The sequence below is a fragment of the Scophthalmus maximus genome, chromosome 19 (assembly GCF_022379125.1).
Source record: "Scophthalmus maximus strain ysfricsl-2021 chromosome 19, ASM2237912v1, whole genome shotgun sequence".
NCBI classification, from domain to species: domain Eukaryota; kingdom Metazoa; phylum Chordata; class Actinopteri; order Pleuronectiformes; family Scophthalmidae; genus Scophthalmus; species Scophthalmus maximus.
The window spans coordinates 3,337,501-3,460,000 of record NC_061533.1 but is presented as its reverse complement, the minus strand read 5'-3'; the positions used below and the strand labels follow the sequence as shown (position 1 = coordinate 3,460,000).

Genomic DNA, 122,500 nt, shown 5'->3' with positions numbered 1-122,500 from the left:
TCTGAATTCATGTAAAGTACATTAATGGATTCTGTACATTCATCCAAAAAATGTGTTTGACATTTCATAAATCTGGAGTTTAAACAGGAGTTTTAAAAAATCCAATATGCTGGATTCAGAGAAAGTCTCATTGATCCATTTGAACTGTAGAGAGGGAAGCAAAACATGACGGAGCGGAACGTCTGGGCTGAAACATGGCGCTCCGCAAGCCACGGGGGGGAGAAATAAATTGCCGTTTAGCCACAGGTAAGCTAATTAGCCCCTCGCCGACCTTTAAAGTTCAGACTCACGATACATGTTCGCCAGTGAGCTCGTCTGACCTTCTGCGACCTTTGATGCCTCGGCCATCGATAAATGTGAAATGAAATCAGTGCCAGTTACATTTGTGGCTCTCAATGTCCAGCGCTCGCACACACACACACACACACACGCACACGCACACACACACACACACACACACACGTCTCACCTGTACTGGCAGTTGGCCTGGTAATAGCGAAGCTGCTCAGCACGATGTGTGTCGTTCGAGGAATGATGGAGACTTCTCTCCTGTGGAAGAAGAAGGAGAAGAAGAAACGTCCTTTAGACATTTGACTGGTTCTTTAAACGTTTTACATCCGTTCAGACCAGAGAGCGTTCGACTCTGCAGCGGATTTCACTGAACCGGAGACGAGGGGGAACCAGCCGGCGAAAGGAGAATTAGCCGCTCAGTTAGTGCATGAAATGTGAGAAGCAAATCAAAAGGCAGAAAGGTTTTGGCAATGTTCTTCCAAAGACCTTAGTGTTTCTCTGTTTTTCAAAAGCACCTAGAGAAAGTAAGTGTGTCCGTCAAAAGGGTCAGGACAGTGAAATGGCAGCTCACAAACCAACAGGTGACGTAGTGGTGGATTGCCAATGGATTAAAAAGGCAAAGTATTGAGACAAAATATAAATATAAATACATAAATATTAATTTGGGCCTTTTTCATAGTTCTATTATTTGCTTTTACCGCTACTGTACTTGCTCTGTGATCATTTACTGTCGATGAGGAGTCAGTGATTTGATTCAATGTACTAAATGGGAATTTGTTCGTATAAACATAGTAACATGTTAGATAAGTCAAGATTATGTCACATAGTGCTTCACAATAAAAGAATCAAAAAAACATGATAAAAATGGCAAAAGTTAGATGTAGGTGTGAAATAGCAGCTGCATCTGTGTCCGCAGCCGTCGCACGCTGTGAAAGACGGACGGAAATACGCCACACAACACAAACCGGCGAGTTACGATCATGAACCCAAGAGAAAACCAGAGGCACAAGTTAAGACGTTGAACTGCGAGAAGAGAAAAAAGCAAACAAATAAGCGAAAAGGAGGAAAAATGAAAGGGTTGATTTTGTGAAAAGACCCGTCGTGCACAGTAGGAAATAGAAACACGTTAGTTCGATGCAGTGGAGATGAACAGGAAGTCGTCAGAGAGGCTGGACGAGGAAGAGGAGCAGGGTGCGGAGGAGGAAGAAGCGCTTGTTTCCCCCTCCAGCTCCGCAGGCGGTCGGAGGTTACTCACTGTCAGAGGCCTTATCACCTAAGAAGGGCTCCTGCTCCATCATGTCCATGGGGATTTTAATGCTGGGAACATTGTCACTGTACGGATAGTCAGACTGCGGGAGAGAGGAAACACGTCAGCGTCCCGGGACCAGTGCGTGGGCGGAGACACCGGTCGCACGCGCGAGTTGCCCCGCCGCGGCGCCACACTTACGTCTTCGCCGTCGCTGTCGATGCTGCCGCGCTTCTTCTTCTTCTTCTTCTCGTCCTCCTTCTTCTTCTTGTCCTTCTCCGGGATGACGTCGTCCAGGAAGCCGAGCTCGTGCTGCGAGAACATGTAGTCCATCGCCTTGCGGACGGCGACCAGGGCGAGGATCTGCGGGCGGGAGGGACGAGAGTCAGAGCGGAGTTTCTCCTTCCTCGTGTCCATAATTTAATACTTTTACTATGCTTAGGATATTTTCAGGTATACCTTCTGTGTGACAGGTGTCTGGTATTGCATTTGTTGTTGTGCAGTTACAGTTACAGACACGGACATGCACCACATTGTGACCTACTGTAAAATCCATGAAAACACTTAATTTAGAAACATTTTTGTGGATTTGGGATTTCTTAAAGTAATTTATTCATGAAGCTTTGAAAAACAAATCTGTATTTTATATATATATATATATATATATATATAAATATATTTTATCCGCTAAAAATATATGTTGTTGGTGTGCGGTTCTTGTTTTGATAAAAACTGACTTTAAACGTAAATATATCACAAAATACCCTGTTTATTAATAATTGGAATATTCGCATTTTTTAAAATTTTGAATAGCGATGAATAAAAATTTCCACTTTCGCCCAGCACAGCATTAAATAAATATCAATTACTGACGATGAGTTATTCTTTAAATTCCTGCCCAGCCGACAATAACAGTAACTCAAAGTGTAATTTAAAACATAATAAAACATGTCCGTCGTCACTGGTTTATGACTCATACAGACGATCCTCTGAATATGAATGATGAGTGTCGTTTACTGACAGTCATAATTTAGTCATAATTCACGAGAGGCTGCTTTTATCTGTGGTTGCTCATAATCATGTTCAAAAAAATTGGATTTTAGGGAATAAAATCCTAAACCTTATATATCGAGAGTTGTTGAAAATACATTTTTACAAAACTCTGGCCTCTGGGAACGTGGCGAGCGTCGCTAATGATTGCTGCCACTGCTCAGTCCCAGAATCAAACGGACGGGATCCCGGCGACCCGTGGAAGACGATCCCACGCAGCGATCGGCCGCTCACCATGACGGGGAACACGATGGCGGCCACCGTGGACTTGAGGATCCAGAGCAGCGCCAGGCAGAGCACCTGGATGAAGGTGAAGAGGTGAACCTTCCTGAGGGGGACGTGGCGCAGGTACACCAGGTCCGGCTGGTGCTTCGCTGGCATCAGGAGCAGCTTGAGGCGATCCATGAACTGCAGACGGACAGAGGGGCGGACACTCGTTTCTATGGATACGCCGCTTTCCGGTCATGAAGGCGATTCAGATTACGGAGCTCAAGTTTAATCTGCAGATAACACTTTTTGGTTTTTGTTTATTAATTCTCACCTCCTGTGAAGCACATTTGTTCTTCTCTTGTACTGGCTTCGTTCTCTTTGCTCCACATAACTCAAATCAATTTATTAAAAATAATAATAATAATAATAGTGTTGTACCTGCACTCCATTTAGCGAGGCGACCCCCATGTACAGGAAGACTCCGTACAGCACGGGCATGGGGATGAACTGGGAAGAAATGGACATGTCACGTGAACTTTATAACTTTACAACACAAAACAAACACAAAACTGCGATTTACTTTCCATCTGAAATATGTCGCTTTCACTGAGCAGCACAAAACATAACGAGCATTTCATTTAGTACAACAAAGAAGATGTACATTGTACAATGTGACTCAGCCGGAACAAAGTGCTGGTCACTCCTTCACGAGGAAATCCTTTTGAAGACATTAATTGATGCAAACAAATGATTTTATAATGCGACAGGTTTTGTTTTTTTTAGTAGCTGTACAGTAAATATTAGGAATCCGGTAACTCGGTCCACATTGAGAACCTGGAGAGACTCAGTGTCATTACATAGTAGAAATGTCTGATGAATTACCTTTAGAATGGGAGACATGAACACCGACAGTCCTGTCAGGATGAACACGAACACACCGGTGACCCGCTGCTCTCTGCACCAGGAGACACAGACACTTGTATCGTTCCAGGACGTGACGACTCCGATCACAGAAACAATCGGGGGCCACAAACATTTGGTGCTGATCATTTTGAATCTACATCTCAGCTCATCCAAAGACGAACGCAACATTTCTCAGGAGTTCAAAGTGAGTTCAGGTGTTTTTTGTTTATTTCCACCGTCTGGTTTTGCGAGACAAGAGCTTGTTGGTTCAGCTCACAGCTGACGCCTCGGGAGGGAAATGGGCGAAAACAGAATAACATTTGAATGTGGTCAACGGTGCAATTTAAACTCAAGGGGACGAGAAAAAGGGAAACTTTTTCTTCCGTTCAATCTTTGGACTGACTTATTACGTCCTCTTCCTTAAAGGGGCAGCGCGTAGGCTTTAGGAGCATCTATCCGTAGAAATGAAATGTGCTGTACTGTTTCCACGGTGGCCCAGAGCGGACAAACCAAACGCCGGCTCCGGTGAGGAACTCTTGTCATTTTGACGTCACCGTCCGAAGTACCGCACGTTCTCCTCCACGCCTGGAAGGCGACGTGGAGGCGAGCGGGTGACCCGGCTGTTTGCTTCTCAATCCGACACACTGAACCATTATCTGTGTGTTATGCAATACTGGTGACAAAGTGTCTTGTTACCAGTATTTGTCACTGTGTGTGTATCGCGTGGATCCAGATGCGGCTGACAAATTGAAAACAATCCATAAATACAATAATTCTCGGCGTGTAAACACTGCGGCGGCGGCGTTACCTCACACCCAGGAACTTTGGCTGCTCCCCGGGGGCCGACGTCTCCGTCTCCATCTTCAGACTGTCGATGTGGGCGATGGAGATGACGGTGGCCGCCACGTACCACGGCAGACCCATGAAGGAGCAGACGATCAGCAGGACCGCCACCCAGAACAGATCCAGATGGTACCCCGCCCCTTTCTGGTACGGGGGGAAAACAGGTCAAAGGTCAAAGGTCGTGTTGGTTCAGGCGAGGAAGTGTAGTGGAGACACAGGAAGAGTTCAATCCCTGTACGCAGCTCAATGGGGTTGGATCATACACTGTAATACTGTATATGGTATTATATTTTGTACATACCTATTGCTTTTTTATATTCTGCTGCTGTAACACCAAAATTTCACGAATAAACTTATCTTATATTCTGAAACAATTGGCGAGATTTCGTGGAGACTTGTGTACATCTGGGGGGGACGCAGCGCGAGCCTCCCGCGGCTTTTTCCAAACAAACGCGATTCTTCTTCCGTGGATCATTTCAAACACTTTTGCGTCTGACGCCGCGTTTACACAGAGAGTTCTCCTGGCGTCTGACGGAACAGATGCGCCGCCTGTGACGTCGGCAAACGCAGAGAAAAGGGCCGACATCCAAAACAGAGGCGATTCATTCTAAAGTGTGAAATGTGTTGAAATAGCCACCGGGGGCAGCGGAGAGGTTAGAATAACACGGCCAATAAACAGATGGCGCGGATTTGATGGTGTGGTAAAACCCCCGTGGAGTTCTGTTTCTTCCCCTGGCTGTAATATCACGATGAACACTGTACAGCCGGAGAGCGATTCACGAGTTCCCTTCACGGGGTCGAGGAGTCACATCGCTGCAGTCAGGAAAAAAAAATGGGGAAATCATTTCAAGTCGCTGCTCTGCTGAGGCGAACTGTGCCCAGGCACCGACATGAAACATCTCTCACCCCCGTGAGAAGAATGACGGCCATTTTTAAACCACAGTGTGAAGGTACAGGCCGGCGTCCCGCAGCCTGCAGCCGGTTGCCAGGGAACGCAACGACAGTCCCGGGTTGTCCTGGGGCGAGAGGAAACAGGAAGACACGACCCTCCCGGCGCCTCACTCATGAGTACCTTGAGCATGTGCTCCTTCCTGTTGACGATCACGGCGGTGATCTGCTGGTCCATGAAGATCAGGATGGTGACGAGCAGCGCCGGAAGAGCCGCCGCCATGTAGACCCAGTAGGGGTTCCCTCCGAACGGGGGCACGAACCAGCCCCTCTTCGAACTCGTTGGCTGCGAGAGGGAAATAAACAGATCCTTCAACACATCAGGTCCACCGGGACAACAGTGGCATCTATGATAACGTAATCAGATTACAAAGAATAGGTAACTATAATCAGACCGGATAACAGTTGAAAAACATATGTACAATGTTAAGTTACATTTCCATAATGTCTTTAAAATATGTCAATGTTGATAATGTTAATAAACCAGCATGTGTTTGTAATTCTCATTTGATTTCTAAATGCTGAATGTTCCACTGGACAACAACAATATATTACTTGTGTACATTTCTACTCTCAGGTTGACAGTTTTGTTGTTTTATTTTATGTTTTTATGATTTATAGATAATGACAGTATTCATTCCTTTTTTTTTATTTGTCCTCTTACACGAGTCTTGTAACAAGAGTAATAGTTGTACTAATTTTTGTTGGTTTTGTAAATGTTGAATATGCAAAATGCATTTTATTTGCATTGAAAATGTTTTCGATGTTTAAAGGGATTCGAAAGAAAGTTTGTGGAACTCAAAATTTTGTGGTGGCGTCCATTTTTTTCAATGTTTAATTTGAAAGTAATCTAAAAGTATTCAGATTAGATTCGATATTTTTGTTATCCAATGGATTTACATTACTGATTACAAAAAATTTGCATGGATTTGTATTCAGAGTGATCTGACCCAACCCGGGCTCTTCACACAGACAGATATTATTCTCTGAAGGATCTCACCTTGAACTCAGTTGGCACAATAAGTTTGGGAGTATCGACTCCTACGAGCATGTCGACTCCGCAGAAGATGAGGATGGCCAGGATGATGGCAAAGTCACTGATGAGTTTCCTCACCTGGGGGGGGGGGGGGGGGGGGGGGGGGGGGAGTGAACGGCAGCTCTGAAGCAGCTGGAAAACATTTAGACAAAAGCTCATTGATTCAGAGGTGACTTGTTGCGACTCACGGTGGTGGGGAAGAACGGGCTGCTCTTGAACTTCTTCAGGCCCATGGAGCAGGTGTAGGTGCCGAAGAACAGGATGAAGGACATGAGGGCGATGTCGGGCACGAAGTCGCAGGCCTTCCCCACCAGCTCGCCGTTGTACTTCAGGCACTCCGTCTTGGTGAGGGACGACCACGTGGCGTTCATCGGCTGCGACGGAGGGAAACCAGAGGGGCGCGATGGTTGTAGAGCAACAGTTCATACGGATTCACACAGCGGAAGTTCTGTCATTCAACTACCCTCGTACCAAAGCATCTGCTTATCTCGTCAGACTGTTGCTCGTCGCACCGTTCAAACACAACACCACTGTCTCTCTGAGTCTTTGTCTCGCCACTGGCGGTCGCTGTGAGACTCGTGACCCATGAAACAGGACGTCTAGTTAAAGAATTCCAGGAGCGTCGAGACCAAAGTCCGTCCGTCTGAACCGAGGAAACATTGACAGTTGACGGCGGTTCACAGTCATTAAAGCTGCCGTCGAGGCTGCGTACGGCGTTTTACCGTGTTCTTATTCATTTTTTCAGGACAAATAACAATAGAAAAGTGAAAAATGTTCGAACTAGGTTGGAATGATAAAATCCATCCAAGTCCTGTGACCGAACGAGCGGGTGACAAAGCTACACCATTGGTCAGCCGGCCCCCTGCTGGGACTCCCCATTGGCTGTTGCTCTGTCAAATAGGATTTGGTTCGCACAGTTAACACGACACCGAGAACCGTTCGCCTGTCGCAGGAACACGCTCGGCCGAAGCAGAAACCATCGTTCTTCAGGTTCAGATGACGGCAGCAGGAGAGACACTCGACCGGCGGGATCTCAGAACCCGACTACGACCAGAACCACGACTTTATGTCTTGCAAACACGTACCAGATCAGTGTTGTTCCAGATCCAGACCGACGTCCCGTCTAGAGGATCCCCGGTGAGGTCTGTGCTGTTCTCTGCAACAACACCAAGTGTTAACACGTATTCATTTCATGATGCAGTACGCAATGAGGAAGGGGGAGCAGCTTGTTCATTTAAACTTTAGTCCAGGTTTCACGAATAGCAAAATACTCAGGGCTGCAAACAGTTCATGTTATTAGTGATGGACTACTAAGTTAGTCGCCGACTATTGATCGATTCAAATTTCAATCGGTTCAAGTAGTTTTTATGGGGGAAAAAAGTCAAACTTCTCTGATTTCAGCTTCTTCAATGTGAATATTTTCTGGTTTCTTTGCTCCTCTATGACTTTGACGGTTTATGAACCAAACAACTCATCGATTAATCGAGAAAAATAATCGTTAGTTGCAGCCCTACTCATACTAATATACTAATCTTTTGCCACGTTAGCACCACATCATCATAATTATCAGGGAGAAACTGTCTAATAAAGAGAGAACCACACGGACTTGGTGCAAAATGCCTCTTTTGTCGTGGAGGAGGAACTGGCTGGTAATATTTCTTATGATGACATTATTCTTGAAATATTACGACCATGTTCTAATTAAATCACAACTTAACTTTCAAAATATACAGTTTTTTTCTCATTACGAATTACTTAATCTCAAAATCCCAGATTTATTATCTTGTCCTCCATATTAAAAAGATCCTCTCATGAACGGTGATGGTCGTTGGCAAAATGGGGTAAATCAGATTCCGTGTCTGGGCCAGCGGGTTCCGACTCACCGAGGACGGCGGGCGCCATGCAGAGGCAGTCGTACTGCGTGACGTGCTCCGTCCTGAACTCGTCGTTGATGGGGTAGTGGTGCGCGAGCTTCAGCATCTTCTTGATGGCGTCGTAGATGAAGATGAAGCTGATGAGGCAGGAGAAGCCCTCCTCGGTGAAGCGCGTGAAGTACTGCACCAGGAAGCTGGCGTCGGTCGCCACCAGCACCAGGCAGAAGAACGCCGACCACAGGCCGATCCACAGACGGAACTCCAGGTAGTCGAAGGCGTTGTCCCTGCGTCGGGGAACTCAGATGAGTTACGACGTTTTGACCCCCAGAATAAACATGAGATACATTTTCTACTCTCGCATCAATGCTCACATGAGCAGCTGCGTTTAAGTCATTTTATCTTCTTCAAACATTACAATCAAATCTCACAATATTAGTGCATTTTTTTCTCTATTTATTGATAAAATACATCTCAAATTGTTTTTCTTTTAACACCTCAAAGTCGTCTGATCAAGGAAAACACACCTCTCAGTGATTTTAATCAGTTAATTTGGTCTAAATCTGAAAAAGAAATATTGATGACAAGAAGGTTCAGACATATTTGAATGTGCGCCAACCAAAGTTGTGTTCGATCCACGATCTGATCAATGTATCGCAGCGGAGAACGGACCTGCTGAAGTTGAAGAGCAGCCGTTCGAACACCAGAACCGGACCGGTGCTGCTGAGGATGGTGAGCGGCTGGCCGGCCAGCAGACAGAAGACGCCGCCAGTGATCGCCGTGCCCAGGAAACTCTCCAACACGCCCTGAACACACACACACACACACACACACACACACACACACACACACACACACACACACACACACACACACACACACACACACACACACACACACACACACACACACACACACACGAACACACAACACACACAACACAGAATTTTATTGACGGCATCAACGGTTTCGACAAAACACCGACGGAGGTCAGAACTCGTCAGTCCCCTCACCTGCATGTTTTCCGTGGCGTCGCCCAGCAGCCCGCCGAAGGTGATGGCGTTCGTCACGGTGCCCAGGTAGATGAACAAAATGGCCGACAGGGCCTGGATGTGAATGGCGTCGGTGAAGTCGCTGACGAAGAAAGGCGCCTTCCTCTTGATGTCGAGTATGAGGCCGCCACAAAACCTGAGGAGAGCAACGTGAAAGGTGTACGTACATAAGCACTTCTGCATTTTAGAAAGACGGCTCATCATTCGCCTGCATTTAACACGTAACAGCGGCTTTTAACTTTTCCACTTTTAGTGTTTAAAAGGTGATGCAACATTTTCATGACCACCTTTAGGTTGCTATGGAAACGAATATCCATCCCCCTAAAAAACACAACCCATAACACTTCTTTTGGGAGTGAATGACCACATGGACAGCAGGTTCCTGGTTGCTCTCCCCTCCTCCCTCCCCACGTTTCCTGTCTCTCTCTAAATATGAAGGCAAACTAATGTATATTCAAAAATGACACTTGTTGAATGATTCTCATACCTTCCAGTTTTCTTCAGCTCGTCCCCCACAGCGTGTCCCCCTCCTCCGTGGCCTCCGTCGTGGGGCATGTCTCCGTTCATCTGGGAGTCCCCGCCGGCGTACATGTTTTTCCTGAGACACACGACAACAACATCATCTTCATCATCATCATCAGACCGGAAGGTTAAAGATAAAAGACGAAGACAGAAGAAGATGTACTGTATTTACACTGCCAGGAAAATATGACATGGTCTCTACGTGTGCTGTCAGACGACTATAGTGATGATGATGATGATGATGATGATGATGATGATGTGTTTCAACACGTGTCGGAGGAAACAGTCTTTCATAATCGAACACACTTGCTGCGTTCACCTGGACTCCAGTGATGTTTCTGAAACATTATGTTTCTACTGAACAGTAATAAATGAATAAAACACTCTTTTATCGTCTCATCTCTCAGTTCTTAAACATCCACTTGTCGCAGATTATTTGCGTTTCTACCGCGGCGACGCTCCGGACAGTTTCACCGACGTTGCCTCTCGGACTCGGCTCCACTTCACCCGTCACCGGCAGTGACTCTGACTCTACAACATACAGTACACGCGCTGGTTAAATGTGCCGTGTCAGATGTAGTGTCAGCTCATGCATGTGTGTGTCTTTACGCAGGGTTGCTTTTGTGTGTGTGTGTGTGTGTGTGTGTGTGTGAGAACAGGTTTAATAAGTGACTGACTCCCTGTTAAATCATTGAACACTTGCGGTTTCAGATAAGTTCACAACCAGGAAATCTCCCGGTGGTTTTTCAAAATGCCTGCTGGTTCTGTTAACCATCTAGAGCTCGTCACATTCCTCAATTCCTATCTGCCATGTGGAGCATTTCAATAATCCATTATTTCATTTTCATATTGATGAACAACTTTTAGTATTTTCATAAAGCAATCGCACTTTTAGCTCAACGCAAGTGAACGTCTGAACTGAACCAAACTTCCTTCAGGGTTATTAAAGTTCGACACGGTCGACAATGTTCTTCACATATTTCCCCTGAAGGAAGAAACAAAGTAAGGAGGCGAATGAGTCGCCGCTGATACATTTCAACGACTTTCTGTTCTGAACTCGCCAAACGCTTTCATTCGGCCGTCACTCTCGGAGCTGTAGACATGCGGTGGAAATCTCCCTATCGCATGTCATGTGACGTGTGAAGACGGACCTTTTGTCGGAGGAGGGGAGGGACTTGGGCGGCTCTATCCTGATGGTCGGGTCCCACTCGCCGGGCGGAAGCACGATCACCTCGTCCAGGAACTCGTCGATGCCGGCCAGCAGGTCCTGCCGGTCCTTGGCCTTGTACGCAATGTCGTGGAAGATCTGAGCGGACGAGAGACGGGACGTCCCGAGTGTGAGAGGGTCACGCTCCACCTACACGCCACACGTCAACAACTACAAGCACCACGTCCGTGCGTTTAAAGGCGCCGACGTACTGCAAAGAACATTCGACCAAATAGAAAAGAAAGATAATCTGTTCGCACTGTGAAGCTCTGAGGTGTCAAACTCTGCAGTAGGAGTTTCTCTAATGAGCTACTGATCACCTACAACTTTTGTTATCATTTATTAACTATTTAACTGTTCAAAATATTTGAAATACTCAATCCTCTCATAATCTATAGGACCAAGTTGACCTATATAATTTTTTTAATCTGTCAGTGATTGCTAAGATGCCGTAATTAAACCTTTATGATAAAAAATGTAATTGAGGTTTATATTTAAGTTTAAACATGAAGTTGATCATAAATAACTATAAATGAATAAAAAGAAAACACAAACACAACCAAATATATATAGAACTTGAATTAAGGAAATCAAACTTATATATATTTTATATTCGGAGTCAAAACAGATGAATAAAAAAATAAAAAAATACTATCCATTTCTTTCCCATAGGCGAAAAAGAACTATGCCAGATTTTTTTACGACGTGAACTGAGATATTACGATATAAGTAAGTGTGTATTAATGCATGAGTCCCACCTCGTCGGACATCAGCGTGGCGATGGCTCTGCCGATCTCATGGTACGACTTGCCTTTGCCTTTGGGTCCCAGCAAGATGAATAAGAACCTGCAGATGAAAACAACAGTTATATGAAAATTCCATATTAGAAGCCATGGAGAGTGATAATGGATAATGAGCAGAGATCTTTATAGCAGGCACTAACATCCAGATTAAATATCTGCCTTTTTTTCCATATTCATATTCAGAAATCATCTGTAATTGATAATGAAATGAGAAAATCAGAGAAAATAAAAAAAAACCAGCAGATTTAATTGAGATGAATATTCAGTTTAGTTTTCTTAAACTTGTTTTTTTCCATCAAAATGTTGTTTAGTTTGTCCACCTTCATCTATTTAACATCTCAACAGAAAAAACAGTTGTGTAATTTTCATATTTCTAAGCTGGAGACGTTACTGCACCCGAGCACGCAGACGTCTTCTCTGCAGATGCAGTTAAATCACCGCCGATCCAAATACCTCAACAACTGTTCCTGCGAGCTTTATTATAACAATAAAAAACCCTTACAGGGCGTTATTTACAGTGAGCGTGGACATAACGGTGATGCATTTTAGACACGAGAAATTCCTTCGGGGGGCCTCTGTTTTTTATTTATATACAACGTTCACTAGTTCAGCTTGAAAAGAAAAGTTTCCTCCGAGAAAATCGCTCGACGGCTCCTTGGTTACGACGACGCGACACTGAACTCACTCACTCATCAGGAACCAGAGCTCAGACAATAATAATAAGTGTTACCAATAAACTGTGGTACTATGAAAATACACTTGAGTAGCTCATAACATTCATACTTTTCATAGCGTCAGTAATAATATGTTTAACTTACAATATCATGCAATTCACTTTGTTCTTTTTTTTGCCTATTAATAATAATAATAATATAATAATATAATAATATTACTTTTTTTTATTGTGTCCACTCCCTGTCTATTTTTATATGTTTTGAAGTGTGTGTTTTTCCAGATTTCTGTCAGTGTCATAAAACCGTAACCCAAACAAAGACATCTCCGACTGTCTCCGTGGAAACGCCGGGGCCGACGCCTCCTCCCCACATTAAACATTCCTCTCTCATACTGACGGACTGGGAGTCCGTGAATCTCGGCCACCTTGTGGGAACGGGAACCTCCGTCAGCGCTCCCAGCATCACGGCCTGCTGCAGGCGGACGAACGCCACGAAGGGCGCGTCCAGGAAGTCCACCTCCCCCACCAGCACGTTGGAGGCCTCGGCGTCTCTCGGCAACTTCTTCATGAACTTGTTCCTCAGCTGCACAAGGGGGCGAGAACGGAGGAGACGTTAAATGTTAGGTTCACACCAGCGAGGCGTTCCCCCTGCAGCGCGCGCCAGATTAAACGACCTATATCAAACAGGACAGTGCCCAGCTCGGCCTTAAATACCAAACCGGGAGGCTCCCGTCGTAAACAAGTCATGAACGAGTCGTGAGGCGACGTGCGTATTTCTTTCTGTCGCGACGATGCCGAGGCGTTTGGAGACGGAGGTCGGGAACCTGCTGAGATCCACAGGTGGAACGTTCGACCCTCAGAGGACGCTGAGGTCCGACGGTCGCGTCTCTGAGTAACTGTTGGTCGGAACTTTGTCTCGATTCTCATTAACGTGTCCGTCCCTGCGCTGCGGGTCGACGAGCTCACGGGGTTCGTCTAAAGAATTCCAGCGACTGCGTTTTCATCTGCTGCTCTCGGACGCCGCGGACTCATGTCGACGGTCCTGAGCCTCTGAGCTACGCGTTCACAGTCGCGCGGGTTCCGTTTCTGGATGTGGAAAAATGAACAGAAATAAATCTTGGGTGTGTAAATGTTTTCTTAGATTTCAGCGTCGCGCTGGAAGACGCGGTGGAACTGAAGGTTGTGACAATCGCTGGAGATCGTGTGTTTGCAGATGGAATCGAGGCCGAGAAGACGGAAGCGACTGAGCAACAAAGTGACACCGGAACTGATCTGAATGGACAAAAACACAACACTGTCCAGAGGGAATCGTCTACGACTTGGCTGCTCACGCGGTACGTGTGAATCGCCCGGCGTCGACCCCCTCGACCGCCGTCGACCCCCCCGACCGCCGTCACCCCCTCGACCGCCGTCGACCCCCCGACCGCCGTCGACCCCTCGACTGCCGTTGTTGCCAGTCGTGATCTACACTCCCTACGTTATTCCAACTTGGCTTTATTAATAGCCACATTTTGTAGCCAAGCCTCGCAGACACTAAATGTCCAATACACATTATCATTTATGATATTACCAACCAAAAATAAAAATAAAAATCATTTTTTCAATCAAAAAGGCCTAGAACCATCCCAGTTCATGTCCGTTCACACCTCGGGCTGAACGACTAAGTCCATTTCACTTTATCGGACGCTTTCACAATCACCCTGCCTTCGTCAGATCTTCCACTCGATTAAATGCGACGGCCGACGTCGGTTAGCAGCAGAATGAGATCATTAATAAATACACCTTCAAAGACCGTGAGTCGTAAAACACGTAGATAAGATTATGGCGTGGAACTGCTGCGTCAAAGATTAACTTCAAAACAGCTGAGAGCAGAAAACATTTACTCGCGCACGGAGACAAAGCTCTGGATGATTCAACTGAACCGGGGGGAAATGTCCAAAGAAAAACTGGGCCCCTGGAACGTCCTGGACCATGTAGAAGGAAATGAATCGCGTGGCCATAAAAGCCGCCATCGAAGTTCCGAGATACCGAACTGAGTACGAGGAGCGGAACGTGTCACCGGGGACTTTTTGAAGCCGCGCCAGGGTTTTAAATTGGATCAGATCACACGTTTCCCTCCGACCGGAGCGAAGGCTGTTGGTTAACAACACAGTCGACAGGATGAACAGGCTGAAGAAGAAAGAGGAGAAAGTCTCAGGGCAGCTTTGTCTCTTTGAGATTCATGTAGTTCACAAACAAGATGAAATCATAATCGAGTTGTTTTAAAAGCACAGAAGAGCAGAAGGGAAGCCGGGCGACCTGTATGCCGCCCGTCGTCGTCGTCATCATCATCATCATTCCCCTCCGTCCACGCCCACATCAGCCTCTGAGAAGACGTGACCACAGCTCACATCCAATCAGAGGCCAGTCAGCCGCCCTTGGCAGAGAGTTCGTCCGCGAGCGATTCGAGTCGCGAGGTTAAACCGAACACCGCGACCTGTGTCCGATCAGCGCTCATCCACATGCAGCACATGACCCGCTCCTCCACCTCCGCCTTCACGTCCATTCTCAACTGGCAAAATAACTAAACGTCCGATTGGTTCCACCGCGCCTCTTGGGGCCTCGCGCGCAATTTCTCATCTCTGTTATCGAGCGATAAGACACTGGCGGTGTTGCACTTTGCAAAATGCAATAAAAAAAAAAGAGGGGACTTGAGCCAAGGTATGGATGGATGGATATATATATATTTATATATATAGAAAGAGATAGATCGATAGATCGATAGGTAGATAGAAAGATATAGAGAGATAGATCGATAGATAGAAAGATTAGATAGATAAAGATATATATGTATATGAATATATATAGAGAGAGAAAGAGATAAATAGATAGATAGATAGATATAGATAGATAGATAGAGAAGTAGATAGATAGAAAGATAGATAGAGAAGTAAATAGATAGATAGAGAAGTAGATAGATAGATAGAGAAGTAGATAGATAGATATATAGATAGAGAAGTAAATAGATAGATAGAGAAGTAAATAGATAGATAGATAGATAGAGAAGTAAATAGATAGATAGAGAAGTAAATAGATAGATAGATAGATAGAGAAGTAAATAGATAGATAGAGAAGTAGATAGATAGATAGATAGATAGAGAAGTAAATAGATAGATAGAGAAGTAAATAGATAGATAGATAGATAGGTAGATAGAGAAGTAAATAGATAGATAGAGAAGTAAATAGATAGATAGATAGATAGATAGATAGGTAGATAGAGAAGTAAATAGATAGATAGAGAAGTAAATAGATAGATAGATAGATAGAGAAGTAAATAGATAGATAGAGAAGTAGATAGATAGATAGATAGATAGAGAAGTAAATAGATAGATAGAGAAGTAAATAGATAGATAGATAGATAGATAGGTAGATAGAAAGATAGATAGATAGAAAGATATAGATTGCTAAGTGGACCGATCATCTACTGGGACACGGTTCGACGGACTCGGCCGACCGGTTCCTCCAGATGACGCTCTGTGACTCAGCCACTGTAGCCGAGCTTAGAAAGGAGACTCGCTGGGGACAAAAGAGGCCGTTTCAGATAAATGATTGACACTTCGTTCTCTGCACCTGACCGGCGCGAAAAACAACCAAGAGACATTCCAGACGTAACGAGGATGTCGCTCACCGTCCAGGACGATACCTGCGACAGTTAAAACCCCTTGAATCCCATCAGGCCGCAGCACATAGACACAAGTCCCCTGAATATGACGGATTCTCTTTCGCCGAGACTTTTTAATTATTCATTCCAAATTTCAACCGCAAAAAAACCTTGGAAAGGAAAGTGGAAAAAGTGGATTCGCACAAACATTGAACGGGTTCTTTTCTTTTGTCCTTCGTGCGTAATCCTGACGAACCGACCGGGGGGGAAAAAAGTTTAGATTAACAGACAGTGACTGAATCAAATTTCATTTTACATCAATAAATAGTAAATACATAGTTGAAGCACAAACCAAACGTAGTTGGCAACAGTGAAAGCCACTGAATGAAGTCAAAGCTGGTCAAGTAATGTCATGACCTTGACAGTTCAGAACTTCATCAGATAAACGCATGATCAGACTGTAAAGACAATGACAATACGGTGATATCCTACTATCCAACGACGTCTGTCCCGACTCACCTGATCTTTTTCCGGCTTGTCCGAAATGTCGTTGAGGCTGCTGGACGTCAGGTTCCGGTGAGTTGTGGTGGGACTGTCTGTTTTTCAGGAGAAGAAAAAAAAAAACACAACGCTGAGCAATTTTTTCAGACGAGCCACCGCCCTCCACCTGGACGCGAGGAGCCGAGAGGAGCCGAGGGGACGGCAGAGACCCGGACAGAGACAAGCGGCCCGCACGGTTTCGCAGCGAGGGGAAGAGGAATAGACCGAGACAGCAGCGACACTCTTCATGCGAACCTCAGAAACAGAACAACGTGCGGGGATTTTAAAGTGGCCACGAACTGAGCTGATGAAAAACGCTCGGACTGGATCTTTAGCATCTGTTGAAATTATTAATAAAATATCTGTAGTTTTCTGTTGGCTGGGAGATTACGTACAACGTCAACTCCGCGTGAATTTGGCGCCGACGCGTCGCCCCGTGACGCGAGAGCCAATGAGCGTTGAGATCCTCCCTCCGTCACCGCCGCCCGACGGGCAAATATTCGCGCGCATCAACAAGCGTTTGCTTGCGGCCAAACTCGCAATTTAGCGAAATTTCCGCATCGCGTCCGGTGTGAACGCAGCGCCGACGGCACAACGCATTTGAAACGCACGTGTTCCAGTTCAGTTACCGTCTACATTCAGATGCAATATTTTGAGTCGTACGGTGCAAAAAAAAAAAAACGTGAATGTTACGAGAAATGCAGTCGTCTGTTTACGACACGTTGCCACTTACAGAAGATGATCGTTCTTCAAAACATCTTTCTCAGGCCTGACAGTGTCCAACACGAAGTTGAGACGGTAACTATGGTGCGTACTGTATTTCACAGTTTTTCCTCACGCGCCTCCATCCTTCATCTAAAAATAGAGATGTGATGGTCTTAGTGTCCGTCATCCTCCACTAAGTGCAGGTGAGCGGCCGACTGACAGCAGCTCTGCTGACTCTCCGTTTCCAGGTCGTCGAGGGGGTTTGACGGCACGACGTGCCCTCGGCTCCTCGGAGTCGCTAAGTGCGGCGGCCGTCAGACACCCGAGGCGGAGGGGAATCCAGAGGAGGGGGGGCAAACTACAACCGGTGCAAAATTCTGATGCCACTGCAGCCTTTTAACGTACGTCTGGCCCCCACCCCCCACCCGAGCATTGTGGGTAATAACATGCCTGTCAGTATGATGCAGCCAGAAAAAAATGATATATATAAAAAAAATTAATTTAGGGACAAAACACAAAGGGTCAAGAATCCCCAAAATTCCAATTCAATTTGAAAAAGTCTACATTGATAGAGAACTACGGGAAAATATATATATTCTATACTATATATTTTATTCTATACACGAGGGTTTAAATGATGAGAGGGGTGAAGTTTTATTCTACATTTTGGTCACGACTACGTTCAAACTGCAGCAGAAATCTGGAATCGATTCTGAATGCCCACTTTGTACCAGAGCCTGACCGATATGGATTTATGGGGGCCCGATGCCGATATTGATATTAGGCAGAACAAGATGCCCAATACCGATGCATCTGCCGATGAATATGTTGGTTTGTTTTTTTAAATCGGTCAATGATTCCTTGATATTTTAGTTTAACCATAATTAACTATAAAAACACAATACTACCAAATATATAGAACATGAATTAAGAAAATAAACATGAGTGCAGATTTTTTTTTTTCTGCATCGTTTATGCTGTACAGTAAAATATCTCATATCGGCAAACTTAAGTGTTAATATGTTTGTAAAAAACGAATATCGTCCGATATTATCGGCCAACCGATATCGCTCGGGCTCTACTTTGTACTTTCTACTTAGATATCGAGGCACTGGAGAGAAATTGCTCATTCAATTAACGCCAAACATGTTTTGCTTTTGTTTTTCAGTCTCGCAAGATCGGCGGAGTCTCAGTTCAGCCAAAATCCCCAAAAAAGAGGCACAAATAATTTGTCTTTGCAGCCTTTGTTTTCTCTCTTTTCTGTTTCTGTTCCTGAACCACCAGCAGCGACCCAGAGCTCATCATCTGCTCCGCAGTGTGAACGTGGACCGGGCCCCCTGGCGAACTCACTGAGCCAGTCCATGCTGGTGCTCCTTTGGCTCTGCAGGTCCTCCACCGAAATGTGCCCCGACAGGCAGGTCATAGAGTTCTCAAGAGGACTACGAGCTTTAATTGGCAGACGGCGGGTTATCAAACCCCAGATCCAGGGAAGCAGAGAGGGAGAAAAGACAAAAAGAAGGCAGAAAGAGAGAAAGCACGGAAGAAATGACTGGAGGGTTGAGCGTGAGACTTGTTAGATTTAAAAAAATCAAGTGGAGGTTAAAGATGTGAAAAACATGATTTGTCATTTGGCGAGCTGCGCAGAGAAACACCGTGGGTCTTTGGACAGGACAACTTGGGTCACAGAGCATTTTGATCCGGAGACGAACTTTATCCTCGTTAATCAATTGGAATCAATTAATGATTGTCGGCGAAAGCCCTTTATCTCGATACTGCGATCGCGATAAGAGGCTCTGGGCCTTTGTTTTCTTAAGTGGCGAGTTTCCATTAGGAAACATTGTGCACAAGAGCAGGACCATGAAAAAAATTGGGAGCTTTTTTATTTTTCCGCTTGATGAAGTCGTAAACCTGGATTCATAAATCCAGATAGCAAGGTGATAAATAAGTTCACTCTCCAAAGACCCAAGGCCGGCGACAGATTAATAACATCGTGGACACAACCAAATTACTCAATGTGATACAATCAAAGCACGGACACACACGTGTTGTTAAAGTCTAACGTACATCGGTGTGTGTGTCTGTGTGTGTGTGTGTGTGTGTGTGTGTGTGTGTGTGTGTGTGTGTTAGGACTGTCACTTGCTTCACGTCCAAAACAACGTTGAATCTCACTGCTTCGGAGGAGGATTGAATTTTTCTGTTTGCTGCTGTTTATTTAACAAAGAATTGCTAAAAAAATATTGGAGGAAAGAAATTATTCATTATTTCCTTCGGTTTCTTTAACAAGAGGATTCTGTGACAGGATGAGGTTCCGCGAGTCTTATTTGCGGAACTCACCGGAATAATTGTGTTTCATACAGCAACGAAAATCCAATTAAAAATGGCCGATTACGCCAAATTCCATCAACTTTGATTGTTTTAACTTTTGTGCAATTTTTCTTTTGTAACTTTCAGTGAAGCAAAGTGTCAGTCCTTCCTTATAATGACATATATTCTGTCTTTTTTTTTTTAAATTTCAACAAAATTAAAAGTTAATCAGATGTGAGAATCATGTGAACGTATTAAATATCATATTTGATATATGATGAATAATCCAAATTCATTTTTGAAAGCTGTGAATGATGATTGTCTCTTCATTTGTCATAATCCTCTCAGAAATATATACTGCGTCGTGTTTTCTTTTACGACTTCCCGTGGCCTTGGACTTTTCTCCTCACCCGCCGTCGTAAACTCAAATCTTCAGTGTGGAAATTTTTCTTGTAATCGGCTCCGCCTACGTCTTAGTTAGTACTTTAGTACAGTGAGTCCGTTAAAATGTCGTTAAGAGTGGTGAGAAACCAATGTTTTGTTTTGAATTAGAAAAAAACACACGCAGAAACTTGACTCTCTCAGGTTTAGTGAGCAGGAAGTAGAAGAACTGTAGTAGAGCAGCGCTTATACGAAGGATTCTAATGTTAAGACCTTGGAAACAGCGTAAAGGCCAAATTTCTGATAAGTAAATATTAATATTCTCTATCAACTCTTACAGAGAGGCGAGATGTATTTATGACTAGTTAGAGGTGAATTAAACCCAGTGATGTGTGAACCGCATCTAAATTTATAACTTGTGTGTTTTGTTTTTTCCCCCGTTGAAATCAATAGCAAAAAGTAAAAAGACTGCACCAAACTGGCATCAGTTTTACCGTTCTCCGGGTTGGAAAACAGCCTACTTGCACTGGACACCGTCTTGCCGATGTCGGCCAGCGAGCGCAGGTTGGACTTCTTGGTCTGGTGGCGATGTCTCCGCAGCAGCGTGTACATCACCTTGTCCTTCAGCTCGGCCTTCAGCTGCCCGATCTCGATCTGGTTGTCGGTGATCAGCTCTGAGGGGGAAGGGGGGACAGTGGATTCATACAGATCAAAAATACACACAATAAAACAATATTTGACCAACACAGAGGGGAGGACACCTGAATATATTCTTTTGCGAGTTGTTTTTTCTGTAATAATATGATATTTTTTATAGATATAGATAGTTTTTATCCGATTTTTTGTTTTTTTGTTGTTGCTGTTGATTATTCGCGATGAATAAAAAATTAAAACCAAATCAAACTAACTACAATCAGTAAAGTTGTTACTTTTACTTTGCAGGTTACATGGACTATTTACTCAGATCGTCAAGATTGTCATTTACATTTTCTTGATAAAATATGTCACTTCTCTTCACAACAGCTCATCAACCAAGTTGAGACCAAAAAGCAAAATGTTCTGAGGATCATCAACAGGGAATAATTTAGTAAAATATATTTTCTGAAAGTTTAAAAAAAAGAAAAGAATGAATCAACTAAAACAAAATACCAATTTTCAAATTGGTTTTATTTTGGAACGACTTTTTTCTTCCTATGGTACCTTTTATCCAACGGTCTGAATATCATCACAGCATCACAATGAACCACGTCCCTTCATACTCTATATATTTAATTAGCGCCTCGCGGACGGCTCTTCCGGTACGAGAGCCTCCGTGGCTTCGTGAAAAAGGGGCTCGATCAAAACGGCTCCTGCGTATTTTCCCCAAAAAAAGAAAGAAGGTCAGGAGCCCTGAATGCTGACGGACCGCGGCCCCGGGGGAGTTTCATCCTCTCGCGGAGGCGAAAGTGCACGTTAATGGCCCATCAGTCAACTGGGCCGGCCTCCGAGCGAGAGGCCCGGCTCCCGCGGCAGCACGGTCAATTACTTCACATGAATCACTCCCAAGTGGGGAACTCTTCCCCTGCTGCTCCCTCGGGCACACGGGAATGTCCGGGTGTCGGCCTGAGATGGGAGTGACGCGGTCGTCCAAAAGGCAACCGAAGAGGGCGAATTAGGGAGTTATTCGTGTCCAACAGTGTTTGAGTGTAAAGTACAGTGCGGGACCTCGGATCTGACCTTTGGCCTCCGAGGAAAATGAACGGAGGGGAAGTAAGACAACCTCTGAGGTCTTGTGTGTGAGAGCAGCTCTGCGTGATCTGCGCGTCACAGAGGAGATCGAAAAATCAAAGTGGCCCTACAAAATATTTCTCTCATGAGATGAGATGAATTCAGATCTTTGATTGCTTTTATGTCCAGCACCAACTCTTGTCTCCTATAAATTACATTCCTGTATAATTCACAATCGATTAATCGGTCTTAAATGGGTCAATATTCTCTGCTTTCATCTTCTTAGATATGAATATGTTCTGGTTTCTTTGCTCCTCTGTGTCAGTAAACATCAATATCTTTGGTGTGGACAAATTATACATCATCTCGCGGGGTTTTGGGAAACACGATCGATATTTTTCAGCATTTTTATGAACCGAACAACCAATCGATTGATCGAGATAATAATCGACGGATAAATCGATGATGAAAATAATCGTTAGAAGAAAAAAGAAATGCATCTGCCCGACGTTCAAGGTCAGTAGAGTTTGTTATGTTCAGTCACTTGAGATCATGACCATGATAAATAGAGGTCAGTTAAAGTAGTAATAGAGCACAGTTAAGGTTAAAGGGTTACTCCGCAGATTATACAAGTCGGTACGATTATAAACATTAAAATAAAGTTGGACGTTACGAACTGGAAGCAGGAAGGGGCTTAACGGAAAGACGCCATCAAGTAGCATCATTGGAAGAGCAGGATCCAGGGCATTTTGTGGGAGCTTTCTCTTTTCCAAGGGATCTCAAAGTTTGGAATCACAAAGCACAAATCACTCCAACGCTCCTGTAATGATTCTGGTTCGGTCAATCATTAGAAACAAGAGCAGATCGGGGATCAGAGAGCGCAGGAGGCGTCCGCCGAGGGGCTGAGCAATCTCCCACCTAGATGCCGTTTCACCTAAATCTTGCGTCGCCCATCTCCACCTGACCTACGGTACATACATCTTGAAGGTGGTACGTGTCTGTGAAGGTATGACTCCAAATGTCAAAAGTTCGCCGCGCAACGGTGAAGAATCCTTCAGATCTGGATCCCTTCCCACATTCAATCACGTGCTACGTGACGTCTGAGACCTTTGGTCGGGAGCTCTTTGAGGTCATCCTGCTAACAAGAAACAGGCCAACCGGAACAACTTGCCACATCGTACCAGAACATGAACTTTACCTTTCCTCCCAAAACCCATTATCCGGCGCCAACTTACCCACAACCTGAGGCAGGGTGGAAGCCTCCATGTCCAGCATGATGGTGCCCTTCTCTATGCACGTCCGCAGCTCGAACAGACTGTGCAAGGACAGCGTGGCCACGTGGGGTTTGCTCCAGCGCTCGCCGCCTTTCTCCACCTTCTCCTCGAACTTGATCCACCTGGTGGGTGGAAACAAAAGGGTGAGATACTCCGGAGACGGGGGAGAAGAGCGATTCAGCACACGACCTTGGGAGGACGTGAAGCCGCATCATCAGCAGGACACGACGACGACGACGACGTAGCAACGTGTCACTCAATCAGCGCGGACGGAGCTGATGCCTGGCAACGCAACGCCTTTCAAATTGAATAGAACTGCACGATGTATGTGTCATGTGTCGTGTGTGTGTCAGGACAGGTCTCATACCATCTGTTGTGGACGTCCTGTATGAAGTCGCTGAATACAGAATGTTCGACAACCTCAGGAGAAATGAAGACACTGCCGTCGTGGGGGAGGATTCAGAGAATTTTGTCCCTCAAACAGAAGTTCAATTAAATTGTAAGGGGTGTCACTGGGAAATAAATGAAACATTCTATGCTTTTTGTGTTTTTGTTTATTGTTACGGTCGATCGATACCAGGTCCAGGAAATTAAGCCAATGCGGGAAGTTCCTGAAGCTTGTATTCTCTGGAATCACCAGCAGGGGGCGACACCATTGGTTGATTCTATAGAGGTCTATGAGGAAATGACTCCTATTCTCGCTTTATAGTTCAATCTCTTGTTTAAAGTCTTCTTCAACACAGCATGATGTTCATTTTGTACTTTGTGGTTTCTTTTAGAGTCAAATAGACAATGAAGCACCTTAGCATGGATACAGCGTGATCGACAGCTGCTCTGTCCAATCGGTGCATGGTTGCAGGTGTAGGTGGGCGCGCAGTGGACGAGCTCTCAATCAGGCCACGCCCCCAATTCACGTCACGGTGAGTCGACACTTGAGGTCAAGTCAAGATTTCTGACTGGGAATTCAATACGTCCTTTTGTTTTATCGTTAATGTACAATAGCGAGTTCCTAAATTCACATGTAGTTTAATAATTTGTTGTTGTTGTTTGTTTAAATGCCCTCCCCTCCCCCGTCTCCCTCAGAGCGAGATGAATGAGAGACTGAACTGGTACTGAGCAGTTGTTTCTGTCCCAGGGTTTTTGTTTTTTTGTTGTTTTTTTTTCTTACTTGGCCAGTTTGGCCGTCAGAGTGGCACATGGCGTTCAGCCAGCACGACCCAGCACTTGTGAGATCTTTTATTCATTCTCAGACCCCCCACCCGCTGAGTGCACTCGGAGAAACATTGCACCGCGTCTTAATCTCCGCAGTTATTGGCAGAATGATAATAAGTTTGACATTAGGGATTCGAGTTTGATTTATTTCCCCCTTTGTGAGCATTCAGCAAGTAATGAAAACTTGAAAAATAAGGATATTTAAAAGCATCACTAACTGTTTTTCCTTTATGATTGTCAACCCTGATGATCATGATGACTGTATGGTTTTGAATTCTCACTAGACCTTTTTTCTTTATGTTCGACTGTAGAGAAATCATGAGGAAAAATATTTTCTTTATCTCCCCAAAATGCAGTTACTTATTAAATACACAATTTTGTTCCACTTTACACTGAATTCATACTGGGTGATCTCACCAGGGTGAACCCCGCCCCTCGCCTTACATCAGCTGGGATTGGCTACAGCCGGCCCGGGTGACCCCTCGATGGATGGATGGATATGAAGTCTACCCTGAAGTTTATATATATATATATATATATATATATAAAAAAACAATCCTATGATGATAAAAATATAAAGACATGGCAGAAACATAAGTATTAAATGCCATAATTCACTCTCACTTTATGTGCACTTTGACAGACTGTCATGCATTTGGACCAATCCAGGTTAAAATAAGGTTTTTATTTTTAATTCATTCCTCCTGATGAGGAAGTGTTTCTGCAGGACTGACCGGCTGCAGAGTCGCCATTTGAACTTTGACATAATGATTAAGATAAAGAACATCTCGTCTAATACTGTACCAATCTAATATTAAATATCAACGTACTTTACATGAACTTTGCTGACGCTTTCGTCCAAAACGACTTATCGGGCAATAATCGGTCACATATCAGACGGAGGCAGCATTAAGGGCCTTGACTAAGGGCCCACACAGGATTCATAGCCAACTCCTGACCGGGAATCGAACCTCTTGTTGGGTCAATACATGATCAATACATGACCTGTCAATATGAGTATTTGTGCTGGAGATGGTCTGAAACAAACAAAAACTAGACTTAGAAGAGCAGAAGTAAACTTGTACTGCATGTTGTACGGAGAGACTCTGACAGCAGCGTGCTTTAGAGGAGTTCCTCTGCAAATGGACCAAAAATACCGCCTCTACCCGCGGTACAATTGGTCAGAGGGTAGGATAACAAATCAGCTCATCTGAAGTCTCGAGCGGCGGCCCCAGGATCCAGTTTCCCCCTGAGAGGGCTCCACTCATCCAACGCTAATGATGTACAAACAATCATCCCATCTCCGTCCCGTCCCACTAGCGGAGGCCCACACACAGGAGCAACCTGCGAACCCCCCCCCGGTGGGCTCGCTTTGTATGCCGCTCCGCATCGCAACGCACACCCACCACGTCCCCGTCACGTCGGACGAAGGGGCTGGAGACTGACAACCGGCCGGAGTTGACAAATGTTTGTTCAGCAATTTCCCAGGCTCCCGGGCCGTTTTAAAAATATCTAAAGTGAGCGCTCGGAATTCTGCTGCCTACGTGACTTTTCACATTCAAGCATATCGTGTCGTGCGAGCGGAGACGGTCTTTTTTCCAGACGCCATGTGAGGCGCGAAGCTCCTTACCTGGCCGTCTCCTTCCACTCCATCTCCTGCCCGTCCACCGACAGCAGCTCGTCCAGCTCGGTGAAGAGTTGCGGCGGCGCCGGCCCATCGTCCTCCTCCCCGAGGATGAAGCGGATCCTCTCGGCCGCCGGCGAGACTGCGGAGAGAGGGAAAATACTGCGGTTCACAGGCTGGCAATGTCGCCCGTTGGGCAAAGGTTGGGGCGGCGGCCGCTTCCCCTCCTCGGCCGGAGCCGTCCCGTTGACCTCGGGAGGGGGTGGAGGCGGTGGGATTTTCACCACGACCTCCTCGCCCCTCTCCTCCGCGTCCTCTTCCTTCTCCTCCTTCTCCTCCTCTTGGTTATTGTTGTTGTTGGACATCTTTTTTCAAAGTCTCCGAATCGGACCGACCCCGGGCTGCGCTCCTCGGATGGCAGTCGGAACAGTGACCAGAGTCCAAGAAGCAGCAGCTAGAGCCTCATTAACGTCTTGTGTGGAAGTGACAGCCACTCTCAGCCGCCCGCCCCAGCACTCTGCAAGGCAGGTAGGAGGGGGCCGACGGGGGTTTAGGGGGTCCCCTCGGTGACAGGGTCCCCCACAGCTAGCCCCCTTCTCGCTCTCTGCACCCCCCCCCCCCTCTCTTCGCTGTTCAAGCAGGCCTTCGCCATTGGCCCTGCAACCTTGGCAAGCTGCCCTGGAGCCCCCTCATTAACAATTAGGAAATAGTTCAAACTGGCCCATTCTCCGGCGGAGGCTTGGCTTTCCTTCCCCTTGTCTTCTCATTTGAATATTTAGAGAGCGACACAAAAGAGACAAACACAATTTCAACACGACTTATATACGAATAATACTCTCGAGACCATCCGTACCTTGTTACACACAAGTGGAAACAATGTGTGAACTTGGAACGAGGAAACTCACACACACAAACACACACACACACACACACACACACACACACACACACACACACACACACACACACACACACACACACACACACACACACACACACACACACACACACACACACACACACACACACACACACACACACACACAGAGCAATGTCATTAGCAAACAACTACACAAGGCCAGTTCACGGTGCATCACCAGATGCTTGCTCACGGAAAAGATCACGTACATGAAAAGGGCGGCATCTCCGACCGAGGACTCACACTTCTACTGTGCAGAACTTGCCAATTGCTCCTCTCGTGTGCATGACGGGAGATCAGTATGAAATCAGTGTCGTTGGACACATTAAGGGTTAGTCTGGGCAACTGTCCGCTGTGTCACGTCAGTCAGAACGATGCTGCAAAATGTTGTGGCCGATTGGTGTATTACACCGGTGACTCAACTCGGGGGTCCCGACTCTCACGGGGGTCGCAAGGTAATTTCTGGTGGTTGTGGAGAAAAAAGCTAAAAATTAATTATATTCAAAATCAAAAACGACATATTTGGGACTTGGATTTGTGTTTAACATTAAGTCTCTACTAGCAGATCTGCTTCAGAAGGGATGTTAGTGCGAGTCTTTGTGACAGTCGAAGTCTGTGTGCACATGATGAGTTAGTTCCTGGAAAAAAACTAAAAAAGAAACCGAATTAGATATAAGCTGCGATGGGCCACGTCCAAGTGGATTGTCAGTTAATTGAAATCAATAGATTTTCATCAACAAACACCGTCATATACAGATGACTGTCTGTCGGTCGCAGCAACGACTCGGGCGGCTTTAAACCAGTCTGGATTAAATCTGCCAGATGAATTGGAGGTACGGTGAGGATCTTTGCTATTGATTTTTTTAAAAAACATTTTTCAAAAGCATTAAAGGAAAAGGTCACGCATGGGATCAAAGTTTTAGCCAAATGCGAAAAGAAAGGTGAACACGGCCGCCATCCACCAAAATATCTTTTGCCAAGCGTGAAACTTGGCTTCACCTCTGAGAGAACTTGTCCGATCGTCATAAACGCTGGCAGATATCTCGGGGCCTCGGTTGGGAACAGGCCAAGCGAAGCATTTTTCAGCCCGACCCACATGGGGCGCCTGTGTGTCTTCGTACACCCGTCTTTGCGAGGACCGTTGGAGTGGAGGCCTTTTTTTGCAAAGTGAGCATGTTTTGTCTGGTCAAAAAAAAACCCAATCCCAAGGTTGAAGTTTGGGACTAATGTGAGACCAAGGTGAAGGAGTAGATAAGAGTATGTTCATGTACCTGTGATGGTTACAGTCAAGGTCAAGGAATACATTGTGTCAGCGAGGGTCCTTACGTGTGTAGGAGTACCACAGATGTGTGTGTGTGTGTGTGTGTGTGTGTGTGTGTGTCTGTGAGTAATAATAGCACAGCTGCCTTATCTGATTACATCACTACTTGCTAATACTGTGGCACCAGAGTGTTGACTGAACATGTTGAATATTCAAATATGACATTTTTTTCAAATTCCTCAAAATGCCGTTATTCAGTTCGAGTCCTAATCTTGTCAGCCTATAAACCATGGACACGAAAACTGCTCTGGTGGAGTGATGCTACGAGGGGGAAATGATATCCTGTTCCAAAAAATATCATTATTACTGTCAATAAGATTTCCAAACAGACTTTATGTAAGGACAATAATCTGAGCTCACCCTCGTGTTGCGTCTTTTACTGGACTTTCCTTCACAGCTGAGGTTTACACACACACACACACCAAGTCATTCATTCATACAGTCAGTCAGCAGTAAGTGGCAAAACTGTAAATTAGACAAAGGCTCGAATTTTCAAATTTTTTTCTGCTGAACAATAACAACAACAACCGCGGCAGCAGGTACGATGCCTGACAAGCAGCTCTAAGATTACTGGGTGGGGGGATAAACTGTCTACTGACACACGCACACACACACACACACACACACACACACACACACACACACACACACACACACACACACACACACACACACACACACACACACACACACACACACACACACACACACACACACACACACACACACACACACACACACACACACACACACACACACACACACACACACACACACACACACACACACACACACACACACACACACACACACACACACACACACACTTCTACAAGCTGCAACTACCCTAAGTCACCGCGACCGGTTTAATAACACCTTGGGGCGGAATAATTTACATGTGTGTTTCACACACTCAGCTGACACTCACACACACGGTGATTTACACCGATTACAGTAAACAGTTAAAACAAGATTTAAATACCGACCATGTGGCGAAAGAAGTGAACGGAAAAACAATGCAGCCAGCGGCGCGAGGTGAGGGTCAGAGCCTCACACACAGTTCATACTGCATTATGTTCGTTTTTTTAAAGTGGTAAATGTGCTTTATTTCTAGGGAGCAGCATTTAATATGTCATCATAATAATAACGGAATTACTCCAGAATTAATCAAATCCTCAAATTCAAAAGATATTATTTTCCTCCAGTGAAATACAGAAGCAGAATTAAATGTTGGTACTAGATCAGAAAGAGCGACCTGACAACCAGAGTTTACAGCTGTAACGTTCCACATGTTCAAATTAACCTTAATTTCCCCATAATAAAGACCTATTACAAATCAATATCTACTATTCACAATGTTTTATATTAGAGGAACAAGAAGTAAGGGAAGGATGAAACAAACAAGTTTTTTATTGAAAAACTATAATGTGTGTAATTAAGTCAAATTCTAAAAATCTGAAATTCAATTGCTCGCTGAATCTTCCTCTTAAAACACAGCAGGTGTGAAAAAAATGTGCTTACTCAAAATGTGCCGGTGATAGATTTTCTAATTCCTCATTTAAAAATTCAATAAGCCGATGCCGATATGTCCAATGCTATCCAGGAAAAAACCCTGGAAACAGCGCTGGTGTCAATGCAAAACTGTCCCAACGCGAGCAGTTGCTAAGAGGATGGTGGGAGGTTGGGCGAGGAGGGATGGAGGAGGAGGAGGGGGGGTGCGTGAAAAGGGTGAGAGCAAGCGAGCACGAAGAGGAGGGATAGAAATGAAAATCCCATCGTTCAAACGCAATTTCAAAGCTGTGTGCGCTCCAGCCAAGAGCCACGGGCGCACAAAGAGGACTTTGTCCCGGCAGCAGAGGCTCATGGGATAGGGGACGGAGGAAGAATGCCCGCTGCCCCGGCAGAGAGCCTAGTGTGACTGCCACTAAAGGGCCCTGTTTAGTCCCACTCTTGAAATGCATCCTACACAAATACCATCCACCGTCGCCCCTGACCTCTTTGGGAAGGGAAAAGAAAACTCGGTACAGTAGAAAAAGGCTACGTAGGCGCTAATGGCAACGATCATTGTCTGTGACTGTACACGCAGCCGCAATGCAACGACACCTCGTCCGGAAGGCGAGAGAGAGGATCACCGAGGGGTCAGGAAATGTTTGCCAGGCCACAGAGTCTGACAGCTCAGTATGCAGGGCAGCGAGCGACACGGCGCGGCGATTCCAACCGGAGCCGCCGGTTGAATGCAGAGTGAACCATTGAGAGCTCAGTATTAATACCCAGGCCGGTCCAGCTCTGGTATTTTGTTGTGATAGCCGAGGTGGGAATGTTCCGATGAGAATATAACAGACACCAGCTGAGGGGGAGGAGGAACCAGATGTTAAACGGCTTTCTGCGGTAAGGCTAAATGAAAAAGATAAGCATACCCGCCGCTTGAGCTATGATTGCTGTCCTGTTCTAGGGCCACGCCGCGATGAGAGATCGCAACGGGATCGCTTGTACAGTAGATGCGCATCTCCGTTGCCTCTGACCGTGGAAGATGTTCAAATATGTCCGAAAGGCGAAAGAAGAGAGGTACCTACGTTAACGCCCCAGTGTGTAATATTTGGAATTTTCTGGCGGAATCGGTTGGTAAAAGTTGCAAAACGCTACCAACTGAGCAGCCGACAGGGGACAATTTAGGGCGGCGCACCGCTGATTCCATCTCCGTCTGAAAATTCAACGCGAATGCGACGTATCCTGTAGCGCTTTGTGCAGCAACCGTATTCAACACAACATAGCAAACATGGAGACTCACACGGACGTAGGGGTCCACCTCATGTTACTATATTTAACTTATTCACAGTTGACAAGAAAACATCGTGATTATACATATATGAACACGCAGTTATGGACAATATGTTCAATTTCTGTGAATGAGTTCTTCTAAATATTACACCCTGTAGCTTTAAGGTTATAAACATTTTGTGATGATTTGTTTTTGAAACCGATATATTCTTCATTCTTGATAGCGCCTGGGAATGTCTCTCCTCTCCGAGAGACTGGAAAGATGAGTGTTAGCGAGGTCATCCTATCTTAGCCGAAGATGTTTCGGGGAGCGGCATATGGTCGCAGTAATTTAGCTCACGTCTTGCAAGACGCACTGCGGTAAATATCGAGGATATACTCAAGACAGCTTTGACGACAAAAGGGTTTTAATGCCTTTGTCCCGAAAGCTCAGCTACTTCGCCAGCATGTGTTCCCCATTCATTTGATCAGGAACAACACATACGGTGCATCTTGCCTGCAGCAGTCAGCGTCAAGCCGTCTAGTACAGTACATGTCCTGTAAGCTACTGTGTGTTAATAATGCAGAGCTTTAAATCTTCGTGCTGGCAGAGCTTAAAGCGAACACACAGCATGGCCTCATGTGCACCCTGGGCGCGCGCGCGCGCGCGCACACACACACACACACACACACACACACACACACACACACACACACACACACACACACACACACACACACACACACACACACACACACACACACACACACACACACACACACACACACACACACACACACACACACACACACACACACACACACACACACACACACACACCCTGTAAAGAGACAGTTAAAACTGAATGGGTTTTTTTACAGTCCACCAGCCGACCTGTGTCTCTCCCAGTCGTCCCTATGGCAAGTCCGACTATGTTTACAAAGGACCTAATGTACGTGACGTGTTTATTACCACAACAGACACGAATAAAAAAAACAAGAAAAAGCCTCTAGGGAGCTGTAGGCCTCAGGTCGGACGGACGGGGCCGTGGTTCACATTGAGACAGAAACATCAATTCTAATTGATTCAAAACGTGAATCCTCGTCTAAACTTGAAAGGTTTAAATAGTGAAAGATTTAAAAAAAATGGGGTTTGTTTATTTTATCGCAGGTCAAGCTGGACTTTCAGAGCCACAGAGAATATCCAGTACGCCTGTATCTTTCATGGGATGGTCAATCGATGAAGATGAACTCATCAGGATGCCCAGAAAGACGATAAATCAACAAAAGAAAAGATTGGATTTCCAGCGTTTAACCAATTCATCCAATCAAATTTCCAGAGACCCTTTCTACTCTTCTACTCGTCTCACAATGCTCATCTTATTTCAACACAACTGTCAGCAAAAGGTTTTTGCAAAACCCTGTGAGGAAAAAACATGGTGGGTTGTTGAAATTTCTTGAACTAACCACATTCATCAGGGGCGGGAGGAAAATGCATTTCTTTTATAACATCGTCGGTCTTGTTGTGTCCTGAAGAAATGAAAAGTCAAGAGTCACTTCAGGATTGCAGACGAGAGCCTGGACAAATAACGGCGTCGTTGTCAGGTCATCGTTTCTCACGGCAAAACCGTCTCTTTTTGTTTGGACCCGTCTACATTAGTCTCAGGGAAAGAATGTCCAACACCGAATCAATACTTGAAGAAATAATGTTCAAAAGTCTGCCAGGTGTCCAACTCGACCTTTACACTCATCAACCACGAAAGTCCTCGCACTTTCTAGGGATCGTCCTTTGAATCATAACGGGGGGCAAGTCCCCTTAAAGTCGGAGATGCTAAAGGAGACCGTGCAGTCGCGGTCTGTTCTCCCTGACTTTACTAAGTTAAACCCATTTGTATAAGAACCTAAATAATCTTTATAATCCACTCTTTCATCCCATAGTATAAGACCATGCTCATCAAAATGAAACCACTCTGCTGGTTGCACTCACGCATGCAACCAGGAGAAGTCCCCGCAGCGTCCATCTGACCAAACAAGAGGATTTCTTTCAGTCCACATGACGGACAAGGGTCCTTCCCCCTGGGGGGGGGGGGGTGTCCCAGAGAGAGCGACACAGTGGAGGTCAGAGAATAACTGCAGGACGTTCGGTTCTGCGAGCCTCAGATGGCTGCGGATTTTTTTTATTTTTGAGCTGTAAAAACACTGCAGCTGCTCCGATGTGGCAAAAAGGGAACAAATGAATATTTTAGCTACTCGGAAAAAGCTCAATTGAGATATTTTTTAAAAGGACATATTTCATTTTGTTGCCTACGACATTAGTGACATTGGGAAGTCCTAGCTCACAAGCTTTTTTTCCGAGTATTCAGCCGTCAGCTCGGGCTGCAACTGCGGATATTGTTTGTTATCGATTAATCTGTTTTTTTGGTCCATTAAAACTGTCACAGAGGAGCAAAGACACAAGAAATTATTCAGATTCAAGAAGCTGAAATCAGGGAATTTTGACTTTAAAAAAACAAAAAACTACTTGAACAGATTGATCAATCATAAAAATAGTAAATATTTGGTTTATAAGTTGATTACTAATCCATTCATCGATTAACTGCTGCAGCTCTACCATCAGCTAATATTTGAGTCTGGAGCCTAACACATCTGTTCCAAATATGAGATTCCAAGTTGTACAGCGTTGATGTCTCGTATGTCGTGTATCTCACTTCTCAAAGTGTCCCAACTCTGCCCATCATCAACTTTCCACCAGCATGTAAACTACACACACTCCACTGGCATTTAGCAGTCGAGTGGCGCAAAAAACATTTTGATCTTTCTGCCATCGTACACGAAGCGCATCGCTGCGGGAGCGTCTCCGGATTAAGGAAGTGGGACGTTGTGCAGAGCATGAGGCCTTTTGTGAGTTGGGCTATTTGGATAAAAGGTGCCGTGCATAACTATCAACTTCACATGAACAACGGACGGGCGGTTATGGTTCACATCAAACCCAATATAAAAATGTACAAAAGTCTGTTTACACACGATAAAAACAGGTGAACCCTCCAGTGTACGACGCTACGCCATTTCGTCGATTCCATCGGAGCATCGGCGACTGCATTCGCCTGCATTGTGCCGGCAGACTCGAGCGCCGTGTTGACTGTCAACCCGACGTCAGCGCTCACATTCTCCTGCCAACATAGTCGCACTTTTTCCGTGAATGGAGAATTACCGCTGTTGCTGTAAACAGGGTGACGTGTGCAGGTGTCGCAGGTGTTGCCTCGGCACGCCCCCCACGCCCCCCCCCCCTCGCGGGGGTTTCTTCAGGAATCAGCAGATGACGGTGTCGGGCCCTTTCGCACACATACATGTTTTGGTATTATACACACAGAGTAGAAGGAAAAGGAAGAAAACATACGAGGTTAAAAGACTTGACGCTGCCATGATAGAATGGATGCGAGGACGTGAATTATTCTTTCGCACACCGAGTGCTCGTCTACCAGCGCAGTGCTTCATTTGAGTCTCTGGTTTCCAGCCGGACAGAAAAGTCCAACTTTGAAATTCGCGTAACTACAGGTGGCTAAGTAAATAAATAAATAAATAAAAGAAAGACCCACGTGTGAGTGAAAGGTGTGATGAGTCTGAGGGACCCGACCAACCGCGCCGCTGTTTACGCACAACAGATTGGAACCACCCCGTCCACAGCAGCGTCCCTGTCAGACGGGGGCCAGAGGCTCAAAACACAGACAGTCGGGTTTTAGGGGTTATGGGCAGTGTCGGGCTCTGGAAAGCAAATACAGGAAAACCCTGCAAAGACCCATCAGACGGATCAGCGTCTTCATATTCACACGAACAGAGGGAGTCGATTTCATCCGTCGTCTGTATTCTTGGAACGTATTTCTCTGTAGATAAACCTGAGGGGTTCTGAGGCGAATGTCTACACATGACTTCTTCTCCAATATTTAAAATCTGAGAAGCTCATATCACTCTGATGCAGTGTGCAGCCCAATGTGAGAAACACCAAGAAAAAAAAAAGAAAGAAAGAAGAAGATATTAATATCTCCTTGAAGGGACTCGACCTTGACCCCATGTTTAATTAACGCCTACGGCCTCACACCACCAAAACCGGAGCGAAGAAAAAAACTGCCGACATCAGCAGGAGTTTACACTTTAACTCGCAATCACCGAACGTGACCCCTCTCCTTTCTCAGCGTTCACTCAAACTGCGCCGGAGCTCTTTGTACCCGAGCATCCGCAGGTCACAGCCTGAGGGCCGCATCGCACTCTGCACTCCGCGGGACAGAAGAACACCAGCACCGACACAAATGGACGCCAGCGCGCCCACGCACACACACACAAACACGCACACACACACACACACACACACAAACACGCACACACACACACACACACACACACAAACACACACACAAACACACACACAAACACACACACAAACACACACACACACACAAAAGAAAAAGAACCCAGACACACTTAAGTCGACAACCAAGGACAAAAGCGACAGAGAGACACGCATTCATACGCGGTACCCAGGAGACTCTTATCAACGCGAGCACGACAGTATCTGAAGAGCCATTACTCCCTGTAAAAAAATAAATAATAACAGACTCGTCACTCAGCGGCTATTTCTGGCCCCGCAAAGTGGACTCAGCGACTTCCTCCTCGGGGGGGGGGGGGGGGGGGGGGGGGGGGGGTCGCGGAGAAGTTGCCGAGAAACGAGCGGCCTTATGAACGGAGACGGACGTCAACCTTAATCGGCCTCGACGTGGAGTCCGTCGGAACTCACTGAGGGGTTTGAGGATGCTGTTGCTGGCCTCGTCGTTGTTCTCCGCGTCCGACTTGTCCGAGGTGCCCTCCGTCAGCCGCTCCTTCCTGTCCTTGTGGCCGGGCCTCCGGCGGTGACGCCGCCGCCGCCGGAAGCTCTTGGGCACGTGCACGCCGATGTAGATGGTGTGGTGACCTGCAGGAGAAGAAACAACATGAAGAACAGATGAACAATCCTGACAGGCGCCCCCGACCTAATCAAGGGGGGCCACATTCTCACGCGGCCCCCCGCGAGACGGCGTAACGGAGCAGGGCGAGGGGGTCGCGGTACACTGTCAGAACAAATATTTGGACATGGAAAGAAGTGGCACGTAGCAGCGAAGACGGCGCGACCGCGTGCATGACTACGTCCTTGTTTTTGTTTTTTCACACGCTGGCCTGGCACCACATCAAAGACGGGGGACGGAGTGGATTTACACGTCGTCGTCGGGGGTTTCGGTGTCAATAATGAAAAAAAAAGCAGACTTCACGGGGACGTGGATTTCACGCCAACGCGCTGGACATATGGCAGATATTTATATATGTATGTCTATATTCAGGGCATTTATTTTTAACTGACGCAGATTTAAGTGTAATGCACACACACCTGGGTGATACAATACGCGAAGATCTGAGTCTGATTTAATGACATGGTAGGAACATACAGAATATTACGATGGTTCGCGATATGATTTATGCAATGTGAGGTTTAAAAATCACCAGGGGGGAAAATGCTATAGATAAAAACAGGGTGAGACAAAATGATTGACAGCTGAGATTGGTTTTTTTTTATTTTGTACAGTAGGAGGACGTGGAGACGTGTCGTCCATCTTAATGTGCAGTCATTGTATCGCATCGTATTTTAAGAAGGTGGATGATAATAATAAGAATCAATATCCACCTTCTCTGTAATACCTGCATACTTTCAGTTGTAAGTTTGACTGTCCAGGCCTCAGGACGCTACGTTTTCAAAGTCAAAGGTTAACTCTTTCTAAGCGGAGGAAAAATTTGAAACAAAAAGGCTCCTGAAGCAAAAGCCTCAGTGCGATCAGTGTCAAACGTCGCCTTTCTTAAGGCCGGTCGGGGGAACGCTGAGCCAAGCACTGCACATGACCCGACCCAGGAAGTGACTGACCCCCCCCGGACACGACGAACAATGACGCCTCTTGAAGCACAACAGCGTTTCATTATTCCGCCGCACCACAATGCCTCGCTTTACAGGGGGGGTTCATCTAAATTCACCGACACCGACGGACGAGGGAAGATCGGAGCGGCTTGAAAGTGAACGCGTTACTTTTCTGTGGAGACACTGGATTATCAGCCTCAGCCTCCCACAACAACAGAGAGAGGATCAAACTAAATAAATATATATATATATATATATATATATATATATATATATGTATATATATGTATATGTATATATAAATGGTTTGGTTTTTAACCGTGAAGATGTAATAATAACACAGATCCAACAGCAACCTTTGTTTTTTTATTTAATCTTATTTGTTACAAGTATTATATTTTGTACATACTAACCCTTTTTTGTACATTTTTTTAATATATTCTTGTCCACTTTACTGCTGTAATACCCAAATTTCCCCATTGTGGAATGAATAAAGGTTTATGTTATCTTATCTTAGCTACATGCGAGGAAATATTTGGCAAACGCTGTTTTACGATTTCCTTCAGTGCGTCGGCACTTTCCCCTCTCGCATGGCACCAAAGTGAACGGCAAACAAACACGGGGGGCGGAGAGAGAGAAAATGAAGAAGTTGGGAGAGAGACTAGAAAGGCAAGAGACAAAGACAAGCGGGGACCCGGCTCCCGGGACAGGACCAGCATCGGTTCACCAGAGTTTTTGGTTCAACAAGGATGACGGCTGGTTGATGTGACAACATGAAAAACGCAGGGGGGGGGGAGGGGGGAGAAAGATCAATCGAACGAGGCTGCGGCGGGCCCGCCGGCATCGTATCGTCATCATCGCAGGCCAAAAAGAAGAAGAGAAAAAAGAAAAGAAAAGAAAAATAAAACACAAAGTTTATCTCCTCTGGGAAACAGAGGAGAGTCTGGTCGGACGACCTCAGCAGATTACACCCGGTGACCTGTGACCGTTTGAGAGTTAAAGCTCTGGATGAATCAGGCCTTTTCGATCAAAGTCCATGCAGACGGACAATTTTCTAGTATCAGATTCATATTTGGCATCAAAAAATTGTCTTTTTTAAGGGGGCACGTCAGTCCCCAGTTTCAACGTGGGCCCATGAGCCGTGCGGTTCCTTGAGATTCCCAAATTTCCCAGCAGGTATTCCCACTTTTTTCCAGGTATACTTTATTTCAGCACACATACCTACTTTTTATATTTGTTCAATAAACAACTTTATAACCCCCCGTCCCGGGACATATTTGCACTACTATTCATCCCAGTGACGGCCTCTTACTGTACTCAACTTATTACGACTGTCTATAGTGTACACGTCTGTCCATAGGGTATTTATTATACTCTTCATATCATGCATTATTTCACTTACTTCGCGTATTGATACTGCGGATTCTTGTCAATACTGTTCATACTGCACATATCCTACTTATATTCCATATGAATAGGATATGTACGGCTTTTTTTTTTGCACTTCTACTTAGATATGATGATAAAGTTGATTTTAATCTCATCTAAAAATCACGATTTTCCCCCCTTTCCTTCCGCTGGAGCGACTCCAACACAATACTTCTTCTGCCCCGATGTACAGACATAGCTTCACGCTTAGACGGCCAGTAGAACCTTATTCATTCAGAAACGCGATGCAACGAGAGGCGGATGGCCCGGACGGCGACAAAAGGAAGAGCGGAGACACGCACGGAGCGCAGGGAAAACTAAAGAGGATAAAGACCGTCGGAGCTGATGGATGAGCAATAAAGCAGAGCGCCGAGACGTTTGCACGGGCGGAACGGCGACAGGACAGGAGGCGAGAGAATGAGAGGAGAGGGGCGTGAAGAACCGCCGAGTCAAGGGGGAAAGGGAAAGGAAGATTTGCACACTGCCAGGGAAGCTTTGTAAAAAGAAACGACTTCCTCTTCTCTTTTTTTTTAAGGGGGGGGGGAGAACACGCTGAATCAAAATGAGATCCTTGTGTCCGCTGGGAGGTTTGTTTTCGCCATCCAGATTTCTGAGGAGATGCAACGCCGAGCGCCAGTTTCCGCAGTAACCGCGCTTTTGCTGCTGCCGGCCCGACAGGGGAGGATGGCGACGGGGCCGCACGGCGCTGACAGCATGCTAATACTGACCCCGCTTTGAAACGGCACTGTCGGGACCCCGGAGCGGAGAGATGGTGACAGCCGGTCTTTTTGTGTTTTTTTGTTTTTTTCAGAAGAAAACTATTCCTCCTCCTGTTGTTTCGGTTTGTGACTCAGCAGTATCCGCAACTGTGATTTATGTTCTACAGCAAATACAAACAGCGACGTCACACGACACATTGTGCGTTCAGGGGCACGAGATCCTGCGTCACGCGTTGTCATTCACATACGCACAGAGGGTTCGACCTCATCGCGCACACGCGCAGCCGAGAGGTCACGGAGGCAGGAGGCCAGCGGCAACAAGTGAATCGTCTATTTTCACCATTGACGTCGTCCGTGACGCAGCAGGGGTGAGATACCACGCCACTGGAATTAATAACACCGGCCGAGACGGTGTCTGGATTAAGATAATTTGGCCATTGGACCAAAGCGCCGCCGCTCGCCAAAAGGTTTTTTTTTTTATCTGGTACAATGTGAGAAATGTCAGGCCACCTCATCTGTTTTTGTTCTTTTGTTTTTATCAGTGCTCCGGGCGGACGGCGCGGGGGGGGGGGGGTGGGGGGGTGGGGGGGATTCCGTCAGAAGACGAGGACACACGCAGACACAGCTGAGACGCTCTGGTCTTACGCACGGGGAAGCTGGGCGGACCTGCAGCAGCGTTCAGGCCGAGGTGACACCTGACAAAATGTTGATCTGCAGCGTTGAGGGACACGTGTTGCCGACTCTGCGAGTAGGTTACTAAGCGGCTCATTCCAGTGGTTCTACGAGTCACATACAGCCTTGTCACACAGTCGAAAAGTGCAACTACTCTACGCGTCGCTTCGTTCACATCCATGTCTGTGCAGTGCGATAATCTATTCGAGGCTGTGGACGCCTTACGTCAAATCTGCATTAATGTTCGTCTTAAAGGGGCGGCAAGCGATTTCTTTGGAGAAAGATTGTTTGTTGTTGATGGTTTTTTTTTCTTTTAACCGCACCGCTCGAACCTGCAGCCTCGGGTACGGGAGGCGGACGCGCTAACCACGAGGCCAAAACCCCCGAGCAGTAGCGTCTGTCAACAGGCAGTGTGGTGTGGTGCGGCCCGCACCATTTTTTGGGGGGTTTTCAATTTACAGAGTCAGGGCTGAGCCTTTTTTTTTAAATCATAAAGCAACATTAAAGAATTTCTGGAAAACAATTCAAATGTAGTTTTTGTCATGTAGAGAGAATAAATCTTAATCGATTTTTTTCTGAAATCAACAACAGCGACAAAAGAGCTGGAGCTGGAACTGGCTCTACTCCAGGACCGGGCCCTTTAATCTGCTGGACCGGGACCAACAACCCGCTTTGTCAAGGCGCAGCGTAAACGTCATCGCCGCGTCAACCCGACCTTGGCTCCGAGGCAACGACGAAGCGTTGGGAGTTTTCGATTTTTGCAGTTGGTCGGGCTGAAAAATCCAGACGAGTCTACTTCACACGTGCCATTTGATTGTGTAATTGAAAGGAGGGGAGTCTTTATATTACTGTCTGCTACATGGTCCACTTCATCCGATTTGACAGAGTTCAACAAGATGTGATATTAAAATGAAGCTCAACTACATTCCTTAGGTGCCAATTCTACTATTGCTACATTATTTTACTCTGCACAGATTATTAGGGGTTACTCACGAGAGACAGAAAGGCCGACATTAGTGATGAGATTAGTGAGGTAAACACAGGATCACATGCTCCCTCGCTCCTCGTCGTTCTGGTGCCAGCTCGGTACACAGGCGAGCGTCGCGGTGTACGTACGCGCAGGAAGCGCCTGGAATTTGGCACCCGCTAAAAGGTTAAGTGAGTTCACTTCCTGTTTCTTTTTGCTTTTTCAATTCCCTCGCTTGGAAAAAATAGAACCAAAACGAACGGAGCTGAGAAGGAAGACGGACAACCAAAAACAACACGACACAAACTTTTGACGTTCGAGATGAAATGGCATTGCAGCGACATGACGGTGTGCCGGTGAACTCACCCTCCACCTCCTCCTCGTCGCAGATGTGCTTGACCAGGGACGCCCCGCGGTCCAGCACCGCCTCGTCCTCCATCCTGTAGTAGTAGAAGAGAAAGAAGGACTGATCACACTTTTCCTCCAGCGACAGCGTGGAGCCATAGCTCCTGGGCTCGTTCACCTGCAGCAGGTTGGGGCTGGGAGTCAGTCGGGTGCTGCTGGTGGCGCTCATCTCTCATCCCCCATTAAAGGAAGAAAGACTCATTGACGGACAAGCCCCCTCCTGCGACTACATCCACATCTAGAGACCTATAGCCACCTTAACCATACGGGGGGGGGGGGGGGGGGGGGGGGGGGTTCTTTTCCTTCCAGCGAGTGCTCGTAATGGTCAAGCGTGAGCGGCGTGTGTCGTCCTTGAGGAGGGCAGGTACGGAGTAATGGATTTAATCTCGGCGTAGGAGGAGGGTGAGGGAGAGGACAGGAAGTCTGCGCTGATTGAGCGTGACGACCACAGTGACCGGTCGTTCCGTCAAAGAAAAAGAAAAACTAAACTTGGATCTGGTCAAAAACGGCGTCTGAACTCTGTCGCGACTTGATCGATTGGACACAGAGTCGTGGTTTTATTACTGAAAAGAGGCAAAAACATTTAAAAGTGTTGTGTCTAATCAGTCACACGCCCACACACACAACAAAGCCTCTCCATCTGCTGGTTAATGCCCCCCCCCCCCCCTCCTCTCCACCTAAGAAACAAGTGGGGCATCACATGTCTGTCTACTCATCCGCCCTTACAGGATTACGTCGGCTTTACTTAAGTGACCACACACACACACACACACACACACACACACACAAACACACACACACACACACACACACACACACACACACACACACACACACACACACACACACACACACACACACACACACACACACACACACACACACACACACACACACACACACACACACACACACACACACACACACACACACACACACACACACACACACACACACACACACACACACACACACACAAAAACGGCCGGAGTGTTTCCCAACAAACATTCGACGTGTAAAGGATAAAAAGATGTTTCATTCGAGGGCCGAGTGTGAAGCCGGAAAGGAGTGTTGTTTGTTTGATTTCGGAGGTGTGGGCAAATACTGGACGTATCCTCAGTCCGCTGAGCGAGCGGCTGCCACAAACATAAGCGGACTGAGGATATAATATTTCATTAGCCGATATAAACCAGTGCACACATAAATACATAGAATATAATTGTTCTAACAGGACAAAATATGCTTTTAATGTTTTTGTTGTCTGATTGTTTAAAGGTTTCCTAAATGTAAGATTAGTTTCTAAGGACATTTATAGTTAAGTCACTAAATATTTCATCTTCTGCAGAGACTTAATCCGTTGCAAGTCAAAGTGGACAGTCGGAGAGAGACACTGGACGCAAGGCGCTCAGGGGTCAAAGGTCGGCTCGGGCAGAGTATTGTTCCAGCTGGCTGCGATTCAAAGTCTCACCGAGAGATTGTTATAGTGTAACTGGAGTGTGAGTGTGTGAGTGTGTGTGTGAGTGTGTGTGTGTGTGTGTGTGTGTGTGTGTGTGTGTGTGTCCTTCCACAGCCAAATGACGAGTGTTATTTTAATTTTGAGAATCTGTAAATATCCAAACTAATCAGTGTTTCTACGGAATCAGAGTTGTTTTACCACTTAGAAATGAATTAGAGATGTTTTTAGACAGTGTTGTTTTGCTTTGGGCAGCTGCGGCTCAGGAGTTGGAGCGGGTCGTCCACTGACCAGAAGGCGGAGGGTTTGATACCCGGCTCCTCCGGTCCGTGTGCCGGGGAAGACAACTAACCCTGAATTGGGTGAGCGTGACTTGTACTGTAAAGAGCTTAGGGTGATCGATTAGACCAGAAAAGCACTTCTAGTGTTTAAAGTTGCTTAAACTAACTGGTAACAACTAAGAAGTAATATCATCTACACATTTGATATAGCAAATGACTTTTGTGAAGGAAAAAAAAGCTATTGAGTGCAGGATTTCTTGCAGGAGGCCTCTCACCTCTGTTCATCCTCCTAACACTTCCACTTCCATCCTCCTCCATTGCCACCTATAGAACGACCCAGGACATAACAGGCCTGAGCCTCCGTCCGTTTCAATCCCTGAGCTTTACACATCGTCAGAGAGAGAAAAGAAAACCACTCGCTTTATTAAACTTTTCCAGCAAAATTGCATTGTAGCTCTGAAGTGGGAATTAAAGTATGAAATCCACCGTCATCATTGCACATCAACAATTTTGTGATTTTGTTGTGTGCATTTAGTTATTTTGGTGATTTCTGAAAAAAATTATATTAATTTCTTAATCTACATTTCACCTCTTGTTCTGCTTATTCTGTTCCTACATTCCCCACAAGGCTCTTTCACATGTCTGAGAGGAGAGAATGACATAACATAGTTTAGTCATAGCTTTGCCTTTTTAAATTGCATAATGGACAATACGCTACCCAATAAGAGATTGATTCATTAAATAATTTATTGATAATAATCGACCACGTGTTTTAATAATCTCTGTGTGAAATGGCTCTAACATAAAAGCAGCAGGTTTAAAGCAACAGGAGAAACAAAAACTCGTCTTTGCATGGTGACGTTCTCGGACCGATCAGCTTGTATGAATATGAGTTGGTAACAATTACAGCTGTTGCACCGCTGGAAAAATTCACTCCCAGCAGCACGAAGTCGCCACAAAAGCACAGTTCACGTCTGAGATATGAGATGGCTGCTGCTCGTCACACAACAAGCGTCTGCTCAAGAACAGTTTATCACAAAAATGCAGATTAAATGAGATGCTACTTCAAAAACAAAAAGCCCTTTTTGTGTTTAACTGCATTTCGTTTAGAATTACCTAACCACAACATCAATTCAATGTCACTTCTTTCATACCCGATCTGATCCATTCACTTGGGATTTTGCTAATAACTTCACAAGCTATCCCTCGGCCTCTGAACTACGTTCTAGACGCACAAAAAAATATAAGTGACGTTGTGGCATTTGGAGTCAGAAGAATGTGAAGTGTGAAGTTAAAGGAACAAGACGAACGGCAGAACGGAAATTTCGTAGATCAATGTGTGTTCATTCAGGAATGTTTTAAGGATGGATTATTCCTTCAATCAGTATTTGTTAGATGTGCGTATTGACGTCCTGAAGCTAAACCTTCAAACGACCTCCTTTACGAGCCCTATAAGCCAATCAAAACTTGATACAACGCTGTTACTTTGCACTCCTGATTGTAAATTAGCAGCTATCTGCCCCGTCGCTGCACAGATAACGTATCAGTCTCCCCGTCCTTCTGCGGACCAACAGTCAATCTGCGTGTTGTGGCCTACATTCACTATCTGCTCACAGAGGCGTGTGTCCTCGGCACTCGACGGGCTGATCCCACTGCCGACAGTGTGTGTGTGTGTGTGTGTGTGTGTGTTTGTGATGGTATACACTATTCCGCTGTAGTCGTCACATGAGACATGAATAAATGTGTCCAGGTCGTAGATCTGTAGTATCCTGGACTCCAAACAAGTCAATGCAAAGCAAGTTAAACGTCCAGCGACTAACGATTATTTTCCTTGATTAAATCGATTAGTTTGGTCCATAAAATGTCAAAAACTAGTGAAATATGTCGATTGTGTTTCCCGTAACTCCCAAGACGATGTTTGAGTTTGTCGACGCACCAAAGATATTCAGTTTACTGTCGCGGAGGAGCAAAGAAACCAGATAATATTCACATTTAAGAAGCTGAAACCAGAGAATTTTGACTACTTGAAGCGATAAACGATTTTCAAAATAGTTGGCGATTAATTTAGCAGTCGATTAATCGATCAACTGTTGCAGATATCCGATTCCCCCCGCTGGAGGGGTTCCCTTCTCCGCACAATGTGGATCAAAAGGAATGTGTCGCAGTTTGAAGTTGTCACTATACGCAGGAGTAACGGGCACAAAAAACGATGCCGCAACTTTCCACTGCTTACTCAAAATAAACAGGGGGGGTCACATGGGACGCAAAAGTCAGGATTCATGAGGGATTCAAGGACCTTAGAACAGTGGTTTGACGACGATGTAAGACAAACGTCAAATAGTTTCCTATAATCACTCAGTTGAAACTGTTTTGACTTGATTCTCTGCAGCAACACACTACTAGGAATATTGGAGTGTAAATGAACTTTAAACAAGAGTGTGTTTTGTGTATCTCAATGATAATGATGCAAAAATCAGGTTAACAATTTGGTGGCAGTCACGGATTTAAAGACGTATACACGAATCTGATGCGGCCAATCCGCCTGTGAGATCCAATCTATACTGATTACATGCTTCTGTGATCGTTCAGCGCTAAAGCAACAAAGGTTAATGAGTGAACGGATGAAACCTTTATTGCCCCTCAGGGAATTTTGTTCGAGGTTGACTTGACTCTGCGCACGATTGTATCTGAGGTATGTTTTTTCTCGTTCTTTCTCCGAACGGCTGTTCCCGTGTCTTGGACACTTAAACTTTAACGCGTTTCAAAATGTTAAATGACCTTCTAAGTAAGTGTGTTAACGCCGAGCCCAGGAGAGGAGATTCGTTCGCAGCCCGCTCGGCTGAGTATAGGTCACATTGAGATCAGATGTAATGATACTTGTTGTTTTTTTTACATGAAATTGAAATGAAAGCAAAGTCCAACCGCCTCCAGCACCGGCTGAAAGTGAACGTCAGTCAGGAACAAATGCAACTTGTCAGATCTTGTTGTCAAATCACACTTGTCCCTGTAAAAGCCACTAACAAAATAAGCATTCACTCCTCCATTTATGTTCATAGGCTCGCTCGTAGGCTCCAAGGCTTGTGTATTCAATTTGTTTAACAGTAAAAAGAAAATGTCTGCGCAGAGTGAGAATCACTTACTTCTTGTTGCTCATCTCTCCGGGTTGATAAATCTCCTCACTGGATGTGCTGTGCAGAGCGGATCACCACCCCGAGCGGCCGCTGATGCTTGACCTGACGAGTAAAAACACATGACACGGTGGTCATTTTATCTGCTTGCTCTCCGTGGATTCAATGCACAGTACACAACCAGCATCTCTTCGTTTACAGTAACAACCATGAGGAACAAATCATCCAGAGATATTACATACTGCACAGGAATCAAAGGGAGACTTCTTCTAATGCGCCCGGGGGTTGATCCAGAAAATGAATTATGGTCGATGAGACTTGGAAACAATGCAACATTGTATCACAGAAAAAGGGAAAAGGCGCAAAAATATCATGCTGGCACTGTAATAACCCTGTCATACATTTACAGAACATTATCAGACTCGACAATGTGATGCAGCAGATATGGCAACAACAACAACAAAAAATCTAGTAGTAGACAAGCACAAGGAGTTTGACAACAGAATCATAAATCCTGCTAAGTGCATTCCTTCCAAGTCGTGTTTCTGTTCCAGGGAACACCGTGGCCAAAAACAAAAGACGCGCGCCAGATGCGCCTTTTTACGCACAAGCCGCCACGCTCCAATCCGCATGGACAAAACTTTCCACCACGCAGACAGTGACATTTATTACAGTAGAAGCTGCACGGGGCATGATTAGGAAAAACATAGCAGGAACAGTTTTCATTTATGGGTCGAGACGCCTCTTCACACGAGGCCCGGAGAGGAGAGTCTCCCCGCATGAGGACTTACCGCTGCAGTTGTTTTGGAATCTTTGGCTCCGTGCGCTCGGCTCCCGGTGTCGTCACCCCCGCGGTGGCATGAAGGTGAAGAAGTCTCCTCTCACTTGCTCGGGGGAGTTTGTATGTGCGTGGTGTCATTGCGCGGCGGCCGTTGCGCTCGGCACGCCGCCCCGTGCCGCCTCCTCCATCCCGCCGCTGGACCGTCCTTCTGTCAACGCCACTCCTCCGGTGGGAGGTCAGATTGCTCCACTGCTGCTGCACACCATCGTCTCGCCAACTTTTGGTTTCTTTTCCTCTCTTTCCCCCACTTGAACAGAGTCATTGAGGGATACAGCTGTGAGTGCGTGACGCATGGTTCAGAATTAACAGGCAGCAATATGTTTCACATTATTGAAAACATGAACAGAAGGGAAAATCAATCATATGCATATTAGGTTGTGATTCTACAGTAAATAAAAAAGCTCGATGAATTTAGACATGATATTTGTGTCTTTAAATATTCCTTGTGTGGAACAACAAATGAATCAGTGATTAAATCAGCATTCCTGTTCACATTTGCACCATTAAAATCTGACAGTTGTGCATCATTTGGGCCATAAATCCATCCATCGCTTCCTAAAAAATAAGAATAACAAAAAAGTATAACAGGATTATTGCAGTGTTCATATGAGAAAGATTGCTTGGGTTATTTATTTATTTCAGATGGTGAACTAAGTACTTTCGATCTACAGCGCCATCTGCTGGACGTGTGACGGAGACCAGCCAGCAGAGTGCTGTGCAGTGTGTGTGTGTGTGTGTGTGTGTGCGCGCTACTGTACCACACATATTCAAATGCTTACTAAGCAAACCTGGGTCACTCGGCCATTTTGTGTTATCTGAGATGACTCTTGTGTCTCTCCAACTATTTCCCTTTATTTATTTATTTATTTTTTACAGGTTTACATTCATACTTTGAGGATTTCTTCAGCCAAAGACTCAAATTACCCCCGAGCCGTCTGACTGTGTGTTTGCAGGATTTTCAGTTTTTTTTTTACAATAAGTTAAAGAAAATCAGATATGCATAAAGAAAACATAAAGAAATGTAGATATGCGTTTGTCCGTTATTTTCTTAATTTGACTTGGTACAGAGCCTCTTAGGATCATACTGGTTCGCTCACCATATAAGCACACTAAGGGCCCTGGAGTTCAACTTCCTCCTTCGGAGGTCTTGGGCCAAGCACCGTGCGCAGGCTGAGGCTCGGAGGCCACCCTGGCAGTCCGAGGCCTCGGGGGCACTGAGCCCCACTGGCCCGGTCCATAATCCAGCCTTGACGATGGCTTTAGCATCAGAGAACATCTGGAGGCGTCAGCTGTCCGTTGTTGTGTGTGATATCCAATGTGTCCAGGCCAGGGTGAAGAGGAAGGGGGGAGAGCACGGTACCCTGCGGAACATTAATAATCATTTTCGCTTCAACTATAATGGTGTTTTTGGCATTTTGAATAGTTTTGAAAACGAGGCCGTCCACATTAGGAACTAGTCCCATACTAAAAAAACTGAAGATCATAGACAGTGGAATGCGATGATGTCATCAGCATAAAACATCGGTTGAGGGAAACATTAAAAGAAAGAGATGATGTCACCCTGCCGCGATCAAAGTCGTGGTTTCTTTTGATTTTAAATCTATAAGAGTAACTGTCACAGCAAACGTGTATCGCTTTCAGCCGTCGATCACAGCTACGCAGAAGATACAAGAAGACTCAACATCTACAAAACATTTTCAAGCAGAAAGCCATGGCCAATAAAAATTCCCAGCGGAGTAATCAAGAGAGTGATCTGGTCATGTGTCCCCAGGAATATGAGGCGCCGGACTTGTGGAAGAAAATGGAAGAGATGCAGGACACCAGACGACTCAACGGCCTGTTCGAGGTCCACAGGTGCCACGCGGAGATCGAGGCCCAGATCAAGGTGAAGAAGCCCATGAAGGTGCAGATGCAAGAGGAGAAACTAGAGGAGAACACCCAGTTGATAGAGTACGAGAAGCAGAGGTACAGGCGCTTAAACGACTACAAGCAAAAGGGGCTGAAGGATCTCAAGGCTGAAGGGCTCTCCGATTCACACGTCTGCCATGCGGAAAAGAGGGCAAAGTACCTCGTGCAGAAAACATACCTTTGCCCGTCGCGGTTTACGGAAAGCGAAAGAGGGCAGTAGGAGCATCCTGAACGCCCAACCTACTTACCATCCATTTCCAAAGCAGCTAAAAGCAACATGACTGTACTGAAATCAACTGGAGGAGGGTCTGGTCCCACTTTTAGCAAATCCAATAGCTGCTCTGCCAATACCAGACACAAGGAGTCACGATTATCGGTCCGCGACAGACCTGCCCCTCCTGTGCATCTGCCACCCATAAGCTCCAACTGGGCCTCAAATTCAAACATCATCTTCCAAGGATGAAATGCGTTCACGTTTGGAAAAAAAGCTCCCCAAGTTCCGCTCTGCCCTGACGACTCCTTTTCCTTCCTTATGCCCCATACATTTCTCTTTTCTTTCCATATAATTACCAATTCCTATGATTGTGTCCAGGAGGCAGACACCCTCGTCATTCAAGGTTGGACTTGAAACTTTCCTCTTGGACAAAACTTATAAGTTACAGCTACTCAGTTGAGGAACTCCCATCATGCACGAGCATCTTTTTCTCTCTCCTCCCACAACTGAGTCCGGTTCTGCTAGACATGTCTTTTTCTCTACATTGCTTATCTTCCAACATTTCCTCTTTTCCTTTGCTTTTATGACTTATTCCCATCATGCCTTATATTCCTTTCTCTGGTTTATCCCAGACACAATTAGAGATTATGTTTCAGTAAATTTCTGTAATAATAATGAAAAATGGATAAATAAATGAAGTCTGTACTTATGTGGCTACAGTTGATGGTTCGATCTCCAGCTCCTCCGTTCCTCGGGCAAGTCACAACCCCTTAATTGCATATAGCCAGCTGTGCTGGCAGTGTGGGAATGATGTGTGATAGAAAAATCTCAATAACCATCGACAATAAATATCACTCCAAAACAGGGGTATATGAACTGTCTGTTATGTCCAGACTATCCACACGGCTGTCAGGTGATGTCTGTAATATCTATATGTGGGTGTGGGTGGAGGGGTGATGTGATGTAGATTATAGAATTACTGTATTTTCACTGGACAGTTCAATATGTCCTTTGTAGACTGGGAAAATGATTAATAGTAGAAACAAAGTGATGGTATGTAGGTATGTCTTTTTACACATGTTCCATTCACATTCAACATGAACGTTACAGGACGCGAAAATCATCTGTAATCACACCGTTCAACCACTTCTCTCCTCCCCTGTAGTTTGTTACCAGCACTGCCTGACCCACAGAAAAAAAGGCCCGAGTTTCCTCTTCTCATCTGACCGGTAAGGGAAACTCCCTGGTTGGTGAAACTGAGAGACCTCTAGTTTTACTGGAGACTATCTGTAGTGCGGACCTGTCTTTTCAAAAGCAGCTCAGCTGGTGTTTTCTTCATAGTAGTGTGTGGCATGTTTCTGTAGCCAAACCAGAAGTTAATAACGCTGAATAGTGACAGGCCACCGACCGCTCTATTCTTTGCTAGAGACCTTTGGAAGGTTTGGACTACCCTCTCAGCAAACCCATGTGAGGCTGGGTGATGGCGCTCTCGAGTTTCAGCTCCCTTGGTAGCGTGTCTGCCTCCCATGCCGAAGGTCAGGGGGTCGCTAGCCACCCCGTGACACCTGGTCGAGTCATCCCCCCCTTCTGATTTTTTCACAAATCGCACCCTGAGCGTAACGGTAGCCAGCCGGATGAGTGCTGTGCAATGTGTAGGCCGCACTCCCGACACCTTAAGAGACGTACCAGCGACATGTGCTAGTACTCATGGGTTTTGGCCTCCTCGCTAGCACGTTGGTCTCCCATGCCCGAGGTTGCGAGTTGGAGCCCCAACCAGTGCTGTTAGGAAAACCCAACGCAGAGGAGGAGAGTCCACTCCCATTGGCATTTTTTGGGGGTCGTTCACTCAAGTCCGCCGCACATCCCTAGTCAAAATATATTTCCCGCAGCTATGAGTGAAAATAGAACAGACTCACTTGCATCTTATCTCTTGTCTTCTCTGTCTGAGCAGCCCTCAGATGCAAGTGCAATGATGAGCTGTTGAGCCCCCCCCCAAAAAAGGAACGAACTCACGGTATGAAAATATGTAAGAGAAATGTGTGTTTATAGAGGATGGGGGCTGTGTGTATATGTTTAGTTTTTTAAGTCACCAATTAGAATAATAACAAACATTAATTAAAATTTTTTTTTCCAACTGTGATGGTGTTTATGTAATTTTTAACAGCTTTGAGAACAATGCAGTCTACAATAGGAAATAGTCCCATGTGTAATCCAGCCACTGGCAATATATTGTCATCAGGAAAGAGAAAAAAAAGATCAAAACAATGTGTGCAATTTGATGATGTCATCAGCATTACACAGTTTTTGAGGGAAACATTAAAGGAATGTGATGTCACACTGCCGGGATCAAAGTCTTGGTTTCTTTTGATTTAAAATCTATTAAAGCTCATTATCTGTATCAACAAACACTACAACAACTACAGCTACGAAGTAGATACAGAAGCTCAACGTCAAGAAAACATTTTCAAGCACAAAGCCATGGCCAATAATAACCCCCAGGGCAGTAATCAAGAGAGTGATCTGATCATGTGTCCCCAGGAATGTGCGGACCCGGACTTGTGGAAGAAAATGGAAGAGATGCAGGACACCAGACGACTCAACGGCCTGTTCCAGGTCCACAGGTGCCACGCGGAGATCGAGGCCCAGATCAAGGTGAAGAAGCCCATGAAGGTGCAGATGCAAGAGGAGAAACTAGAGGAGAACACCCACTTGATAGAATATGAGAAGCAGAGGTACAGGCGCTTACATGACTTCAAGGAGAGGGGGCTGAAGGATCTCAAGGCTGATGGGCTCTCCGATTCACACGTCTGCCATGCGGAAAAGAGGGCAAAGTACCTTGTAAAGACAACATACCTTTGCCCATCACGGTTTACAGAAAGTGATAGAGGCCAGTAGGAGCATCCTGAACATCCAACCTATTTACTTTATTATTATTATTATTATTATTATTATTATTACCACCCGTTTCCAAAGCAGCGGAAAGCAATGTAACTGTACTGAAATCAACTGGAGGAGGGTTTGGTCCCACTTTAGCAAATCCAATAGCAGATACCAGCCACAAAGAGTCACGATTATCGGCCTGCGACAGACCTGCCCCTCCTGTGCATCTGCCACCCATAAGCTCCAACTGGGCCTCAAATTCAAACATCATCTTCCAGCTTGTCCAAAAAAAAATATATACCTGACACCTCCTTTCCCTTCCTTATACCCCCAACATTTCTCTTTTCTTACCACTTCATCACTAATTCCTAACATTGTGTCTTAGAACTTTCATCTTGGACAAGGCTAAAAAGTTAGAGCTGCTCAGGTGAAGAACTCCCATCATGCACTGAGCATCTTTCTCTCTCTTGCCCACAACTGAGTCCGGTTTTGCTAGAAATGTCTTTCTCTGCACCTTTTTTTTCCTTTTGCTTTCATTACTAATTCCTATCATTCCTTATATTCCTTTCTCTGATTTGTCCCAGAGTCAAAAAAAAATGTAAATAAAGGACATTGTGTTCCTGTACATTTCTGATTGAATAGACCTGCAATAAAAAGGTCTGAACTTACAGAATGTTCAGAACTATGTGGCTACAGTTGGCAATACAACAGCGGCTGTGGCTCAGGACATAGAGAGGGTTGTCCACTTACCAGAAGGTTGATGGTTCGATCTCCAGCTCCTCCAGTCTACGTGCCCAAGCCACATAAAAAAGCACTTTGCAGCGTGAAATATTCCATTTCTGCTAACAAAACTGTAGAAGCATGGATGTACAAAGTATAGCAAAGTAATACAAAACTTGTATTGCTAAATAACTGCAAAAGGTACTTTTTATCAACTGGTATAAGCTTAAAGAATAACTGAGCGATAATATTACTACAATAAGAATATATCATTGGTATATGGCTTGTATGTTGTAAGACAATAGCAATAATGTACTTATATTTTCATTATTCACACATGTATATTAATAGATAGTCACTAAGAGTACTAAGTATACTTGAAGTTGTACATAAATGTACATTAAATACACACTCACCCCACATCACCGTATTGCCACCTTCAGGCGGTAACACGTAATAATCCAGTATCGCAACAGAACAATCTTACGTTTTTAGATGTTGTTGATCAGCTTTACTTCTCCTTCCTGTAATTTACTGACCGTTCGATGACAAATAGCTTTGCAGCAGTTATGCTAGTTCAGCTCAAATAATTTGTATTAATAATACAAATTTAAAATACAAATTTAAAATAATAACCACTGTGTGGTTATACTGAAACAAAAGTGTGAGCCATTTTAACAGGAAAAAGTGACTTGGTTGGTCAGAAATGATATTTATTATCACGATTTGTTCACCAACCAACCACAACAAGTGTCCAACGGTACCACGATTCAAACGGTTCGCGCATGCGCTCTGTCCCTTTTCATACCCAGCGTTGCCAGGTTGTGTTGTTTTTCCACACGATTTGGCTTCTTTTCTTTAAAAAAAAAAAAGTTGCGTAACTTCGGGCCGTTCTCAAGAGCTTTGAACTGTACGGGAGACGCACGAAGCAATGGTGGCGAGCGACGTGCGAGGGACAGGTGAGTACAGGTGCGATGGAAACAACAGGAAGTCCGTTTACCTGCTTCTCAACGCGAACAATCACTGCGCAGCGGCAGTGACTTAGCTTCGCGCCCAATCTAATATGAAGTCTTATTTGAACAAACACACAATGATACATGCATTTTTAATATGCAGAGTGACTTACACCTTCTGGTGATGTAGTTAACTCAACAAGTAAACGCACACAAACCCCCTTAAAAGCATATAAATAAAGGCGCTCCTTGTAACACCAGAGTCTGCCTGAGATTCGTCATTTTTTACGTTTTCTTCTGTGTTAAGGTAATTTATTCAAAGTTGTCAGCGCATTTAAATGCTTCTTAGCACACAGGAAGTGCAAATGGAAAATTCGGCATTCTTAATTGCCCCCCCCTTAAAAAATTCACTTTAATAAAGCCTGCAGCTTTTACTACGATTCCAGCCTGTAGATAGTTGGTATACAATTTTTTTTTTTGTCAAACCTGGCAACGCTGTCCTCCGGCATCACCTGTATGGCAGATGATGAGGCTCAGTGACCAAATGAACCAGAAATAACACTGTGAGCACATGCAGCTATTATTTGCATATAAGAACACGGTAGTAAGAAATAAAATAAGAATAGAAACAGAAATCCAATTAAAATAATGGGAATATTACAATCAATAACAATACACAAATACAAGACCCATTCTATTCTTAACATGTGCGAATGTGTCAATGGAATACAGACCGTTTATGTTTGTGTGCACAATATGTCCTTTGAATCTTTTGTACATGTGCAATTAAATCCATTGAAATACAGGTTGTTAATATGCAGGTGCCTTATGTGCATAGCAGTCATTTTATAGTAATAGGTAGCAATAACTCGATTCAACTGATTAGTGCTTTGTGAATTTTGTATTTGATGATTAACTTAATGGCATTCACCAGGTAACTATGAACTATATATAAGTACATATCTCTAGGATGCCTATTAAATTAGTCATAAAATACAAAAAAAACCTCCCAAATAATTGTAATTTAAAACCAACTAAAACAATCATTAAATATTTGTTCTCAAAACAGGAGTTTAGATTATTCAACGTTGTTCGTCGTGCAATCTCGCGTCTCCCGACAATGAACCTCTCTGCATTATGCACAGTAACGGGAGAGTAACATTGAATTTTCCGACGACCATGGAGGTTTAATAGTTATTTGCCGGTCATGTTAAATGTTTCAGGTCGAAGACGCGCTCCGATACCTGACACGTTTTTGGAAAAGCTCGGGGCTATTGCCAAAACAGAGCCAGGAGAGCGACTTCGTGATATCAGGGGGGAAAAAATGTTTACTGCCCGAGACATCGTTTGGCTGAAGTGTCGAGGCCGGAGACTGGTGTGGGAAAAAAACAACAGATGCGTGTGTCTCTGAACTGAGATGAAGTTTTTGATTTTCTTTGTTATAATTTGTGGCTTGTTGAAGTCACGGAGTGATGTTTGAGACGTCATCATCATCTGCAAAGATGGTCTGGTTGTCTGTGATGAAAGCAAAAAAGCAAACATTGGTATTTGCCTCTGAGAAATAATCACGTGAAACCCAATGTGAAGAGGAATTTCAGCAAATGTTCCTGTGTTTTCTTCTGTCTGGATGATCATAAGAGAGTGTATTATGTTTATGATGTAAAGAAAGCGTGCGGCTTTCTATTATTTTTTGTGACAGTGCACCTTTATATGCTTCTCTTGTCATGTCATCTTGTTTTTAATACTTCGCTTGAACCAAATAATACATTTCATATGAAAAAACATCAGGAATAATTGTGCAGTTAAAATTATCTGCGTCTTTATGTCATATCTAAGGGCCAAGCACGACGTCCTGTATATAGGTTCATTACCATGGTTTCATGATGACGACCGACACCAGTGAACACACCAAAAGTAATGGATTACTGTCTTGGGCCCTAAAACCTTACTACTCAAATTTTCCACAGGTTGAAATTTGTTCTCAAAACAATGTTTTATGTTTTTATTCATAACACAAAATATTGTTAAGGCTAACATCAGTATGACATATCTGAGACAAGTTAATGTGGGAGTGGGTTTTCCCTCATACATGGGTGTATAATGCAAAACAGGCGCTGTTTTACGCATTTTCCACCTCAAGCATGTCAGCAGTTCCGAGTTTTCCCTCGCCTCAACTTTTATTTGTGGGAAAGAGAGAGAGAGAGAGAGAGAGAGAGAGAGGAAAAAAGAAAGAGAGGCAGCAATGTTGAGAGAGAGCTTTACTTCAAATTCACTTTCAAAAACACAAAGCCCATTAAGTATTTGACTTTTACGGGAGGCTTTGGGAGGATCTCTGCAGCGGCTTGTCGGTGCTTTGTAGTTTGAAATTGGTCCGACACTCCTGATGCTGCTGGTCGGATTCCTGGTGTCTTTCCACAGGGTTTTTATTTCGTGCCAGCTCAGGCCTTTCATGTGAAATTGTTCCAGGAACTCACCCATCCACTCCCCCCCTCCCCTCCCCCGCCCTTCTCTGAAATTCCTCGAACCACTTTATTGACCACTTGTTTATCATCAAGATATTTAGTAGATGGATTCATTTTCACGATTTAATCAACTGGTGGACTATTGGCATTGTGTTCAGTCCGTTCGGGGGTTTGAGTTAAACATGGTACATTTACACAATGTTTTTTTCAAAGGTCAGCATTGATGCATGTGCTCTGCCCCTCGAACTCTAAAAACGTTAGTGCAATTTTTCCACATTTTTGTTATGAACGTGTCAAAATTCTCCAAAGGACAACATTCAAAGGCAATCCATGTAATATCTGTCAAGGAATTTCACTCAGAACCACAAATGTCCAGCTCATGGTGGTGCTACAGTGAAAAGTCTGGGGGATTACCAACATCTTTGGGATTCGGCACATGAGCACCATGTTGATCCGTTTCCCGAAAATGTGAAGGATGAATCCTACTGACTTTGGTGATCCAACGATTCTTTTGTTTTCGGTTGAGCGCCTTCATGTGTAAAAATGTCGAAACGGTGAGGGGCTCTACATGAAGAGTCCCCAAAGTCTGGAGGGTTCATCCGTTGGTTCATGGCTCAAAAACAACATGTATTTATTACATGAGATACTTCAGTTGGTATGAAAGAGGTGAACTGACCAAGAACCCCCCTTCATTCCCGGAGATAAATAATGAAAAAATATACATTTGGAAGGTTAATTTCAAACTTGCTTTGTTGTGTTAGACGTTATGCCTCCATGTTGGTTTCAGGTTGCCATGAATGTGTCTTTTTTTTATGTTTGAGCTGTCGGCATTCCTCTTGATCTGTGGACCGACTAACTCGGTCGCTGTTGTAGTTTTCACGTTTCTGTTAATCTGTGACAGAGATCAAGCCTCACAAAGACGTGAACAGTCGGGCTCAAAAGAGTACTTGCGTGTTATTGCTCTGAAGACATATTATGTAGTGTAGAGTTTTGTAAAGTGGCTAATGGTGCAGTGGTTTCTAGGAGTGACACTGATTTACACGGGCTTTAATGAAAAGCCTGTCTGGTATTTACACTGGAGACGATGGAATCAGACAAGTAGCAAGACCTTCAGCAACAAGGGTTAGTGTGAGAACAAATTAAAAGTTACAACAAACATTTGTATGGGAAACTAACATTTCTATCTTTGTACATAATTTCAGATTGTTCTTAAATATTACTCTGCCAGACTTATGTCTGTGTGTGGAGGGAAATAAACTACTTCAATCAGTCCATGTCTATAGTCCTGCAGAGCCCCCTGTAAATCCTTATGGGTATTACACGTGTGGAATTTTTTTTCTCTCTGCCTGTATGGATATAAGGGAAGAAAACGTTACATTGTAACGAGATTGATCAATAAATTATTTTTATTCAACTTTTTAAAAAAATATTTATGTTAGTTTGAACCTTTTCAACTTTTCAATTAGTCAATAAAACTTAATTTTCAATCCTATATGACAGAACAATAGCAGAGACTGTAGAAGAGTGATTCATCTGGCTAATTATAAACAGTTAGATGGATAGATAGAAAGATAGTTACTTTATCATCCCATGCTGGGAAATTTCGGTGTTACAGCAGCACGTTTCACACAGCACACTTTCAAAATATAAACAATATCTACACAAATAAATGTATAATATATGATTTGCAAAAAAATATAGAGAATAAGAATAATACATTTAAGGAATTGACATGAAATTGACATGAAATATTAACAGTGGTTACACATTTAGTCCGGGTTACCATTATTAATATTATACAACAACATGTGACATGACATAACGTCTGAAACCAAAACGTCAAAATGTAATTTAATTGTTTTCCAGCAGGCCGCGCTGTTGAAACTGTCCCGTGAAACAGTTCACCAGAGAGTCTGAAGGAACGGAAGAGGCACAAGGGCGACGAGTCCGCCGAACGTGATCGCAATGAATCATGGGAGCGGATGTTAGCCTCGTTCGGGGATCTATCTCTTCTATCTGCTGCTGGTGTCTCATCTCCGCTCACACGCAACTGTCTCTGGTCACGTGCTGCGACGCCGCCGCGCGAAGTCTCGCGAAGTTAGCAACTGAGATTTTGACCAAAAAATTTGGCCATTTCCGGGTCAGGAGGAGGAGGAGGAGGAGGAGGAGGAGGCGGCGGAGGAGGCGGCAGTGGAGGACAGGACGACAGGCGGAGCGATCACCGGCGGAGAGAGGTGTCTGGAGTCAGAGAAGTGCTCCGTGTTGTTGTCGCTGCTAACCCGCAGCGGTGCGTGGCCGCGGAGGCTAACTTGCACCTAGCTTAGCGTAGCTTAGCTTAGCTGACCTCTGACCCGACAACCGCCCGCCGGTCACATGAAGTGAATCAGCCCGGGCTGGTGGGGCAGGAGCTGGAGGAGGATGGCCGAGCGGGATACTCCGCCGCCGGGAGATTCTCCCCGTCCGTCGTCCTCGGAGGTCCCGGGGAGTGCGAGCGGACGGAACTCCTCGGACGAGAACGGACACGCCGACAGCCCCGACGAGACTCTGTCGCCGACCTCGGTGATCTACTTCAAGGAGGCGCTGAGCTCCTCGAACGTGCGGTTCGGGGGGACGGTCGCCGCCGCCGGCGGCTCGCTGTCGCCGACTCCGCTCCGACGGTTCGACTTCCACATCGAGAGAATCGGCTCGAAGCGCAGAAGTAAGTGTCGGCGAACTCTTGAAACACGAACGTGAACTTCGTTAACAACGCAAACGGAGCAACTTGTCAGCGTCGCTAGCTTGTCACAGTAGTTTCGCTAACTTTTGCGACTGTCGCCAAACAACTTACTTCCACTTTGTGACTCGAGAAAACTGCTGATAACCAACGTGGCCCCGGTCAGGACGGTAGTTACCGCCGTCACGTCTCCTGTCAGTTGATTCTCATCCTCTCAGGTGATCGTCCGTCAGCTGACGCAGCTAATGTAAACAAGGCGTGTGCCTCCCTCCTCTCGTCTGCTGGATCGATGTCATCGGTCGGCCGATGATATCGGCCGATATTATCCTTTGAAGACAATAAACGTTATCAGCGCATGTGTTTACCGATATGAAATCTTTCATTGTACAGAAGAAAAAGTGCATTAATGTTAACATTTTACGTAAGATAAGTTATGTTTATTTTCTTAATTCAATTTATATATAATTTTTTTTTTCTGTAAAAAAAATCTTTTTTTAGCATTTTTTTAATTGTACAGAATAAACAACGCCAAAAAACAAATCTGGATTCATATGTTTGCATTTTACGTAATATAAAGTATGTTTATTTTTCTTAATTCAAGTTCACTATTCATGGTTGTATTTGTGTTTTATTTTTCTTTATAGTAATTTAACGTTGGTTAAGCTGAAATATTAAACCTCAAGTACATTTATTTGTCATAAAGTTTTCGATAACGGCATTTAAGGAATCATTGACAGATTAAAAAATATATATATACATATAGTTGGCCGATGTATAGGATATCTTGTACTCTTTAATATCCATATCATTACCGGCCCCCCCAAAATCCACATCAGTTGGTCTCTAATGACTGACAGTTATGAACCATGTTTGCATTGCTCTCATATTGCTGCATCATCATTATGTATTGACATGTTCCACCTCTGCCATATACATGAAAAATAAAAGCAAACCATCCTCACATTCATTTGTAAGCAGGTCGGAAGTGAGTGTCCCCTGTCGACATTCCACTGATTCATTAAACTATTGAATCAACTATTTTGACAGTCGATCAATCATTCTTAATCAATGAATCAGCAATTCCGCTTTTTTTAAGGCAAAAATGCTCTGGTTGCAGCCTTATTGTTGTAAACAGATTATTTGGGTGTTTTCAACTGTCTGTGGGACAAAAGATGTTGAAAATATTGATCCATGACCATGAAGTTTTCAGATTAATCCATAATGAAAATGATCCTTAGCTGTGATGTGGCTCAAACTAGCTCTGGGTCTCTTCTTAGTGTTTCTGTCAACTTAAAAAAAGATTTTGGCCTTTTACTCATAATTCATTATTCAGTTTATTCACAAAGCAAAGCAAAAATGAAAAACATTTGTCGGTGCCGTCCTCTCAAATGTTAAGATTTGCTGCTTTTCTCTTTCGTATGTTGTAAATATCTTGAATCTCCTTGGGTGTGTGGCTTTTCCTTGACAAAATTAACAGTTTGAACTTTTGTGACATGTGACCAGTTACAAACGTTGTAACGTGGGTATAGTTTTTCAATGGTTTGATATGCATGTATTGTTCCTGTCCCGTGATGACGGCGAATGTCCTCGTCAGTGTCGGCCGCGGCTTTCACTTTTGTCAGCAAGAGGCCACAGGCCTGTAGAAACTCCACCAGAATATTGGTGTTCGTAACCATTTAACATCCATTGCCCCCCCTTTTTTTTTCTCGCTCACTGTTGCTGCTGCTGCTGCTGCTGCTGCAGGCAGTTCAATAATTGCACTGTCAGATAACGGGCCTGTGTGTCTGGTCCAGGCGACGCTGTTGATGCCTGAGAGACAGATGAGTCCTCTCTCCTGCTGCATCATTAGCATTGCCTATGCACTCTGGGGACCCCCCCCCCTCCCCCTCCCCCTCCTCCTCCCCTGCCTCCTATCTCCTTTTCCTTTTTTTTACGCATGCACCATCTGCTCACGTGACCGTGTGTTGCTGTACCCAGCACTATACCGTCAGCCATCTTGGTCAACACCCACCCAGTGCATTTTCACTGCGGTGCGCAGGCCGGCCAATCAGAGTGAACCGGCGCTGAGCTGAACCGGAGGAGGGCTGTGATTTTTTTTTTCTTCCTCCCAGCACGTTGCTCTCTTGCATTCTAAATCCCCCCCCCCCCCCCCTGTCTGCAACAAAAGGGGGATAAGAAGAGCTTGAAGAGGAGGTGGAGGAGGAGAGGCCAGCAGGATTGAACCCAGTTGTAGCGAGGAGGAGGAGAGGAGGATGCAGCAGGCGTAGAGAGGAGGAAGAGCAGCAGCCTTTCAAACACCTGCTAAACGCTGCTGTGTGCCTTCAACCCCCCCTCCGCCCGTCTTGGCCTTTTCTCCCTTTTGTGCCGATGCTCTTTTCATCCTCTCTGATTTCCTTTTCTCTCTGAGCCGGGGGCCTTCACTGGCTTTCGGGGAAACTACTACGTCTTTTTTTTTTTTTTTTTTCCCCCCCTCGGACTGTGTTGGTTTTGCCTCACATTCGGCTGAGTCATCATGTCCGACCTGACGCCTCAGAGCGAAACGCCGACTCCCACCACGGACAAGATCACCCAGGCCGCCCGCGAGACCATTTATCTCTGCAACTTCCGCGTGTCCGTCGACGGCGAGTGGCTCTGCCTGCGCGAGCTCAACGACATCTCCCTCACCCCCGACCCGGAGCCGGCCCATGAAGGTAAAATGTGGCAGATTTTAGCTCGGCGTTTTCCGAGGAGGGTTGTTTTGTTGGGCCACAGTGTGATCTCTGTTAGGGCGTGGTGGTGGTACACAAGTGTCCCCAGACGCTGCAGCGTGTTTACACCGAGTGAACCGGGGTTGATGTGTCCTGTTTAGAGCTGTGTCATGATGGATTTTTGCCGGCCGGGGGGGGGGGGGGGGGGGGGGGGGCGGTTTGATATCACACTGAAGGCGGAGTGGATGCTGATTGGAAATAAGGCGGAAACGGGGCGACAAAAAAAACCAACCCGGAAGCGCAGTTTGTTTTGTCATGACACATTATCAGCTTGTACCAAATCATCAACTGGTATTTGATTGATAATATTTGGTGTCTGTTTTCCTTCATCTCTCTCGAAAAAAAAATGTTTTGTTTTTGTAAAAAAAAAAAAAAAGTCAGGCTACAACTGAATCCAGATATTTCATATTTTTACACATCCCTCTGCTCTCTGCAGTATTAATTGTGTTTCTGTGGATTTGAATTTTCACGGACAACACAGCGTCTGTCGCGTCTGTTGTCAGAGATGAAGAGGAGTGACTTCCTCGTCTGTAGCCACGCCTTCTCCCAGTACAGACCAGGCAGGTTGGCAGCTCCACAGTTTTTCCTGATGCTGACTTTTTCCTTTTCCTCATTCAGTTTGGCCGAATTCAACACTGTAGCACTTTTAACGATCTGCCCCTGGGGAAAGATCTGTTGTAATGATATTACGGAGCAGACCGTTAACAGACAGTGGTTCTGTCATATTTTTCTTCTTCTCTTATGTTTATTGACCGCGTTTATCAAAAGGGACGGTCAATATTTGATTAGTCATTCGACAGTGGCCGTTTCTCTCCTGTGTGGAAAGTAGAGACGTTGAACTGGCGGTTTCTTCTGGGTTGATGGCGTCCGAGCAAACAGCTGGTCTCCGTGCTTCCTTTGCTCACTCAATCCAGCTGCCATGGAGGAATCAGGTAGTCCTTGGGCCGAACTTGGGCCCAAGGATGTACATCAACGGGGAAAACCATCCTCGCCAACAAACCGATCAAGAACCTGCGCGGCTGCTGTGTGGTCCAATCAGGAGGACTTCTTCAAGCCACAAGGTCCGATAGAAGTTGGTGAAGACGACTTTTAGCGGTGCGATGTCGCCTGCTGAGCTCATCCCGAAGTCTGACCATAAGAAGGAGGAGACTCGCATCCTTATCGCGGACGGCTTCTTCCTTTACACCCGCTGACCCTTGACCGACGTGTTCAACAACCGTTTACTTTATTTCCATCCCATTTGAAGAATGCAAAAAGAGGAGGTGCTCAAGGAACTGCATGGTGCCGGCCTGGTTGATGCTCATGTCTGGCTCACGTATTTGAAACACTGATAATGATTTTAATTTCATAGTAATATTACCTCATGCCTACTTAATCAGTGGAGTTGACCTGTCACACTAAGAGTCCGTCCCATTTCCCCCCACTTGGCCTTACCCCTTCGTTTTGCTGGTTCTCACATGGGTATGCTGTCCCGTTTCTTTTGAGATCAAGGGGTAGGGGGTTATCTTGCCCTTCAAACCAGCTCAAACATCCCTATAAACGTAGGGTGGTCAGATACTGACTTCAGATGGAGTGGAAGTGAGGGGAAATGGGACGGACCCTTAAACTGTGAGACTCGATTCACAAATATTTCGAATCAGATTTAATATTAATTTTGGAATTCACTTTTCACTCATGTCAGTTCTTGTTGTTGGACAATTCTTGAATGGCTAAATATTTTTGAGTGCTCACAACGGGGAAAGTTGCCACATTAGAGCAGCAAAGGGGATGAAGGAGCAAAAATTGGTAAACATGCAACACAACCTTGTGGGAATAAAGAGTGAACAATCCTTTCTACAATGTAAAAATCATAGTCATAGATACAGTTACAATTACACCAAGCATTGAATTGTTCTGTCCTGTGTAGAATATTAAATCATGTCGGAGCACCTAATATATTATTAATCATGATATTATTATTACTGCACATGTAGTGATGCGGTTAGACTTGTCTCTCACGGACTGAATCAGAAGGGAGGCACCTGTCAGGTTGTCTTCAAAGATAATTGAACATCTGTCTACTTTCATCACTGTATTTAATTGCTTGGGTATTTTAAAAAAGTCAGATCTTCATGTTCTGGAGATTGAACGTATGAATGTTTAGTGCTGCAGGATGGTAAAGCGCTATAGAACCACCCGACTAAAAGCCTCTCTGTCCGTTGTGCACTCACATTAATAATGGATTAGGTTTACATGTACGGATGGATCATGCAAGTGCTAACCGTCACATGCTGGAGTTTCGGTAATGAAGCTTTTTCGTCTTGTCATTTTCCAACAACGCGACTTTTACTTCCTGGAAAACATTTGTTCGTGAACCGACGGCTCTTGTTCGATTTAGCTCCTGACTCATCACCATGAGGACTTTAAGGATTTTTTCCTGGTTATTCAATTTCTTTGTTCTCCGTCTCCTTTCAGATCCCAAGGATCCCATCGCGATCGAGAGGCTTAACTTGATGAACATGGCCAAGCTGAGCATCAAGGGCCTGATCGAGTCCGCGCTCAACCTCGGACGCACACTCGACTCGGACTACGCTCCCCTCCAGCAGTTCTTCGTCGTGATGGAGCACTGTCTGAAACACGGCCTGAAAAGTACGTATGCATCGGACGTCCCCACTCAAATCACGTGATCAGTGGCTCTTTCACAACTTGTGACGACTGGAAATCTAACGTTTGGTGATTTAGTCCCAGAAATATTTATATAAAATCCACAGTTTAGAATCAGAGTATTTACTGTTACATTATCCAGCCACAGACACCGTCCATCACAGTCAAACCAAGTGAAGAGACCCAAAGAGGAATTGAGTCTTATTCGCTGATTTATATTTCCACATTTCCCGAAGTCAGTGTATTTATTCTCGTCTCTTCTGTGCACTAGAATATTCTCATGTGAGTTTCAGTTTGACTCGGCCCCAGTTTTGTGATGACTCAGGGACCCAGATTCCTCATAATGAAATATATCCTGTCTCTCTCTTTCGTCCCCTTTTAGCCAAGAAAACCTTCCTCGGGCAGAACAAGTCCTTCTGGGGGGCGTTGGAGTTGGTGGAGAAGCTGACGCCGGAGGCAGGAGAGATCACAGCCAGCGTCAAAGACCTGCCTGGCCTCAAGTGAGTCGGACATATCGCCTCCCGGAAGAATAAAGAGTCAAATTTCATAACTTTATACAAACATTTGACAAATATTTGTGCACATAAAATATTTAAAACCATTGGAATTACACGCATTTCTTTTGGCAGAAGTTAACTCTGGCTGCATTGTGGAGTTTCAGTTGGGAAGTTTCAATGGTTTATGTCCAACTTCCCTGTTTGACCCCAGGACCCCTCTGGGAAGAGGACGGGCCTGGTTACGACTGGCCCTGATGCAGAAGAAGCTCTCGGACTACATGAAGACCATCATCAACAGGAAGGACCTGCTGAGGTGTGTGTGTGTGTGTGTGTTTGTGTGTGTGTGTGTGTGTGTGTGTGTGTGTGTGTGTGTGTGTGTGTGTGTGTGTGTGTGTGTGTGTGTGTGTGTGTGTGTGTGTGTGTGTGTGTGTGTGTGTGTGTGTGTGTGTGTGTGTGTGTGTGTGCGCCTCGCACTGTTTTAAGTCCCAGTGACAAATATAAAAAGATTTGATTTCATATTCAATTGTTATGTGTTTTTGTACATTTAGAAAGGACAAAACAAACATTTCTGCAGTTTAAAAAAAAAGTCTTAAAAAGCCTTGAATAAAGTTGTCTCAAAATAAGACCGTAGAAGTATTAAGACATTTTAAATTTACAGTGGGCTTCATCTTGAATGTCACTCTCGTCTCCCCCCTGCAGTGAATTCTACGAGGCCAATGCGTTGATGATGGAGGAGGAGGGCGCCGTCATCGCCGGGCTGCTCGTCGGACTGAACGTCATCGACGCCAACCTGTGCATGAAGGGAGAGGACCTGGACTCGCAGGTTACTTCCGTTTTCACATTCAGGCGAAGTTTTGGCGCCACTTGTCCATCTTCATCTACATCAAACCACAGTGCAGCCCCACATTTTTCCCAGGGAGCTCAGCCTCGTGCTCTGTGAGTTGTCAAGTCGGGAGAGAGGCCAGAGTCGACGGAAGGAACCTGGCAGGCGATGAAGGGAAACGTCCCCCGTCACAAACCGCTCGTTAACTTCAGGCTCCGCTCACTGCAGAGATATTAAACGTAACCTGAATGTGTCTGAACCACAGACGGAACCTCCCCCCGGATTGATTTTTCTCTTTCTTATTAAATTACCTCCACAGGTTGGAGTGATCGATTTCTCCATGTACCTGAAAGACGGCGGACACAGCAGCAAGAGTGCAGAGGGGTGAGTGCCGCTTCCTCATCAATAACTAAAGTGATTTTTATTCCATCAGTAGTTACAGTTAATATAAATCTGAGCTTGGAGTCGGGCCGACTCTCATCCTCCCGTGGATCTGCTCGTTAACGTGACGTTAGCTTTACGCTGCGCTCGGATCCGACTCGGTGACGTGTGGTTTATGGTTCATGACTAAATGTTAACGAACTCTTAACGACGAGATGTTTAATTGACCAGTTGTCTGCAGCTCTGCTCGCGTGAGACAAGCTTATATTTATCTAAAACGTCTCTCTCCCTCTCTGCTCCTCAGCGATGGTCAGATCACAGCGATTCTGGACCAGAAGAACTACGTGGAGGAGCTGAACAGACACTTGAGGTTGGACTCTCTTCTTTCTCTTCGCTCTTGTCCCGCAGCTCGTTGAGCTCGATGACCGTGACGTGACGTGACGTGACGTGACGTGGCGTGGCGTGGCGTGGCGTGACGTGACGTGGCGTGGCGTGACGTGACGTGACGTGACGTGTCTTGTCTGTTTTCAGCGCTTCGGTGAATAACCTCCAGGCCAAGGTGGACGCTCTGGAAAAGTCCAATACGAAGCTAACGGAAGAGGTGAGTCTTTACAAATACTCTTCTCTAAAAAGAAAAAAAGAAAATTGTCAATTGTATTTCTGTTTGTTTGTTTGTTCACAGAGCCGTTTTGTTGACTTCTGTCTCCACAGCTCGCGGTGGCCAATAACCGGATCATCACTTTACAAGAAGACGTGGAGAGAGTGAAAGAGGAGAGCTCCTATCAGCTGGAGTCCAGAAAGGTGACAAGAACACTTCAACGGGGCGGCAACCAACGACCGATGAATCGATTTTTTGATTAAGATGATTATCACAACAGCTTCCTCTCTCCACTCGGTGACATTTTCATTACTGTCTTTGCCTTCAATCGTTGTATTATGAAACGTAACCACTGACCACCTCCAAAGAAAAAAAGAGAGATGATTTTTGTTTAGTTTTTTTGCTCTATGAAACACGAGGAATGTCTTTTTTGACTAGTTGACTTGTAAAGGAGTTGATTTTGACTGCTGGAGATCCTCAAGTGTCACTAAACGACATTTAAAAAGTAAAAGCCCGTCTGTGGCTCTGGAGTTAAATATCTCTACAACGCGCAGAACATCTGTAATGAAATAAAAATGATGTTGTTTTGGTTTTTTTGCGGATTACTTATACACGTTCTTGTTTTCTTTCAGGCGTTAAGAAGCGACTCGGCTCCCGACGGACAGGCGCTCGGCGAAACGCGCAAGCAGCTCAAAGAGGAAACTCTGCTTCGATTGGTGCGTCTCAGGCTTTTAACGGCGGTTGTGTAGCTTCATGTAACTGGCCTCTATCCTGCCGTGGAGTTACGAAGTGCTGGCACGGTTGGAATTTACTGATGACGTTTTAAATCCACACAAAAAAAATCTGCCGCAGGACGTGGAGAAGGAGCTGGAGGTGCAGATCGGCATGAAGCAGGAGATGGAGCTGTCCATGAAGATGCTGGAGAAGGACGTCTGCGAGAAGCAGGACGCGCTGGTGGAGCTCCGACAGCAGCTGGACGACCTCCGCGCCATCAACCAGCAGCTCGGACACAAGTCGCAGGTAACGACTCGTCTCCGATCGTCGGCCTGCTTCGTCTCTGTCGCCTTTTCATCCAGATGTCGGCATCTGCTGCTCCTCTTTTTATGAAGCTCGTTGCAAGTTGCCGCTGTGGTGTTTTAATTCCTAAAAAAGGCAATATTGCCTCGTCTCTTCTCGTGGATTATTACTGGGTCGCATCCTAATCCATCATCCTCCAGATAGACTCCAGACAAGTTCCCGTGACGAATTCACAGATTTTGAGTCACTAACGGATAGGCCTGGGCGATATGGACGATAAATAATGTTGAGATAAATTTTTGTCGTATCGCGATACAGGATATATATCAAAATATCGCAATTTTTTTTTTTTAAATCTCCTCTAAAGCACTTCATAAATACGCAATTTAACCCTTTGATGCATACAATCACACTGCTGACTCTCGCCCCATGCCACAGTCGTAAGCACTGGCACGTCCGGTCATCTGACCCGGTACCGGTTATTTCAAAATAAAATAGAAAAACACCACTTTTAGGTCACACATTATTATGCAATACAAATATAAACCTAAAAGATTTTTATTGAACCTGTCACAGACGGAGACGAGTGATGCGTTCACTGAACAAAGAGACACTGGTACAAAATTACGAGGCTTTCACTCTCCCCGGTTATTTGCATATAAAACCCTGATAACGAACTGAATACACTGCTAAAACAATAAATACGCGTTGACGAAGGACGACGGTCGACCTAACGTGGCTCGTCTTCCTCAGAGCGCCGACGCCAGCTCGAAACAGAAGGGCGAGGTCATCACTCGCCTGGAGGACAAGATCAACCAGATGTCGGGGACGGTGAAACAGCTGGAGAGCAGGTGAGGACGCCACGACGCCACGCCACGCCTCAGGCATTGTTACAGCAGACAGGAAGTGTTCTGTAATCTCTTACTGTCCTGTGTGTTGTTTTCCTCCTTCACGTGTCTCTACCATTTATTTATTCTCCATCGTTTTATTTGATCATCTTATTTTATTTAAACCAGTGAGAAACATTTGGTGAAGCAGGCCCGCAACCTGAACTCGACAGCGGGGAAGCTGCTCCAGCTGCAGCAGTAGCTCCGTGGTCAAATCTGAAACACACAAAAAAAAAAAACATAAACTCCCGCCTAAATATAGAAATAACCAAACTAGGATGTTCTCTTTTTTTTCTTCTTCCTGTACGACTGCTCCTCTGTTGTTGAAAATAAAATAAAACTATATCTCGTCGCCACGACCTCCTGCAGCGGCTCCTCTCCAGCATCAGCTTCGAGTAGTGTGGACCGAGTCAATCCTTGTAGCAGCCCCCTCCCCTGAGCCCTCCCCTCCTCTCAGTCCCTGAGTCATGCTTTTATTTTGTTAGACATTTCTTGAAATGATTAACGGTTTTTGGCAAAAAAAAAAAGGGAAGAGGAGCGATGTCGGCACGATGTCTGAAAGTCCACAGAGGAGCAATGGACTGATGATGATACATGTGCCACTGGACACATCCTGGATGTCTGGGTAGTCGTGGACTCGCTGTAACGTTGTTACCGAAGAATTCAAACGCTACCGGAGACGTTTGCCTTTGAATATTTTCGATCCCCCAAAAAAAGAAGATCCGAACTGATGTTTTTAGGGACCGATATCCAAGAGTTTTGTTGCCAAGGCCAGGAGAGGAGGAAGAGGGCGAAATTAAATCCATTAATTTTGAACTGTACGTGAACATAACATTGTTGTAAACTGTAGTAAATCATTAGGCTAATAAAAAAATGAACAGAAGAAAAACCGGCCTGCTTCATCTTCTTTGGCTTTTTAGTTTCCCCCCTTTTTTTTTGGGGGTCTTTTTGTTTCATTTCATCCAGTTTTTTTCATTTGATCATGAGTTTGTGTTTAAACCCGCTCACCCCCCCCCCCCCCCCCCTCTCCACGAACCAGATGCAAGCAGGCGGAGAGGGAGCGCGCTCTGGCGTCGGAGGCCAACCGCCTCTTCAAGCAGGAGTTCGGGGACAAGATCGAGAGTCTGCAGGCCGAGGTGGAGCAGCTGAGGAGGCACAGGTGAGGTCGGACGAAACGCTTGGTAAACGTTCGAGTCCCAGTGTGTAATTCTTGTAATTTCCTGGCGGGACCTGCTGGTAAAGTTGCAAACGGCAACCAACTGAGCGACCGACGGGGGACACGTTATGGTGGCGCACCGCGGATTCAATTCTTTCAATTCTTCTGCCAAAATCTCTTAGAAAGAAAACAAGTGATCGTGTCGGAGCACCGTTATGTTATCAACTGTATTTTCCTATAGTGGCAAATCCCAAATTTGGAATGCTCCAGAGAATCTCACTGCATTTCTATCAATATGACAATCAATTTGTCCGTCTGTTATCATGTGGTGTCCCCAGCAGAATGTGAAACTTTTTCACAATTTGGATAATCGGTTAGTGAAGTGAATGAAACTGTATGGAATTTTTTTATTCAGGTCGTTAAGTGGAGCTTTTTGATTTATTGTGTTTCTTCTTTAAAATAGCTAATCTGCTTTTCTTAATCGCTGTTGACTTTATTTCAATCTGAGTGCTCTGCTTCGTCTCTGCTTCATCTGGATGTTTCAGGTCCCACCTGGAGCGGGAGCTGAGGAAAGAGCGGCGGAGCGAGCATCACGTCGGCGCCGCCTCCCGACCTTCCAGTCTCCCTCAGAGGGCGAGCGGGCTCCCGGAGAGCGCTCCCCGGGTACGTCTGCGCTCACGCGCCCTAATGAGACGTCCAGGGTGAAAGGTTGAACTTTCAAAAAGTGTGATTCATATTTTGTTATTTCTCCAGCCGCATCTCCCAGAATCCCCGTCAGTCAGAAGAGAGACAGACCAGTTACACAGCGAACAGGACGACAAATCCAGTCTGAGCTCCAGTTTGTAAGAAGTTCAGAGTCCTTGTTTTATTTAATTAAAATTATCGTTTGTGTTATAGACAAATAATAACTTCTTCTCCTCTCAGGTCCTTGTCACATCACGAGGATGAGCAGGTGAGGACTTTACCTTTTACAACAGACCTGCATGTGATTGACTTTATTACATCTCAAATCCCTTAAAATTATTAAATTAACGCCGTACAACTGTTTGATTGTCCCCGCAGGACGAGTCGTTTGTGCAGATCAGCGAGCCGTCCGTCTGCACGATGTGTGAACAGGACGACTCGCTGCTGAGGACAAAGGTTTCACATCATTTCACACACTGTCGGACATTTAAAGAGCGTAGATAATGTTCCAGTCTTTGTCAAAGTGCAGTTTAGCCCCAATGTGGAAACATCAGGAGGAAAATAACTATTATTAATATCATACACTGGGGGAAAAATTGTTTGGGAGAAGGAAACCACGGAGATGGCTCAACAAGATCAAAGAAAATAAAACATGGAAGTGTCGCGTCCTTCAGGCGCAAAGCCGTCGCGATGCGTTCGCGGAGCTCGAGAGGTCCGTGGATCCGTCATCTGAAGACTCGGTGGACGAGCTCCGTACATGAGCAGTCGCCGTGTGTGTGAATCCACTCTTCTTTTCCTTCCCCTCCAGAAACGGTGTAAGAACTGCGACGGCGTTTTCTGCGAGAGCTGCGTGTCCGACGAGCTGCCGCTACCGTCGTCCATCCTGCCGGAGACCGTGTGCGCCGCCTGCTTCTCTCTGCTGCTGCAGCAGTACGCTTCCACGCCGACATGAGCCCGCTGCCATGGCAACCAGAGGCATCGATCCGAAAGAGCCGAAAAGAAAAATTTGCACTTTCTTCTTTTTCTTTGAGTCCTGAATTCTGCCGGGATATTTTAACTACTTTTTAAAAGTCGGCGGTGTCGGGACGCGTTCGTGTGCCATTGTACGACGGAGTTGAAGGGGCCACATCGAGGGAAAAAATGAAAGTGAGACTTCGAGAATAAAGTCGTAATATTACAGGAATAACGCCGCCAGTGTACGTGAAAAAGTCGCAATGTTATGAGAATAAAGTCGTGATTTTACTAGAAAAATTTAAATTTGATTTAATATTATATTATGGACATAAACGGCAACAGGCGTGAACAACCACACACCAATTTTACAACTTTATTCTCATAATATTACAACTTTTCATCTCACAAATTTACGACTTTATTCTCATAACGCTTTGACTTTATTCTTGTAAATTTACGACTCTATTCTCATAATATTATGACTTTTTCACATAAATTTACGGCTTTCTTCTTGTAATATTACGACTTGATTCTCGAAGTCTCACTTTTATTTTTGGTGCAGGTGCAGGTTTTTATTTACTGTTGTAGTCGTACACAAAAAACTCTTTTCTTTTTGAAAGTTCGCGTTCAGCTGCTGTTTTGTTTCGTTGATTTGTTTTTCTTTCCAATGGAAACTTGCACTTCCTCAACCTGGTCGGTCATCACTGACCTGTCAATCATCTCCCACAGTGTCCACTGAGTGGACTGTTCGGGTTAAAGGTCAACGGACAATATTTTTAAGACCTCCAATTTTTTACGGATTAAAAAGGGGGAAGAACTGGATTTTTTTTCCGAAACACCACATATTTAATCATATGCAAATCAGAATATGGTTCATGTGGCGATCGATTACTGTAAACAGATGAAGCATCAATTTATTTTTTCACCAAAACTTTCGGCCAATTACGACGATAAACTTCTTTAACACAATTTGTAAGTGTTGGAAAATGATTATTCGCCTCAGTCGAATGATTTAAAAAAAATTGCCAAACGAAAACTGAACACAAACATTGAAGATTTTGAGTGTTATGATAACCAAAGTACCGTCATGTACACACACAGTAGATTAGATCTAGTCTCTTATCAAAAATATCAGTGTGTTCAGGCTGTAGCAGCGTCAGAGGAATATTTCAGTCTGGAAAATTTTCCTTTTTTTGCCAAGAAGTTTGATTCCACTCTCACATCGTACGTTAAATATGAAGCTAATGTCGGGAGACGATTAGCAGGCGGGTGGAGGGTTTATGGGGATTATGTGCACGACATCTTGGAGCACAAACATCCGTAAGAACGTCATTTTTTACGCTTAAAAAAGATTTTTGCACATTTGAAACAAATATTCTAAGTTTAAATTCATTAGGAATATTATATTTATTTTTAACCTTTCCGGCTGTTTTCCTCTATTTACAGTCTAGGCTAAGCGGCCGCTGACTGCAAATGCATATTTACCATACAGATACAACGTCTGGTATCACTCTTATCAAGCAAATGAATAATTTCCCATGAAGTCAGATTTATTCCTTCAAGTTTACAAAGAAAAATATCGTGAGTTTAATATTTCTTCCCCGTTTCTGGCATTAACAGAGTCGGCGCAGTGTTTTGCATTTTAGAGGTTTGGACGTTTTACGGCACTTTTGAAATTCAGGGCTCTCTGGTTTGAAGTGGACATATCTCATATTTCATATCTCAGCTGGTTTTATCTTTTTGTTGCTTCATACATGAGGAGGAAATTAGAGGCCGAGTAAAGGCAGTGGAACTTTTAGTGTTTCTTGTTGGAGCTAATTGGCACGTGAGATGGAAATGCTTCCGAAATCAACAATAAAACTTTTAAGGAATTTTACCAGTGTACGACTTTACATTATTTGATCATATATTTCACCTTTGTGCATCGTCCTCTTGTTAAGATTCTTGATAAGTCTTCAGCAAAACGAAAAGCCAAGTGTCAAATATTTTTTCTTCATCCGTTGGAATTTTTCTGCACAGAAACATTTGTGGTAAAAGTAGTTGTTGTAAAAAAAATTTTTTAAATCTGTTTGACTGCAGCCAAACAAATCAACAAAATACGAAGACAAATTATATTTATTTCACACACAAAAAAATTTGGGGTGGAAAAACAAATTTTATGCAAACCTTTTTCCACTGGGTGTAATAATTGGTATCTGTACTTGATTAATTTCATTTTTTCAGTGCAGCAGGAGTGTTTCTTCCTCTGTTTTGAAAAACAAATGCACACGTTTATTGTTTCTTATGTATTCAATTATTTATTTCTGCATTTATTCACACTTTTCTTCCGTACACTTTTTGTCCGAGACATACCCCAAGTGAAAATAAACTTCAGAGAATCATATCCCCCACTAACATAATTGCCCCCCTCCCCCCCAAAAAGTCAGTATTGCATATTAAACCTGAATAATACAAATGGGAGTTATGTTTTAACAGGTGGAGCAGTGGCTCTTACTACATTATATGATTCAATCATGACATTTGACAAGATTTTCTTGGAAAATTATCTTTATATATAAAAAAAAAGGACTCCCATGATACAGAGAAGGCTTATGTGGATTCACACAAATTACATTAGGTACATTATATATTGTTTTGAGAATGATGCGTTACAGTTCGGACAGAGGTTTGATGAATCGTTCAAATCTCCAGAAAAACGAGACAACGATTTGGTTGATCGTTGGTCGACGCTGAAAGAAGAAAAAAAAACACTTCAACAAATTACAATAAACAAAAAGACAAAAGGGACGTTTTTCAACTTTTCCCCCCCGGCTTGTGGTTGTAAAGCATAAAATTAATATTTGATGGCTCAAACAATAATAAATAATCTCCCAGACATCGTACTAGTCGAGCAGCAGTGATACTGTACCCACTACTGTGGTTACAGTTATGATGGCTTTTGCCTTTTCCATCCAAGAAAATAACACAATTTTATTTTCGTTGTGTCACATCCAAACACTCTTCTTCCAGTTTCTTTTTTCTGATAAATAATATTCTACGCTCACATTGAATCTAGTATGTAGCTTCTGGTTGAATTCTCTTTTTTTTTTTACAGTAACAAATCTGTGCAAATGTAGCTCGAGAGCGATCGACTGATCTTTGTAGTGAACGCAGACAGTCGCACAAACACTGGTTCGAATGGCTGTTTCATAATTAAACAATATTAATGTTCCAGAGTTCGTTGAAGTAAAAATTACAAACGTCAGAAACAGTTTCAGCTGAATCAGACTCTCAGGTTTGAAATCACACGACGTGACCGAAGGAATGTGGACAAACACCCGAACATCAGCACTAATTCTCTGCTGTTGTCAGACCCTTATGTTTTTTAATTTTACATTTTTGGGGAGGAACATGGCTGCAGGTATTTGCCCCCGTTCAGCTACACAGATGTAAACTCCTCCGTAAAACTAACTATGTCACCTGACATATAATCACTGTGTGTAATAATATTGTAACGATTCAATAATCTTATCTATCAAATATCTTCCTGTTTCATTAGTAATCTAAAACATAACATATCAGAAAAATGCTTAAAAATAAATTCTGTCACAAATTTTCCAAAAGCCTAAATTCAACCGTCTCGAGATATTTAATCGACCAACAGCAAAAAATAAAATATATATATATAGAAGACACAATCATAATTGATAACCAGTAAGAAAGAAAAAAAAAATAGTAATTATTGACTTTTGAGATGCGCAAAGCAGCGATTTCAATATTTTATCGGTGATTGAAACAACTGCAGGTGAAATTTTCATTAAGTGACAAAACGATAAATCGATTGAGCTTCGTTGGAACGAGTCCAGCTCCCGACCGGAAGCAGCAATAAATGTTTTCCACTCATTCTTCTAAGATCACCAGGTATTTCAATTAAAAACAAAATCCAAAACAGATCCTCGTTTCTATTATTTTACAGCAAAAAAAGCATGTGTCTACATACTTTTGGCCACACACTGTGAGAAGTATCTAAATACAGTCTATTAATCTCATTTTCTCTGTTGTTGTCGTCGTCGTCGTCATGATTATTATGAATGAGTTGATAAAGGTAACGGATCACAGACCGAGAGGCAAAGTGTGCGTACGAACATGATTCCGTTTTTACAGTATTCGATTGAAAACTATGATTGGACAGCAAAAGAAAGGTAAACACCTAGAAAGGAATAATAAGAAAGAAAAAAAACAGTAACTTTTAAATGTTGTATGAAGGAAGGACACAGGCGGTTAACTAACGCGAAGAAATGCTGCTGAGAATCTTAACGCCTTAACGTCACTCGAAATAAAACTCGACGTCACGTCGGTCGCGAGTTTCTAACTGCGTCGGTCAGGAGGAGGTAGAAGTATTTGCCCTCCGCCCGTCACCGTGTAGCCCTTCATCCGTCTCAACGTCCTGCTCTTCAAAAAGTCAATCAATGTTTCACATGTAAAAAAAAAAATATATATATATATATATATATATATAACATCAACACCACAAAACAACCAACGTGACGTTTCCAGGGGAAGTCAGTCTGACGTCGACACATGATATGAGTTCCAGTTCAGGTCCAGGTTGTCAAATGGATTCTGGGAAATGGAATGAGGGGGAAGAAAAGTCTGGAAAAGGGGGATAGAGTCTGGAAAAGGGGGATAAAGACTCTGATTGTGCTTCTCCCGCCTCCTGAGGGAATGTCGCCGGAGGGTTGGTGACACAAACTCTTGTTAAGCTTCTATCGGTCGAGGCTCGATGACGTTGGTCCACTGAGGGGAGAGAGAGTAAGAGCAGGAGCCAAAATGGCTGATCGGCAGCCAGAGAGCGGTTTGGGGGGCGAGTACTGCACGTCAGTTCACGCTCGGCAGAGTCGTCTCCGTCGGCCGACGTTCCCGCGGGAAATACTGCATGTGTGAACAAAAGTACCGCGGAGGAGGAGGAGTGTGTGCGTACCTGCCGCACAGACGCACTTCACAAAGCTCCCAAGGTTCTCCTGAAAAAAACTTAAGACGGGAGGAAGATTTAAAAAAAGGGGGGATTAGTTTCCTCTTTCACTTCGTCGTCGTCGTCGGTCCGGAGGGAGGGGGCGGGGGGGGGGGGGGGGGGGGGGAGTTTCCGCCGCTACAAGCCGAGCTGCATCTGCCCCGAGTACGTGGTGAGGAGCAGCATGATGGCGAAGCCCGTCAGCAGCCCGGCGTTCTGGATGGCGAAGGTGAGGAGGAAGCTGCTGCCGCCCGCGTCCTCCTCCTCGCGACTCACCTCGTTCATCTCCGGGAACTGGGAGAAAGAAAAGGAGGAGAAAAACTCTCTTTAAAACTTTGAAAGACGCAGGTATTCACCAGGAGCGGAGGGTCGGAAAAAACGGAAACACCAGACCATGTCTGCCAGGGCGATGTAGAGGAACATGCCGCCCGCCAGGGCGAAGATCCAGTTGGGCGAGAAGCTGTTGCCGGCCAGGATCCCGAAGCACATGCCCAGGTAGCAGCAGCACGCCGACAGGAAGTTGAAGAACAGCGCCTGCTGGATGCTCATGCCGGCGTTCAGCAGGATCACAAAGTCTCCTGGCGACGGGGAGCAGAAGAAGAAGAAGAGGCGGGGTCACAATCACTCACCACTCCCGGGCGCAGCTCCGTCCCGTCGGATCAATGAGTGGACGAAAACTCACCCAGCTCGTGGGGGAACTCCTCGCACAGGATGGCCACGGAGGTGCTGACGCCCTGGAAGACGGAGGCGGTGAAGGAGGCGCCGATGGCCAGGCCGTCGATGAAGTTGTGCAGGCCGTCGCTCAGCGTGATCATCCACGCCAGCGTGCCGATGTCGGAGTAGCTCGTCCCCTTCAGCCAGTAGCAGCCGCCGCCGGCGGCTCCGGACCGCCCGCCGCTGTCGGGGCTCTGGGAGTCCTAGAGGACGGAGGAGACGCGTCAACTACGTCAAATCGCTTCGGTCACAAACTGGAAAGTTCGTCCCCCCCCCCCCGGACTCCTCGTACCTGCGGCGTCTGCGCGGGGCTGAGCATGAGCTCGCCCTCGCCGGCGTCCACCTTGCCCAGAGCCAGACTGCTGGCTTCTCCGTTGTGCTGCAGCTTCTCCTTCTCACCCTCCTCCGGGTCTCCGTCGGCCGCCGAGTATCGGTCGGCGCCCGGGTAGTGACTGTGGCCGTGGCTCTGAGGGATAACGAAGAGGGGGGAAAAGAACAGATTTATAGGAAAAGATCTGTTTGCCTCCCGGTGAAGGGAATAGTGTCAAACTCTTGTTTGGTGATTTCGCAGAAAGTGCAGTAGCCACAAGGCGGAGCCACTGTGCCACAATCAGAACGAGAATGAGCCGCGACACCAGGCCCCGAGTTTGTCGATCCCAACCGAGAGCCTTTTAGATTTTGAATCAAGAAGTCGAACCTTTGAGAAACTGTAAATGAAACGGATCGAACCGTCGCGATGAAAAAACAACACTCTAGACAAGGTCATCTAGATGTTTAAAAAATAAAAAAACAAGTGATGGGAACAGTGAACGTTCACATATTGGAAGCTACGTCCATCAACTGAGATCAAAACGTCATTTTGAATCTGAAAGGCTCAACGGGAAGCAGATTTCCTAAACTGCATTAGATCGCTTCGTTGCAGAAAATACTCTGTGTCTTTTTCCGTGAACCAATGAAGCGTCTCATCGCGTCGGCGTCGTCCTCAGACGTTCTGCATCCAAACCAGTCAGCGTTTGTTGGGTCTTTGTAAACGTAATGTTGGAAACTTGTGGAATCCTTTCCGACCGCCTGTGTCACAGAACAAAGTCCCCCTCCTCCCTCTCTCTGCACTCACCCCGTTCTTCTGCTTCAGCAGCACTTTGAGAACCTTCTCCGTGAAGAAGAAGAGGTAGAAGCCAGCGAACACCACCGCTGACTTGGACACGTAGAAGTCCTTCATGGGGTCGAAGCCAAAGGCCTAGAAGAAGAAGACAGGGAGAGTTAGTGTGTGATTAATATTCACATTACATAATTACTGCCCTGACATATGGATATATATTTGAAATGAGGTGGGGGGGGGGGGGGTACCCGACGTCCTTTTAAAATATTGCGGTGATATTTCCCAGCATCCTCTATTGATCTGACAGACAAGTTGAATTATGTAAGTCATCGTGTTCGGCCTCTGGCAGAAAAACAAACGCTCCATACATAATCTCAATCTCCTCACCTCCAAGAGGTCTACTAGTGTTTTGTCTTTATTTTTACGTCTGCTGTACAAATCGGACTGTAGCCATAAACACTCGCTGGTGGTTTCCTAAGACGAGGCTGGTAACTGAGGGCGAGCGGGGTTTCTGCCATCAGGCCCCCGAGGCTCTGGAATTTCTCGCCTCAGGAGATTAGATTTGCCTAAAACATATTTTTCATAGGAGAGCCTTTTATAACGAGGAATGTGGAGAAACTTTGTGAAGCTGTAACTTCACTCTGGGTTTTTCTCAAATAAGGAGATATTTTATCTTTGGGCACATTGTTTCCTGGGTTGCTGTTTATTTCTGTAATAAAATATTTTAAAAAATGTAGTTCTTTCCAGTAAAATCACGACTTTCTACTTGTAAATTTACGACTTTATTCTCATAAAATTACGACTCCACTTTCATAATATTATGACTTTATCTGTAAGATTACGATTTTTTCCCCCCCAAAAAATTATGACTTCATTCTCATAATATCATGACTTCTTTCTCATAAAGTTATGACTTTATTCTCATAAAAGTACGATTTTTTTCCCTCATAAATTTATGACGTTATTCTCATAACATTACGACTTTATTCTAAGAATATTACGACTTTATTCTCATAACATTACGACTTTATGCTTGTAAAATTACGATTTTTCTCTCATAATATTACGACTTTTTCCTCGAAGTCTCACTTTTATGTTCAACGCTCGCTGGGAGATAAACTGCGCAGCACCGAGGCGCCGCCGCGAAGGAGTTGCGCGCAGCGGCAAAAGTGAGTCACAAGCGGCGTGGACACTACCTCTGGGATGAGCTGAAACAGGGCGTTGGAGTAGAGCGTGCCAATGGCCAGCGCTATGAAGTAGAGCAGCAGGCGCTTGTAAAAGGTTTTCTTCATGAAGGGCACCACGCTCGCCCCGACCAGCGAGCACAGAGAGATCAGCGTCACACACAGGATCCCATAACCCCACACTGATCGACGGAGAGGAGAGGAGAGGAAGCAGGAAAGAGAAGGAGGGAAGGTGAGAGTTAGTTCAGAAATGATTTTTTATTTCTTATTTTTATCAGATCAATCACCACAGTGTGGAACAAACCAAAGGAGAGAGAACACCAGTTAGTCATTCCCCTGAAAAGAGAGAGAGAGAGAGAGAGTTGGATTAAATCAACCTGAGAGACAACAGATTAACTGAAATGACACCACCTCTCATTGGTCAGCGTTCGAACCCCCATGAATTTCTTTTGTTTCGATGCAGGATGTCATTTAGCTGAAATTACAGTTTTCACCGAAAATCACACACACGCACGCACGCACGCACGCACGCACGCACACACACACACACACAGATACTTTGTCGCGGTCGACTCAGGTGCGTCGGTCTGTCGGGGTAAAAGAAAAGAAAAAAGAAGCTCAAGACACAAAAGGGATCAGAAGAACTTTAAATAGCCCAACAGTAGCAGGAGAACTGAAAATGACGGGGGTCACATTTCAATTTGAAGGACGTTGAAACGTTGCTGCGCTCCAGATTGATCAATCCCTGCGAGTGAAACACAGTCATCAAGCCTGTTTTGGTTGAAGAGAGAACTTCCCAGGGAATGCCAGGACGCCAGGAAAGGTGCAGACACAGATGCAAACATGCTGAGCACACATGAAAAAAAAAGAGCCTTTTCCCGGTGTTTATTAAGAGCCCAGGACGACCACGGAGAAATAACAAAGGCAGGAAGGAGACAGCGATGGCGACAGGACAGGCAAAGGAGCGCTTGCTTGGCCGAAGGTGCGTTCTGGGTTTTTATAAACAGAGCTGGTGTGACACGACTTTTGAAGAATTTTGAAGCTCATGGGATGTAGACAGAGAGAGAGAGAGAGAGAGAGAGAGAGGACATGTGCGGGGTAAGATGGCAAACCTCTGGCAGCAGCTGCAGGATGGCGGTGGAGTACAGCGTGCCGATGGCGAGCGCGATGAAAAAGACGAGGGTGGATTTCATGAAGCGCGACTTCATCAGAGGCACGCTGAGGACTCCGGTGAGCGAGAAGCAATTGATCACCGTCACACTCAGGAAAGAAAAGCCCCACACTGGGGGGGGGGGGGGGTGGGGGGGGGGGTTTGAGTGAGGGGGTAAGATGAAAGGGTGAAGCGTTAAAAACAAAACTGCCATGCATGATGTGTGTATGTGTGTGTGTGTGTGTTTGTGTGTGTGTGTGAGATAATATAAATTATCAGTCAAATTCAGTCAAGTATTATGACTAGATTCTTAGCCACATTCGTTTGAGAGAAATTGTGCTTCTTAATCGTGAACTTAATTTTTATTCTCTTGAACTGTGGACGAATAACCCAAAAAATTTGAGCCACTCAATCAATAATTTTCCTGACATGCAAGATTTTTGTTAAAGGTTTATAATAATCAGGTAAGGTATGTGTCATCTGCATAAAGCAGTAAAAAAAAAAAAAAAACTAAGCCCCAGGACTGAGCCTTGGGGCACACCATAAAAAACATTTTTTTATACTTTCTGAACATAACTGCATCAGGGAATCAAAACAGTTGGAAAGTTTTTCAGGTTACACATAGGGGTTCAAAATAAAGCAGTTATTGCAACTGGAAAAACAGCTGATAGTGCGCGTAAGCAAAGACTCAATCTTCGACATTAAAATAGGCACAGAAGAAAAAGAACAGAATACACAAGTCGGTCAGCTCTGCAGTCAAGATGAAACTCCATGACATCTGCCTCCCTGCTGCTGGCCGATCTCCACAGGCCGAGGCAAAGAAAAGAAAAAGAAAAACAGCACTGCAGCCAAAACAAGCTGCCTAAAGGGGGAACACATGAGCCGAGCTGAGGGCGTGTTAGTGAACAATAAGGGGAAAACAAAATATTGTCAGTGGAGAGTGGGAAAGAAAGATAGAGGCCGGAGCTCTGGGACAGTAAACCAATCTCTGCGTTTCCTATAACTGCCAAGGAAAAGAAAAAAAGTGATGTTAGAAGGAAGAAATGAAATTCGTGAGGCCACAGCTCAACAATGTCTTGAGTCGCCTGTATTCGTCAGAAACTGCTGCAGCCTTCGGGGGAAGAAGATCAGTTAAGGTCACCAACTTTTTCTTCTAGTCTGTCATTAACTTAGCTTTCTATAACACACACACACACACACACACGTCCACGCCAATTCCGCTTCCATTCCAAGGGAGGCTTGTTAAACAAACAGCTTACACGGCACTTTTTTGTTGCACGATATATTGTCCCAGAAATTATCGCGATAAAACAATTTATCGTCATTTTAAGAGCATTTTTTTTGCCACTGAAACATGTGAGCCTGTTGAGTTTAGGGCCTATTGGTCGTCCAACACGATTTGTGTTGCTGTGCTGATAAAAATGTTATCCAAAGTTTAGACTTTGCATTTTAAGGCCGCAGACAAAACATGCACGTTGAAGATACAAAAATACTAAGAAATCCCTTTTTTTCTGACATTTTCTAGACCAAACCAGTAAAAAGATTTATTGTACGACGGGAACGAAACTGAGAGGGAACAACAAAACTTACAACATGACCGAAAACACAGTTATACATACGGATGAGGAATCTGCAAGGAGCAACAAACAACACAAACGCAAATGCAAAAAAAACAACCACTCAACATTCATGAACGGCACAATGCACGTCATTTAAAAATGAAATTAATCACACTTTTAGTGCTATTTTTAATTTAAAAAAAACGAAAAAAACAAAACAATATCAATGAGTAGCAAGTCGGCGCTCACCTTCAGCGTCTGTGGGCCGGGGGGAGGGCTCGCTGAGTATCTCCTCTTTTTGAAGCCTACAGGTTCCAGCATCCAGCTGCTGCAGCATGGTCGGACAGAGCTCCTGCAAACCGGGCCCGTCCAGCCGCGACTGCTCGCTAACGCTGTACGCGGCCAACATGTCAGCAGGCAGACACTGGCAACGGAAAAAAAAAGAGAAGAAAAAATACCTGTCAGCTGGCACAAGAAGTTTACATTTAAAGCCCCAGTGTGTCATTTTTGTAATTTTCTGGCGGCATCTGGTGGTAAAGTTACAAATCGCACGCAACTGAGCGACCGACAGGGGACACTTTATGGCGGCGCACCGCTGATTCCATTTCCGGTTTCCGGCAGCGTCTGAAATTTCCACGTGAACGCGACGTATTCTGGAGCGCTTTGTGCAACAACCGTTTTCAACACAACGTAGAAACATGGAGACTCACACGGAGGTCGGGGCCACCTCTTGGAACTATATTTAACTCATTCATATAGTTATGGACAATATATTCAATTTATGTGAATAAGTTCTTCTAAATATTGCACACTGTAGCTTTAACTTCAAACAACTTCCTTACCCTGGATGTGCCAGGGAGGAGTTCACCTTTGTTGCACACTGTGGACGTCGACGTTGTTTGTGTGCGATTTATCATTAAAAAAAAGTAAACATAGAAAAGGAAGCGACCGCTTTGATACTTTTTCTGTATTTGTAAGAGCAGCATTACACAACACAGACAATGTTACAGACTAACTAACTAAAACTGTTGATATACGAAGCATCAAATATCATCTCGTTCCCGCTTCTCAAACGTGACTAATTATTTGCGGCTTTTCTCCATTTGATATATTCTGTCAAGTTGAACGTCTTTTGCTTTTTTTGTGTTGTTTGTCAGTTCAAACAAGACGTGAGGACAGATGGCGGGAAAACGTGTGATTTTGGCGATTTTTACATTTTAATTTGGTCAATGAATCGAAAGAATCGGCTTTGAACAAGGTACAAATAATGATTCATTTCTCTCTCTCTTTTGTTTGATGGCTTTGTAAATATTTGACTAGAGTATGACTAAATATTTGGTGTTTATAGCTGGTAAATTTGTACAGTTAATTATAAGCAGTTATATTATAAGCAGCAATTAATAAGCTTTGGCTTCCTCCTGCTCCTTGTCAGACATATATGATTTATTAATTTATAAATACTGTTTATGACACTTTATAAACTTTTTTTTGTATGCAATGTCACACTTTTGATTTGTTCGAAATAAAGAAAAATTAAATGAAATGATAAAATATATACAATCTTGTCTTTTCGTGATGACACACACAAGGTGAAAACGATACCAACCAGGAAGAAAATGTCACAGATAATGAGCACAGAAAAAAGACTATATATCTATATTGACTCTTTACAGTAAGTCTGTCAGCTGACTGGTCGTGACCACAGCCACTGCCGAGCGCCTGTGCCCTGCAGAAACATTAATAAAACACACCTCGGGAGGTGGTACGTCGTTTTAAAAACCAGATCAACAAGTACAGTAAGTAGAGTCAACTGTACACGCCGGCGAGGCCCCGATCAGACTTAAGGAATGAAACATCCGTCTGAGGAGATCCAATCATAAGTTGACGTCTTGGGTGTGTTGTGTTGTGTTGTGTATTCAGGGTGTGGATTTGAGATCCGATGAGTCAAGACCACATTCGGAAGCTGCTCTGGGACATGGGTGAGCCGTGTGAGTTCAAACGCAAATGATAAGACACACGTGATATTGCCAGAGAAATGAACAAAAGTGTGAGTATGTTAGAAATGCAAAATATTTCAACAATCTGTAACCGGTGGCTCCTGATGTGTGCAGACATGACTAAGCCGGATTAACCTTCAGGGTGTGTGAATGTGATTCGGGTCCCAGGCCGTATTATCATGAAAATGTGAAATGTGGTGTGCTACGTGTGCACAGATTCAATCTGCACCCTTTTTTTAAAACCGACCCACAACAGAGTACACGATCAATCCAAAAGTGCTAAGTCATCAGTATTGTTCTCACCGTGGAGCTGTTGGATTTGGGAGGCGAGCTCGTGGGCGCCTCAACCACATTGCTGCCGCCGCCGCTGCTGACACCTTCCCCCTGGTCCTGGCTGAGGAGGGCCAGCAGGGAGCGCAGCTGGGGCACCGTGATGGTGCCGTTGTCGCCATGGCGGGCCAGCAGGTCCTGGAGCACCTGGGCCGGAGACTGGGTCCGGTTCTCCCCGTGAACCGTCACCAGGCCCGGGGGGCAGAGCAGCGCGGCCAGCGCCAGGACGAGCATCGGCCGCGAACGGAGGACGGCGGCGGTCGCGGTACGGCCATGAGGGAACTGCATGAGCATGGCGTCTTCGCTGGCTGGAGGACGTTGATCTGTGGAGAGAGACAGAGGGGAGGGAGTGAATTAAGAAGAAATATATAACCACCCCGAATGTTGAACTTGGCAATACTGCTGCTCACTTGTTTACTCCAAACGACAGAAGGAGATAATTGTTGTCATGACAAGGAGGGAAGACGTTCCAGTGCCAATTCATTCATCTATTTATTTTTAAAGTTCATTTTAGACTAACCACCATCTGCTCTGACGGCAGACTCCTCAGAGACAAGCCAAAAAAAGGTTGTTTTTTTTCTTTCTTTATCTCAATAATTACATTTATGTCACGTAATGCCACCATTAAATCATGTCAATCATGTGTTTATCTGCTTTTAATGACGCCAACATTATCCTTGGTCATTAAATTTGGCGGACCACGCTAATAACAAAATGGATGAGTAAATATTGCTGATACCAATATAACCATAAAATTGGTGAATATCGGCCAGGGCGATAATCGGTTGAGCCACAATTTACAAAATGAACATCCCGCTGTATTGACCAAGACTTGAAACTGGAGATTGAACCATAAACTCTTCAGGAAAAATGTTTACTGACGTTATGAAATCAAGTGAGAAGTAGAGTCATTTTCTGAACATGAACATGAACTTGTGCTACCACTAATGGGACAGTTTGAAAGTGCCAAACAAATATTTGCTGACATAGACACTCCTTTTAAAATGAATACACACTTTTCCGAAAAATTTCACCTCGTCGAGCCAAAGGAAATTTTTCTTGGTCACAGGGCAGAGACTGTGCGGAAACAAGGACAAGTGAAGCATGTTTTGGCACCAGACACTTGTCAGTATATACCAATACTTGAAACAATCAAATTTCTATTTAGTAATGACCAAATGCAAGGTGTCTACTTAAAAAGCAAGAAAAGGAATGACAACATGATGCGTGACTATAGTGATGGGTGTCAAGTCATCTACGATTCCAACTGTAACCAGAATCCCTGCAAACTCAGTTGTATTATGATGATGTTGAGACAACAAATCCTCTGGGCTCCAAAATATCTATGTGTACCCTATGTGTGTTATTTAATTCAATCGACAGGGAGACATATGGGCTTGGTAAGACACTAGAGCCACTTCTTGAGGACATCAGAGTCCTTGAAAACTGCGGTATAGAAGTTGAAGTTAATGGACAAACTCAAAAGCTGAGTGGAACTCTTTCAATTTTGACAGCAGATAATTTGGCAATACATTCACTGTGCGGCTATGTTGAAAGCTTTTCTGCAAACAAATTTTGCCAGTTTTGTTCGATCGATAAGCAAGAAATTCAGTCGGTGTTTGATGAAGACAATGTTGTCAAACGCAACAGAGGGAAGACCAGTTTTGGAATCTGTTCATTTTGTTGAGGGAAATCTGCAGCATCATTTTTGCACCTGTTGTCAGTGTTGGGCTCGCTGTGTTTCTTAATCAGCTCATCATAGATCACCATATGCTTTACAAGAAGTTGTTTTGCCGAAATCTAATTCCAAAGCACCATTTGAGGCAAAGCATAATCCAATGAAAAGGCAAGCACATGTGGTATGCAATTTCAAAAATATTGCCAAAACTCTTGCTCTTCGTGGTCCATCGTTATTACAGGTATTCCTTTCTTTTATTTTCTTTCTTTTATAATAATGTTATACCAGTTCACAGTAAAAATGTGCAATTGTACTTTGGGTGTTTTTTCTTACTTTTCATGCAAAAAAAGAATTACAAAAATGTGTATATTTAACCTGAATGGGAGCATTTTCTATGCATAAAAATCATAGGGTGTCAAACACACACATTACATTGTACAATGTTCCCGTGCGCTGCTCCACCACACAGAGCAGCGATTCATTACAGCACACCCAGCAGGTCAACGTGCCACGCTGAGGTGAACAAACACACAGTCATGTTTCTGTTAAGAACTCCCCCCTTTCTACAAAACCCTTCTTCTTCTGCGGAGCCTCTAATGACGGACGATGATGACGCATCAAGCACCAGTGTGTCTACCCCCCCAGAGGCCGACGATGCCCACAGGATACCTGGGAGCAGAGACGGGAGTCGGGGGGGGAGGGGGGGAGAGAAGAAATGCCAGATAATAAAGTAGAGGGCTCCTCAGGGGAGCAGTGGACTGTGGAGGAGAGAGAGCGGGATAAGAACTGAGGTAACGACTCACCGGCGAGGACGAAGGATGGAAGAAAAGTAAAAGAGGCAGTCGAGAAGAAAAAGAAAAAACCTACCAGCTGAGATGTTTCTGACGTCTGCACATTTCAATCTGACGTTCGCTCGGGCCACGACGACGTCCGAGCCCGGCACCTCCAAAAAGGCCACAACCTGTATAACTACAATGAGCACATTCCTTCCCCTTTCCTGTGTGCGGCTATATAAAGAGGAAGCCGTTTAGTCGGCTGGCATTGCCAAAATGAAATATCCAACAACAATAACAACAACAAAAAAAAACTGCTCAGTGCCAGCAGCAGATATGACCATGTTTCAGTCATAAGAAAAAAAAGAGAGACAAAATAAATGATATACACATATGCTGCACATATAATGACGAGATGCCCTTGAGCAAGGCTACTCAGTGGCCAGCAATAAAACGATACGAAGATATATATATATATATATATGAGTAACGCAGTCACACTCAGTCTGTCTCACTTCTAACTTTTGACTTTCATCTGTCTCTCCCTCGGTCCCCGAGCCGAAGGAGGCGAACAGGAGACTTTCCCCTTCGATGAGTCGCACCACTCTTCGTCCCACATCTTCCTCCTCTGTGTGCACTAATGAGACCTCGTTCTCAAGTGGGAGGGAAACAAAAAAAAACCCAACCCTCCGTAAGCCTCTTTATGCATGTTTTTTTTTTCTCTTCTCTCCAGCACAATCCCTGTAAACGTTGCAGGATCTCTGAACCTTGACCTCCTTAGCGCCGGCTGGTGTTGTTGTCGCTGAAACACAGGCTGAAGACAGCAGAGTGTCGTGTCTGTGTGTCGTCGCTACAGCAGTCGCAGCTCATGAGAAGCCAAAGTGAGGTGTAGTGAATTGAGCCGCATGTGGCAAGTGAAGACTTGAAGGTGGGGGCTCAGTCAGCCTCTACTCTCAAAGGTCAGGGGGTCATGCAACAAGTAAAATAAGAGTAGCTGCTGCCTGCCATCATCGTGCCTCCTTGGCTTGTGATAATAACCTAATTAAATATATACACACACTCCTCCAGCCCCTACATACGACGTTCTTCTTCTTCTTCTTCTCCTCTGCAGAGTAAACGGCTCCCGAACAGATACAACGTTTTTAAACACTGAGCGAGCAGAATACCTTTGCCTCAGCCTCAGTGAGGATACGGTCCTATCAAAACAAAGCAGAATCTGCTTTTAAATGTCAGCATGTCGGGTTAACGATATCAAGGCACGCACACACGCACACACACGCACACACACACACACACACACACACACACACAGTCACCATGTCTGATTGTGTGAGTCCAAGGCCTATTTGTAGCTGTAGCAGATAACAGGCGGTGAGAGGAGACCGGCAGTCTGCAGCAGAGACGTCGGTCCGGCGACACAGTGGTGAACGTTAAATACGAGGTTGACAAGGGAGCGGGCAGCAGAGGAGGAAGAGGAGGAAAGACGGGAATGGGAAATGTTAGTCACAGTCTGCTGGACTCCAAATCCCAAAGGCACGCAGACAATTTGCCTTCATGCGACGGAGTATTGGAGCCACGTTGAGAGAGAAAAATCTGGAGACCTTGGGACTAAAGTCGTCAATTTACGAGGATAAAGTCAAATGTTATGACAATAAAGTCGTAATATTACGAGAATAAAGTTGTACTATTGCAAGAAAAAAGTCGTAATTTTATAATAATAAATCATAATAAATTTAATTTATAGAGCATAACATTATAAGAATAAAGTTGAAATATTTTGAGAGTAAAATCGTAATTTTATGAGAATAAAGTCAAAATATTACGGTAAAAAAGTCGTAAATTTATGACAGTAAATTTGTAACTTTATAAGAATAAAGTCGTAGTTTTATAAGAATATAGTCAAAATATTTTAAGAATAAAGTCGTAATTCGTAAGAATACAATTTGAATTTAAAGTTTTTTGTAGTAAAAGTCATAGCAGAGTCTTACTTTTATTTTTTTCCCCTCAATCTGCCCTTTAAACTCCGTGGTACCTTCACTCTCACACATTTCAAATCTTTTTTTCCATTCTTAGAAAAGTCACCAGTTTGCCCCGGTTTGTCTATTATGTGTTTCCTTCTCGTGATATTCTCAAATAAAACTGGCCCCAGAAAGATGTCTGGCAGTCAATCCACGAGCAAACGGCGGAAAAATAGAAAACAGAACAAGGTAACGAACGCAAATTAGATCCACTGTGATCATCACCATAGTCACATAGCCATGAGCAGAGGGAGCGAGGGAACATAACCGTCATATCTCACGGCTCCTATATAAGTGTCAACACGGCTCAGTGAAAGTTTTTTCCAATGTCATCATCAAATTCAGCTACCGGCTGACAGAGAGAGAGTCATCTGAGGCCTTTTAAAACAGGGTGAGATAACAAAACACATCGCAATTGTGGCACGAGCAAATATGTCCTCGCGGTCCGCTAGCTGTCGGTAGGACACCTGAGGAGACATGCTAGCGACGGATTTGTGTTTTCCTCTCATTTATAGTTATTTAACCAGATTTCTGGTTAAACTAAAATATCAAGCGTCAATTAAATTCCTTCGTCGTAAAGGTTTGATAACGACATCTTGGGAATCATTGACAGATTATTTTTCTTTAAAGATCTTGTACTCCCTAATGTCGATATCGGGGTTGGCGCCCAAAAGTCCATATCGGTCGGGTCAAGCAAAAAAAAAAAAATCATACCACACCTTTTTACGAAAAAGGAGAAAACACCAACAGCCGCTGCTCCTCTCGCTGAATCCTTTCTCTCGAATCCAAAGCAGCTTGTTCCTCGGAGCAGCCTCAGGTGTGTGAACACTCCAACTTTGTATACGGGCTGGAGCGGAGGGGAAAGGCTCAGCTGCGCGCCGACTCATCAACCTTTACGGTACCGAGGCCCCTAATTATGGCTGCGCTCTAACCCTCGGGGCTGATATCATCAGCCGAGGGCTGTCATTAGATGAGAGGGCGATGGCCGCGGGGCACAGCGTCGGTTCGCCGAACTCATCCCGGGTGTACAACAAAGGACCATTCACCGTAAAATGTAGGGGTTTTAAAAGTGACTTGGTCTGGAACTGGCTCAGAGGTCAGAAGGCCAGAAGTCCACAGCCACGGAGCTTACGTAGCAAAGTAAGTATGCACATCCATATGCTGGTAATACAGACACTTACCTTGATTGGTTAGCGACAGTCTCACAACTATACTTTTAGTTATTTTGCCGAAAATCTTTTGTTAAAAGCAAAGCATATGTTTTGGATATATGAAGACAACTTTGGAGAAGTTGGAACCCTTTGAACATTGAAGTACGTCTTGGCCAGTGGATGGCCATCATGGCTTTTCCAGGACTTCTCCAAGACTTTAAAAAACTAATTTCCTGGCAGAAATCTCCCAAAGAATTCTGTACGAAGAGTTCATAACACGCGCCACGATAATTCCAAAGTACAACTCGGTCATCTGTATCTAAGGATCGTGTGGCCTTGAGGAAATTGTTCAATTTAGAGATGTGGACAACATGGGATTGGAGACACTGGTTGTGACATTTTAGATTAGGGGTCGACCGATTATGGGTCTAAATTCATGATTATCGGTATTGGACATTTTTTAAGCCAATTTTTCGGTAACATAATTGAAGCGATACAGCCGCAGTCACAGCTCTCTGGACTGTATCAATGTTTGTTTGTTCAACTTCATAATTAATGCTGCTAATAGTTTCCTGCACGTTGTGTGTTTAAGGTCCTGTTGAAAGGTTCTGTGAATTAAACATATGCTTTAAAGTTTGGTGATAATTATTTGTGTTATTCTAAATGTTGATGCCTTTTGACACTTTTATTACTTCAGACAAATATCGGTTTCAAATATATCGGTTATCGGTCTCTTAGATTTGCAATAATCGGAATCTACATCGGCCCGGAAAAATCCATATTGGTCGACCCCTACTTTGGATGCACATTTTTTATCCGCCGGTGTCGTCAGTGAGTGACGTGTTGTTTTAAAGTCCATGAGCTGGTTTCGAGTCTGGGATGGCGGAAGAAAGCTTTGGGATTTAGACTGCAGAGATTTATCATTCATCCAGGTCACCGTTATCCGGAAGGGGAATATCAGAACACCTGGGTTTCACCACCACTCAGTTTTCCCCTGTCTTCTTACAGTGTAAATATAGCATAGTGAAAAAGGACAATTTTGTGAATGCATTAAGTTAAAGCACAAGTACCTGTACAACCAAGCAAAGTCCACGCACACAACACGAGTGGACATGTTCTTAAAGTCACTGGACAGATGGGAGGAGGAGGAGGAGAGTGGTGCTTTCAGGTGTACCTCCAGAGAATCCGTCGTTACAGTTACTGGCACGCCGACCGTGGCGGCCGTTCTCACAATGGCTCACTGACAATGTGGCCCAGGTTAAATATTGTATCAACACGTTTCCTCTCAGACATTTGAACAAAACAATAACCACAGTGAGGATGAAAACGAATGGACAAGTCGCACTGTAGCTGCTCCATTAGCTCCGTAGCCGGTCTTTAAAATAGCGAAGTATAAAAAGCGATGGAACGAGTACATCATTATCTTAACTATTAAATATGAGATAGATTCATAAAGCAGCGTCTTCTTATTCTTATTCTTATTCGTATTATTGGCCGTGACAATTGGCTTACCCCGGTGGTGATGCTGCTGGGGGGGGGGGGCAGATAAAGCTGATGCCTCGGCGTCGACCACCGGGCTCCCGTAGAGAGACGAGACGGTTAAGTCGCAGCCGGCGGCGGGATATCTCTCCGGTGTCTTGGGTCGTTGAGGACAGGAGGGAGAAAGGGCTCCGTCGTCGTCGTAGGACCTCTCTCTCATTCAGGACGAGCCACACGTTGGCGGCGGCGTGGAGAGCACCGAGTGTCGGGACATGTCACTGGTGGCGGTGACGTCGACAGGCGAGGTAGAGTTGGGTTCCGAGGGGGGCGGTGCCGCCCCCAGGCGGTCACCGGCGGGAACTGCGGGAGAGGTCACGTCGTTCATATCAGGTAGGAAAAGTAGTCTGACTCGGGAGAGTCTAAATGACGGGCTCGTCCGGGATTTGAACCCGGGACCTCTCGCACCCAAAGCGAGAATCATACCCCTAGACCAACGAGCCATGTTTTGTCTCCCATAAAAGAACAATAAACCTAAGACTAGAAGACGTATAAGCTGCCACATCCCATATTTGGTACTGCAGTGTCCCAATATTCAACAATCACTAGGTTTTTTTAGTGATTCATTTCATGTCACTGTTATGATATCTGCTGTATTGCTGTCTTTTTTTCCCACCAAAGGGCATTGAATTAGGAGTCACTGGACCACTATTTATATAGGTAATCTCATTGAGACACAGGGTCTCATTTTCAATAGAGACCTGTTTGAGAATCTCCACAGAGCTGTGAAAAGGGTACAAACTAAGTAGAATCCATCATTACATAGTCAACTGGATCTATACTGTGCGTTGAAGCACATTGCACTTCGACATCATGTCATGGTCCTATGACAACCGGAGTCTCCTTGGGGCTTCGAGGAGACAGGTCCACACACTAAAGTGTGACGTAATTGCTTTGCATGTGCTAATTTTTCTTTCAAATAATGGGCTCGTCCGGGATTTGAACCCGGGACCTCTCGCACCCTAAGCGAGAATCATACCCCTAGACCAACGAGCCATGTCGACACTGTCAAAACATCCGGACAAAACAACAAGACAGCATCATCTGTGAAACGGCTTATGCTGTAAAAGTCTATGTTTTGCTCATTCAAATGACATATCATGCAGCTCAAAATTGTGTACGATAAACGGATGTCGAGTTGGACTCGAATGGCCGTTCCATTGCACTTTACCTCGGAACTCAGAGCTCCGAGCTCGGAAGTCGTGTTCAGCCTTTCCGGTATAACTCGTAACTCGGGAATTACCGACCTACGAGTCGGATATTGCAACCTGAACGCACCTCACCAGGTCCAGATTTACCAAGTCAGACTTTATGAATAACAAACTCATTCGTTTTGATGATGTTTTATTCAATGATTTTCACATTTGTATCTCATATTTCTGATTAATTAGTTTAAAAAGTAGACTTTTAATCTTAAAAAAAAAAATCATCTTTTGATTTTATATTTATCAAAAAAAACTGCGAGCTTTTACTTGACTTGGAAGCTTACCATGAATATTTTGACTTGCCCTCTGATTGAAAATAAAAGCTTGTGACACAGTTTTTTTAATTTAACTGTACATTTTTTTTAAATGTACAGTTAAAATTAAATTAAATTTCAATTATTTCATTGTATTTAATTAAATTTGCATTTAATTAAATCACATTTTATGAATTCATTAATTTTATTTAATTGTATGTTATTATTATTATTTTATTATTATTATTCATTTAAATTTGTATTCATTTAAAAAAAGAAAGAACCTCGGTATTTTCCGGGGCGTGTTTCGAAGGGCGGAAGTTGTTGTGAACGCGGAAGTCCACACACAGACCGTCGCTGGTGGACGGAAACGATCCGTCTCAGGGTTTTAAACACCGAGTTCTGGTCCCAGCTCTGTATGTAGACCTCGGCGGGCTTCGGTCCACAGATCCACCGGGTAAGAACCAACCTACAGGTCGTGTTTAATGTGATTTAATCGTTCTTTTAACTCGTAGCTTGGCTCTTTTGCTAAGTTAGTTAGCTGCGAGTTAGCGCCGCCAACGCTTCGACGCACTGACGGGCGTTAAAACAGGTGGAGACCAGAGGCATAACACATATTTCATATCATATTAACATGTTTGAACAGAGGAGGTTAAACAATATGTTTTATTATATGTGATGTGAAACACTCGAGTCGAACAGGGCCTGTATCACCAGTGGAATGACTCTGATAAAACATGTTGTAATGTACCTTTAACTACCAGATCATGTGCAAAACAGTGAAAACAATTAATGTGTGCAATATGTTTCATGTTTTGTTTTCCCCTGTACTCTTGTGTCTCTCAGTTTCCACTCATATTTCTTTAATTTTAAATGTGATTTCATATTTGCACCAGTTACACTGATTTGTGATTGAAAGTTTTCTTTTAAAATTCAGATTGTGTAGATTAAAATGTTTTTTGTCAATATGTTCCAAATCGACTGTCAATGTCGACTTGTTAATCATCAACACACCAAAAGTATAATGTCACTTCCAGACCCGACATCTCGGGATTTTTCTTCAGATTTGTGAAAGCTTTTATTTCTCTTTTATTAAATATTATACAATATCTGTTTGGTCCCTCACTTACCAACTTTTTCAAAAGTTGTAGATCTTTGTTTTCTCCATGCGGAAAAGATCAATTGCAATATTTTTGGGGAAAAAGAAAAGACTATTCCATGAAAACTTAAACCGCTGATGGATATATTGATTTATTATAAGGCGTTGTATTTATCTAAATCCAGTCTAAAATTGTTCGTATGTACGGATACTCAAAGTTATGTACCTCCAAAATTATACTTAAATACAAGTACTTGGTTACATTTACTGTTTTTGATCATAAACTGCTGTAATTTTTTGACAAAGTTAGGTTTTAGCCTTTGAATCTCTTAGATGTTATCTTATGTTTTTTAAAAGATAACAGCAGAGTTTAGGTTAAAATGAAAATGGCAGTGAGAGAAACACATTCCACAAATGACCAGTTTGTGATCTTGGCTAGACTCCTTATGAGTAAAATACTTAAATGATAACAAAAATAAACACAAATAGTTTTATGTAAAATGACAATGAAAACAATGAACATCTTGCGAGTACGTCCACCGCTCCCCTCTTTATCGGCGCCACACCTCCGTATCTAAACCGGCCGACAGTCGTTCCTGTGTGTTTCCGACAGCAGCCGGCCAAGAATCTGTCACGGTGGAGAATCGATGCAGAGGCCACGTGACTCGTGAGTCGGCGCGCTGATGAAGTGTTCTTCTCACTTCTGACCGCAGTTGATCGATGAGTAGGAAAAGGCCGCGTCATGGATTCTCGCAGCAGAGTCACTGCCTCGTCCTTTTTTTGGAAATGAACTTGGCAGCCTGTGATTTTTCAGACTGACCTGTGAAGAGAGGGACACTGCCTGCGTGTTGTAGTCTTTAAATGATATTAAGTTACACTCATAACAAGAGTAAGTTTGAAATAATTTGGAATATTTTCTGGTTTCTTTGCTCCTCTGTGACAGTAAACTGAATATATTTGGTTTGTGAACAAAACATCATCTCAGTGTTTTGGGAAACACAATCAACTTTTTTCACCATTTTATGAACCAAACAACTGATCTATTAATCGACAAAACAATCAAAGGATTAAAAAATAATGAAAATAATCGTTAGTTGCAGCCCTAGGTGCATCCCTTACTTATAACAATCGTAAGTTTATCGTAAAAATAATTTGGAACCGATATTTCAATAGGGTTTGTCAGATTTTCAGCAGTTGTAAGTGTAAATTCATATTGGCTCTAATTTTATTCCTTACTAAAATTTACTAAAAGTCCGACAGGAAATACCCATGATTTTGTTTTTGTTTTTTAAGATTTTCTTTTTTCGGGGGGGGCGCGATAACTTTTATTTTAATTTGATTAATTCCTAAGTTCCCTCGGGGAAGGAGTGCTTGCTCATTCATACGTCCTCCTTATATGTAGAATTTTTACTCAGGGCTGAAGGTGCTCAGCAGTCATGAGAGAAGCTTAATATGTGAAACTGCCCCCAAAAGTGTCTTAATTAATAAATCGATTTAAGGAAACGTTCAAAAACGTAACGACAGGCAGCGCGCGTTTTCCTTCGGCACAGATTCCACTGAAAGCAGGTTTTTTTTTATACATCTGGCCCTTCTTTCCCTCTCCCTCCTTCTCCTCCTCCTAGTGTTCCAGGTTGAGCGGTTCACGATGGCGGAACACACGGATGTCAGCCTGCAGCCGGAGGAGCGAGTCCGCGTGCTGACCAAGAAGGGAAGCTCGGTGGAGGTCAACGACGACGTCCCGCTGCGCCGCTACTTCCGCTCGGGCATGGAGATGATCCGCATGGCGCACATCTACACGGAGGAGGGCAACATCGAGCACGCCTTCGTCCTCTACAACAGATATATCACGTAAGAATTTGATGCTTAAGAAAGTTTACACTTTTTCCCTTTTAAAAATGGCCAATAACAATATTCATCAGTCAATAACAATAATTTCTTCCTTCACAAAGGCTCTTTATAGAAAAACTTCCCAAGCATCGCGACTACAAGACGACGAACGTTCCCGAAAAGAAGGACACACTAAAGGTTCACCACCCCGTGTTTCACACTGTCCTGCAAAATGTATTTTAATCGTTGTTTTTTTGAAAGAAAAATGTTTGAACTCAGTTTTTCTTTTGTTCTCCAGAAACTGAAGGACATAGCGTTTCCTCAAGCGGAGGTTCTGAAAAAAGGTCTTCTGAGGAGATTCGAACAAGAATATGCACAGTATCTTTCCAGAAAGGTAAAAAAGTCTTCTCTTGTTTTCAACTTCCTCATATTTTACTGACTACGTTACACAGAAACCACTGTAGATGTAATGCAAAAGACAAGGGTTCCTACGCAGTATGGAAGAGTGTGGAATTTGATTTGAGTAATTTCTGGAAAATAGAAGAGAGAGTCTAGACAGACGTGAATCCAAAGATGTAAGAATAACAAACGATTCGTCTAGTGAATCATTTTCCCACAGTCAGTGATAAACGTCGCCATAGCAACACACTCTCCGTACCTGCCACTGTCACTGCTGTATCTACAGAGTCGTAGTTCACATGTGACTGTGACCGGCGGAAGGATAAAGTAGTCCCTATCGACCGGGGCATTATTTAGATGATCTTGGTGGCAGTTAGTCACTTTGTTCTCTTGATGATAAAATACACATTGACCCAAAATTACTGAGTTGAAAAATCAAAACTTTTAATATGAGTATGAGCCGTAGAACAGGTAACGTCGGAATTGGAAGTATCAATATTTCAATGTCAATCTGCGGATGCACATCACAACCAACTGTCTGGAGTGTAACATGATAGCAGACACAGTCAGAATGTTATATGTTAACAGGTTAACATTTTTACCTTATAATAATTACTTAATAAACATCTTGCTGTTTGTACTCGGACGTCAAATATAGTCTGAAAACATTACAGGAAAAAGTCTGGAATTTTGAAACTGAAACTGTGTCGAAAGCCTGAAAAGATAAGTCATCCACGACGAGCACACACATGAACTGTACACTGGTTTTACAGTGTGTCATCTGTACTGTAAAACGGGCTGAATATTAACCAGCGACTGCATAAACCAGGGTTGTGATGAAAGGCGGCGGTCGTTCGTTATCAGTCTAAAATGCAGGCAAAAAGATAACATTGACTGAATACTCACATTGTTTATCACAGTGAACGAAATTTGAGAATCGACTTATACACCCTCGCGTGAATTATTCTGCCAAAAGTTTGATGCTGAAACTTTGACGCTCGTGTCTCTTGTTGTTCAGAAAGTGCAGGATGAGGCGGCGGCGCAGGAGCAGTCCAGGCAGCGGGCGCTGGACGCCGAGCGTGAGCGCGTGGCCGAGATGCAGCGGCGGCAGCGCGAGCAGGAGCAGTTCAGCGCCTTCGAGGAGATGATCCGCCGCCAGGAGCTGGAGAAGGAGCGCCAGCGCGTGCTCCTGGAGTTTGCCACGCCCGTCGCGCCCTTTCCCGAAACGCCCCTCCTCCCGGGCATCCGGGGCCCCTCGCCGGTCTCCCCCACGGCCCCCCCACCACTCACCCTGGGGGACCCGTCCGTTGGCACCAACCACCAGTACAACCCCCCTCCTGCCGCCAGCCTGCCCAGCTTCGACCGCTCGCTCAAGCCCGGCTCTCTGGTGAGCCCGGGGAACAATAGTGAGTTAATCTTTTTTTTTTTTTTCTGCCCCCGCAGAGGATTTAAATACTGCCCTGCTCTCCTGAGCTGATTTCTTCCCCCCTCCCCTGATCTACTTAATTTCCCCTTTGCACCTTGTCTCGCTTCAGAACGTCCCACAGATCTTGTGTTTATGCCTCCATGTGGTTTTGTGCAGATACGATGGTGGACGCACTGCGGCAGCTGGCGGTGCCCGGCGAGCTGTGCCGGAGCTTCCTGAGGCTGGCTGAGGCCAACACGAGCCGCGCCGTGGAGACCTGCGGCATCCTGTGTGGCAAACTGGTAAGACTCTGGAAACAGAGGGGACTGTGTTGAGCCAGTGGTATTTAACCCCCCGCCCCACTCTGTTACAGGAAGCACAAAAACTTAAACATAAATAGGAAGTTAATAAAAATGTTTTTCATCATGTAGTCTACAATTGTAGGTCGCTGAACCAGATGGTCAAATAAATAAGTTTTCACTTCCAGTGCTGATTGTTCTGAAAACATAAACTTGCTGTTTTTATACAATGTTGTCCACAATATCATATTCATCTGGCTGTGAGTGTGTAAATAATATCTACTATTCCTTGACCTCAATGGAAAAACGTCATGAGGTCAAAGGAAACGTGTAAAGGACGATTTGTAGAACTTAGGAAAATGCCTGACAGCGCTGCTCAGAGAATCCGACTTCACCTACCTGATGTTATTGACGTGCGTCTGTCGTGGGGAAACTAAACATTTTCGAAGATGGACTACAAAAACCGCAGCAGCTCCATAAATGCTTCATATGTAACAGTAACTTACATGATAACGTGCATCTCTTCTGGGTCATATTCATACACCTTTCCTATGCATTTAGGGAATCTGAACAGCTCTTATCATGGATGCCGATGAAATACTTTTGGGTCGTTTCAGGATTTAGGAAACTTCCTTAGCAAATTTGACAATTTGACCGCACCCCTGAAACTCCCACACTCCAGAAGAGTAGAAGGCAATCAGACACTTCCCTCACTGTCCAAGAACTGTCCTTTTGTTTGTTGAAATATATATTTATATATTTTTTAATTTATGAGCATTACTGGGTGTTGTTGCCCGCAGCCAACAGGTCACTTGAGTCCTTGGACAGCTCGTCGGCAGACGGTGGCTCTGCATAATTTAAAAAGAGTGTAATAACGTGGCGCTTTCTTTGTGTGTGTTTGTTCCAGACCAGAAATGCATTCACGGTGACCCACGTTATCGTGCCGAAGCAGTCCGGCGGACCCGACTACTGTGACACGGAAAACGAGGAGGAGCTCTTCCTCATACAGGACCAGTACGATCTCATCACCCTCGGCTGGATTCACGTGAGTTAAGACGACGCAAGGCGAACGTGTGGCTGTTCTGAGAAGGCGAGCTGCAGAAATCTTGTGCTCATTTTTATAAGTGCACATGTAATATCTAGGTGTAACATTTGTACGGCGAGTCATCGGAACTGGAACTCTCGTGTTTCCCAGAACGCCGACACAAAATTGCGCAAAATGTGGTTTGACGACACACGAGAAAAAAGACGTCACGTTGAGGTGTCGTTAACTTTTGACCCCGTATTTTTTTTTTTTTACAGTCGAGCGTGAAACTGAAGTCTGGGCTCTTTTCTTTTCAGACTCACCCGACACAGACGGCCTTCCTGTCCAGCGTCGACCTCCACACACACTGCTCCTACCAGATGATGATGCCCGAGGCCATCGCCATCGTCTGCTCGCCCAAGTTCAACGAGTGAGTAGGGGGGGAAAAAACCTGCCGGTTTCCCCTTCACGACGAGCTGTTAGACGTCAATATGCAGCCGATGTATGTTTTTTGCTGAAGTTGCGACCGTGTGTGATTTTGCGTTTGTCCTAGAATCGGCTACTTCCGGTTGACGGACCGAGGCACCGAGGAGATCTCCACATGTAAACAGAAAGGCTTTCACCCTCACAGCAAAGACCCGCCTCTATTTACAGTGAGTTCAAATACATGTTGGCCTAAAACAAGTGGGGGGAAAACTTATATCTGATATATATATATATATATATGAAGGCTTGTTGATACTTCCACTGGGAGCAAATATGAGAGAAAAAAAATTGAATGGTTCTGTTGACTTTCGTAGAAGAAATCGTTGACGCAGTGTGACAGTTTTTCTTTTTTTTTCTTCCATGTTAGCTATCAACTCAAATTGTTTCTCCTTTTTTCAGCACGCGGGACATGTCACCATCACCAACGACACCGTGTCCATGATGGATCTGCGGTGATTTCTTCTTCTTTTTTTTAAAAAACACCAGAAGACTCATAGACTGTTTTATCAAACTGGAGAAAAACACTTTTCACAATTTTATTTTCAGGACGGTACGGAGCAAATGCCGCCCCACGAGTTTACCATTTACATGGACTTCAGTTGTTCTCAAAGGGAACAACATTGTGAACTTTTTCTTTTTTCTTGCTGTGTCATTAAAACAAACCTACATATTGCAGCACTTTTTACGACAGTACTCTCTCCACTTTGTACTGGCAAACCTCCGGCTCTTCAACCCCTTTGTGTTTGTGAATATGTGCTACAGTTCGGCTTTTGTTTTGTTTTTGTTTTAATAAAAATTTATGTTTGTCAGTAACAGGTTAGGGTCCGGTTGCCCAGGCGTTATTGTTTTTTGTTTCATTGTTGTCAAAGTTTGCTCATGCCCGACAGATAAAGTGCCACGGATGAGAACGTTCACTGGTTGTCGAGTTGTTCATTGGGCAACATGGAAGTTCCCTGTAAAGTGAGTCATCACGTCTTTTGTTCTTTTTATAGACTGTATATTATATATACATAAAGATGTACTTCCTGACAAAAAATTAAAACAAAATATTCCGGAAAAATCAAGGTCCCACCGATAAATACGTTTGACCAATCACAGGTCAGTCTGTGCTTTGACTTTTCAGTTTGGACCATGTCCCTTCTGCGGGATACTCAACGTCACTTTATGTGCTAAAGCAGTGAACAAAATCACCAAATTTCTCTCAGATATGCTTCGTCTTAAACACATACACCCTGCTTTAGCCCATTCAGTGACGCTAAGCATTTTTGAACGTCCCCCATCTGCTAACATTTGTGACATTACCATACCACAGCCAGCCACCAGGGGGCTACCCAGATGTTTTGGCTTCACTTTTTTTTTTCCGAGGCCGTAACATCGTCCCATCTTTATATTCAGTCTACAGTTCTTTGGACTTGGTTGCGTTTCCCCCTCGTTAAGCTGTTAAAGTGCGACAAGCAACGAGAAGAGAAATGGAAAGCCAGTTGAAACTCAGGTATGCCGGCTGTGTCACTGTTGCTGCACTGTATTATATTATTTTATATATACTGTATACATACACAACAACACCATCACTACACAGTATCCCTCATCTAGAAAATGGTTTTGTTTGAAGTTCAGTGCCTGTTTATGGTAGATCCACCTGACCTAGGTGATTTTTGATTCTCGTTCTTTGTGATTTTCTTTTTTTATTTTGAAGTATAACTTGTCCCTGCTTTACAGGAATGTGTGTGAAATCTGAATGTATGTTCTGCTACACATTATTATTACACTTTACTAACCGCCTGGCCAAGGTTCATGCCTCATATCTGTTTTTTCCCTATTGTCAGAAGAAGTCAGTGATTAACCATCATTTTGAGAAAACCCTTAATTTAATGCCAAGACTAAATAAATTTACTGTGGATAAATTTGATTCTGTTTTGTTTTATTAGTCTCGTTTGTCCAGTTAGTTACAGTAGACACATTTCCGCCTGACTTTATGAGAAATAACACATATATATCCACTTGGTTCCTATTTTTGTATTTACTCAAATTTATTATTTAAATGCTCATCACGTTACTGTTCCCTTTGCTGAATTTTAATACATAAAATTCTCCCGTTGGTGGAAAAATAGAGGATTATCTAAAAAAAATTATGAAGTAGACAGCGGAACTAATGAGAACGGACATGTGTAAACAGCATTTAATTTAATTTAATTTAATTTAATTTAATTTAATTTAAATTCTTTTCTTTTTTTTACGAAGGAGCCCTTATGGAAGTAAATCCGTGTGGACCATTCTTCCAGTAGGGGGCAGCAGAGCGCTTCTGTTACCATTGATCTGCCTTTATTAAGACGACGACGAAGAAGAACAAACCGGAAGAGAAAAGGGCGAACGCAGTGTGTGTGTTTAGGTGTTTATCTGAGAAATTCTTTCGTTTTTTTTAACCGGAGATAATCTCTCCTACGCCAAAAACTCAAAATGGGGAAGCGACAGCACCAAAAGGATAAAATGTAAGTGTCAAAGTTTCCCCCGAACAACGTACAGCAACACCGGAACACCGCGTATTGTTGTTGTTGTTAGCTTAGCATGCTAATGCCGTTTGGTTAACGAGCCAGTGAGACAACTTTACTTTTTACTCAACTTGTATTTAAACGTTGCTTCTTTCGTGTGTGTGTGTGTGTGTGTGTGTGTGTGTGTGTTTGTGTGTTTGTGTGTGTGTGTGTAGGTACATCACGTGTTCAGAGTACACGCACTTCTATGGAGGGAAACGAACAGGTGAGTTTGTGTTTTATATAATTTCTTTTCCATATAAGATAATTTATTTCTGCAATGTGAGAGGAGAAATGTATTAGGACATCTATAAAAACCTGGAGGTTGTTCGATTTAAAATGTAATAAATGTCTAAAGGAAAACTGAATTTATCAGAAGCTGGTAGAATTATTTGATGAGTTCCACCCATCACTGTCCACAGATGAGTGCATATTGCGGCTGTTGATATTATTAATATTGCCATTTGATATTTTCATTTTTACTTTGCAGAAATCCCACAGGCAAACTTCCGGCGGCTTCCATTCGACCACTGCAGGTGACACTTTGACCACAATACCGTACATTTAACAGATGAGGGGGAAAACTGGATTGACACTGAAAAGTCATAGTTGAATATGTGCTCTGCGGAGCGATTATAAATTATATCAGATTTTGACAAACCAGTTGTTCTCCGAAAACATTTCAGCTTGTCCCTTCAGCCGTTTGAGTATCCTGTCTGCACCGAGGAGGGAGTCGTCTTTGACCTGCTGTGAGTATACAATGGTGAAAATTGTAAAAAGCCCCAAAATGCCAAAGGATATTTATCTCTAAAAAATTCCAGATGTCATACTCGTGGAGGAATCTGTGGCCTCCTCCCGGTTTGACCTTCAAAAAATCACTTCCTTTGTAACTTTTGTTTTTAGGAGCATTGTTCCCTGGATCAAGAAGTACGGCACTAATCCGATCTCCGGAGAGGTGAGAAAACTGTGGTCAATTTATGTTCTCATCAAAATGTTCAGAGTTGCTGCTTTTTCCCTATTTTAGACCGTTGGCTAGACATAAATCCATCTAACGGTTTAAATTTGACAATTCAAAAATATTCATGGGTTGTAACTACACGTCTGAAGTTCCATCCATCCATCATCTACCGCTTGATCCACTTAAGGGTCGCTGGGGGCTGGAGCCAATCCCAGCTGACATTGGGCGAGAGGCGGGGTTCACCCTGGACAGGTCGCCAGCGTACGTCTGAATTAAAAAAAATAATTCTTTATTGCACACTCACAGCTCCATATTTTTTTTTTCTAATTCTTTCCTATAGAAACTGGAAGCAAAGTCTCTCATCAGACTCAACTTTGCTAAGAACAGCGATGGTAAATATGCACAAATTCAAATTAAAGTAAGGTGTGGGTGATGTGATATTCAGCTGGGGGCACATGATATGTGTTTTCAGGCTCTGTGGCTTTGCTTGCCTCTGATTCTTTTTCATTTTCATTTTTTCTTCCAGGAAAATATCACTGCCCAGTCCTGTACAACGTCTTCACCAACAATTCTCACTTCGTTGCCAACAAGGTCACAGGCAACGTCTTCTCTAATGAGGTGGGTGAACTCGCTCACAAACGTTACCCAGCATCGATCCTCCTGGGACGGCAATCTAAAATTACACACACGCACCCACAGAGATGTTATTGATTCCAGTGTGATATAGTGCAGATGCTCGGCCCACATGGTCTCACAAGACGCTGCCTTACATCACAGTGTATTAGTTGTGTAATGTTTCTCCAAACAAACATTATTGTGCATTGTACAGAACAAAGTTTCTCTGGTTTAAAATATTTTTTTAAATATATATATATATATATATATATATATATATATATATATATTTGCGTGATTATGTAAGTAAATATATATTGTTTTGAAAGTCAAAAGTAGACCAAACTAAAAAGATCTTTAATGACCTTAATGTGTGATTTAAGAGATTTGATTTTAATATTTCTGTTTCCACTAAGGCTGTTGAGCAACTCAACATTAAGACCAAGAGTTTCAAAGATCTGCTGACCGATGAGCCCTTCACCAGAAAGGACATTATCACACTTCAGGTGAGTTGCTGCTTTATTTTTAAGTTAAATGCACATTATTCAGAGAAGTGTCGCCTTATATTTTGATGTTTGTTTTTTCTTTTCTCTTTTTGTCTTCGTAGGACCCAACAAACCTGGATAAATTCAACGTTTCAGATTTCTTCCACGTGAAGAACAACCTGAAGGTTTTGGATCCAGGTGAGTTTTAGATGTGTTGGCTGTCTTTTTAGGTCCAAGGGTGGATTTTTGGATTGTCCTTCCTGTCGTCTTTTCCTACTTACTTTTCCTTGACCTTAATGGAAAACGTCATGTGGTCAAGGAAGGGTGTAAAGTAGGATTCATAGGACTTAGGAAAAGACCGTACCCCTTGTTTAAATTCTCCTTAGTATTTAAAAAGGGCTTTTGGTTAAACCGTTTCCTTCCTCTTCTCTTTTTGTTTTTTCCCTCTCTGGTACGGTTCAGATGAGGAAAAGGCGAAGCTGGACCCGGCGTACCACCTGAAGAGCACCAACATGGAGACCAGGGAGACCCTAGCGGAGCTGTACAAGGACTACAAGGGGGATCAGCTCCTGGCTTCCACCATGAAGGAGCCTGAGTCCAAGAAGACGGACAAGTTGAACGCTGTAAGGAAAAAAAAAACCTTCTTTGGTGCTAAATTTATCTAAAAACTGCAAGATATTGAGAGAAGATGATGAATTGAAGGACATGGGAGCACAGGCTCGCATCTTAAAGATGATTGTGTCCTTACAGAGTGACAGGGAGCTTATCACCTGGCGGCTGCTGGTTTTTAATTCTCAGACTGTGTTCGACAATTACGCAGCAAAAAAAATTGGCAACATTTAATTTTAGTTTATCTGCTCAAATTCCTACAATAACATTCTCACTTGTTGAATCAGGAAAAAATAACAAAGTTTAAACAATCTGAACAGGATTAATTTTCCTGCAATGCAATTCTTTACTCCTTTTATAAAAATGTTTATGTATAATGGTTTAAAACATCATTAGACGTATCGGTTGTTCAGTTTGGTTTGTGTTTGTTTATCCGGTGAGTGTAAGTATCACTTTGTACACAGGAGGGAGCCAAACACACATTAACTGATTAACACACTGTTGTTGGCAACATGACGAACAACACGGAACAAAGGATGTTCAAGGTGTTGTTGTGAGGACGACGGATCCATATTTGACACTTATGTTTCGGGAATTTAAACAAATGATTATCATTAAAAAGACAGAAAAACATGTTAAAGGTTCAAATATTAGAATGAAATTGGCACCAACAGGCTTCTTCAACCAAGCAGCAGGTTTATGTGATTTACTTTTAAAAACACCTTCTGGGTTCTTGGTGTAACCTTCCTCAGTCGTCTGCCTCCGGTCACTCCAGGTCGGGTTCGCCTGCAGAGAAAAACAAAACACACAGATGTCGAACAAAGAAGGTCGTTCGCGGCCACGTTGCCACCAGGCCGTGTCCTTGAATAACCTAACCGGGGAAGGGTGGGGGTATGAAGTCCGATTCACGTTGAACGACATCATCATCATCATCATCATCATCACCGCTGCTGCTTCTATCAGCTCTGCTGCTTCGATGCTGCACCATGTTTTGTTTTCAGAGCAGGGGAGTAACATTATCCATATATTTATTTGAGGTCATACCTGTATTTAAAATATAGAACATGACAATAGTCAAGTTTATTCATGTAGCACATGTCTTATGGCAAGCATAGACTCAATCTGCTTAATGTAAAGTAGAAAATAAAGGGAAAAATGCAAATAAGGAAAAAATGCAAATTCGATCAAATAGATAAATAAGTAAATAAACCCCAAAAATGTGTGATATAAAATAAGGGGAAAAACAAACAGCAAGATAAGAAACGTGAGATATAAACATGATTAAAATATGCAAATAAATGAATGACATGAAATAAAATAAACTTAAAAGAAAATACATAAAAAGTTAAAAACAGAGGGGAAATTGCCACTAAAACAGATTTTAAAATGAAGAGGTACCTAATTAAAAGCGAAAGCTTGTGAGAGAAAAAAAATCTAGTTTACTTAGCTGTGTTGTGTGAATTTATACAGTGTTACACGTAACAATCACTGAAAAACAACTTTTGACATAATTGAAGTATGTAAAATATCTTACAAATTACATTAAAGGGCTTTTAATCCGTTGTGAAAATCATTTTAATAATATTTCACGTTTGATGCCGGCGCTTCTCTGCGTCTCACTGTTGAGGTGATGCTCCGGCAGCGTCTGAGCGAACAGGGAAATGTAGGTCAGACGGGAGCACACAAGGTAAAGTCTGTGCTTTCATGCGTCTTCACGAGAACTAGAGCAGAAGAATCTTTCTCAGCCGGGGCTGAAAGGAATAGACTTGAGCTTTTTTGAAATCCTTTTCTGCGGCTTTTATCTTCACCGAATTGTTCAGAATCCTCTTAGACTTAAAAATAACTCCTCCAGTTTCGACGACGCAGAGTCTTGTGCAGTTTTTTTTTTTTTTAGGTGTAAATTAACTATTCAGCAAATGTGTTCTACTATAGTTTAAGCTCCGACAAACTTTAGAGCATCGCTCCAACGCCCCCTGGATTATGAGATGGTAGCGATCTCTCTGAGGTGGAAGAGGTGGGGGCGGTTTTATTAATCCTGCACAGGCTGTTATGATTATGAAGAGTCGGTGTTAAATCAATGGATCAGTGGATTCATTGTACCACCAACAACTAGTGTAAAAAAATAAATGATCAGCTTGTATCCTCTTCAAGAAAACTTGACTTTTTTCCTCTGAACCACATCATATCTTTTACATTTCCACGTATGTTACTTATTCTATTGTTCTCTGATAAATAAATAAAAAATCTGATTTATGAAGCGTTAAAAATGGGGGGGGGTTGCATATGGCTGGTACTCTCATACCACTGGAAAGAACATGTATTAATTAGTAATTTCACAAAATATGACATTGGCACCTTGAACAAAACTATTTATTTCAAAGTATGAAATCAGTTTTTCGCTGATTTGCGTGTTTGATTTCTTCCTTTGTTGCCATGGCTTTTGTTTACTTCTGTTTACGTGGCCATGTGCTACTGTTTGGTTGTGTAGCTGTCTTCATATTTTAGATTTATGCAAGTTTTATTCCCCTTTTTAATTATAATTTAATAAATCAGAAAGCACAATAAATCTTAAATAAATCGTAAAATATATTGAGGTCTCTGCCGACCGAAGCCCTTTTTCCTTCTGTGCTACCTGGAATCGACCCTCTTATCGGCTTTTGAAGACAAAAAAGAAATAATGTTTGCAAGGTAAAGTTATAAAATACCATGTTAAAACATTTTTTTGGTTTTGTTTTTTCTCCTCAGGCTCATTACTCCACAGGCAGAGTCTCTGCCTCCTTCACGTCCACGGCCATGACTCCGTCGACAACGCAGGAAGCAGGCAAGTGAATAATCTCACACTCACTCTTCTCTTCCAGTCAGACTCTGAGCTCCTATTCAGCGGGAACGATTTGCTGTTACGCAACTTTCCTCGTGCGTTCACTGCACTTCACAAGAAGAAGAAGAAGATAGTTTTCTACATTTAGTGACCTCGTTCTGGTTTTTGAGAAAGTGTTGTATATTTTAAGGATGCGTGGGCATGTATTGACTTTAAAGTATATATATATATATATATATATATATATATATATATTTGAAATGTGAAGTGTTCAATGAAGGAAATTATTTGTATTTTAGTTATGTAGCCTCGATTAAACTTTACACATATAGTTTCCTGTGAGGTACTTTTTAAAAATGACTCATGTGAAGAATATAACGGAAATCCAAAAGACTGTATTTCAAAATATCAATCCCTGCCTCATGCGTCAGTCTCAGTCGCAACATGACAATGACAGAATATTTTCTTTGTTTTTGTTTTTTTCGTAGAAGCCATCGCGGACGACACCGTGCGCTACCAGTACGTGAAGAAAAAGGGCTACGTCCGTCTGCACACAAACAAGGGAGATGTGAATCTGGAGTTACACTGTGACAAGGTGATGACACGTTCACACACACACAGTCAATGTAGAATCACTGGCCAACTGGTGGTCGAGCTTCCTTCATGCTCACAGTGGTCGTGACTGTACCGAAAGTACAACAGAAAGGTTTTCAAATCCATCAGTGTTGCAGTGGGTGAGAGATCGATAAAACTGATTTACTTGGCAATGAAAAGGAAGGTGAAGTTGCTGAGGTGATGAAAAGTTAAAAATGTTGTGACGCAGAGTTCGGCACAGAGCAGGCGGTTGATGGAGACTCATCCAAAACACTTAAAGAGGCAGGAAGAAGATTTTAATCCAATACACTCAGAGAATAACGACGATTTTCAATATCGATTAATCTGTTGCTTATTTTCTCGATTAATCGATTCGTTGTTTTGTCCATAAAATGGTGGATAATGTCGATCGTGTTTCCCAAAACACCAAAATTATGTTTTGTTTTGTCCACACACCAAAGATATTTAGTTTGCTGTCAGCAAAGAAACCAGAACAAATTCACATTTAAGAAACTGAAATCAGAGAAGTTTCACTATATTTTTTCTCAGGTTGCTAAGTTTACATCTCGGCAAAAATGTGTGTGCGCCTCCTTTTTAAGGTTAGATCATGTGGGGCCTCCTCCTGAGAGACGCCACGAGCTCCAGGAATGCATTTCTGCCCCGGTAACCAGGCGCTCCAATGTGCTTGGTTTTCATTGGCTTCTGAGCCGTCGAATCGGAATAATGAGGGGGGAAAAGTGGCAGGCGGTTAGACATCCTGCCCTCGGTGCCCCACATTCTCTTCCTCACGACCTTCCTCCCCGGTGGGGTTGTTCACACAGAGCTGCAGCTCTATTCGTGGCCCTGCTGTTTATGAATTAATGAACGATGCTTCGCTGTCACATCCAATCTCAGCCAAACAAATTCCAGAGCCCACGCCCGTCGTCAAAGTGCCCATTTGCCCGCCCGGCTCTGCCCTCGTTGTCCCCAACTCCCCGGGGGGCAGATGTCGGAGGATTGGACGACACAGCTTGTACCTTTTTTAGTCGTGACATAAAATCGAGGAAGGTGCAGCTTTATTATATTTGAAAGCACCGCGAGCGGATACATTAACTAGGCTTCATCTGAGTGGGAGAACGTTTCATCTACATGTGGTTTTAAACAATAAGATTGAAATAAATTCAGATAAATAAATAAAAATGTAAAAGCCCAAAATGGCTTTTCTTGATGAACTCTGAAGTTAGAATGCCTGTCTTAAGACAGTCTCAAAAAAAATGTATTTTGCAAATGTTGTAATGTTAGAGCTCGGTGAAAGGTAACAAGTATATTCAAGTAAGTACAGTAGGATGTGATTAGGAATCTAAATAAATGCACACAATTGTGGCAGAATTAATATTTTGTTTTTTTCAGACCATTTGAATTATTTTAATGGATTTTATATCTTTGAAAATAAAGTTGTAAATTTATGTCAGAAAAAAAGGCATAATTTTACGAGAATAAAATCGTAATATTACGAGAATAAAGTCGAAAATATTACGAAAACAAAGTGAACACAGTGAATCTGTACTTCAGTCTGGGTCTATGAGCAAAAGCTTTTAATAAAGGTTGAACGTGGATCACGATCATGTACGTACCCATAACTGTTGCCAGGGCTCACGCCTGTTTCCTGGGTTGCTGTTTGTTTCCGTAATATAATATTAAATAAAAGTTACATTTTTCTAGTAGTCTTACTTTAATGTTTTTCCCTCAATGTGGCCCTAAAACTCTCTAGCGCTCATCCCCTCGGGTAATACTTGTAAGTGAATGTCAACTGCTGGGACTGTTACATTCTTATTTTTCACTCTCCTTCAGCAAACGCTGTTTCCTTGCTGACGTCACTGATTGCTGAGAGTTTTTAAGCAAACCTGTTTCTAGAGTGGGATTCCGTTTCAAACATTGCCGGGCTCTTAAATCTCAAAGAGAAACAGACACAGACACAAACACAAAAAGCCTGCAGACGTTATTAAATGAACCACTGTTACACGGAGGCCGCAGATAAAGATCTCTGACGTGAGCGTTCCTGCTTAAAGTTCAAAACGGATTTAATAAATGAATAGAACACAGAAAGGAAAAAGGGCTTTTTATATCTTGACATTCTATTCATGCAAACCAGTTATCTGTTGTAACGCTCATTAGATTACTGCGTCTTGTTCCTTTCCAGAAGTTGAATTTTATGGCTAAAAAAGGTTAAAGAAAAAATCAATCCCAGCTATTTTTAAGTTATTTATTTTTTGGTCGCAGGGTTTAAAAAAATAAGCCTCTTTGTACCAGAACGCTTTGAAAAACCGGGATTTATAATAGAGGGAAAACTCTGAAACTCACGACGGTAAAACTGAGACACAAGTGGAAACAAGACCGTGTAGAGCATCGTAAAATAAATAAGGTCGCACAAAGAGTAAAAATAGGTTTTTCTAACGAAAGCATCTGGCAGCGCTTGGAAACCACCGGCCATTGTTGCCAAGGGGGGAAAAGTTATGTCCCTCACACACACACACAGAAGTGTTCCCTCAGGCTGTGTGACGTTAATAGCACCCGACCGCAGCGGCGTCACAGTCAAAGCCACGCCCCCCGCTTTTGGGGACAACAGGCGCCGGCTCATTTCACAGAGTGCCTTGTCAGGCGACATCGATGAGTTGGGTGTTTTTCGTAATGATTTCCATGATGCAATTTTTTTTTTCCCAAGGGCTCACAATGTAACCTTCAAAATCCAGATGTGTTTCTTTTTTTATATATATACTGTATATATACATGAACAAAACAGCTTTGAATAGATGCCAGGCTTCCAGCTGTAAAGATGTGTGACACTGTTTCATGCAACAGCTGAACGCAACGTCACCGCAGCCTCAGTGCAGAACAAACACTCTGTAACAGGTCGGACAGAGTGTGTGTGTGAGTGAGTGTGTGTCTGCTCACTGTAGGTAAATACAAAGCTTCACGTTCAGTCGCCTCTACCTGGAAACGTTCTGATACCCAGCAACATCTGGCTTTTATACTCAGTGAGAGAAACAATCAGCATTTATTCTTTATGCTTCAAATTACTCTACTGGCTCCAGCTTTGACAGGCAGTGACGTGATCCCACCCCCACTCCCTTCTGCATGTAGGCACGTCAATAGTCAGGGACGTTTGTTGAGTTTGAAGAAACTGGAAAGTACAAGATAAAAAATTTAAATAACTTACACACTGGCCTCCATGCTACGTTTTTTATGGTTTACTAACTCATGTTTTTGAACACCAGAAAAAAATACAAAGGAAAAGTAGTTATCTGGCAGGAGAAAAAAAAAGCACTTATGTTTACCAATATGAAATCTTTTATTGTACAGAATAAATGGAGTTGCACTTCAGTACATGGGAGACTGGGAGACTGAAACCTGTGTCACTGATCTCTGCTCGCTCTCTTTCCCTCCAGGTTCCCAAAGCTGGAGAGAACTTCATCCGTCTGTGTAAGAAGGGATACTACGACGGGACCGTCTTCCACAGGTCCATCCGGAACTTCATGGTGAGTGACTCTGGCCGATTGTTCTGCTTTCGCCGTGTCTAATGCTGAGATCAAGCGTCAACCCACCGTGACGTCACCCATTGGTTTGTGAGCTGCTGTTACTTAGCCGCGAGTTTTCGCATGTTGACCAGCGCCACCTTGGGGTGGGGGGTTTGCACGCGGACGTAGAATTGAGGTGTGGTCTGACTGAGAGCTCGTCCACTGCGCGCCCACCCACACCTGCAACCATGGTCAAAACCTGCAGCGTTGTTCAAGAGACGCACTTATTCATTCTAACCAAAATGAGGAAGTTCAACAGTGATCCTGGAAAGCTTTAACACAACACGAGGAATGCCACTCCAATCTGTCTGTTTGACTAAAAGGAAACACAAGGTTACAAATGATAAACCCGTTGACTACTTTACAGAGACTTTACATGTTCCTTTACATGTTCCTGTAATTAGATCAACTCTTCTATGTACTGCATGTTTTCAGCGTACAGTACAACCAAATTCTAATGCTTTTTTTCGTTTTTGTTTTCCAGATTCAAGGAGGGGACCCCACCGGCACCGGCACAGGTGGGACGAGCGCTGCAACCACACCACATTTTTGAGTTACATAACAGTCTCTCTGTTGAATTATTAATAGCTCTCTTTTGGAAGCTTTTGCGTAAATACCCCTGGCAACTCGAGATGTGAGTCAAAGAGTGTTACTAAATATACTCCCTTAAAAAGGCACACGGTAGTACAGAAGACACTCTAACACACACACACACACAGAGGAGAGCTTATTTTGGAGGAAGGAGGACTGAGTGCCCGGCTGTAATCGACTGCCAGGTCTCATACAGTTAATTTCCTGCCGCTGTAAGAGATTGCTGCACAAAGTGTTGCTGTGTGTGTCTCTGAACGCTACACAGAACGCACGCAGCACGACAGATTTACAAAGGTGCAGATTTCTTGGCCTGTGGACTGAACAACGTGTACGCACACACACACACACACACACACACACACACACACACACACACACACACACACACACACACACACACACACACACACACACACACAGCTCATGAACCTTCGGCCTTCAAATGTTTTTTTTAAAGCTGATTTCTCCTTCGTGCCCCAAAAACCTACGACCAGAATGTTGAGAACTTCTATATCGCGTCTTTCATTTTGTTGTTTTGCTTTAGATTATTTGAAATCGAATACATGTCATGCTTTTTTGAAGAGCTCATTTGGCTCAATGTTGTGGATCTAAGTAAGACAACAGGCAGGCAATGTGACTGTGCGTGTCAAAAAAAAGAAATCCTACGAAAGAACACGTTCTCATTTGGAGTGAACCCGCCTCTGTATTTCCCGGAAACTGTAGCTCACAGTAGCGTAAGTTCACAAGAGCCTCATTTATCCGACACCTCCGGAAGAAGGAGACGCTTTGGAGAAAGAAATGTTTTAAACATTGACTTTTAAATGAAATCCCACACTCGTATTCCAAATACGAAATATAACAACAAAAGACTGTGTTCATTAGTAGAGATGCCTCGCGGCCGTCAGGTCAGTTTTCCTGCTTTCTCTCCGGTCAAACCTGTTTTCAGAAGGTCACATTTTGAGGTTGAGTTATTGATTTTCCAATTAACATCAGAGCGAATTCAGTTTTTATTTATTGTTTGATGAGAATTAATTTCTCGTCATTCTCCGTTCTCTCTCTCTCTCTCTCTCTCTCTCTCTCCCCCCCCCCCCCCCCCCCCCCCCCCCCCCCCTTCGTTCACGATCGGGAAGTCGTCCGCGGGGGTTAAATGTCAGCAAGTTGATAAATTATGCACAAATGTCACCGGGGGAGATGTTTGACGGCTGCACACCACACCTCTGAGGAGCTGATTGGTCGGAGGAAGGGAGCGCATTTACATACTGCCAACCAATCACACACACACATTCTGCACCTATACAGTTTCATGCATGTGTACAGCAGCTGGCAGGACACGCACGCACACACACACACACACACCTCAGGCCCCCCGTCGTGAGCCAATAAGCTCCTGCGGCGCGCGTTCCTGTAAAGTCGTCCCGATGAGTCTTAATTGATGAAGTCAGACTCAATAATGGTTCACAGCTGAAGCCTCTCGACGTGGCGCCGCGTTCAAGGACATACACGACTTTTGTTTCTTCTGACGACTCATAGCGGAGCGGTCATTTGAATAATAGTTAAAGTAATGCGTGTTTATTTTCAAACTTAAGAGGATCGTACAATATTCCACGATAAGAAAAATGTACTAATCAGACAAAACATTGTGTGTCTTTCCTTCGTCCCTCATCTTCCCAGGCGGAGAATCCTTCTGGGGGAAACCTTTCAAGGATGAGTTCCGACCCAACCTGTCCCACACCGGCAGGGGGATTCTCAGCATGGCCAACTCCGGCCCCAACACCAACAAGTCCCAGTTGTAAGACATGTTTTTTAAAATATATAAATGTGTAATACGTAAATTATATTTTGCAGTAGTTTTTTTGTGTGTGTGTCTCTTCCTTCCTTTGATTTGTTTGTTGACGTCCCACAGGCGAATAAGACGAGAACAGTTGCACGCTGTAGAAAATCCAATGTGAATGTTGAATGTTCAGAAAGACATTTTATTGCATCATGGCATTTACCATAACTATTTAATTTTTTTATATTTTCATTTTGGCAGATTTAATTCAATTGGAAAAATTCTTCTCTGTGGAGGAAAAGTGTTGCTACTCACTTAAAATTCACTAAAAACTTGAAACTATCATTAAAGATGTTAACACAGCTGTCACAGAAACCTAAACTTTTTACACCGATGTGGATTTTTTGTTGTTCTTCCTCTCAGCTTCATCACTTTCCGCTCGTGCAACTACTTGGACAGAAAACACTCAATATTTGGAAGGTAAACCTTTGTTCTTTTTTTAAATTCATATATATATATATGTGAGTGTGTATTTATATATATGTGTATACGTAATGCATCACCCCACTTGTAATAACCACTACTCAGGAGCCTCGTGCTCCCAGCCGACCGACAGCCTCCTGATCCTCAGCGCAGCAGAACTCCCTCATGTGATGTTTCTTCAGCGACTTCCAGTCGGACTCTGGGGCCGACAGCAGTGAATCATTCAGTGGCTGTTCAGTCTGAACTGAACTTCTCTCTTTCTCTCTCTCTGATTGTGATCTTAAACGCTTGACTTCTTGCAGAAAGCCTCGGCTGTTGTCTACATAAAATATTCAGGCTGCTTCCAAATGACGTTTCACACGGTCAACACGCGTCTGCGTTTAACCGTTTCACAGCGTCCAGCTTGTCATCCTTCCCAGACTAGAGTCCCCAACACATTAAAGTGGACGGAAGGAAGGATTCAATTTCCCACTTCGCTCCTCTCGTGGAAGTTCAGCTGCAGTTCAGCGCCTTATTGTGTAATCGTGAGCTGACTCGGTGTCTCTTCGCCAGACTGGGTGATGTCAAATCTTTAATATCTCTCGGCTGGATTCATTTCGGATCGACCCGATCCCTTTGAGGAAATCTATTATTCATTGGCTCTACGTCTTCTTTTTAATTAACAAAGACAATGCTGGTAACGTTAGCGGCAGGTTATTTATTTATTTTATTTTAAATATTTATTTATATTTATCGCAGACCTTTTGTGTTCTCCGGTGAAGATGAGCTTCATCAGCGGCGGTTAGATTATATCATCCACCGCTAATTGTGTAACAGCGTCACTGAAACTTAGTGTCTCCTGGTTAATGAGCTCTCCGCTCCTCACAGCCGACTACCCCCCCCCCCCCCCCCCCCCCGGGAAAAAGTAGCATCACTCTGTAACATCACCCGACGGTTGTTTGTGTAGTTCTACAGAGCGGAGACGCTAATCTGGAGTAATGATTGGACTATCTCGGTTCCCTCAACAGGAGAGTCCGGCTCATTGAAGCACGTAGTTATGAACCAGGAGCTCGGTTACATGGATGAAATGGTAGATTTTCACCTTATTCAGTGTGTCACAACATTCAGAAATCAATTCGTTTTCAATCAACACCGGTCATTTTTGAGTTCTAGCTCAATAATTGTCAACATTAAAGGGGCAGTAAGAGATCTTAAAGCAATACACGTTTTGTAAAAGTCAGCGAGTATTTCCTCGCCGTCCGCCAGCTGTCGCTTTTGTGTGCGCACCAGAAAAAAAAAACATCTGGGTTTTTCGGCTCAGCCCTGGCTTCGTAAATCGAAAACGAACAAAATGGTGCGGACCGCACCACATAACACTGCGAGTGCAGTTTGTGAACATCACTCACAAGGATTTCTTGTTTTGTTTTGTCTACTTGTTTGTGCAGAGTCGTCGGTGGATTTGAGGCTCTCACAGCCATGGAGAATGTGGAGAGTGATCCCAAAACCGACAAACCAAAGGTAGGAATCAGAAATGACTAACTAATTAACTAATACCAGTTAAGTCATTCATTTATACTTCACAGTAAAATGCGTGATGACTGTAGAGTCCGAGAAATACTCATCTGCAGCGTCTAGTCATGTTTTACTTGACAATGTTGAAATCATCCAGTTGGGCCGAATTACCGAGTGCAAACTGTGGAGTCAGTTGAAAGTTGACTCCGCCTACTTTCACTGAGCCGTTCATTTTTCTGCTTGACTCTTGTTCTGCAGTCGGAGATCAAGCTCATCAGCGCGACCGTGTTCGTGGACCCGTACGAAGAGGCCGATGTTGAGGTTCGTATCCGACTGTTTGCAGAAGTTTATCTCTTGAGACGTCAGATGATACACTCTTAACCGCTCGCGCCGCGGGAAGATAACGATGAGTGCGTGAGTGTAAAATCATTATACATCAACAGTGTGGTGCTGCAAACTAATGATTAGGTTCATTGTTGTTAAATCTGCCAATTATTTTTCTTTCCTCTTCTGTTTGGTCAATAAAACGTCAGAACATGAGTGTAGAATATCAATTTGAGATTATTTTTCTACATGTTTCCAAATAAAAGGTGAGGGAGAAAAAGACAGAAGTCATAGATTTTCGCTGCTTTTAAGTAAAAATAGAAAACAGCAAATTGTCAAATTATGAAGTTGGAACTAGGATTTTTGTCGCAGTCTTTTATCTGAGAGAGTTTTTTTGTCCCGTGTCCTACGAAGGCAACACGCCCCGGAGCTTGTGTTCCCTTGACGGTTACTCAGCGTGACGTCCAGCAGTGTGTCCCTCCGATCTGACGTGTGCTTCTTCAGGGTATTTACCCCACGTCTTTCTACTCTACTCGTTTTTTTTTTCAGATCGCATCACAGCGAGAGAAGGAGCAGCAGAGGCAGGAGGACGAGCGGCAGCAGGCCAGCGTCAGCCTGAAGAAAGCCAAGGAGGAGCAGGCACCGAAGACCTTCAAGAAGGGTGTCGGGAAGTACATCAACCCTTCCACAGTGTAAGAACACACACACACACACACACACACACACACACACACACACACACACACACACACATGCTCATTCACTATTCAATAACCTGAACTGTCCCCCTCGGCTTTTAAATCAGCTGTGACTCACAAATGTGTGGGTGTGTGTGTGTGGGTGGGTGGGTGGGTGTGTGTGTGTGTTTATAGAACTATACATATGTATATATATATATATATAGTTTTATATGGTCTGGCCTAATTTTTTATTTTACTTTTAGTTTGAAGAAAGAAAAAAAACAAGAAAGGCCGAATTACTCGTTGTGAACAAATGTTGATTGCTGATTGTGGAGGTGTGTTGATATTCCGACTCTGCTCTTTTTTAGAAAACGCTCGGCGGCTGAAGAGGAAAGCGGAGCGTCCACCAGCGGACCGTCCACCAGCGGACCGTCCACCAGCGGAGCGGCATCGGCGGCCAAGAAGTCCAAAGCCAAGAGCAGCTTCGGAGACTTCAGCTCCTGGTAGCACCGACACACGTTCAGGCCGAGCAAACTAATTCCATTCAGACTTCGATTTTTAAGTTGTTGTTGTTTCTCATTTCTCAGTAGTTTTTTGTCGTCGCCTCTTGAAACTTTAAATTAAAGCTACATTTTTTTCCAAAGATATCGTGTTAATTTTCCACGTTTGTTTGGTGACTAGTTATTTGAGCAGTTATTAGGAGCGAACACTGCTCAGTATGAGAAAGTAATGAATCTTATTGTCATCACACAAGACAGTCAGATCAATATTCGGGCTAAAACCATGTGATTGATATCTTTGGAAGACGATCTAATCAGTGGTGCTTGTGAACACGGTGAACTCCAGAGTGAAGAGAAGAGAGGCTCCAGGACATAATGATTTATTTTCTGTCGGCCACTTTGGCTTCGCTCCCGACTGGTTTTTTTGACGTTTCCATAATCCATTAGCACGTTGCTTCTTGTGAAGCCCGAGTTAAAGATCGTATCAAAGTCAAGGTGGCTGCCCGCAGATGAAATATTCATCCCCAGCTCGGTCACTTCATGTCCACAGTCAGCGGTGGGCTGGTTATTTTAAGGACACACTCTTCATCCTCCTCACCTAACGTAAACCCTGAAATGTTTTTATAAGAATTTTTTTTTTTTTTTACATACTTGTATAATTTACCTTTTTCTTACATTATCTGTGCAATGACAAATAACGTTTCCAAACTCGTGTGTGTGTGCGTCACATTGTTTTAAGGCCCAGTGACAAATAGGAAAAGATCATTTGATTTCATATTCAATTGTTATGTGTTTTAGTACATTTACAAAGGACATAAACTTTTCTGCAGTTTTTAAAAAATCTTAAAAAGCCTTGAATGCAGTTGTGTGTGTGTGTGTGTGTGTGTGTGTGTGTGTGTGTGTGTGTGTGTGTGTGTGTGTGTGTGTGTGTGTGTGTGTGTGTGTGTGTGTGTGTGTGTGTGTGTGTGTGTGTGTGTGTGTGTGTGTGTGTGTGTGTGTGTGTGTGTGTGTGTGTGTGTGTGTGTGTGTGTGTGGGGCACCATGAGGAGTTTCCGACCCCCCCCCCCCCCCCCCGATTTCATCAAGATCTGAAATGGAGTTCAATTACCATTTCCAAACAACCTCTTGTTCCTCAAAATGTTCCCCGGACAAAATCTTGTGTGAAACCTTTTATGGCGCCCGAGAGTCGAATGAACAAATGGTCGCAAAACAAAGGAATGTGATTTTTCTAACGAGGCCGCGCGGGATCGCTTCCCCGTTGAATTGCTTGTCGCTCCGGTGGAACGGTGGTGTTGGTGTTGGCACCCTTGTGTCACATCCACCCATGATTCATTGGATGCTTGGTCACGGCCCCTAATGCTGCTGCACTTGACTTCAGCCTTATTATTTAACTGTTTTCTTGGCAGCAGTGTTTTTATTCCTTGGACCTGAGTGAACGCACCCTTGAGCGTCCTCAGCGTCTCCACTTCCCCCGAGTGAGGTGAAGCTGTGTAAATACCAGAGGGATCCTTTTCACACATGGAGCGCCAAGTGCGAGCTGCAGTGTGTCAGTTGTTGCCAATCCCATGAATAATTGACGTCTGCGGTACATGCAAGAATGAGATGGGTGATTTGAAACTGTGGGGAGTCGCAGGCCAACGGGGGGGTAACGTTAGACAGCGAGCCGCTGACATAACGTGCTCCAGTGTGTTCGAGCCAAGACGTGACGTTGACGGTTCATTGTGTCCCCGCACAGTGTAGTGTAATTCAATACAACGGCCTTGTTATCTATACTGGCCAAGTGCTATGCTTCTGCTTTTAGCATGTTTGCATTGTGGTCATTTATCTGTTTAACTAAATTCCAGAATTTCCCAGTTTGGGGTTAAGAAGTCCGTCTGTCTTCCGTGGGGTCAATCACTCCAAGGTTGACATTTGTAACGTTGACTTTGTTGTTCAGATCCAAATTACGTGGGGTGCATGGCAAAAAAAAAGCACGGTATTGAACGAAGTTCAACTTGCCCTTGATTAAACACTAATGGTGCGTTCACACCGGACGCGATGTGAACTATTCACGCGGGTAGATTTCATACAAGGTCAATGCACAGACGCGTCGGTCGCTCGAGATTAAATATTTGAAGTTGAGCGAAATATTCGCGTGATGCATTGACGCAGTAGCCAATAAGCGCGTGTGCCTTTGTTTGGCTTGCTGCCGTTTTTGTCCCCCCATTCAACAGTGCATGTTGACTTGCGTGCGTCTGTCTTTTGTCTGTGTGTGTTTGTTCAGAGGAAGTGAACGGGCAATAAGCACAAATGTTCCAGCGTACAAACTTTTGTTCTTTTTTTTTTTTCTTTTTTTTTTCAACTCGCACGACCAAAGAAGAGTGAATAACACAATCTCTCTCAACTGTGAGTTTGAACCATAAATGTCTGGCTTTTGTAGAGATGTTCCTTTTTAAAGCTGAACCAAACAACATCCAGCCTTCAGTCTCTACCGGCCCCCGAGGGACACGGCGTCAACACCAGTGTTCTGGCCTTTTTAAAAATTACATTTGTCTCCCCTCTTCAGAATTACAGCTTTCATTCCGCCGGGCTGCGTTCCATTTTATATACAGCATCCATTTCGCACAAAAAAAAAAAAAGGATTGTGAAAGTAATGGAGATCACTGTAGTTATCACCCATCCTGGAAAATAAGGTAAAAGCCGTGACTGCCGACGCTCCCTTCCTCCCTGCACCGCGCCAAGAAGGGGCCAAAGGGTTCATCCGAGTCACATCGGCAAAGCTGTAGCTTTTTTCAACCTAAAACATTTACGATGTTACACTCGGTCCGGAGAGAGTTGTCTAAGTGAGCCACAGGAAAGTCTCCCGTACATCAGAAAAGCCCCCGCACAGTCACTTGTGTGGATTAATGTGAAAAACATATATGTCGTGAGTCATTTGCAGAAGCAGTGAAAAGCTTTTAACTGCGCTGAGGGATCTGATGACAACACGACAGCTGAATTAATTCTGTTAATGTGAAGTTATATTTGTGATAAAAGCTTCTTTTTTTTAAAGGGATTAAAGTCGCATTACAAGCTGTAACATAACTTCCGAACCCAACGGTGGTGTGTTGAATTCAACAACCAACACATTTTGGAAGAAATGCTTTGAAGTCAATATGAAAGAGTGAAATATGGATTAATTAATCTGACATTATTAGCGAGCAAACATTTCCTTTTTTCTTTTAGCAACATAGCAAATAACCGTAAAGAAAAAAAAAATATTCCCCATTTTGTGCACATATATAAAGATAAAGAAATATGTGGGTGTTTGTTATGTATAATTTGTTTTGGTGCAGTTTAAAATGAGTGGGAAACATTACATACAAGTAGTATTACAAGTATTACAAGTAGGGTTAAGTTTGAATTCACTTAAAGAGCGGGTTCTTTTAAGTTATCTTAAAATTGAAAATCCGTAACCGGGCTTTCCACGAATGTCTCCAAATCATTTTGATGATTTGATGATCTGCAAGTAGGAAGATCGTCTCCTCCCGTTTCACCGATGGAACAAGTTGCGTCAGAGATCATGGGACTTAATAATCATAAGCACAAGCCGGTGGCTCGTGTCTGAAGATGAACTCTTTAATCGTTCTCCCGTTTGTTCCAGCGTGTGAATCTCACTTTCCGTTTTCCAGAAATCCATAAAAAGGTCTCGACGCTTTGTCTCTGTTGCCTCGGCAACCAGGGCAGCCGCTGGCCCTGTGTGTGTGTGAAATATGTTTTTATAACCGATGAATGATTGTTCTTCGGATCCAGAAGCAGATCTCGTACATATAGCCCCGGGTTGAGAACGGCCGGACGGGATTTATTGTGAAGCCGAGGTGAGGACATCGGTGACCCCGATATTTATTGTTAATTTATGTAAATAGTATGAATTTTATGTCATTTTATTCTATTTTATTTTATTCTATATTCTTTTTCTACTTCTGTGTATATATGTTGACCCACATGCACCTTAATAACACCCAGAAAAATTCCTCCTCTGTAACCTGTCACCTACCTGGCAATAAAACTGATGCTGATGCTGATGAAGATGAAGATGAAGATGTATGGCAGGCGAAGAAGGCCGATGGCAGAAGAAGCTGGGCCGACGATGTTGAGCAGCAGGTTGGCAGGGTTTTTGACATGTACGTACGTAAAAGGCTCAAAACTCAAACGGGAAGAGAGGGCAACACAGGAACCACGAGGGGAAGAGGAAAACATGAGGAACAAAAGGGAAACCCGGAGCTACAGGCCGGGACTGAAGAGACCAACCAGGCAATCTGCTGCTTTTCAGCCACGCCGCTTTGTGAAGGGGGGGGGGGCTGCAGGGAATTATTAAAATTGGCCCTGGATGCTTCTAACATAATTTGCCAGACCCTTTTACTCGCAACACACACACACACACACGAGAAGATCACAAGAAAAGGATCCTGATTACTGCAGGGCAGTGAATTGGGCAGCTGGCAGCGGCGAATAGAAAATCAAAAAAGGGGGAAGGGGGGGGGGACAAAAGATTAGAAAAACTAGAAAGCTGCAAATGGAACTTTCCCCTCTTTATGCAGAAAGTGGGCATATGGCCACGGGGGGACGCCTGCTGCCATGTGGATGACATTTTAGAGGCTGTAAATGGATGCTTGCTGCCTCTTAGCTACCACTCAGCAGGGGGGGGGGGGGGGGGGGGGGCAAACACACTGGCTACTGCCATTATTTATATGCATGTATTTATATCATCATATCAACAGATGCCCCAAATTGGAAACACTCATTCGAGACGTGTTAACTTGACCCCCCCTCCCTCCCTTCGCTTTTGTGCTAAATGAATGCACCCGAAATATAAAGCTTATAATTAAAATGTTCTGCACTGTGAGGACCAATGTCTCCTTTGAACAGGTGCCCTGTTGAAATCTTTGCAACCATAAAGTCAGAATGAGAGACAAGAAACAGGGACCCTCGTGTTAGAACTGGGGGGGGGGTGTGGTGTGTGTTTCCGTCGGGTTTAAGTAGCAGTAACTTTTGTGCCTCGAGTCTGAACCTCCTCTGTGTCGACGGCCGTGGCAGTGCCACGAAGAAGAAACGCTTCGGGGCGGCAGACTCTGCAGGAGGCTCGGAGCTTTGAGGCGATGCATAATTTGTGAAGGTCGTCTGGAGATGGAGTCCAGCAGCTACAGACCAAAACACAACAAGAGCACTTTCAAGGCTGAAGTGTGGCAGGGTGTATTTCAA

At 44.1% G+C, this 122,500-nt stretch overlaps 5 protein-coding genes and 2 non-coding genes across 22 annotated transcripts in view; 3 read left to right on the top strand and 4 right to left on the bottom strand.

The window, feature by feature from the left end:
• Positions 1 to 48,305, bottom strand: part of slc4a4a (solute carrier family 4 member 4a) — a 50,729-nt gene extending 2,424 nt beyond the window's left edge. The window contains exons 1-28 of one of the 7 annotated variants that reach the window (XM_035639872.2): positions 47,963 to 48,303; positions 46,816 to 47,112; positions 46,037 to 46,129; positions 41,124 to 41,197; positions 35,829 to 36,002; positions 26,049 to 26,184; positions 23,168 to 23,328; positions 20,720 to 20,899; positions 18,891 to 18,986; positions 16,815 to 16,891; positions 13,081 to 13,238; positions 11,938 to 12,025; positions 11,124 to 11,278; positions 9,938 to 10,048; positions 9,412 to 9,586; positions 9,071 to 9,204; positions 8,411 to 8,685; positions 7,613 to 7,683; positions 6,716 to 6,901; positions 6,492 to 6,605; positions 5,616 to 5,777; positions 4,509 to 4,687; positions 3,680 to 3,752; positions 3,236 to 3,304; positions 2,822 to 2,995; positions 1,739 to 1,900; positions 1,547 to 1,640; positions 470 to 549 (exon numbers count right to left, since the gene is read on the bottom strand). In XM_035639872.2, coding sequence (XP_035495765.1) covers positions 506 to 549; positions 1,547 to 1,640; positions 1,739 to 1,900; positions 2,822 to 2,995; positions 3,236 to 3,304; positions 3,680 to 3,752; positions 4,509 to 4,687; positions 5,616 to 5,777; positions 6,492 to 6,605; positions 6,716 to 6,901; positions 7,613 to 7,683; positions 8,411 to 8,685; positions 9,071 to 9,204; positions 9,412 to 9,586; positions 9,938 to 10,048; positions 11,124 to 11,278; positions 11,938 to 12,025; positions 13,081 to 13,238; positions 16,815 to 16,891; positions 18,891 to 18,986; positions 20,720 to 20,899; positions 23,168 to 23,328; positions 26,049 to 26,184; positions 35,829 to 36,002; positions 41,124 to 41,197; positions 46,037 to 46,050 — 3,336 coding nt within the window. In that variant the 5' untranslated portion in view covers positions 46,051 to 46,129; positions 46,816 to 47,112; positions 47,963 to 48,303 and the 3' untranslated portion in view covers positions 470 to 505. Of the gene's footprint in view, positions 1 to 469; positions 550 to 1,546; positions 1,641 to 1,738; positions 1,901 to 2,821; positions 2,996 to 3,235; positions 3,305 to 3,679; positions 3,753 to 4,508; positions 4,688 to 5,615; positions 5,778 to 6,491; positions 6,606 to 6,715; positions 6,902 to 7,612; positions 7,684 to 8,410; positions 8,686 to 9,070; positions 9,205 to 9,411; positions 9,587 to 9,937; positions 10,049 to 11,123; positions 11,279 to 11,937; positions 12,026 to 13,080; positions 13,239 to 16,814; positions 16,892 to 18,890; positions 18,987 to 20,719; positions 20,900 to 23,167; positions 23,329 to 26,048; positions 26,185 to 35,828; positions 36,003 to 41,123; positions 41,198 to 46,036; positions 46,130 to 46,815; positions 47,113 to 47,962 lie in introns of all 7 variants that reach the window. The other 6 variants (XM_035639871.2, XM_035639869.2, XM_035639875.2 and 3 more) reach the window with 6 other exon arrangements.
• Positions 48,306 to 53,419: 5,114 nt separating this feature from the next.
• Positions 53,420 to 72,978, top strand: rufy3 (RUN and FYVE domain containing 3). 5 transcript variants are annotated; one of them, XM_047329154.1, is made up of 18 exons: positions 53,420 to 53,546; positions 63,917 to 64,090; positions 64,488 to 64,605; positions 64,814 to 64,915; positions 65,302 to 65,425; positions 65,745 to 65,809; positions 66,111 to 66,176; positions 66,338 to 66,407; positions 66,518 to 66,607; positions 67,037 to 67,120; positions 67,257 to 67,424; positions 68,175 to 68,272; positions 69,348 to 69,467; positions 70,010 to 70,127; positions 70,218 to 70,306; positions 70,389 to 70,416; positions 70,527 to 70,604; positions 70,957 to 72,978. In XM_047329154.1, the coding sequence occupies exons 1-18, from the start codon at positions 53,519 to 53,521 to the stop codon at positions 71,098 to 71,100; spliced, it is 1,764 nt and encodes a 587-aa protein (XP_047185110.1). In that variant the 5' UTR covers positions 53,420 to 53,518; the 3' UTR covers positions 71,101 to 72,978. The 5 variants fall into 5 exon arrangements, with proteins under 5 accessions (XP_047185110.1, XP_035495770.2, XP_047185111.1 ...); XM_035639877.2 differs by lacking the exon at positions 53,420 to 53,546 and adding an exon at positions 58,161 to 58,700; XM_047329153.1 differs by lacking the exon at positions 53,420 to 53,546 and adding an exon at positions 60,891 to 61,405.
• A 653-nt stretch (positions 72,979 to 73,631) lies between these two features.
• slc39a14 (solute carrier family 39 member 14) lies at positions 73,632 to 91,444 on the bottom strand. Of its 3 annotated transcripts, none has more exons than XM_047329158.1 (9): positions 91,258 to 91,444; positions 84,099 to 84,448; positions 82,048 to 82,222; positions 80,202 to 80,371; positions 77,921 to 78,043; positions 77,099 to 77,272; positions 76,775 to 77,009; positions 76,486 to 76,670; positions 73,632 to 76,386 (listed from the first exon to the last, which is right to left on the bottom strand). In XM_047329158.1, the coding sequence occupies exons 1-9, from the start codon at positions 91,442 to 91,444 to the stop codon at positions 76,231 to 76,233; spliced, it is 1,755 nt and encodes a 584-aa protein (XP_047185114.1). In that variant the 3' UTR covers positions 73,632 to 76,230. The 3 variants fall into 3 exon arrangements, with proteins under 3 accessions (XP_047185114.1, XP_047185113.1, XP_047185115.1); XM_047329157.1 differs by lacking the exon at positions 80,202 to 80,371 and adding an exon at positions 79,102 to 79,271; XM_047329159.1 differs by lacking the exons at positions 80,202 to 80,371; positions 91,258 to 91,444 and adding exons at positions 79,102 to 79,271; positions 86,671 to 86,989.
• A 37-nt stretch (positions 91,445 to 91,481) lies between these two features.
• Positions 91,482 to 101,188, top strand: LOC118313902 (STAM-binding protein-like A). Of its 3 annotated transcripts, none has more exons than XM_035639880.2 (10): positions 91,482 to 91,614; positions 95,462 to 95,687; positions 95,789 to 95,864; positions 95,965 to 96,060; positions 97,084 to 97,471; positions 97,648 to 97,772; positions 98,677 to 98,814; positions 99,111 to 99,223; positions 99,347 to 99,446; positions 99,679 to 101,188. In XM_035639880.2, exons 1-10 carry the CDS (start codon positions 91,497 to 91,499, stop codon positions 99,733 to 99,735), a joined length of 1,437 nt encoding a protein of 478 aa, XP_035495773.2. In that variant the 5' UTR covers positions 91,482 to 91,496; the 3' UTR covers positions 99,736 to 101,188. The 3 variants fall into 3 exon arrangements, with proteins under 3 accessions (XP_035495773.2, XP_035495775.2, XP_035495774.2); XM_035639882.2 differs by having other exon boundaries at positions 91,511 to 91,529; XM_035639881.2 differs by lacking the exon at positions 91,482 to 91,614 and adding an exon at positions 93,043 to 93,197.
• On the bottom strand, positions 91,653 to 91,724 carry trnap-ugg. The gene has a single exon. It is a non-coding gene; the product is annotated as a tRNA-Pro (tRNA).
• On the bottom strand, positions 92,206 to 92,277 carry trnap-agg. Its single transcript has one exon. It is a non-coding gene; the product is annotated as a tRNA-Pro (tRNA).
• A 417-nt stretch (positions 101,189 to 101,605) lies between the features above and the next one.
• On the top strand, positions 101,606 to 117,423 carry ppil2 (peptidylprolyl isomerase (cyclophilin)-like 2). Of its 2 annotated transcripts, XM_047329247.1 has the most exons (21): positions 101,606 to 101,768; positions 101,984 to 102,033; positions 102,298 to 102,343; positions 102,494 to 102,556; positions 102,629 to 102,659; positions 102,700 to 102,762; positions 103,106 to 103,157; positions 103,292 to 103,383; positions 103,797 to 103,886; positions 103,988 to 104,063; positions 104,328 to 104,488; positions 107,220 to 107,295; positions 107,781 to 107,887; positions 111,312 to 111,401; positions 111,925 to 111,958; positions 113,703 to 113,820; positions 114,226 to 114,282; positions 115,710 to 115,782; positions 116,035 to 116,097; positions 116,650 to 116,792; positions 117,149 to 117,423. In XM_047329247.1, exons 1-21 carry the CDS (start codon positions 101,737 to 101,739, stop codon positions 117,285 to 117,287), a joined length of 1,656 nt encoding a protein of 551 aa, XP_047185203.1. In that variant the 5' UTR covers positions 101,606 to 101,736; the 3' UTR covers positions 117,288 to 117,423. The 2 variants fall into 2 exon arrangements, with proteins under 2 accessions (XP_047185203.1, XP_035496611.2); XM_035640718.2 differs by lacking the exon at positions 102,629 to 102,659 and having other exon boundaries at positions 101,608 to 101,768; positions 102,711 to 102,762.
• Positions 117,424 to 122,500: the final 5,077 nt, after the last annotated feature.

Excerpts from the sequence above, each read along its gene's own strand:
- rufy3 (XM_035639877.2), top strand. The coding sequence starts at position 58,421 with ATGGCCGAGCGGGATACTCCGCCGCCGGGAGATTCTCCCCGTCCGTCG. Across the intron at positions 58,701-63,916 it reads AATCGGCTCGAAGCGCAGAA|ATCCCAAGGATCCCATCGCG; the intron begins GTAAGTGTCGGC and ends GTCTCCTTTCAG. Across the intron at positions 68,273-69,347 it reads GTGAAACAGCTGGAGAGCAG|ATGCAAGCAGGCGGAGAGGG; the intron begins GTGAGGACGCCA and ends TCCACGAACCAG.
- slc39a14 (XM_047329158.1), bottom strand. The coding sequence starts at position 91,444 with ATGAGAGAGAGGTCCTACGACGACGACGGAGCCCTTTCTCCCTCCTGT. Across the intron at positions 78,044-80,201 it reads TCCTGCAGCTGCTGCCAGAG|GCCTTTGGCTTCGACCCCAT; the intron begins GTTTGCCATCTT and ends TTCTTCTTCTAG. Across the intron at positions 77,273-77,920 it reads TGCTGAAGCAGAAGAACGGG|AGCCACGGCCACAGTCACTA; the intron begins GTGAGTGCAGAG and ends GTTATCCCTCAG.
- LOC118313902 (XM_035639880.2), top strand. The coding sequence starts at position 91,497 with ATGTCACTGGTGGCGGTGACGTCGACAGGCGAGGTAGAGTTGGGTTCC. Across the intron at positions 95,865-95,964 it reads AAAAGAAGGACACACTAAAG|AAACTGAAGGACATAGCGTT; the intron begins GTTCACCACCCC and ends TTTGTTCTCCAG. Across the intron at positions 98,815-99,110 it reads TCACCCTCGGCTGGATTCAC|ACTCACCCGACACAGACGGC; the intron begins GTGAGTTAAGAC and ends TTTTCTTTTCAG.
- ppil2 (XM_047329247.1), top strand. The coding sequence starts at position 101,737 with ATGGGGAAGCGACAGCACCAAAAGGATAAAAT. Across the intron at positions 103,384-103,796 it reads GCAACGTCTTCTCTAATGAG|GCTGTTGAGCAACTCAACAT; the intron begins GTGGGTGAACTC and ends GTTTCCACTAAG. Across the intron at positions 103,887-103,987 it reads AGGACATTATCACACTTCAG|GACCCAACAAACCTGGATAA; the intron begins GTGAGTTGCTGC and ends TTGTCTTCGTAG.